Raw genomic sequence first — 121,896 nt, forward strand, 5'->3', positions numbered from 1 at the left:
GTCTTCCACACGCTTTGTCATTTTGGCAAGCACCTTGATTCAGGGTGTGGGCAGGTGCCATTATTCCTTATTCTGCTCTGCCACTGTCCTCCTCTCTACATATTACCTCATGTGAGAGGAAACCAAATCCAAATAGTATATAACCTGTGCTTTTCGTGTGCAATGCACTGTCTGCACTCTGAGATCCTTCAGCCACTAACAAATCTCACAAATCTTGCATGCAAAGTGGGACCTGAATCTACTCCTGTGTTTGTTGCCTTTCTTCATTAGTGTGCATACAGAAGCAGGAACCATATATAAAACAGCACACGCCCCTCCTACATTATGTAGCACACAGAAAGGCTCTTTCTTTGTGTGAGCTCATGTTGCCCATTAATTAACTGCCCTGTCTCATTTTCCATTTCTCCCTCCAAGAAATCAGTCACGGGGATTTTTCCACAGCAAACATGATCAATGCCCTTAATTATAAGGGAGAAAGCTGCTTGCTCTTCGTTTCTGCTTCTCTGATTTGGTTGCAGGATAATAAACACAATTTAATCTTGTTAATATTTTTCCTTGAGTTTGAACTCAATTTCTGCAGATATTGTGTCCAAAAAAGGAATTAAGTGCAGCTGTGTTGCTTTAAGTCTGATCTACATGATCATTCCTATAGAGACTGTTCAATAGCAATGCAACATGCCATGATATATGTATATATATATTATATATATATAAACTGGAGCTACATTTATAGCAGACTTCTTTGCACCTTTAACTCACAAACTGCAGCAAAGATCCACCTGTTTCTATGTTTATGTGATCAAATAAACACAGCTCTGAATGACATGCAGCAGAAGTGAACTCGGCTTTATTTACATTCATTACAGCGGTGTTTGTTTCTCCCTACCAAAGTAAATCTGAATCACGTCCATTCCACTTCGTAGTAAAACCCCATGTTTCCTAATCCAGCTCCTCTGCGAGGAGTAACGAGATGCTGGCAGTACTGATGAGCAGTCGTCCACCAAATTAACATTAAAATCCACCAAATTACAAGGATGCTTGGTAAATTTATGTCTATTTAACTGAACTGACTGGTTTTCACTTCACATGCAGTTATAAAATCTTGTGTGATTCCTCTCCTCCTCCTCCCTTTATATAACATTAGCTTGTTAAGCCTCACTCAAGCCTCCACACTCGTACTAATTGTGTACCTAGACCTCTTGTTATAACACTCTGTCATGTTGCTCGCTGACTAAGAGTGCAATCAGCGGTGCTTTCAGAAAATGTTTAGCCGAAGCCAGATGAGATTAGTGAAAAAATCCTAATGTGGTCAGTGAAAGGGTTACAGCATTTCTGAACTTCAGGTTAGGGCACCTTCAGAGTATTGAAATAGTGAGTTACATGATATTGAGATTGTTTCTCAACTCATTAGGTAACTAGCAGCATGACAATAACACGACTGAGGCGTGGGCTCCTTTACAGTAGGGTCTACCTTGCAGTATAAAGCACCTTGAGGCAACTGTTGTTGTGATTTTCTGTATAAATAAAATTGAATTGAATTGAATTGTAGATACAGTATAGTAGATGACCTGCTCTACCTCTTGACTGACAGCCACCCAATGATAGCTATCACATTAGGGACACTCTGGTTTGCCTGTAGCACAATGCACATAGTGTAAATACACACAGTATGTGACATTGCAGGTAACGGTCGCTGTGGAACAGCTGGCAACCCTATAGCCACCCCCAGTGTAGAAGTGACAAGTGCGCTGCAGCATTAACGCCACACTCGCAGATATTTTTCATTTTCAAACATGTTTTTTCTCAAACTCGGCTGACACTGAATCAAGTAACATCACTGGAGGACAAGTATCAGATAATGTGCTGCTCTCACTGGAGACAGAAAAGCTTTTTTCACATGCAGTAATATCCTCCAGCACCCGGAAACACACACAAAATAGCCTGAATTCTCTTTATTGTTTCAAGTTTTACAAATTTTTGTCTCACAAAGGGATATATTACATTATTATATGAAGTTTACTCACAAGCACATCATCTAATTCACTCTGTTATGGTGGATAAAAAGGTTATTAGAATTGGTTGGGTCAAAACGCAACTAATTATTCAGCTCATTACAGTGATGTATACCAAACTGCTTTTACAATGAGAACTGGCAGAAAGACTTCCTGGATTTTGGAGCCATCCAACACTAATGGATTCTGTACACTTGATGACTTTCTAAGGTGCTAGAAAACAATGTGGCCCTTAGTTTGTTGTAGCTGGGCTTTTTTGTTTTGACCTTCTTCTAATGACTGGCATTTTTCACTTTTAATTTTGTTACTTAAGTCCTTAAGCTATAACTTGAATGTATCTGAGCCATCCTTTTAAGGAACATGACAGCCCTTAGTTGATTACAATGCACTATTGCAGATTAAATTTGCTGGTGGACATTTTGAGGGCAGATCAGATTGTGCTTCCTGAACTGAAGCGAGGTCTCTTTTTCACTGCCAGCACTTCAAAGCCCGTGTTTGAATTCTTATCAGACCTTTAAAGGGTACTTTTAAAAAAAGGGAAAAAAGAAAAAAAGAAAAGGGCAGCGGACGGGTGCACAAGATGGATGATTTTTAGAAAGGGGCCCTTGGTCCCTTCTAGCTGTCCCCTTGAGGTTCCCATTGACCGCAGTGACTTTCCTGTCCCTGGTTGCTACAGTGCGTCACATTACACTGCACTTCTTCAGTCTGCATATTAAACAGCAATAATGTAGTTTGTTATAATGAACCTTTGGATGTTCCATTCATCTTTAAAGAAGAACCAGTCCCCTTTCCTGCTCCTGGAAGATCAACCATTCCACTGTGACAGTTCTCCAAATGTGGGGCTGATAGAGGCCAGCCTCTCTCTCTGGCGGTTGTTTAGACTTATGGGGGAGTTTTTTGAGTGAAGGTTAACTTTTAACTGGCCAAAAATGACAGCAAATTCTCTTTCACCCCTGCGGGTGTTGTCTGCACCACTTTGGATAACATCCTTGTAACGGGACAGCTCCTTGGGGTCTGATTTTAAGGATGGCAGTCTGCAGCCAGCACATTTAAAGGGGTTTTGTGGCTCTCAAACTTTCTGAAGCTGTTGTCCCTTTTAAAATTTAATCTGCTTCTTGGCTAGGGGATACACTCTCATTTGAAAGCTGTGACTAATTATTTATTAATTATTATTGTTAATTGTAGTCTAAAGGGGAGAAAAGAAACTCAAACTTAATTGCTAAATCAAAATGCATTACTTCTGATTCACCTCAAGCTCTGCATTATGGATGAAGAAAACAAAGATTGTTTTTTGTAGGCAGTGTTTAAATCAAGCACTTGTGTTGTTGCTTATATGAAATAATTCAAATAAACGCTGTGCGATGCCTGAAACTATGAATCCTCTTAGAGTGCTTCATTGCAGCTTATAGGAGCAAGAATATTATCTGAAAATACAACAGAAAGTTACCCCAAAGCCTGAGAATAAACCAACAAATGATCACAAAATAGCTGGTTGTTCTTCATACTCTAAAAGCCCAGTGTAGAGCCCACAGTGGGTCACGTCGCTGTTTGTACTCACACCTCTCTGCTGGTGTGTCTGCATTGCTGCATCATCATTAGTGAAACTGAGTTGTTCATGTTTTACTTGCACCCAATAAATATTCATCGGTCACTGTTGCCGTGGAGTTACTCCAGTTTTGGGTGCTGTCCTGGGAAGGTTTTACATCAGGCTGCTGTGTCACAGGTCTGTGACGGCTTAGGGTATTCTTTAACACTTAACCAGCGTCCCGTATATAAACTTTAGCTTCTTGCCAGACTGCAGCAGGATGTTCTCTGTGAAGTCAAAGTCATATTACAGCAGGTGATTTTATGATATTCCATAAATAAATGCTGTATTAATTTATAGCTTCATTTGTTTGTCTGTTTTAAACAGTGTTGGGAAGGTTACTTTTGAAATGTATTCCATTACAGAATACAGAATACATGCCCTAAAATGTATTCTGTAACGTATTCTGTTACGTTACTCAATGAGAGTAACGTATTCTGAATACTTTGGATTACTTAACATATTATCATGCATTTTACAACTACGTGAATGTACTATTGCTGTGTGATTTATTACTATTACTGAAGGTCCGCGGCTCCGAACTGTAGTAAAGGGACCTCTGACTAATACGGGTTCCTTGTCGGGCTTGTAGCCAAAAAATGGCTTTACTTTGTTGTCTGGGTCAACTCTGCTTGCGAGAGACATTGAGAAGTGTTGAAAGGCTGCTCCAACAGAACTTATTGTTTCGGAGGAAAACACGAACACAGCGTACAGTCGAGTCTTAATAGCTTACTTACAGCTGGGCTCGTCAGGCTCTCTTCTTGGCTGCAGTGGTTATTATTATATTTACATGCTTCCAGCTCCCGTTTTCGCTCGATGACAACTCGTACTTTTCGACTCTCCTTTTTCTTCCACCTCGCGCTCACAGACACATAACGAGTATGGCAGTCCATTCTCCCTGCAACACGGACTACACTGCCCATGATGCTACATTCTTTAGGGCTATGCCTGTAGCATTCTGCCTGTTAGCTTAGCACAACAACAACAACAACGAAAAGGCGCTCTCTCACCCAGGAAACACGCAGAGCGTCCCCCTGTAACCATGGCGACCGCAACGCTGCCGCCTGGAACTACAGAACGTAGCTGTCAAACAAAACCCAAACAGTCCTGACCTGCGACAATATGAAACAGGAAAGTACCGCAGTGTAATCCATTTATTTCAACAAAGTAACTGTATTCTGAATACCACCTTTTTAAACGGTAACTGTAACGGAATACAGTTACTCATATTTTGCATTTTAAATACGTAACAGCGGTACATGTATTCCGTTACTCCACAACACTGGTTTTAAATGTCATCTTTACAGCATGCATAGGCTGTACACATCAAACTTTACAAAACAAACTGCATTTCTATGGAAATAAGCTAAAATATGTGCAATGAAATGAGGACTTGGATACATATTAATATACTAATATAATTTAACAAAGTTGTTGCATATGTCATGTATTGGACACATAGTTTCGGCAGTTATGATTTTATCTAAATTTACTGAATTTCTGATGTTGTTTTGACTTGTCCTGAATTTTTACAGCACTTAAGAGAAGCAGGAAAACTATAGAACAACAAAATGTTCACAAAGTTTCACCTGGTGAGTCACTCAGTTAAAAACTGACATGTCATAAATAATTTGCAGTCCAATATCTTTACTCTCACTTTAGCTCTTTATTTGTTCTCAGTGTGCGTTTTGCCTGCGTTGTGGGTTTTTCGGTGCTGAGCTGATTTTAAAACTGTAGAACTGAGACCAGGTCGTCACACTAAAGCTGTGCAGACCTGACGGTCAGCTGAGACCTTGGCACTCTATTAGCTGTGATCTGTTGTTAATAGGAAAAAGTTTATAGTTGCAGCTTTAAGGCGTGAAAGAGCACATTTAAGGATCATTAAATTGCGTTTGATACTGAGATCAGTACGTTAGGCTCAGGCTGTCTGATTTCTGAGTCATCATATACTTATGATAGAATAAAAAACATGGATAGAAAGAATAAATACCCCTTCAGTGTTTACACTACAGATGAGATGTCTTGATGTCATTGCAATGTCCACCTTATGAAATCATGCCTGCACTAACTGTTGTTTCATTGTCTATCTGATCTTTCCCACAATAAACGTATTTTCGCACACGTGAATCATAATGAATTTATTGACGTCTCTGCCTCTGTTATGCTTTTTTCTCCTTTCTCATCAGACAAATCAGTCATTATTGTGGTGCAGCATGTGTACTTGATACTTGATAGCATTCCATTTATTAGATTAAGTGTAAGATTAATCTCTTCAAAGCTGCGCCGAACCTCGTTCATCCACGGCCTGAAAACAGCACCGAGAGCAGAAAGCGCTTTACCAATTTGATTCCTACTTCCATGAATCATACGGTACCATTCCAATAAGCTGCATGCTTGTTTGCAGCCTTTACTTTCACTGTTGTTCCCAGCTCAGTGTACTGGTGGATAGGTAATTAGTAGACTTTGAGCGAATGAGGTGAATGCGTGGCTTCTTGCTTGTGACACTTTTAAATGGGATCATTGTCATTTCTGCCCACCTTAATGGTCATTCAACACATTTTGGCACTATACAAAAAAGTCTCTCTATAATTTCTAGCATATTCCAGGACTCTATGGACATCATTTAGGAGCCTGTTTCATTATGGATGAGTGCATTCACAAATCCATCTAACATCTGTGTTGCACTCCTGAAATCTGGCAGGTTTATCGATACGTACTGCCGGCTGACCTTTTCCACGCTGTCCTGTCTTGCAGTGTTTTCAGTCTGCTCTCCTTTCAGACATTTATCAAAGGGTGTTACTTCACTGACATGAGTTAATGTGCTATTTTAAGCCAGATGAAGCTTGCAGTGGCTGATAACACAGTAAATTGCTCTTGTCTTAATGAGCCAGTTATGTGCTATATTGTCATGAACAATCTATTATCTGCAGAGCTGTCAGCATCCTCATTAGAGGCTTGTGCTTTGTATAGCAGAATTCAGACTGAACATAGGAAAAGGACTGTTTCACAGAGGTGATGTAGGCATTTTGTGTTATACTTATTTAGAGGCTGAATTAATACCTGACCAATAAAAGCGTCGAAACAGCTATTTGAAGATGTTGGAAAGCTAAGTTTACCCCCAACATAGCTCTTGAAAAGTGACTGATGTTTTACAATGTAACTCAGTAATGTGCACTACTGTGTGACCTTTTATTTCCATATATTTTGCTAGGAAAATGATAAATAGGTGCAGTGATTTACTGACATGTCCAAATACAAGTGGAAATAAAATAGCTGTTGTAATATCATGGTAATTTGGGGCTTTTAATTCTTTGAACTGTTGAACTTTTCACAGCGTGTAATGTTTGTACAGCATCTTTGATGACTTTAAAACAAATAATTTTATATTTTCTGATCCACACAGGGTAATAATTATTCATACAAGTGCAAATATTTAAATTCACATACACCCCCAATAATATTTAGTTAAAAATCCACTACACTATTTTGGTGGCATCAACAAGCTTCTGGCATAATTTGGCGGGATATTTGACCATTCTTCTTGGCAGAATTAGCAGAGTTCATTTAAACTGTGTTCCTGGCACTGACTCAGCCACAAACTTTCATTAGTGGTGATGTTGGGGCTTTTGAAAGGTTTCCACAACCTTAATGTTAGCCAACTATACGCATTGCAAAACTCCTTTTGATGTGTAGTCATTGTCCGGTTGGAGCACCCACTGTATAGTTTCAAGCATCTAGCTGTTAATTTGAGGTGAAGTTGAAGAATTATCCTCCCTCATTGTTCCATCTTTACTTTTTGTTCTTCTTGTTTTTTTGCATATCAGCTGATGGTACCACCACCATGCTTGACATTGGTTAACTGTCCTTAGGTTTGAAAACCTCACCTTTACTCCTCCAAGCATGTGTCTTGTCATTGTGGCCAAATAGCTCCATCTTTGTCTGATGTAACCGTAAAACCTTTCACTAGAGAGCATGTGGCCTGTCCATGTGAGCAGCTGCAGCTTTAAATCAAATTGAAGGGTTTCAATATTAGAGCAGGTGCTTCTTTCCTAGTCGCCAACCCCTCCTTGGTCCATGGTGATGTAAAGCTTGCTTCACAGTTGACAGTGATGCTGGTGTTCCAGTAGTTCCCAGCTCAAGGCAGGCTTGAGTCTTGGTGGTTCCTGGGTACTTCTTGAACAGTCTAACCAACTGCCTCTCACGTGAATAGCGTGTACTTATGTGCAAATTTTTTGAACCTATCATCTTGAAAATAGAACTTTCTGCACCACTTACTAAAAGATTGAAGTGAGTGTATGTATATATTTGAGTGTAATAAAGTTATTAAAGATGCATGTTGTATGATCCTCCCGTAAAAAGAACAGTTCAATAAAATTATTAAAACCCCCAAAATTACCATGACATTCATTCCCATGATGAGTGAATGTAAACAACTGCATGCCTCACAGTGCTTTAGTGAACTGCCCACATTTCGTCCTTCACTTTTACAACAGATCAACTTGAAACAATAGTGCAGGAATCCTTACTTCCTTACTTGTTCCTTACTTCTCTCTAGACTAAACCAGTGATGCATTCTGCCCCTGGCTTTTTTCAGAATCAAAAAATGGTCTTTACCCTTTTGTAATATTTTTTTTTATTCTCTTCACTTCAGTCAGGATATAGGGGTTATATGAGGCTAATTGCACTCTGGATGTGCACTCTCCAATTCAATGCCAATGTTCCAGCATTATAATTACACACCATGTTTAATTGTAAACCAAGGCTAAGCAGAAGCAAGATGTTGATCTGTCTGACTGCAGAAAATGAGAAATGTGGCAAGTGCTTGTGGTATATAAGCAAAAACAATTTCAAAAATTAATCAAATATTCTTCTTAGTATTTTTCTTGTTTTAAAAAAGGCATCTCTGGAAGCAGACTTTATGGTATTTAATTTTTTGGACACACTGTTTTCAAAAGCAGAATCCTCTTTTCAAAGAGAAAGCCTGAAGCAATCCTTTTACTCAGCAATTCATATGAATTGTCTTTCAGGGCCATTGACCAGCAAGCTCACTCTTTCTACAAGAAAACAGTTTGACATTTCAATAGAATCATGCAAGCAAAGCATATTAGCTCTGCAGCACGCATACTTTCACTGGCAATTACAGAACAGAGGCGAAAAGTAAATGATGGCGCACCATCGTTTTTTCCATTTGAAATGTTGTAGTTATGGTCAGGCGTTTATATTCTCTCACAATGGGCATGAATGTCATGCTAATTCAGGGCTTTTAATGATGTTCTTTTTGCAGAGTGTAATGATTGTACAGTGTTCAGACTTGAAAAACAACAATAACTGGACGCACAAGTTTGAATGTCTTTTGGATTTTCTCTAATACAGACAGGCTCAAAGAAATGTTAATAAAATAAACAGGCTTCAGCAAGTATAAGAACTGTTTATCCACAACCGCCAACATGAAAGATGTTTGCTGTACAATCATTCCACCCTGGATAAAGAACCGTTCAGTGAAATCATTAACAGCCCAGAATTACCACGACAACTTCTGATCACAGCTGTAAATGTATCATATTGTTGAAGTCTGAATGAAACAATAACACATGAATATTTGAAACAAAGGGGAACACTTGCAGGGGTTTTTTTTCCCTATTTTTAAACCAGGATTTCGATTATTAAGGGAAACAGCTTTCCGAACCCACCTGGCCCTATGTGCAAAAGTAACTGCCCCCTAAACCTAACAAATGGTTGTGCCACTCTTGGCAGCAATAATTGCAGTCGAGGTGCATCTTTGTTTTCTGTCAAACAGAGTTTCTGCCTATGTAAAATCTCTGTTTAAGTAATGATCGTATGGGTTCTTTGGTGGTTACATATTGTATAATCAGCCGCAAGTCATTCATGATTTAACAATGATTAACTTCTTCAGACAGAGCCAGAGTTCTCTCACTTAAATAACATTTTTGTTTCAATAACTTTTACTCTTTTGGGTTATTTTTTTAATCTAATAATCAGTTTTAATCAAAGTTTCACAAATACACAAAAAGATAAGAAACCAGGAAAGGGGGTAAATACTTTTTCACAGCATTGTATGTCAGAGCACTGAAGCAATTGTTTCTCACAGTACACATTTGAAATTGTCATAGAGAGTAAGAACAGGTGTAATTAATAAGGTTAAAAATGGTGCTGTTCCATTTAAATGTCCCAGTAAGCAACACGAACCGTCCCTGGTCCCTGGATCTGGCACACCTGAAAGGAAAATACCCATTTATCATATTAAGATGCAGCTGTGTTTGACAAGGAAATATGTCCGCTGTCAGAAAGCTCCATAAACAGACCTTCCTGATGGATTAAACAAGCAGCTTAGAGAAACAAACAACATAATCCGGCTCAGACACAACCAGTCATCACCAGGTTCTAATTTAAGTCTTCAGAGAAACACCTGTGCAACAGTGCACTTCTTCCTCTATATTGACATATCAAAGTATAAAAAAAACATGGACTGTACATATCTGAGAACATTCCTGAAGTTGTGTTATATTAAGACATGTGTGACACATAAAAGACACTGTGCATATAAAAGGCTGATTAAAACTAATTTGAACTGACAGAACCTCTGTATGTCTTGTAATAGCCAACACCAGAGGAGCAAGTAAATCTTTTGGGGGAAACAGATTGGATGTGCAAACAAAGTGTACTGTCTGAAGGACTATTCACTCAGTTACTTCTATTTGCAGAATACTGTATCTCCCCATAGTTCCATGTGCACATGTGCAACTGCAGAGCAAAATGACTATAGAGAAGAGTTGGCATTAAGCTGGGTTGCAAAGTGGCTGTACCGAGCAACTGTGGGCAAGCGGAGCAGCTTAGATAGTGTGTTCGTTATGATTTTTGCCTGATTCTCACCCTCTAAAAATTGTGTCTAAGCTTGGATTGCTTAGACACGTTGGCTTCATTCTGATGTGATATCCTAATAAAACATTTCCTACTGGTTTTTCTATATTGCAATTAAGTCCTCACTCATTTAATGGATACTGCTACATTGCTCATAAAGCTCATAGTAAGTTCACCAAAAGCTTGAATGCTTAAACAATTCACACAGAAATACCTCTATACATTACCAGAGCCTAAGATATAGGCAATGGATTTAATAACGGTTCGCTTGTCATGGTCTGGGTGAGCCTGAGTAACTTTCCACAGCATCGGCTTCCCTCCTCTGGGTGGAGTCCTCGTTGCCTCCTCCCTGTTCCTCACCTGATTTCAATCACACCAGCAGTATTTATGACCATTGCACACTAGTCTTTGCCAGATTATCTTCTAAACTTTGATAGTTCATGGCCTCATGGTTTTCGTAGTGCATCATAGTTGGCACCTGGAGCTTATCTTCCAAACCTCAACATAATTCCTCTCCAGGATTCTGGTCTGCTGCTGCCAATAACACTCTTTCACCCATACTGCCATTCTCTCCTGCCTGCCTCCCTGCACTCCTGCATCATACTCAGAAACTCACCTTGGCCTTTGCCTCACGCCCCCACCTCCAGCAATCTCCACCTTCAAGCACGTAAGACGTCTCATTGATTTTGATTCTCAGATTTACTCACAAATCCTTTGGACTTCTCTGACAGTGCTCTCCTTTGTTTCAGTGCCCCTGGTCTGCCATAGTTTCCTCCTGTCCATTCCCCGCACCCAGCCATCACAGTGACCTGTTATTGGTTTAGTTATTGCCTTAGCCTTAGCCATTTATGTTTCATGCTAAATCTAGCCATTGCCCAAGTTTGCTTATTATTATATACGTTGTAAATAAAGATTCTTTTGTTAAATTTCACTTCAAGCCTCCGGATTTTGAATCTGCACTTGAGTCCATTCCACTTCACGAGCCACTGTGCCATGACAGTAATTCCATTTTGACCCAGTTTCATGTCCAGCTATGCTGATTGCAAATCATTATTCAGGTGCTGATGGCTTTTTTGAAAAACTGAGAATAATGAAAAATTTCTTTAAAAAGTAGTGCCCTGGCACCAATTTCACCAATTTAGGGTTGGAGGTATCACAGATGATAAACCAGTGACAAGTCCACCTGATGACAAGTCTCGATTAAGAAAGGGTTGATTCCACTTCTGTGAACAGATCACCCTTACTCACATATATGTTTGTAATATAACAAGACACATTTTAACAGGACACTGTGTACCGCTCCAGACACATACTGTTGGTGTTGTTTTTTTTTAGATCTCAAGTGAATCCTTTATTTTGAGTGAAATTAAGTCCTATCTGACTTATATTACCCTGCTGAGAATAACAGGATATCATATCAATCATTTCACTTATGAATCTCTCCGGGCTTTTTGTTTTTGAATCAGTATTCAGGTTACAAATGTTTACTGGAGTGTTGTTCTTTGTAAAGGTGCTATTTATCCCCCTTTTGAAGGGATTTCTTGCTTTTCTACTTCTTCGGTTATGCATAAGCCCCTGGGTCCAAATGCAGCAAATACAGAACAACATATGGAAATGTACAGTGCATTGTTGTTGCAATGAGAATAATTCTGAGTGTGAGAAACACAGAGAAAGGCTACAGCTCCGGGCAGATCCAAGAGGCTGTGAATAACGAGTAAACTGAAGACAGATTACATTTTATTTCGTTTGACACAGGTTCAGCTTTTAGTTTCTTTATCTGAAACTGAGTGATAGTCCCACAGACCAGCAGTTCAGTATTTCAGCATGCAGGTTCCACAACATTTTCTGTTTCATCATTGCACACTTTTCCTGGTTCACTGATACAAACAGATAAATAATCGCTATGAAGTTCTGAAATGCAGTTGTTAACATGTACAGAGAGGTACACCTGAACACCAGACCCCCATAATGAGGTAAATGAACTGGTTCTTATATAGCGCTTTTCTACTCAAACAGTCAAAGCACTGTATACTACATGCCTCATACACACAATCACTGTTTTCTACCTAAATGCTTTTGTAGAACTACTTGAGGTTGGTATGCTGCTAAGAATACTTTGGCATGCAGAGCAGAGGAACCAGGGATCGCACCATCACCCTTCCAAATATTAGACGACCTGCTGAGTTACAGCCAACTCAAGAAGGTGTTTCGGTAGTGGTGTTGCTGTAGGTTTGGGGTGCATTTTGCTGGTATGGTTTTACCCACTTGTTCTGTTGCTGTTAATGATTACAAAGTTTGTCTGCAAAGCCTAGGTTTTGGAAGCCTGATGGAAGCGGACACTTCCAGGAACCAAAGTAATGACACTAAGTGCTCGAATGAGTACAAAGTTAGTGTGAATCCTGTGTTAGGGTCTTTACGGTTAGATGGTGCTTTCCACCTCCATCAACAAAACATCTAGTGAAAGGATATGTATGTGGAATGGTGATATGGTGGAGAGCACCACTGCCTCACAGCAACAAACTCGCTGTGTGGCGTTACAGTGTGCTCCCAGTGTCTGTGTGGATTCTCTCCTCCCATAGTTCAAAGGCATGAAAGTTGTCTTAACTGGTGATTCTAAATTGGCTGTGAGAGTGAATGGTTATCTGTTTTTCTCTGTTAACCTCGCAATAGATCAGCAGACTGGCCAGGCAATACCCTTGGAATGGCTATTTCCGAACTGTAAGAACATATTTGCCAAATAATTGGAAAAATATGGTTCCTAGAAGTACTGTAGCTCATATAATCAGTGTTGGTCAAGTTACTTGAAAAAAGTAATCAGTAACTAATTACTGATTACTCCCCCAAAAAAGTAATCCCGTTACTTTACTGATTACTTATTTTCAAAAGTAATTAATTACTTAGTTACTTAGTTACTTAGTTACTTTTTAAAAACACGATTTACAACCTGAAGAGGTGATAAAGTGATAGATCTTTCAGCCCAATTCTACTTTTTCTACATAATCCATCATACAAAATGTAATCAAATGGAAAAGTCTCTTTTTAAAACTTGTTTTATCAGTTTTAATCTTTTAACTTTATGCATCAAGCAAAACATTTAATTATATGCAACATTCTCTGACTTGAATAAATTAGTTTAACATTTAAACCTATTTTCTACACATTCCAGCACATAAAATAAAATATTTTTTGTGTTTTCACTCACTCTTTCAAACAGATGCAAGTAAAACACAGCAGAAAATAAATAAAGTCAAAGACTCAGCGGTCCTTTTGCTCTATTTTCACCTGTAAAGCAGGAGCAGGGTAGGCGGAGGGTTACCCTGGTGCAGGTGTGCTGCGGTCAGTTGAAGAATCCGCGCGAGTGTCTCTGTGAGTTTCCCATCACGTCGTAGCTACTCGGTGCTTGCTCGGAAGTTTAGGGGTTTTTTCGCTGTAAAAAGAAGTTTTCTTCCCACGCACAGCGGACACTAATGTTTTTGTCACTTTTTATGGAATCAAACTCAAAGTAAGGTCAGTACTTCCACGCTTTAAACGCTGCACGCTCATACTCTCTCCCGCACTCGATATATTATCCATTGTTGATCTGCACACAGCTGCTGTCACCAACGTCGCACTTGCTTACGTCACTGTCATGAGACATTCTCGCAAAAAAAATCACGGTTTTAGTAACGCAGTAATGCAGCGTTCCTACGGGAAAGTAACGGTAATCTAATTACCGATTTTGCAATAGTAATCCCTTACTTTACTCGTTACTTGAAAAAAGTAATCAGATTACAGTAACGCGTTACAAGTAACGCGTTACTGCCCATCTCTGCATATAATTAACACCATGACAAGTTTTATGTACAGCATAATGATCAATCTTCAGTGCTAAACAGCTCCTCTGCCCAAACAGGGGTTACGTTAACCATATTACTACTAATATTTCCAAAGAAATGAGCCTCACAGCTTGTTTCAGACACAGGATAAGCTGATGGGGTGTGCCAAGACCCAGCATGGGATATATAAGCAGCGACTGTTGTTGGGATTTGGCACTATATAAATAAAACTGAACTGAACTGAATTAAGAATTGAATTAGTTATGGATGTGTGGCTTGGTACTATAAGGCACTTTGGTAGAGCTGTTCTTCAGTCTCCTTTATAAAGGGCTGCTCTGAGCAGGAGTGTACACTTAGTTGCCTGCTATAACTTTTGGAGTTCTCTCTGGTCTGCAGTCTGGTCCCAGCAGGTACTGTGTTGATAAGTGTCTACACGGCCATTGCACAAGGCAGTGAACAGTTTAGCTGCACTGGCTTCCTTTTCACATGGTGGTTCAGTGGTTAGCACGCGTCCCTCACAGCAAGAAGGTCCTGTGGGTTCAAGTACACTAGGAAGCTGGGACCTGTGCTTGTATGGTTTATCTCCCAACATCCAAAGGCATGCAGAAGCTTAGGTTCATTGGTGATGCTGAATTGGTCATAGGAACTAATGACGTCTGTTTCTCTGTGTTAGCCCTGCAATACACTTGTCTGAGGGTACTCTGGCTATTACCCCAAATTATATCGGCAAATACAGGCAGTGGGTGCTTTCTTTCTAACACTCTTTACTTTCACTTAGTGTTGTAGCTTTGCTCTTTTCAGTAGTTGGGTGATGGACCAACAACAGTACAAGCAAGGGTGGCCCACAGACAGATGTACCACATCATTTTTAAACTGCCCCCATTAAGCACCAGATGGTCTCTCCAGACAGAGTATGGGTACCAACATGCTACCACTGCTTAACTAGAATTTCCCCATTATACCTGCTGCTACTCCTATTAGGAGCACAACCACTAGAGCAGTGGGTCTCAAACTTTTTACATCATTTCCCACATGGCAGGAGGAAATATTTTCACGAATATTTTCACAAAACAATGACAGAAAAGACTAGCTTCAGTGTTATTTGGATAATAAATAGGAGGTTTCTTCCTGTTAAAAGGGAGTTTTTCCTTCCCGCTGTCGCCAAAGTGCTTGCTCATAGGGGGTCACATGATTGTTGGGTTTTTCTCTGTATGTATTATTGTAGGGTCTACCTTACAGTATAAAGCACCTTGAGGCGACTGTCGTTGTGATTTGGCACTTTATAAATAAAATTGAATTGAATTGAATAAACTCATTCACCATGAATCCTTCATTAATTTTTGTTTTAAACAAACACCTTTCATTTCAACTATTTGTAACTTTTGTCACTAGACTGATTCATTAGTCTGTACCACCTCCTCAAAAAAGCAACAAGTTATACAGAATGTGAACATTGCCAGACATGGAACAGCGTGAAAAGAAGAGCTAAGTTGTATTAAATTGTGACTGTGTCACAGCTGTGGTAAGCAAATACATTTAAGAGATATCTACAGTAAGATAGCTATCAGTAACAGTAATGACAATAATAACAATCACTAAAAATGTAATAATCTCTGCTAAGATGATGACTCAAGAATAAAATCTAGAAAAAATAAATATTTTAAAGGGCATTTAACTTTGGCTCTTTGTGTTTATATTTTTCTTCTTTTATCACTTTTTCTACTTTTGTTGGCTTTAAATAAATTTAATTTAAAAAATTCTTAAAAATGAGACAGAAAAGAAAAAAGATACAAAGGTCAAAGAGCAAACAAAACATGCGTTGTAATAATTAAAATGTTCAACATTAAGAAAACTTCCCCTTTCTGTAACTAATTAAAAGTATTTAGGGACCTTAATGAAAGTCTACGATGGGTGGTCTTAATTAAACTTGTCTCCTGTTATTGAGCTGTTCTTATTATTACAGCCACTTGTCCGTCTGTGTACATTTACATAAGGTTATTGAGTTGGCTGATTGGCCCACACAGTCATAAATGAATTGTCGTTAGAGTACAGCTCTATGCAAGTAAGTCAAACCTTGATGATTTGATGCTTAGGCTTCATTTTCTCTCACCACACAGTAAATATTAAGCCTGTGTGACTTACCTAACCAAACACAACTAATCCATCTTCTTTTGACAGTCAGGGTTCAATTCTTTACCCTTATCATATTTTCTCCTTCAGTAATTGCCTTTTCTTTCCCTTTCTCATGCTCAGAGAGGGGAATTGATTAAATTGTGAGTCTCAGCGGCACAGCAGAGAAAAAAGAAAACCTCAGTCAAAGAAAACTACAGTGAAACCCCAGAGGCCAAATAAGTCGGTTATATGATGTATCTTCGTATGCGACTAATGGCACAACTCCTGCAGTATTCTCATTACAGCTGAATCTTCTCATAGAAGATGCTATTTTCAGAGCCACTGTTGAAACTGTGGATGAAAATCTGCATTGCCCCGGAAGACAGAAGCTCACGTCCCATCCTCATTTGACTTCAGCATGCTGAAGTTCAATCAGTAATGTTAATTTTCTTTCTTGTACCGTGATGAATTGGCTTCAAACAAATGGCTGGAGGCAGCTTATGGAATACAAGAGACTGTAATTGCTGTAATTGCAAGAGACTGTAATTGCAAGGAAAGCCTGTTAAGGCACAAACACAGATTTTATTTACCACGCGGAGCATCTCCCCCTCACGTCTTCACCAGCACTATCCATCAAACGCTCACCTCCTCCTCAGCTCGCTCCCTGATCGTCTCACGCTTACCTGCCACCTTCTCTTCTTATAGAGGTTTTATAAACCAATTTCCCTGAAAAAAAAATCAATCGTTTAGAGGTGGATTCAGAGAAGAGGAGAAAATGAAATAATTAAGGGAGAAGCAGTGAAAATAGCTGCTGAAATGAGCCTGTCTAATCACTTAACAAGGTGTCGTTTTATATTCCTGAAAGGTGGCCATGTGTCAGGGTACAGATAACCTTTTAAAAGACCAATTTATTTTCACAATTATTTAGACCCACTCTATTAACCAAATTACCAACTTTAAGTGATCCAGCCTCTATGTCCTCCTTAAACTGTTAAGGCTAAGGGCCACACAGCATGCCAATGAGTTTACCTACAAGTAGACATATTGGAAAAATGTCTTACCTTTGACATAAATTAGCCCCAACTTTAAATTAGGTAAGTAAAAGTAACTTTCTCAGTTTGATAAACCAAAAGTGCTTTTTTCTCAAAAAATGTGTTATGTGTGTGTATATGGCTTTGAATACTGCCCCACAGATAAAGATTAGTTTAATTATAAGACAATTAAGATATGGCAGGTGGTCTGACATCTGTGAGAGCAAATTATATCACTGAAGTTAATTGAATAAAATGAAAGTAAATGCCAGCAGCTGACAGCATCTCAAAACCCATTCAGTGAAGGCGTGCATTTATTGACCTTTGAGTAAACAGACAGTGGACTTGGACAAGCTGTCTTCTGAATTCTTCTCACTTTGTTGTAGCATTGGGTCCTTTACAAAATCTACAAGCTGCTGCACACATTACAATATGTTTAAACCACAGAGGGGGGAATTACGGTGTGTTGAAATGAATCGAGCATCCCCGGCTTGATGTATTCATTCATCACAGGTACTGTTCTTTAAACAGGTGTCGAAAGACAGATTACATAGTCCCCGAGGGCTCTGCAATGCATGTCTCCTGAAAGGGGATCGAGAGAAATATTTGTATCAGAGGCATTACCCATCTATTCTGCCTGGCAACCTGACTAATGATGTTAGTGGGGACCTGGAGGATTGACATGCATCTTGAAATCTTTGAGGTGAGATGGAAAAATCATTTTGTTATGTTGTCCACACATCTGTCTGTAAGCCAAGCAGCCTACATCAGACTACATCATTAGTACTTGCTTCATTAGACAATTAAAGTAATAAAAGTTCTGTTAGAAGAACAAAAAAAAAAACCAATTCCAACATAACAAGAATGAGCATAGAGCACCAATATTAGAACAACACATATATCTTGTTAAGATATTTGCTTTATGTCAAAATATAAACACCACAGGCTTTGAAGTCCAATCAGAGGCTTAACAGCCTCTTTGTACCAAATGTAATTGAAGCCAAGTGAACACAGCTCAAGCCAACAGGGACATGGACAAATCAAGGCCTAATGAACAGAGCGCAGGCCAACACAGACAAACCACAGCATGACACCAACACTGTAGCTTGAAGTTTCAGGCCAGATAGCTGAGGTTTTCTCTACTTACTGTGCACTCAGTGAAACCAACTCAGTTCCAGCAGCGTGTTTGGTAAGTCTGCCATAATTAGTTATTTCCCCATCCAAGCCCCTTCAGATCCCTAAAAAAAGTGAACACAGAAGCATGACCGAGTTATTAAAAAAGTCTCAGAATATGTTTAACTTTTCCAATCTTTTTGATGAGAAAGTCAAAGCTCTGTACAAGCATGAAAAAAGGATTCATGAGGATTAACTGAGTTACATGTTAGCAGCAAACTGGCAAGAACACCGACTTCTACAAATAATGTCATGTGCTGGTATAGGATTGTGCTGCACTGCTGTAAGTTTGGATGTGAACAAAGATGAGAAACTGAACACCAGGAGGTTTTGGATACACTTCTAACATCATCTTAGCTTTTGTGGAATTCTCTCAAACACAGCAGCTGTGAATGTCTGTAATAATCATCCACCAGCCTGTGACGGACTATAGTGGTATCATTAGGCTAATAAAAACACAGCAGTGTCTCGCCATAAAGTTTTATGGTGAGACTTGAATGGTTTTCAATAAAAACACACCTTCACGGAGCTACTCTACTAATCATCTAATCAACAGAGACGAGTGTCGTCAAATAACAAGAAGAAGACACCAAAAAGCAGAAGATGGAGGGTTTGGGATGACCCCGCCCACTCACAAAGGCAGGAATTAATCTGTTGCTGCATGCTTTGACTTATTTGTTATAAAACATCATGATCCTGAGTTTAATCACCATACTCTAATTTAATGACCCAATGATTCATGTTTTCTGAAGGGCTCATATTGCTGTCGATGACACTGTGAGTCTCAGGGCTGAAAGGTTGTTTTTAGGACGTGCGCTTTTCACTTCAGCAGCTTCAGGTCAGCGCAGTAAAGACTTGGAGCTCCAAGCATAACTGAAAGGTTAATATCAAAGACTGTATATAGACGCTGGACATAACCACTTCACCAACTGGTTGTGAAGTGCTATCTTAAAGTGGATGGTTGTTGATTGTGGTGACCAACAATTTGACTGCAGCCTGATACAGTAACAATTTATCAAGTAGGCTGACTCAAAACACACCCTGCTTTATTGCTCTTAGACTCCAGTTTGGGAGAATATCGTGAAAAATTTAGAAGGAAAACTTGGAAATCGGGGAATTAGCACTTTTGCTCTGGCTTCATTGTTCAGACAAAGATAAGATAAGATAGAACTTTATTAATCAAATTTATTAATCAAAGAAGCTGCTTCCACTGTTTATATCCTGTGTGTGGATAACAACAACAATTTTAGTATTTTTTTTATTTTATTTCTGTTGTCTCTGTTAGAAAGCTTTAAGTAAAGAGGAGTGAGGAAGGCAGGGAGAAGGAGATGGGGGAAGACAGCAAGCAAAAGGGCTCGGGTCGCAGTGGAACCAAGGCCTCTTGGGTTAGGGTCCCAGGGTAACTTGGTCAGAGCAGAGAGGACTGAATATTCTGTGGACAGCAGAGGCTGCATGTAAAAGGCTGAAAAGGTGACTTCAGCATTTTGGGGATTGTATGGATATGAATGAAACCAAACTGTAATGGCATACAGTACATATGTATCCATGCTGCACTGCTGTGCTTTTATTTATTTGTTTGTTTGTTTATGTTTTCTTTTTTTGATCATTAAGAGATGTCCGGTTTATAACTTTGAGCACAGCACATTTGCCTTCAAACATGGAGAGTTAATCCCAGGACTGATGTACAGATGTTAGTAGAACATGGGCATGCTCTTATACGGTAAGTCTGCACTACCATAACTTGATAGTACAAAGATATTGTACACTTATTGATTGTAATCGAAATAAAATACAAAACACAGTCTAAGATCTTTCCCTACTTAAAAAGTACAATCAAGCTGTCTTTTAAAAATACATTTTGGTGAAAACAAACTCCAGTTTTCAGCCAACTTTTGTCTATTTTATCATTTTTTGTTAGTTTTTTTGTTTTTCAAAAACAGATCTACAACTTGTGTGTCCAACAATGGAACGTTGCTTCAAAACATGTTATTTAACTCTGTTTATTTAACAAAGTTGCTAAAGTGTTAATCATTTAGAATGATGAACATACTGTGGCATCATTCATTTTGTTGTATGAGATTGTCATTGGTCAAATAAACAAATCATCTCTTTGAATACAGACAAGAAGCACAAATACAGGAAGCAGAAGCCAACATTTAGAGACGTTGGTAAATAAACAATGTCAGAGCCACAGTCTTATTTGTGCTGATGTTGCAGCATGTGCGTTTTCAGATTCATGGATGTCTGTCAACCTGCCTGTTTGTTTGTTTGTTTTTGTAACTCCGTGAATGTGATGTTCCATTTCTGAAATGCGTTTTTTTGTCATTCGCATTTTTTCTGGTGCAGCACGTCGAGCTCTCAGGGCCGATGCAGTTTTGTGTTTGATTATTGAATTTTCCCACTGTAGCCGTTATCGCTGACAGGTATGAGTAACAGATTTCTTATATACTGCAAACAGTTCCGGTGTTTGCTGAGAGAGCTCGGCACAGAGATCTAAGGAATTCCAGTCTGGACACAGAATGTTTTGAAAGATGCCCCAGATGTTTTTCATACAGTCTGAGTCCCTCCTTACATTTATGATGCAGTCTTAATTGGAACAGACTGTCCTCAGAGCCGAATGTAAAGACGAATCAATGGCCAAGATGAAGGGAGAAGGCAGAAAGAAGTAAAGAGTGAATGAAGAGATAGAAAGTTGTTTACATACTGTATAAAAATACATTGCCACCACTGAATAAAGAGAGAACACATTAACACAGCGTGCTCTTCTGTTTGTGTTTATGTGATATTTTAGATCAATAGTAGCAGGAATAGTAAATGTCATTAAATTTCCCATTCCCCGGTTATTTCCTGCTGTACATCAACAGAAGACTGGACGCTCTCCTCCATCTCAAAGCAGATAAGCAACTTGTAGTGTACCAGCAAATGAAGGGAGGCTGGATTTATTGAAAAGGCAAAGCTGCAAAATTAAAGTCAGAAACTACATTATAGATAGGCTTTATTTATTTATTTACTCCTTCAAATTCATAAACCAAAGGCCTCGTCTCTTTGACAGATACAGCCCCTCTGATTGCAGGGCTACACACTGCCACCCCCCACTCTCATCTTATTCCCGTGTCTCCATAGCCTCGATGTCTGCCAAGCAAGTTATGCACAGTGGATTAGGAGATGTGTCATCTCATCAGAGCCACACCTTTGTGCTCTCCTCGCTCAGCTGCTACAGTTGTGTTTGAGGCATTAGATGTCACCTGTGTTCTCTTTACACCTTTTCTTTTTAAACCAATGATAACAGACCTTTCATTTGTGTTTGATTACTGGAGTGTGCATATACTGTACAGTTAGCTCCACAGGTTTTTGGATAGACACATTTTTCTTTTTTTTCCGTATATCATCATGCTGGGTTTTAAATCAAACAGCCAGTATGTGATTAAAGTGCAGACTTGCAGCTTTATTTAAAGAGTTTGCTACATTTATTGCACAAACTGATGGCTAGTTTTGTGCATAGTGCCCTAAATTCCATGTTGCTGAATCTGAGCAGAGAGTACAACCCTGTACACCATTGTAATGTTGGTTTTCATAACCATGGGAATAATTCTGTTGTATTTTGATTGACTCCTGTAGTTTTCAAGGCCTTTTTGTGTTGTTGAGCTGGCCAGTGTATTCCTTCCTTTCATCTACAGCCACTTCTAAAGTTTGTGCTATCTGACAGGTTTGTTTTGTTTTTAGCATAATCATAGCATCAGCTTCCCTTATAGTGAGAGTTCCAAAGAAAAGCTACCAAATGCAAGCTGAACATTTGGACACAGCTCCAAATTTTTCGTCTGCTTAATTTCTCATGGAATAACATTTGTGAGACAACTGTCCAATTACTTCTGACCCTCAGGAAATCAACTTATATTTATATATATATATATTTTAAAACAAAACAGCTAATGCAATATTTCTGTTGAAATAACCCAGTTAATTAAAGCTAAGGAATTCCCAGCTTTACCTTCCTTGATTCTAATGGGGACTATTTTGTAAAAGATGAAAGTTATGTTGAATACAGCAAAACAACTATAGGTGTTTACATCGGCACTGTAACTTGCACTATTTTATCAACCGATTCACACTACAACCTGGGTTTGCTTCTTATCTGTATTTAATTTAATTTAATTTTAATACTGTATGTGTCGGTATGTGTTGGTCACCAACAACCTTCCTGATCGTCATGGACTGGATCATGAGAAGAACCACAGAGGGCAGCAACACCAATATCCAGTGGACCCTCACCAAACAGCAGGAGGACCTGGATTTTGCAGACGACATCAGCCTTCTGTCCCATAAGCAGCAACATGCACAGTCCAAGCTTACCCAGCTCGCTGAAGAGGTAGAAAAGACCGGCCTGAAGATCAATGTCAGAAAAACGGAGGTGATGCGATTGAACAACTGACAAGAACATCCACTGCAGCTACAGGGAGAAGACCTGGTGGAAACCAACCGCTTCGTCTACCTAGGAAGCATAGTCAACACCGATAGCGGCGCAGATGAAGACGTTAGGAGCCGGATCAACAAAGCAAAGCTTGCATTTAACACCATGCGGCCCATCTGGAACTCCAAAGCCTTATCTCAGCGTAGCAAGATCTGCATCTTCAACAGCAATGTGAAAGCAGTCCTCCTGTATGGGTCTGAGACGTGGCGGGTGACCAACACCACTACCAGCAAGATACAGATTTTCATCAACAAGTGTTTGCGACACATCCTCAACATCAGATGGCCTGAGAAGATCTCAAACACAGACCTGTGGAAGAGAACCAGCCAGAACCTGGTCGGTCAAGACATCAAGAAGAGAAAATGGGGCTGGATAGGCCACACACTTCAAAAACCACTCGACAACATCACAAGGCAAGCACTGGACTGGAACCCACAAGAGAAAAGGAAAGTGGGGAGACCCAAACAGATGTGGAGAAGATCTGTCGAGAGCAAAGTGAAGGCTGCTGGAATGGTGTGGACCCAGCTGAAGAGAACAGCGCAGAACAGAGTCCGTTGGCGTGGTGGTGTTGCTCCACCAGGAGTCTACAGGAAAATTGATGTATTGGTAACTATTGTCCTTGATGTAAATATGTAAAAATAAATCGTGTATGTTTCTGTTCTGTGTCCTGTGTTTTTCTTGCTTCTGTTACAACCAAATTTCCCCTTGTGGGACAATTAAAGGGTTATTCTATTCTATTCTATTCTAACTACTGAAACCATGAATACACCAGGAAAAGGTTTACTGAGGCCATAGAGGAAAGCAGGGGACAACCAGACTTCTTATTGTAATGGAATGTATTCCAATGGAATAGTCCTCTAAAAACTATTAGAAAGAATCCAGGTGTGTGACACCTGAAGTGCACCTCTTATATACAGTCTGAGTCTTTGCTTCAGTGCGTAAATATTCATTTGACAGAGTGACTTTAATCACTCAACATACAGTTTCTAGCCTCTGAAGTATTGCAGCTCATTAGCTTATAGTGTCAGTTCTGTGATGATTATTACAGTGAGAGAAATCCTCAAATTCAAGCTTTTCTTTCCCTTTGATTTGTATTTTTGCACCTGGGACACACTTTTTCCTCCAGGAATGCACAAATGGCCTCTTTTTTTTATTATTCCAACTCAAACCGTTTTTCTGTTGGTCATGTAATAGTATTCTGATATTCAGCATGAAATACACTGCTCAAAAAAATAAAATAAAAGGAGGAACAATTTGAAAAAAACACATCAGATCTCAATTTTTTTTAAAAAGTTGAATATCTATACTGAATTCCAGCAATGGAATTTTGCCAGAATTTCATTAGAGCACCACAAAATGATACAAATGGCATCCTGGGGGATCTTCTCCCATTACTGAGCATCATTGAGCTCCTGAAGAGTCGGAGGTGCAACCTGCTGGCATCAGATGGACCAAAACATAATTTCCCAGATATGTTCTGTTCGATTTAGGTCATTTGTGGTGAGGGTGAGTCAGTGGTATCAGTTCTTTCATCCTCCAGGAAGTTCCCTAATGCTCCTGGCACATAAGGCCAGGCATTGTCATTCACCCAGAAGAACCCAGGACTCACTGAACCAGCGTTGGGTCTGACAAAGGTTCCAAGGACTTCATCCTGATACCTGCAAAAACTGACATGTAGGCTAGCTTGCTTAGCCTGTAGAGGTCCGTGGATATGCCTCCCCAGGCCATCACAGACCTAAGACCAAACCAGTCATGCTGAACAACAGGTTTGCGATTGTTTGGTCAGAGACATTCACACCAGGCAGAGCTCATCCTGTGGACCTGTGGAGCTCTCAGTAACTGTCAGTTTCCTAAAATCTCCTCCATGCTCTTAAGACTGTCCTGGCAATGACACGTATCAATGTGCCATCCTGGAGGAGTTGGACTCCCTGTGCAATCTCTGTAAGCTCCAACTATCGCATCATGCTACGAGTAGTGACACTGACCCTCACCAAATGCAAAACCAGATCAATATCCCAGACTTGATGCTATTCTCTGATTGAAAAGTGTTATGAAGTATGCAGTAATTATATATTTTGGCACAACATGAAAACAGATACTTTAGAACAGACTTGTTTAATCTGGCAAAAACTAACAAACAGACTTCTTTGCTGACCTTAAACCTAACTAAAGGTGGACTTCAATGGAATACAATCAACATGTTCTGGTGTCACATTATACAGTCACTTACACTTTATGTATACTCATATTTACAGGCACCATTATAAGCAAACTACATGTCCAACTTGGCTCTTCAGAGTAATTATTTGCAAACCCACACAAATGCAAGCTGCACTGATGAAACCAGGCCTGCTCTCTCTTTTTTGGTTTACACTGCAGCTCTTTACAAAATTACCATTTATTTTTTCATGTTTGCATGACATGCGTGTGCTGGCTAAATGTGAAATGTTGTAAGGTCAGTTTGTCTGTGGTGATGCACGATAAATCTGCTGGAAGCTGGTGGGTACAGTTCGGTCTCACAGCATTTGCAGCTGTAAGCAAGCTGTGGAGCAGGAGATGGAAGGAAGGAGGTAGTTGCATATACACGAACTCTGTAGGCCTCTGCAGTATACATGAGATTCAGCTTTGGGGAGAGCAGGGCACCTAAAAGCAAACTGTTTCCACACACAGTGGTTACATGGCATCAATAAGCTCACCTTTCTTAGCCAACAGGAGTAAAGACTGCTTAGATAAGAATCAGTGTGGCGTCAGCAGAGCCATGAATGCTTTAGAATACGGATGTGAAGGGAAACCATTCAAACACTCCTTTGCTCCTGTACTCTATTAGGTAGTGGCAGACAGAACCTGAACTGCAGAGTTTTCTGCCCACATATTGAGCTGTAACATTAAATATGCTGTTCATATCTCATAAGCTGTTGGATCATGAGACCTTTTTAAAAATAAACCTGAAGCTGTGTGCTTTCTTCCAGCAATAATAAATACATTCATAACAGATCATTGTCTATAAATGGTTTATTTCTTCGGACACTTTTCTTTATTTTGTTTAACTCAAAACATATTCAGTGCTGTTATTAATTTAACTTATTAAATACTCTAGCACTTGGTTTCTTTCCCTGCCACAGGATAAATCACAGCATCGTAGTCTTGCCTCCATCTAGTGTTCAGAAGTGAAACTGCTAACTCCTCCAAACCAGTGAGAAAACACTGCTTAACTTTTTATTTGGTTTTATAATAATAGTAAAGAAGTCTTAGTAATCCAACAGCTTTTTTCTTCTTTGGAACTTTATAAATAAATTATATGTTTCTTCTTTTAAAATGTGCTGTGACAGGACAACAAGTCATTGTGTCTGTAGTGCTGGTCCCAAACCTGGATAAATGGGGAGATTTGCATCAGAAAGGGCATGTACTCTTTGCCAAATCAAACATGTGGATCATTAATAATTTCCATAGTGGATGTGCTGGGCTCAGGGTAACAGTTAAGCACCTTGAGCAGAATCAGCCCATTTACCATAACTGCAATCAAGTGTTTGGAATAACAATGACTCATTAGTCAGTATATGTTATCATCAGTGGCCATTTTGTTTATTATTAGTAGTATAAAGCTTTGAATGGAGAAACCAGCCTCTCTCACTTGTCTGCTGTGACTCTCCTTCCTTTGGGCCAATTTTCTCCCGAACCTTTTGCCCTACAGACACCGTTATACACCAAACTGACCGGGACAACAGTGCCTACAAAACAAACAGATGTTTTTCACTGTACCTTCTATGGTTTTTTAGTTATTTTCAAAAATGTCACGACAAAAATCTCTCAAATCCCTCCCTATTTATGTGTAGTGGAGAGCTCGAGTGAGGTTAGAGTGAAACAGGCTGAAAACCTTGCAGAAAAAAATTCTCTTTAACCTGCTGCTGTGACCACAATTTTCACCCTACAGCCTTCATTTTACCCTCAAAATGTAGCTACGCTTGCCTACAGATGTATACATTTTTAACTTGAAGCCATTTGCATCATGTTCTTCTATTCACTCCCTGTTTGATTTCTCAAGCTCCTGACCTCGGTTTAAACACCACACACACCAAAATCCACACATGTGAAGAGCAACTTGTCTGGATGCTCACAGTTTTTAAAGCACATCAATATCACATTCGGTTCTCATTTTATAAGGTATTTTGTGAGAGGAGTGCAATGCACTTGTCTCACTGGCATGACAGAGAAAGCGCTTCCCTCATTTGACTGTCATTTGTGGATTCGTTGGCCTGTGTCTGGCCATAGTCCCGCTCCCTCCCCCTAACGGTCTGTTCATGCTGTGAGATGTTTCAGAATGACCTTCATCAGCTTTAAGTCTATTTATATTAGGCCACTCAAAAACATCTATTTTGTTTTTGTTTCTTTGAGCTATTCAGAGGTGGACTTGTTGGTATGATTCGCTTCGTTGTCCTGCTGCATAGCGCAAGTGTGCTTGAGTTTCTGGGCTCAATGGGATATTAGGGATGTTAGACAGAAGAATTCATGGTTTCATCAATTATGTCCAAAGTTGCCCCAAACCATCAAAGTACAACCACCATGTTTGAGATTTGCTGTTCTTTTTCTGAAATGCTGATTTTTTTTTTCTTTTCTTTTCTTTTCTTTTGTAAAAGAAAGGCACCACAAAAAAACAGAGACTTGATTGTCTCAGTTTTCATTACAGGTCTGAGTTCACCTTAATAAACTGAGGAGAAAATAAATTGAGGTTACAGTCTTCCTCAGTTACTGGTTTATTTCTTTTATAGCCCACCACAACACACAGCAAAGTGCAGACCCTCCAACTGCCCCTCAGATGCCCTTAGCTGAAGTGGTGGGCCCCAGATAATCTGAGTCTCGACTACTTTTGACCTTGCTCAGAACCTCAGATTAAAGAGGTCGTGACTTTTACAAGTTTTTTACCACACACAAAACTTCTGGTAAACATCCTACATGAGAAGTCTGCAGATAAGATCATGAGTGGACACAGCGAGAGGCCATAACAGCCCTGTGTAAGGTCAGACACCAAGTCATTCATGTTGAAAATAACCTCAGGGCGAGAAAGAAGGAGGAGGAGAAAATGGGGAGGAAAGCTCTACATAGTTGCTCTGACCATGTCCAATGTTTCCAAGCTAGTGTGACTGTATCAAGTTCCTGCCAGAGGAGGAGATGGCTCCAGAGTAGAGGACTATGACCAAGACATCTGTCTCCAGTGTTATCAGAGGGAACATTGTTTGTGCTTAAGACTGCTGTCTAGCAGTCTGGAGCACTAGTGTTGATGAGCATGGTGAGGCAGACTGAGTCTGAGGGAAGGCACAGGAGAGATGTGCAGCCTCTCTGACTCAGCAGACGCTCGGGGTCGACGGTATAACAATTAGATCACACAGAGGACACAAGCTATTCCTCTACACTGATGAGAAATGGAGTTTCCATCTCCGCCGAGTGTTAGTGGTGAGTATGTTTACTCTGGACTGGTGAGGTAAATGTTCTGATGTGTTGTTTGGATATGAGATTAGTTTCAACCCCTGACGGCCTCAGAGTAGTTAAGCCCAAAGAGTTTCAGCCCTGATCAGCTGTTATCCATGAGCTGGTAATATACTGGTGTACTTCCAATTGCTTCCCATGATGCACTTCTTCTTCACTCACCTCTTTTCACTCTCTGCAATGACTCATTAGTTATTATTAATCTCTGCCTCTCTTCCACAGTGGCTTTTGTCCCGTGTCCCTCCCCTCATCCCCATCCAGTCACAGCAGATGGCCCCGCCCCTCCCTGAGCCTGGCTCTGCTGGAGGTTTCTTCCTGTTAAAAAGGAGTTTTTCATTCCCACTGTCACCAGGTGCTTGCTCACTGGGGATCATCTGATGGTTGGGCTTTTCTCTGTATTATTGTAGGTGTAGGGTCTTTACCTTACAATATTAGTTCCCTTGACATGATGGTTGCTGTGATTTGGCATTATTTGAATACAACGTAACTGAACTGTAACTGACTTTTGAGGGGGAAAAAACCTCACTGAAAATATTTTTCCAAACTTGGAAGACTGACGGAAATAATTTTTAAAACAATATATAGGGGCAAATTTCAAGTTTAAGTATTTGTTGGTTTAGAAAAAACTGTGGGAGGACTCTTGAATACCCAAAGAGAACCCACACAGACACGCGGAGAATACGCTAACTTCACACAGAGATGGTGCTAACCACCGTGCCAACATGTTGCCCAATACCTACACTGACTTTCCTAAATCTTGCCGGCGGCATACACATTCTCTTGTCCTCTGGCACCTTCACTTCCTTCACCTTGCACCGCAGATGTCATAGCGCTGCGTGTGTGTGTTGTGTTTGGGTGCGCGCACCTGTTTGTGCTCAGGGAGCAGAGGTGTACGCAGTATGTAGAGCATCAACATGTAGCTTCTCTCCGAAGGCTGACTCATCCCTATATATCACGCAAACACACCCTCAGGTCTTGGCATCATTTCTTCTGTGTTTGCTTGTTTTCCTTTCCATCAGTCTGGCAGCAGAAGGTATCACGGAGGTGGAGCGGTCTTAAAAAAAGATGCATCACTGACAGGCTCACATGGTGAAGAAGTGAGGTAAATGCACAGGTGAGTCACAGGTAAACATGAAATGCTAACTTGTTATGACGTTTTTTTAAAGTCTGTTGGATTCTGTTGTTTCCCACAAGATGTGTAGCACTAGTCCACAACCTGTGGTCACTTATACTGTTTATTCTATGTTTATCTGTTTCATCCACAAACACTTCCTCAGAGTATTCAAACAAACAGAAAACTGACGCTAAACACACAAAACAGAATAGAAGTTGAAAATAAAAACCTACAGTAGGAATAGAAAAAAATCCACACAAATGGTAAATGGCCTGTATTTGTATACAGCTCATCCACACGCAGGTGGAGGCAGCTACAGTTGTAGCCACAGCTGTCCTGGGGCAGACTGACAGAAGCGAGGCTGCCATATCACGCCATCAGCCCATCACCAGTAGGCGGTAGGTGAAGTGTCCTGCCCAAGGACACAACGACCGAGACTGTCCGAGCCAGGGCTCGAACCGGCAACCTTACAAGGCGAACTTCCAACTCTTGAGCCACGATCGCCCAGACAAAAATCACACAAAGTGTTTTTGAGGAGACATTCATTTGAAGAACAGCAACAGAAGTGCCAGAAACCAAAACATGCAAAGAATTTCACAGCGACAAAGATGCAAATGTTGTGTGTTTTTATCGCATGCGTCATATAATACTGTAGATACATGTTTGGTATTAGTCGTTCATGGTTAGCTTGTCACTTCTGCAGCTGTTTCATCAAGTTGTCTCCCCAGAAACACTTGTGTTTTGTGAGATTTTTGCCCCTCAGCTGTAAAAGACTGATAGGATATTGTCGTCACCCTGCAGTGTGGACACCCAAGTTTGTGAATGCGATAAATCGATAACGAGGCAATGTAATTAGATATTCTTACCATAGATGCATCTACTAAAAATCTTGGACTAGTACAGGTGCTAATACCATTGATATAATATCAATGGTATTAGCACCTGCTATTAGAAGGCTGCTAGTATTTTATGGGGGATTTTTTGTGAGTTTTGTTGTGTTTTTTTTGTTGTGTGCTTTTGTTACCATTGTCTGTCGACAACACAAAAGCTACTAAACTAAAATTTTATGAACACAGACAAAAACAGAACCCATAACAAGATAAAGCATTGACCTTAGCAGAAGATGTGCTGTCCCAGGCTTTGGAAAGTTGTAAATCTATTTCGATTATCGCTCTTTTGAACAGCACTTTTTTTTGCCTGTGTGGATAAGGAGTTTCTCTGATTTTGATTCTGTAACGGATCAGTGACAAGCTGTGGTACAGCTCTTGGTAGTCTCTTGAGGACCCAAACCAGTAGGTACCCTTGCAATGAGTTAAGCGAAGATCCACATTTGTGCCAGAAAGGGAGGAGGAAGAGACATGCCGTCATCGAGTGCTATCAGCCACACTCGTCTCTCACTGGTGACTCAAGGTTTTCCAGTGATTCACGTCTGCACAGAAGCTGAACGACAGGCTCAAAGTGTAGTGACTCTCCCCCTTTTTCTCACCACCTATATCCTCCTCTTCCTATTATTTCACTCTCCATTCATCTCTTTGTCCACATTCCCTTTCCTTCCTGTCTGCTAATTGTTGCTGCACCACACCATTTATTTCTCCACCAAGCCCACAGTAGTTCTCCCCAGGCCACCAATTTTCAGCAGCGTCTCGAGGCTCCTGTTGGGAGACCTCCAGGACGTTCAAAAAAAACAACCCTGAACACACCCAGCTGTACCTCCAGGCCGGTGCAGCCCAAAAGGGGATTTCACCTTGCTGATGACGGGGCACACTCTTCCTTCCTGAACCCATATAAATCTGTCGGTGGGCTTCGTCCTATGGTCTAACATTAAAGCTGTTTTCCATGACATGCTGCTCAGCAGGGGAGGGAAAGCTGTTATTGACTAATATAAGCCGGTCTAGGATGACTTGTGTTTACTATTCGCTGTTTCTGATTTCAAAGAAGATCAGCTGACCTCTCAGTGTTTGAACTGAAAGGTACAATATAAGAAGTGAATTCTTTTCAAGAGCCAATACATACAATTTTCAACCAGTATTGCCTGATTTTTATGTGCTTTTGTTGCTTCGCCATTCTTGCCTTCTACTCGTGTTTTTATTGTGCTGTAAGTAAATAACACAGTGAGTTCTCTCCTCCAAGAAGAATGGCAAGAATGGGCTTGTACGGACGTTTCTCATCTGAGTGAAGGACCTCTGTCATCTCACACTCTGAATGGCAGAGGCTACCAGCCTTAGGCTATAATCAAACACACTCCCACAGGCATGCATGCACACACTGATGCACACGCTTAATGCAAGCTTTGTGTTAGTGCAGTGTTGTAGTCCTGGGAATCATATGCATTTTCTGTTTTCTTATGAAAGGAGCCATAAAAAGAGTCATCTATCATTTTAAACATTTAATTTTCAAGCTTGGAAAAAGCAAAGGAAAAGCAGCGTCTTTACAACACAAACAGACTGTACTTTTTAAAGTCAGAGAATAAATACATAAGCATGTTGAATGTTGAAACCAGATCTTAGTCACATTTTCTTTCAGAGCGCTTTGTACTACTTGAAAGCTAGCATGCTGTATGCATAGTTACATAGCACTGTTTTTTATGCTAGTCTGTCTGTTTTTATTTCCGACACACCCATTTTTATTACCTTACATTTACTAATGCAACTCCAATAATTCATCCTTTGCAGAAGGCCGAAAAAGGGGACAATTTAGCACAGCAAAAATATAATTATGTGAATTGTCATCTGTAGATTGCAAAACATTCTTTAGAATTAACATTTTCAAATTCAACATCAAAACAAAATACCTAACATATGTAACATTCTGCAGTCTAGATTGCCATTGCTCCTTTATCTGTGTTCAGCTTGCAGGACTATAGTTTGCTCTACAATCACAGCCTTCCTGTAAGTTTCAATAACAGCAACAGTAAGAGCACAAGGTTACTCCCTCAAACCCTTAAAAAGTCCATCAGGGTTCTTCAGTTTTCAGGACTTCACAGTACTCGTGAAGCTTGTTACAGTATATCAGAGCACAGGGGGAAGCTGCTCTCCGGCTCCTGCAGGTAGCTCACCTGCCATGGAAGTCCCAGAGTAGCAGATGGCTCTGCAAAGGTGTCCATGTATCCCTGAGTGCAGGAGGCCCACATCCCCGGCTGGTATCCCAACCCCTCATCCACCTGAGGGTATCTCAGAGGGCTGGGTGGAAGATCACAGGGGGTGCCACAGTGTCTGTGTGAGGCATAAAACTGTCCCTCGGTGGGATAACAAGGGTAGTGTGGTGATGGGGGACATGATGGCACTGTGTTGTCTACGTAGGCATGAGGTCTGTGCATGTGAGGCGCTGGCTGTGGCTGCATCTGTTGAGAGATGGATGCGTGCCAGGGGACGTAGCTCTGATGCTCCGGACAAGGAACTGTTAACCTGGTCTGCTCAAGCCGTGACGCCCCCATCGCTGCCGGTCCCACTGATGACCTGTTGCACTCACGGTGGGTGCAGGGCTTACTGGGTGGATGAGAGCTCAGGAAAACTGAGAGAGCAGAGATGCGGTTGATGGCTCGCTGCAGTGTGGCAATCTTGGACAGCCGTTTGCCACTGAGGTCATGGTTCAGGGCAACACGGAGGGCATTGAACGCCTGGTTGTAGTCCATAATGCGTTTTCGCTCGCGGACATTAGCGGCCATTCTTCGAGCTTTTGAGCGAACCGGTCGGTTGCGCTTCTTGGTTTGGCCTTCCTCTGCTTCGCTTGGGCTGCTGGTTGAACTCTCGTCTTGGAATGATGGCTTGGGACTTCCTTCATCTTCGCATTGGACCAGACCGCCAAGTTCAAGCTCTTCCTCAGAGAACTCGGAGCTCGCAACGCTGCTGCAGCTCATTGTGTCAGTAGTGCGCACACCAGATGAGACAACGTAAAATCTTCCTTCTTGTAGTGCAATTTCAGTGAAAATCCTAGATGTGGTTTGCACGAGGAGCTGTGAGTGCAGGGTTCCAGCACTCCGTCGCACGCTCGCTGATGTGCCTCGGCTTCTTTTGTGGGGCTGTCGGTGTTTGCTGCTGTGCCGACAGCCCGTGTATTCTCCTGCTCTGAGTCCCCTGGTGCTGTGTGATAACTTGTGCCTCAACAAGACAGGTTTACCTGCTTTTTAAAGATCTTGAGGTCACATGGTATACTCACCTGTAAAGAATGATGCACTCTCTCTCCCTCTTCAGGTTTATGGGCACCCTCAAGGCAAATGGCACTGACACGTCCTCCTCCTTCTACTCTGACTCTCCCTCACAGGAGAGTTTCAACACTTCATTGTAAAATAAAAGCAAAATGCTGCACTTTGGAAATGCCAGTTTGCTTCATACCACAGTTATTATAGTTTTCCATTTTCTGATTGTTTTTTATTTCCTTTTGTTTTCAAGGCAGTTTAGTTTAAGTTTTACAGTTTGAAACGTTTTAACTTTGTCTTAGTTTCTACCAGTTTCAGTATTACTTACACTTTTATGGAGCATATGTCAGATTTAGGAAAATTAGTCCAATAAAACTTTGTGAGAACAGTTGACTCACAGTCTTGTAGACATGCAGCGTCTCAATAAGCACATCTATCGATGCCTCATCAGACAAACTGTCATAAAATTTTACCGAACTAACAAATAACGAACTTACTGACAATAAATGGTCGCAAAATCATTTCAGTTGGTTAAAAATGTTTTCAAGAGTCTAGTTTTTATTTTTACTTTATTTAATTAGTTCAATATCAACATCTTGGCTCATTTCATTCAGCTGTAATTCACTTTTCTTTAATCACAGGCCTTCGGTCACTCTGTCTTTCACCTTTACAAACAACAGCATGCTCAGTCTGATTGTTCCCCACAATGACTTCTTTCTCTGCCCTGTACAATATGTAATTTTACATTATTTACTAATGAAGGCATATTCATTATTCATTTAAATACATCTTCTATCAAATTAGTCCCACAGATCTTCATGACAAATTGCACATTTACCTGTTATATGCGCTTCCCCATGTGTCAAGCCTGGGAAGTAAGCAACCTTCTTATCTACCTTGGGTTAGATTCAAGCTTGCAATTAGCCGTCTCTGGAGTGGCGATTCTCCTTCTCTCTGTATCTCTCTGCTCAGGCTTAAGGGCCATGTAATTTAGAGTAGCTTCCCTGGAACTTGTCCTCATAAATCAGGCCTGGGCAGCACTGGAGGACAAGAGCAGAGCGAGCCTTAGACTTCAAAGACAGAGGGAAAAAAGGGGGCAAATATTTTACAATCAGAACCTGCAATTGGTGCCGGCTTAGGCTATCGATCTTTCAGTCTTTTGCAAGTGGAGATGGGGATCCATTTAAAGTCAGATGCAATGTTGTAATGCAGTTTAATATTAAATACGGAAATCTTACTGCAGTTTGCAAAATGATTATAATGTATGATTTATTGTTCGCGGTAATGGACAAAGACAGCGCTTTGTGTCTCGTTTCTCTTGTTTTTCTTTCCTGAGTATTTAAATAAAGAACATATATGCTTGTATGTTCAAAGGGGTGGATGTTCCCTCACTGCAAATTAATACAATACAGTTATTCACAGTTATGCTGTGATGAAACATTTCTATCATCAGTGGTGTTGTTCCATCCACCAGACATGAAGGCTCAGTGAATACTTGGCATTTCTCATTTTTACGCTGTCTGATTTTAAGCCAGTGTACTAGATACCAAATAAAAGAAAATCCTTTGAAAGAATAGTACTCCATTCCTCCAACATAGTAACAGAGACCTTGGCAATCAGTGCTGAGGAGTACTGCAGATTTCCTGTTTTCCTTTCACTTGTTTCTTTATGTCAGATTTTAGAGTGGATAGTAAGGTCATAGTTAAGCTTTGAGCCAAGTAAAGAATAGACTCTAGTAGCAAAACACTGAACTGAAGGTCACTGCGAAGCTCTGAGGTAGCAACCTTTAAAAACATTACACACACAGAAGAAGGACATCTAATTATAGTGCTGTAAAAAAGCATTTGCCCCTTCTTGATTTATTTTACTTCAGATTGCCAAATAAATTTTAATATTTGACAAAGATAACCCAAAAGGCAGTTTTAGAATGAAAATGTGATTTATTAAGGGAAAGAAAGTGACCCAAACACTTTGCTCCTAAACCCAGTACTTGGTTGTGATATCCTTGGCAGGAGGAATAGAGTCAAGCGTTTATGTGATCATTGGCAGTGACTTTTCATTAGTGAGTCTTTCAGTTTTGGCCCACTCTTCTTTGCAGAATTGTCTTAATTCAGATACACTGGAAGGTTTTTGAGCAGAAAAAACATATTTAAGGTCATGCCAGAGGATATCAATCAGATCCAGACTTTCCAGACTTGGAAATGACTTTGTCACATACAGTCAGGTAGGTTTTGATACATTTTTTCCCCACATAAATTTCCTTTACATCACAGGTGTCGAACTCCAGGCCTCGAGGGCCGGTGTCCTGCAGGTTTTAGATGTGTCCTTGATCCAACACAGCTGATTTAAATCGCTAAATTACCTCCTCAACATGTTTTGAAGTTCTCCAAAGGTCTAGTAATGACCTAATCATTTGTTTCAGGTGTGTTGACCCAGGGTGAGATCTAAAACCTGCAAGACACCAGCCCTCGAGGCCTGGAGTTTGACACCCCTGCTTTACATAGACAGGGAACTCCAACAATCAGACGACCCGCCTATGAGAAAGGACTTGGTGATGGTAAGAAGGAAAAACGTCCTTTTAACAGGAAGAAACCAGCGTAACCATGCTCGGGGAGGGGTGGTTGTCTGCCGTGGCCGGTTGAAGATGAAGTAAAAGAGAAGAGCGCAGAGGGAAATAGGACGAAAACATTTAGGGCAGAGAGCTAGATTTTAAAATTATTAGTGGTATAATAGTGACAGTGACACATAGTGAGAGGTGGGTGAAGAAGAAACACTGCCCCCAGCAGCTTACCCCTATTGCAGCATAGCTAAGGGATGGTGCAGGGTCACCTGATCCAGCACTAACTATGAGCTTTATCAAAAAGGAAGGTTTAAAATCTAATTCCAGACATGGAGAGAGTGTATGTCTCCCAAATCCAAACTGGGAGCCCGTTCCACAAGTAAGCCGGCAGTCTGAGAGCTAAGAGCTCCACTGGGACACTATGGTACTATGAGGTATTTAATATATGATGGAGCCTGATTATTCAAGACATTTTATGTGAGCAGAAGGATTCCAAATTCAATTCTGGATTTAACACAGAATCAGTGAACAGAAGCAAATGAGGGAGAAATGTGCTCTGTCTTTCTAGCCCAACCAGTACTCTCACTGGAGCAATATGGATCAACGGAGGGCTTTTTAAGGAGCCAACCTGATGAAAATGAATTACAATAGTCGAGCCTAGAAGTAATAAATGCATGAACTAATGTTTCAGCATTACTCTAAGGATGTTCCTAGTTTTAGAGCTTTTGCAGATATGCAAGACGGCAGTCCTGCATATTTGTTGAATGTGCACACTGAAGAAAATATCCTGGTCCTGATTCCTCACAGAGGCCACGGTAATATAATCTAAAATAACTATCTGATCAGACACCATGTTTTTAAAATTTTTAGGGCAAAACACAATAACCTCAGTTTTGTCTTTATTCAGAAGTAGCAACTTAGAGGTCATCTAATATAAAAATATTAATTAAAATATCATTTAAAACAGTATTTTCTATTCACCTGGGTTATGTTTGGTTCCTATGTTTTTTAACTGAATATAACTGAATACATAAACCTACATGAAAAAAGTTTTTTCATACCTTGATTACATTTTTTCTGCACTATTTGCTAAAAACAAGTGAAACACAGACATTTTTAAAAGTCTCAAAAAAACTGTTGAGTCTTTACACCAAACCCATTTTAAGTTAAGTATGTGGAAAATAAGAATGCATTTTCTTTGAGGACTTTAAAGCCAACTTACACAAATACATCCACTACCATCTGTTAAAGGGCTAAATCACTGGTTACTTTGGAATATACATACATGATTGCCAGTTAACAATATAATGTTAAATCTCACGTATCACCACAAATCATTTTAATAACAGGGAAGAAGCATAAAGTATGTGCCACCTATCAATGTGAACAGTAATATGGATACAGACGTACTAGGAGCTGTGCAGTACATTACTGTATTACAGACTGTGTTACTTTATAATGTGCCCACACTGTGACTGTGTCTGTGAAAGTTCTCAGTCATCCAGGTCATCGTAGTCTAAGGAGCTTGGAAAGAAACACGTCTGGACAGCAACTTAAAGAAGTTCAGGTGCTTTTCTTTGTATAGTTTGCATACATAGACGTTTTTATGTATAGTTTGCAATTCATATGTCCATGCTTCATTAAAAAAAATCCTTCTCACTTACATGTTTTAAAAGCATAGATCTTAAGATTTTTCACTCCTAAGATTTTTGCACAGCAAACTTGTAACTTTGCAAACTTTTTTCTGCCTTGGTTTGCAATTGACCATTCCTGTGAAGTTATAAAGCAACCACTTAAACCACTGTACTTACCACACCTTTCAAATAACCCTGCATACCTCCATAGCTTAAATGGTTTGAAAAGTGCAGCCCATTGCTGCTCAGCTCCATGAAGCGCACAGGCTTTATCGCAGGCATTGATTTATGGCTTCACAAACATGTCAGATTTACTGCTGTGGTGTAAAGAGCATGAAGACTACAGCCTCGGACTCTCCCCGTCCATTCATTTTTGACAGGTGACAAGACACCAGTAATTATCAGCCACCGAGAATAAATCACAAGATTTTATCACGCCGCTCGCCGTGCCCTTGACAGAATAACAATTTTCAAGCAGGAGGAACCAGTCCAACGCTGCTGAACCTAAGATTTGTAAATCTCTTGCTCAAACCCCCATAATGACTGGTTGTTAGCCGTTTGTTATTAGAGGTCTGTGTGCCAAACATTATAGATGTATATTTCCTAAGGGATAGTTAGGGGTAATAAGTGAGTAAAGTCCAGGCTCGCTAACCTTGGCTTTGCAGTGGTATGTTAATGTATGTTTTTGGTGTCTGCCACAGAATTTTCTCACCTCAATAAAAAGCCTCCTCTCAGATAATAACTTTGTGGTTATCTCGGCCCCTCTGCTATTTCTCACACCACAACTTCTTTCTTTTCTTCATTTGTCTAAAAATCAGTGTGATCAGTGCCAATACTGCCAATCTGTGGTCATTCGTGGCAGTAATTTCATTTGCCACACACTAATCCCCTTTATTGCAAAAACGCTGCAATCCTTTGGAAATATTAGCAATTGGAAACATTAATTTTAAGTAACTGTACCAGAAATACAAGCCTATCAACTTATCCTTTGCAGTAACATCTTATTACACTTTAAACACAAAATAACCAAGTAACATAAGTCATAATCCAAGCATATTGTGGGTTTTATTGGTTTTAACAATACATTTTAGATGGGAGGAACATAGCAAAGTAACACGCACGTGAAGGATAAGAAGTCAGGTTTTCCAGAAGAACAGCACATTGTAGCAAAGAGACCAATATTATTCACTTCGCTTCTCAATAGTTTTAACGTTGTGCAGCTGCACAACATGAAAACCAGCAGCTCACTTTTTTGATTTCTCTGTATATATTTTATATGTAAAATCTTCATTTCAAAGCAACTTGCAACTGGAGCTAAAAAGAAAGTGAGAAATTGTTTTTTTTTAAACTACATTAATTGGTTAACAAATTTTAATATGTAAATATTTATGTGCCGATCAGTATATCTTTGTCATTTTTGCCCCTTGCAAAAGGAGATGATCAGCCTGCTTAGAGTCACAAAGTGAGACCTGACGTCTGTAGTCCGAGCTTCAGCCTGACCTGTGGTATAATCTGTCGGCACACGCTGAAGAAACATACCTGCGTGAAACACACATCCTTTGCTGATGTGATGTGATATTTTTCAAATATGTTAAAAACAGTAAACCAAATGACACAACAATTGTGAATCACTCTGTCTGAAATTACTGGCAGTTACGTGTAATGGGGTGCGGTAATCCCTTTCAGCATACACGTCTGCTATAAAATCTTAGTCGTCGGGTTGAAACGGGTTCGGGTTCTGCGTATTTCAGCACGCACAGCTCACCATTGAAAGTGTTATTCACTGGATATCTGTCACAGTGTTGGCTATTAATCATAGAGGCATGTTGAAGTTTACTCTGCAACATTAGAGACGTTTCCAGTGGTTTATCTCTCTCTCAAAACTTGAAAGTGTTTTGATTTATGAGGCGCAAAAATAACACTCGTAAAGTAGAAGGTTGCTTATCGAGAAGAGTGCGTAGTAACCGGGGTTAATAAATATGTTGTCATCACTTTTCAGTGCAGTTATTCATAACAGCTGAAAAATGAGTGAAAGATCTGAGCAGTTACTTACTTAGTTATCATCGTCCAGATATATACGTGATCAAGTGTTTGGCCTGCCTCTGAGATACGAGCAGCAGCCGACTGAGTTGTTTTTGTTAGAGTCGGGTCAGAAAGGCAGGCTGGTTGCCATGCCAGCACGTGTAATGTTTGGGCCACTAAAAAACATGCACTCTCTAATTTAGCCATAAGCAGAACATTTCTATAACCTTCCCTCAGTGATTTATGTCATGTAACAAAACCTTGCAGATCTGTCAGTACTGATGTCATGACATGTCTAACAGTTTCCTTCGCACAGGAATGTAGGAACACTTCCTCCCCTTTTCCTTGAATCATGATATGAATCACCGGCCTCGGTGTAAAACACTGATTAAAAAACACAATGCAATGAAATCATTGGATTTTTTGTTCTGCTAACTTATTTTCATTTGAAAGTCTGCTGCATGTTGAGTTGCTGCTTCTTTGAAACGCACTCTTAAGTGTTTTTGAGCCGAGGAGACTAATTTGCTGTTTTTGCTTGCTTTAAGATTTCAGCTGCTCAACAGTACGATACGTTCTTTGTCACATATTTCATATGTGCAAACTGTTGTCATGTCTGGACCAAGAATCTTTCACTCTTCTGCCATGATGGTGAAATATCTGCAGTGTTTTGTTTGGCAGGCATTGTCTTGCTGAAAGCCTTACTTCAAAGCCTGCATACGTTGCTCAGCAATAATGGGACCTTGGCGGATGTAGAAGTTATTCGTGTAGTACACACAAGTGTGCATTTCCATCATGAATGAATGACTGAACTGTGCGCTAATGCTTACTCTCCTCTTTAGCCTATTAAACACATCGTCTATGATTTCCAGAGTCATTTTCAAATTTGGATATGTCAAAACAAGTGATACTAACCACTTCACCACAGTCCATTATAGTTTTCAGCAGTGTTCCCGAGCTCATGCAGTGATTTCTACTATTGAATTTTGTCTGTTATTAGTGCAGGCCCCTGGTCTACAGGTCTGGAAATCACAGCAAATCCATCCATTTCTTTATACTGTTTTCAATGAAATAAAGATTTGACCTGATTGATTTTACCCTTCAGTTTGCTCAGTTTATGTTTTATGCAGCATGCCAACTGCATTTGAAATGGAGCTGTAATACAAATTACATAAATTGCTACAAAAAATGTTACTTTCCAGGGCAGAAGACACTAAACTCTACACTTAACCGTGATTCATGTTCCTTAGTATTAGTAGTTTTTTTTTGCACACAACAAAGATTCCAGGTTTTTAAAAAAAAAAGAAAAGAAAGAAAAAGCAGCGGTGTATGTTCATAGAGCATTCCTTCTAACAAGAAGTCAGTCATTATGCTGGGTTATCATTATAGGGTCCACTTGGAGTGTTGGAACATGTGGTCAAAGTTAAGAGTCTGAAGGATAGTTCCCACACAACCCACAGCAGTTAAAGTGGGGCTCTCTGACCACAGAGCATTGCTATAGCTAGCGAGTTGAACTTTACAAGACTTGGATAAGAGTTCGCAGAGAGCATAGTTGAATTCACCAGACTGATAGTATGAATCATAATCAACCCAGTGATGAGGGGGCGCAAGCCAGTGTACTTCTACTGCCTGTCCCAAGCCCAGATGAAATGGGAGGGTTGCATCAGATGGGTGAAAAAACTAAAAGCTAAATCAAACATGTGAATCACAAACGATAAGTTTTCCATCCTGGATTGGGTTAACAATGACTGTCTCTAATGCTGTTGACTATACAGGGTGCCGGAAGAAAACCCGTAGAAGACTGTTGCTTAGAGTTCAGGTAAGAGTTGAGACAGATTGCGGATGGTAAGGAAGAGTTACCAGATGAGATAGAACTGTGGTGGTGACAGAAACAGCTAAAGTGTTTGGTGTATCCTTTGGACAGGGAAAAGAAGACAGAAAAGAAAAGACTTGATGGTGGCATTGGAAGTACAAAAGTATGAAAGTATGCGAAGGAAGAAGTCAACAAAGAACTGAAGAGTTAGGGAAATGAAGAAAGTAGGCAGGAGTGTTAGGATGCAAGGTGTATACCAAAGAGATGAGAGGGCAGAAGAAAAGGTTTATAATGAGTTGTACCAGAATCAGAAAGACTTTTTTTATCACCAAGGGTCAATTAAGATACAACAGAGCAGCATGACGTTGAAGATAAGGACAGTGCATAAACAGGCAATAAGAGTGAGATAATAAACACACAGAATATACAGTATATATACAGTTTTAAAATTACACAGTTTTGCAGTGTTGGAAGATGACATTTTTAAATTTATTCCACTACAGATTACAGAATATATGGCTCAAAATGTAATTTGTAACGTATTCTGAATACGTTGGATTACTTGATATATTGTCATGCTTTTTATAACTATGTAATGTACTATTGCTGTGTGATTTATTACTATTACCAAGCTAATATTGTTAGCTGGTGTTAGCTGAGGTGCTGTTAGACTTGATGGATAGCATTAACAACCTGCTAGCTGCAAACAGTCATGTGTAGTTCTGAAAGCAGTACCAACTAGATTTTAAAATCTTAATATAAATGAGTAACAGTAGGGTGGACATTAGGTAAGGCTGCACTTTTCGCAGTGATCATCGTATAGAAAACTATTTCTCTGTTAGTAATATGTTTTCTTTCTGTCTACTTTAAGGAACTGCACATGATTATTTGCAGCTAGCAGGTGTAATGCAACCTTCAGTAATTTTAATAAATCACACAGCAATAGCAATAGTCTTTTGACGCTGAGTAGCTTGGTCGCACGGTCAGATTTGTCCCATCCCTTTCTTCTTTAAATGTGAAGTGGTGAAGAAATGTGTGCATTGAAAGGATGTGCAGCAGGTTAAAGTGATTAAAGACAGAAATGGAAACAAGGAAATGTAATAACGAGCGAAGTAAATGGAATGAGAAGATGTGAGAGTACTCACATGTGAGAGTTAAGAAGAGAGGTGACAATCAGTGAGCATTACAGATGTGATGTTTGCTTTGATTATAGAGGTCAGACAGAGGTGCACCGTGTCTTTGTGACTCTAGAGAGAGTATATGGGTACCAAGAGAGGAACTGTGGTGCTGCGTGAGGAAGTCAGGAGTGGCAGAGCAGTATGTGAGGGTGGTGCAGGACATATATGAGGACAGTGAGGCAGCGGTGAGGTAGGAGTGACAGATGGATTCAAAGTGGGGGTTAGATTACATCAGGGATCTTCTTGGTGATGGTGATGGACAGGTTGACAGATGAGGTCAAGTAGGAGTTTGTCAGGAGTTTCCGCGGGCTATGATGTTTGCAGATGACACTGTGGTCTACAGTGAGAGTAGAGAGTCTGGAGGTATGCTCTGAAGAGATAAGGAATAAAAGCTGGTCGACACAAGACATGATACACTTGAGGTATACAAGAGAGAAGAAGAAGAGAGGGTAGGTAGGTTGGAGTGGGTGGAGAGAAGTGTCCAGGTGATTTGTGAAAGAGGGTCAACAGCAAGACTGAAAGTTCAGCTTTACAAGATGATAGTGACACCTGCTGTGATGTACGGTTAGGAAACCAGTGGCACTGACAAAAAGACAGGAGGCCAAGCTGGGATTGGCAGAGATGAAGATGATTAGATTGTCACTGGGAGTGAGCAGGATGGACAGGATTAGAAAGGAGTACATCAGAGGGACAGCTCAGGTGGAGCAAAGTTAGAGATGGTTCGGACATGTACAGCGGAGGGACGGTGGATGTAGTGAGCAAAAGATGCTGAATATGGCGTAGCTGGGCAGGAGGAAAAGAGAAAGATGTCAGAGGAGGTTCATGGATGTAGTTTAAGAAGGCACGCAGTAGGGTTGGTGTGACAGAAGAGGATGCTAGAGATAGAGCGGCAGATGATCTGTTATGGCAAAGTGAAAATAATTTACATACAAATCTAAAAACAAATGCACAACAGCTGTCTTGTTGGCAGAGATTGTGCTTGTTTAAGAGCAAAGGAAAGTTAGCTAGACCTCGGAGTTTTGTCATTATGTGGTCACTGCTAATTGCTGCCTTGCAGCCCTGCCCTTCACTTCGGCCCAGCAGAGGTCATAACCTTGTCTCACCTCTGGCTGTTAATCACTCAGTGGAAAAAGCTGCTACATGCACTACAAGTCTCTCTTTTTTTTTAATCTTGAAACCTAATTTGTACCAGTAGTTCAAAAGTGTTTTTAATGTAAGCAAATGAAACATTTTGAAGCTTATAAAAATAATAAGATGCTCATTTGAACATTCAAATAGGACTTGCTGTAATTGTCACAAAAATCCACAGTGATGCTAAAATGAAGAAGTGAGAAGAAGTGAGAATTGTTTTCTAAAGGGTAACCACGAAGGGATCATTAGTGAAAATGAAGAATAAATACACTTTGACCATATTGTTAGAAAGAATGGGAAATTCTGTGTCACACACATATTTTCTTTGTTTGCAAAACATAAAGTCTCTCCAGTTGTTTCATGAGTTAAATATTAAGTACCATGAATGTGTATATTAGATGTGGAGAGCACTTGTACTTGTCTACATACACCACATCCTTACAGGAACAAGAGGTTTGAATGGGGAGGAGTATGAACTTATCTTTACATTGATACATTTTTCTGTTTTCTGGTATAAAGTAAATGTCAAAACACAGAACCTTGACTTGTAACAGACTACAGACCAGACAATGTCCCATACATGTTTGATAAATTTACTTTAATATATAAATATCTACATGCGGTCAGGAGCCAAGATCCTTGTCATTGCAGACGCTCCTCTCTTTTATGTTGTTTTGAACACTTCATTTACCCATTAACTTTTAAACAAAGTTTGCCCTCTAGTGGCAAAAAGACTGCACTGAGCATGAAGTCTTAGAATTATAGTTTCGTATCAACAACTGTTTAACAAACTAAAATCACTGCTTTGACCTACTTTACTTTACTTGGACTTACTCACTAAAAACAGCAACATGTACTAATCTAAATTCTGAAAAGAGAAATTCTCCCACATGTACTTTAAATAAAATAGTTGCTAATTTTATGTCAACTAATCCTGTAATCATCTTGTTTCTTTATGTGGTTTGTGTGCAAAGCTAAATTAACTTAAGCTTTTTAGGTAAATCTAGTGAAGTCAAAATGACAATATTTTACTCTAAGATCGAGCAGAGTACAGAAGCAGAAAGTGGCATGAAAAGAAAGACACAAGTAGTCAAACACATAAGGAAAGTACTTGAATAAACATACTCAGTTACATTCTACCACTTGGGTTTTAAACTGCCTTAAAATTTCTTCCCATTTTTAGATTAAACTCTATCACCTCTGTTTCTATATAGATATACAAACACATTACCTTCCTTAAATGTAAATCAGTGTACAAAGTCTGTATCTCCTTTCTTGAAAAGTTGTGTTGCTGCATTTTCTTTCTCCTACACATGAATTAAATGAAGAAAAAACATGTTCACTTAATGTTATTTTTTCTTTCTGTCCAGCAGCCGTTAAGATAAGTTAAGTTAAAGATAAGAATCTTTATAACGCAAGTAACAACATATTTGTACCTGTAATGTAATTAGACAAATTAGTATAGTAACATATTGCAAATGTTTTTCAAACTCTATAACTGAAAACTGTAATCTTACAGTAAGATGCTAGCGGGCAGAGCATACATGGAACGCCATAACCAAGTGGCATAGTATGCAGGAACACCCTTGATGACTATGGCCTAAGGTAAAAATGGGACACACCCCCTAGGATAAGAATGACCAACCTAAGATTCATTGTAACTTCCAGATACAAACGGACAAACTGGCAAAGGTTAAGCTGAGGAAGAAGGCCCCAGTGATGGGGAGCGATGTCAAGTGACAGCAAAATCAGGAAGAAGGAAGACAAGAAGCTTTACAAATACCAAGGGCTAAGAGAGTAGTTAGAGAAGATGTGGAGAGTGAAGGAAGTCCCTGAGGTAATCGAAGCACTCTGGGTCTCCCAAACTGGGCAGGTGGTTCCAACAGATCCCAGCAACGACACCCAAGATCTCTGTCCAGAAGAGTGCCGTCCTAGAAACAGCAAAGATACTGGGCCTCTTGGGCCTCTTGCTTAAAAGACAAACAAAAGACTATTTATTTATATTTTTATATTAGATATTTTCAGGTTCAGACATACAAACACAGTCACATTAACAGCTGTATTTTGATATATTTCAATATATGTCCCAGTTCAGTTTCACTCGATTTCAATAAATGAGACACAAATCCCCTTTGGAGTTGCGTCAGGAAGGACATCCGATGTAAATCTCTGCCAAATCAAACATGTAGAGCTACACTGTGGTCAGCAGCTGAAAGTAGTTTATTACTGATGAGGGGAAAGTGGCTCAGATCTGAAGGATGAGTGAAGAGTCAAGTGAGTTTTATGGTGTAGCAGAGGCAGTGCATTCACTGGCCCATCAGCCTGCAAAAAGCTCTTCTGTCAGCTGGATGCACAAAGTATGCTGTACAGCTGGTCTGCGGGCCACTCTTACCTTTGCTGTTGTTGGTGAGAGCCAACCATAGAGAAGAGCAAAAATGATCACATACAGAGAGCTGAAGTGAAACATTAAAAACAATGAAAAGTGTCTGCTGCAGCATAAATGGAACATCTGTGCTTTTCATGTTGAACTTTTTTGTTTTGCAGTATTCCCATTCCCAGTGATTGTGAACATGTCACCATTCATCAGATACGTTCCACAGATGCATAGTCGGGTTGTTGGAAAACTGCAAGGGAGCCCTCTCCCCCTCTGTCCAACCGGAATTGTTTACACAGGTGGGACACGTTTGCAGGACCATAAAGCCAGCTTCACGGGACAAAGTAACAGGTTAAGTGCTGAGCTTTGAGCCATCATAGTTACACACTCTCACAAATAAAATAATGTGTTTTTTCAGGTAAAATTTAGCATTAAATCTTAGTTAGAAAATGTGCAGTAGTCATTTAATTGGCTCCCACTTCAATTCAAAATTGCCTTTAAAATCCTTTTATTAGATCATACAGCTCTCAGTGATTTGGTCTCCCAGTACATCTCTGACTTGCTCAGTGTCTAAGACCCAGTCAGACCTCTCAGGTCATCAAGTGCAGATCTTTTAATTGTCCCAAGAATTAGATGAAATGAGAGTCCAGGTCTTTGGAACAAGCCGCCTGCTGACCTGAGGTCAGCTAAAACTGTGTCTACACTCAAAAATAAATGTAACTTTTTATCTCACAGGCCTACACCCAGTAGCTGAGTGTTGTGTGTGTCTGTATAAACCTGTATTTTACTTCTTAGTAAAGTTTTATTTTGCAGTTTTCATGGTAAATTTACATTGTTGTTTTTTTTTAATATATTCTGTGTTAAGTAACCATATGTAATAAGGTCAGGTACCAGAATACCTGCATTGTCAACGCCTGTCATGCACAAACTGACAATGAGCATCTTCATTAAGTCCCAACCCAATAGCAGCTTATTAATGCCAAAATAGGGGTTTCCTCTGGTGCAGCATGTTGGCCCATGGACAGTTATTTTTGCAGCTGACCTCATTAAATATGTATTTGTAGGAGTTTCCTTTTCAGACCCTTAAACAATACAAGATGCATGGAGACAACTGAGATATATTTTAAAGTGAGCTAAGTGAGCTTGCAGTGTTTAACTTTATTAGTCAAATTATAGAAATCAGTCCACAATGAACACAAGACCAATCATACAGCTCACACATTACTTTCATGTAGTGTGTTATTCTTCTTCACTCGGAGGTATACAACACTGCTGCACAACACTGGAGCAAGTCTAAATGAATCAGTTAACAGGACTCAAAAATCAGAATTGATATCTCAATCTAATAACTAGGACTGCATAGTATACAGAAAGGAAAAATAGTTAATGTGTAACTTACATGCCTGGGCGGGTCAGGAAATGACGGTATACGTTGTTTTCATGTTCTTCTCTACACAGCGTACAGGCCAGCTGTTACACCGATTTCAGGTTTAGACAACAGAATGGTTTATAATAAAGCAGCTGCTCCTCTGGTCCAAAATGTGGATGAATCCTGTCTGCACTTAAACCGTCAGATAAAGCTATAACATTACCATTAATCTAACTGATTAATTAATTAAAAAGCAGCAGAATTGTAAAACAATCGCCTCAGAATAAGTGAGGGAGAGACGACATCAAAGTTGGGGGTGGGGTGTCGTGAAAGAATGAGAGAAGACACACCCTGTGTGAAAGTAAACTGATGAAGATGGTCAGACAGGTGAGGACTAAACATTTTTTTAAGCTGTAATTTTATAATTTATGTAAAGTTTCAAAAAAATTCACAAAAACTTTTTTTTAATTTTATTTAAAGTAAGCCTGCACACTTGCATGTGACTCAGCTCCAACTTGGCACCATTAAAAAAATAATATTAATATAAAATTGTTTTTGTCGCATTATCTGATGAATATTATGGTCTGCTATGTGATACAGACCTTGAATCAGTTTTTGTGAGTAAAGTTTTAGCGTTTTAGTAGTCCGTTACTTAGCACTAATTAGCTGTACGTTAGGAATGCAGCTTTCTAACTAAGCTAGCTGATAAACTAGCATGTTTTCTTCCATAAAAAGTAACTTACCAAAAACAAATAAATAATTAAAAAACAAAAGCATGATGTTTGCCAAAACACTACATGTGGAAGCTTCAAGGCTTTTCTATAATGCTGGTTTAATTGTCATGGTGCAGAGTGTGTGTTGAAGTGAGGACCCAAATGCAGATACACTGAAAGATGGAGTTTGAAGCAAAAGTCCAGCCATTTATTCGTTGATAAAGTCCAAAATAAAAGGTAACTAAAATACACCGAGGGCTAATTAGGGGTGTGGAAAGGCCAGGTAACAAGAAACTGGTGAAAGTAATCAGTGATAACAAGACCAGGAAGGTAAAATAATCACAAAACACACAATGACTACAGAAATAAAGTTTGGAACTCTATAACTACTTGTCGCATGAAGGAAGTTAAATATATTCAGTTAAAGAGCTCTCTCTGCCTTGTAAACTTTTTTTGTTTTGTTGTATGTTGTTTTTTGTTTTTTGGTTCTTGATACCTGATCAAAATTTTTGACTGTTAGTGTTTCTTTTGGTGGACCTCAAATAGTGTTGTGCTTTTTGAAGTGGTGAGACTTTTTGTCTCTCATACAACTTCAACTACTAACCAGAATCGTTTTTTTATTCTCAGTTAGTCATTGAGGTCTGCAGACGACAGTTTCGAATGTCCAGACTCTTTTCACTAAGGATGAATTCTTATGTTTACTTATGTGCTTTGTTGTTCTTGTGTTTACTTTTTGGATCACACATCAGTACATCCAGACCTGATATATTAATATATAATATTAATCCCCTCCACGAATCACTACCTTATGTGGTGTCCCTGGGATCCCAGGGGCTATGTTGTCCAGGGTCTTTTGCCCCCCAGTAGGGTCTCCCATGGCAAATTGGTCCTGGGTGAGGGACCAGACAAAGAGCGATTCAGACGACCCTATGAGTGAAAGACCAAGGGAACAGTTCACTTTGCCTGGGATAGGGTTACCGGGGCCCCGCACTGGCGCCAGGCTGGGGCAGGGTGCCCAAGCATCTGGTGGTCCATGGGGCCCGGCAGGGCACAGCCCGAAAGAGGGATATGGGCCCACCACCTGGAGGAGGTGCCGTAGGGGTTGGGTGCAATGTGTGCCAGGCGGCAGCCAGGAGCGGAGGCCCTGGCGGAATGATCCCCCGGCTACCAAGACTAGCAATTCTGACATGAAACATCACCTCTCTGATATAGTCAGGCTCACCTCAAACATGGCCTGGGCTCTGGAACCATTCTCCTGGAGAGGGGCTGGTCTCAGTCTGGAGTTCCCCTTGGTGAGAGGATCCCCTCGGCTTGCTGCCTGTACGTTGGACGTTTCTCCTGGTGAACGAGAGGGTTTGTTCCCTGCGCCTTCGGGTCGGGGAACGGGTCCTGACTGTCGTCTGCGCTTAGTGGTGGTTCAGAGTACCCAGCCTTTTTGGAGTCCCTGGGTGGGGTGCTTGAGGGTGCTCCACCTGGGGACTCTATTGTCCTACTCTGAGACTTCAATGCTCTTGTGGGCAACGACAGTGAGACCTGGAGTGGCGTGATTGGGAGGAACGGCCTGCCTGATCTGAACCTGAGCTGTGTTTTGTTGTTGGACTTCTGTGCAAACCACAGTTTGTCCATAACGAACACCATGTTAGAACATAAGAGTGTCCATAAGTGCATGTGGCACCAGGACACCCTAGGCCGCAAGTCGATGATAGATTTTGTAATAGTTTCACCAGACCTGCAGCCATATGTTCTGGAGACTCGTGTAAAGAGAGGGGCTGAGCTGTCAACTGACCACCACCTGGTGGTGAGTTGGATCAGGTGGTGGAGGAGGATACTGGACAGACCTGGCGCACCTAAACGTATAGTGAGGGTGCTCTGGGAACGCGTGGCAGAGGCCCCAGTCCGCAAGATCTTCAACAGCATTCAGAGGGAGAGTGGGGACATTGAGTCCGAATGGACCATGTTCTACACCTCCATTGCCGAAGCCACTGCACTGAGCTGCGGCCACAAGGTGGTTGGTGCCTGTCGTGGTGGTAACCCACAAACCAAATGGTGCCCACCAGGCTGAAGAAGGAGGCCGATCAAGCTTAGTTAGCCTGTAGGAGTTCGGAGGCTGCTGATAGCTACCGTTAGGCCAGGATGTTGTAGGGCTGTCTTGGTTGACATGCCTCTGTAGTGTTGCGTGGAGATCAGGGGCGGTACCTCTGGATTGGCAAACCGGGATGGTAGTTCCTATCTTTAAGAAAGTGGAGCAGAGGGTGTGTTCCAACTATAGGGGGATCACACTCCTCATCCTCCCTGGGAAAGTCTATGCCTGACGAGTTCCTGCCCCAAGTGGAGGAGTTCAAGTACCTCAGGGTCTTGTTCACGAGTGACGGGAGAAGGGAGATCGACAGAAGAATTGGTGCTGCTGCTGCTGCAGTGATGCGGTCGCTGTACCGGCCTGTCGTGGTAAAGAGAGAGCTGAGTATAAAAGTGAATCTCTCGATTTATCGGTCGATCTACGTCCCTACCCTCACATGGGGTCATGAGTCCGGAAGGTGGTTGCTGCCTGTCGTGGTGGTTACCCGCAAACCAAATGGTGGACACCAGAGGTGAAGGGAGCCACCAGGCTGAAGAAGGAGTCCTATCAGGCTTAGTTAGCCTGTAGGAGTTCGGAGGCCGCTGATAGGTACTGTCAGGCCAAGAGGGGCTCAGAGCAGAGCTGCTGTTCCTCCACATCGAAAGGAACCAGTTGAGGTGATTCAGGCATCTCATAAGGATGCCCCCTGGGTGCCTTCCGGGTGAGATGTTCCGGATACCTCCCACTGAGAGACGGCCCCAGGGCAGACCCAGGACACGCTGCTAAGGCTACTGCCCTCGCGACCTGGCCCCAGATAAGTGCAAGTATAAGTGCATGGATGGATAATATTTTTGTTTTTAATTTTGTTGCATTTTTAACTGCTGCAGCAAATGAATTTCCTAAATCTAGAAAAAATACAGTATATCTTATCTTATACAGAGATTACCATGGTTGACACTTTTCTCGTGCCAAAGTATAATGAAGATTGGTAGAACCGTTGGTTGCCCGAGGGACATAATCTTGAAGCCTTTTCCAAAAATCACTGGTAGGAAGCTAGTTTGATACTCCCTATAGAAGAAGTGATCATGTCCAGCTGCAGGTTTCGTCACTATCCGACCAAAATTACCTGAATCAGCAGCAAAAGAAGATCCAAACTACACTTCACGATTGAAAAACATCATCATTAATTCCCTCTTACTTTTGTTGTTTTGTTTCCACCATGATAAAATCACACTTCCGGCACAGCTCTCTCTCCCTCAGTGTACTTCAAGACCAGTTGACCATCTCAAATCTCTGTTTTCTGCATTATTCACTTGCTTATTACGCACCAGTCTACCGTTGTGTACAGTGCTGTCGGCCGTTATTTTTGTTTGTTTGTTTTGTCAAAAATGACCTCAGACAAGAAAGATGTCTATGAAGGTTCTCAGTCATCCAAGTCATTGTAGTCTAAGGAGCTTGGAAAGAAAAGCATCTGGACTTGGTGAAGAGTCCCAGATTTAAACCCTATGGGGGTGTCCCCAAGAGGGTCATGGACCCCTATTGATCCTCTACCTAATCACACGAGTCAAGGTGTGAAAATGGGTGTGGGCCACAATCAGCCAAGGTTTCGGGTGAACCCATTGTGAAACCTAGCCCCACCCTATTATGTGATTTACTGAGGTCAAATGGCCAAGGATTATGAGTAGACGTTAAGTCGTCTGGGAAGGCTCTCAAAACTGGATTATAGATGGCAGACAGTTGGTGTCGTAAGCAGTGTTTGTTAGGGTCCCTGGGTCGTTGACCCAGTGTTTTGTGTTTTTGGTTCTTTGATTTTGTTATTTCATTATATTCTAGCTTTGCTTTACAGGTTTTAGGATTATTCTTAGTTAAGGTTCTCTGGGTGGGGTTTGGTTAGAGTTTTAGTGTTTTGGTTTTCTGTCTGTTCCATAGTTGCTGTCTCCCCTGTCTGCTGTATTCCCACGTCAAGTCAGTGTCAGTGTCTGCCCTGGTCCCACGTCTCTGTTCCCTTTGTTATAGTGCCTGCCTGTGAGTCTGTGTTATGTTTCCTGTTTTACTTTGAAAGTCCATGTCTGATGTTAATGTGTCTGGTTTTGCTTCCCCTTGTCTCGTTAGGCCTGATTTGCCCCAGCTGTGTTTCCCTCCTGTTACCCATTCCCTGATTGCTCCCTCTATGTATTTAAGCCCTGTGTTTTTTGTGTCTGTGTCGTGATCTACTCTCATTTATGCTGTGTTTTCTGTCTGTCTGTCTGTCTGTCTGTCTGTCTGTCTGTCTGTCTGTCTGTCTGTCTGGTCATGTAAGTTTATTTGGATTTTTGTTACGTTTTGCCACTTTTTGCCATCCAGCAATAAAAAGCTGAGTTTGAGTTACTTTCCGCCTCCGAGTGTCTGCACTTTGGGTCCTTCTACTTCCACTCCTACCTGCACACAGCCTTAACCTGACAGTGTTGGGGAGTAACGGAATACATGTACCAGCGTTACGTATTTAAAATACGAAATATGAGTAACTGTATTCCGTTACAGTTACCGTTTAAAAGGGTGGTATTCACAATACAGTTATTTTGTTGAAATAAATGGATTACACGGCAGTATTTTCCTGTTTCATATGTTAGGCTATGACAACTCTATTTTTGGTCATTCCACGCCGGTGGAAACCCAAACAAAACACGCATTAAGAGGCTCTAATGCCTGTGTCTCAATCTCGCGGCCCATGTCACCCCTACTTGCAGCCTGCATAATGACGTGAAGAAAAAATTTTTTTTAATTATTCACAAAAATGATTTAATATGAAGGCAATCGGCAGAGTGTTACAGGCATAGCCCTAAAGAATGTAGCCTCATGGGCAGTGTAGTCCGTGCTGCAGGGAGAATGGACTGCCATACCCGCTGTGTGTGTGTGAGCGCGAGGAAGGGAGAAAAAGGAGAGTGGAAAGTAGTTGTCACCACCTCTAATTTTTCATGTGTGTGAGCGAACACACAAACTCCCTGAGCGGTCCCTTGGACCACTGTGAGCAACATTAGACGTGTGCACTGTGGTCACGCCAGCATCGAATCCATCCAAGTTTCATGGTTTATTAAAATAATCAAATTACAGCATTTACATTTATGTTAGACTACTTTTAATTAACTGCTTTAGCCCACTTACAATGAAAATGTAAAAAAATCTTGTTCATGACCTGTGTAGCATGTTAACACTATTGTAAGTAAAAATAACTTGAACTCCAATTTTGAAAACACAACTTTCTTTTTTTTTTTTTAATAAAGCTCTGACTTGTATTATGAGTATGAGTCTGTGGTCTGGGAGAGAGTATGTAACTCTCTGTCTGCAAAATACAGTATATGATGACCAATGTTGGGCAATTAATTATATAGTTACTTCTTCAAAAAAGTAACTGAGTTTTGCAAACAAAGTTTTGCAAGCAGCTGTTTGCCAGAAAATGCTGAGGATTTTCTATGAGTCTGTGGTGGCCAGTGCGATCCTCTATGCTGTTGCATGCTGGGGGAGCAGGCTGAGGGTCGCAGATGCCAACAGACTTAATAAACTGATCCGTAAGGCCAGCAATGTTGTGGGGATGGAGCTGGACTCCCTCAAGGTGGTGTCGGAGAGGCGGATGCTGTCCAAGATAAAGACAATGTTGGATAACACCTCCCACCCACTCCATGACATGTTGGTCAGTCACAGGAGCTCGTTCAGTGAGAGACTGAGATTACCGAAAAGCACCACTGAACGACACAGGAAATCATTCCTGCCTGTGGCCATCTCCCTGTACAACGCATCCACTTAACACACTGTTTGCTGCTACAACTACACATGTTTCTTTTCCAAATATTTATTTATAAGTGACTTATGTATGTATGTATGTATATATATGTATATATTGTACTATTCTTAGTTAGCGTATTGTCTGTCTTGTCTTAATGTTGGTTTAAAATGGAGCACTGTAACAAAAAATAATTTCCCCCAGGGATCAATAAAGTATTCTGATTCTGATTCTGATTCTGATTCTGATTTACCTAAAAATGCAGCCAAGGCGTTTTTTTTAAATAAACATTTCAAACTATTTACAGAACAATCAGCTGTTCTGCATCACATTTGATGCCACACAAATTATTTGTGCCACTCCAAAATAATTTCTGTCCACTATGAGATGAAGGAGAACAACAGCCTGATACCTGCAGGCCTGACAACAGGAGATGTATCACTGCTGTAACATTGCTGTATCACTGCTGTAACATTCAGAAGTCGCCTCATTGTTCTGACACACACAACAAAACTATTGACTACACTACACACTAACTACACAAGATTTGCGCTAAACTTCGCAAATCTCTCAAAGTCAAAGTCAAAGTCAAAGTCAACTTTATTGTCAATTCTGCCACATGTACAGGACATACAGAGAATAGAAACTACGTTACTCTCAATCCCTAGATAATCTCAAAACACCGCCGTCACTCTTAAAACTTCCCCCTTTCCTAAACAACTTGCCATATTATTTTTTGATTGGTGGACATGGTACTTTTTTTCGACCAATAGGAAAGGGTGGGGTTTTTTGGTTTTGTTTTTGCTCACTAGTGATGGGATTTCCAGCTCTTTTTAGAGAACCGGCTCTTTCGGCTCCCAACCGGCTCTTCAGGTTGTTTTGTTGCTTTAATTTATTTATTATTAACAACAATCTAAAATTATGCACAAAAGGAATTACTAATGTAAAAAAAAAGTGGTTTTATTTATATATGTTTATATATAAATATATACAGTGGCCCTTAGAGGCAAAGCACGTACAAACTCCAAAACACATTTCTAGCGTTAACTGAACTTCCAAAACAGAGCTACCTCGATCACTTAAATTACACAATTGAAAGCATAAGTGTATTGTTTGTGTATTTATACACATCGTTGGTACTTCCTGGCTTGTGTAGCCACTAGGTAACAAAAGCTCAGCACTGCGCCCTAGCATCCTGGAGCACTTCTGTTGTGTTTTGTACGTGCTATGGAGTTTTTACGTGTTTTGTGCTTTGTTTCTTGCGGCCACCGTAAATATACTTTGTTTACATAAAACCTCTTTCTGGAACAAATGGTAAGCATTTTAAATTGTTATGCAATATAATAAATATATTATCAAGAGCAGTTTGTCAAAATTTGTCAAGGCTAATTGGCAGGTGGACTCAAGCACAGGACTCTCAGAGATCACAGTTCAGTGCGTTTATTTACAATAAGAAAATATATTTGCAATAATCAGAGTGGAAAAGGGGGAATGGTTGCAGGGGGTTCCAGGGAGGAAGGGAATCCACACATCCAGTATTTACAGATTACACTTTCTCAGTTCACCGTTAGGTAGGGATGGGAATTGCTAAGATTTTCACGATTCCGATTCCATTTTTGATTCTGTTTAACAATTCGATTCTTTATCGATTCTCCTATCATATTCATATTTTTTAAAAAGGAGAACACACAGGTCGATTAGCTTAGAACTTTGTTTTATATCTTCTCTTTGAACAAGATAAGAATTTAGGAGTAACATGGCCTTACAAACCCAACAGTGAGATCTTAAGAGATCCACAACCTACGGCTCTTTGATAGGGTGTCACGGTGTAAAATATTAATAAAATAAATATTCTTCTGTAGCAATAACAAAGTATAACATAAATTATTCTGTAGCAATTACACAAAAGTGTCCAATTAAACACATTCACTTACCGAAAATCGGGGGCATCTACTGTGGAAAATGGATGCAAGCCTTTAACCACAAACTTAGTCACTGCTTGGTGACATTCGTCTATCCTGGCCTGAAAGGAGACGCTACCGGTAGACTGCAGCGAGAACTGCCAGCATCTGAGCCAGACTCTGTCTGTCTCTCTCATCATGGTCATCTAAATGCACAGTAATGGCAGGTTTTGCAATAAGGCAGATCGCGCTAACATAATATGCAATGTTAGTTGATTATTTACCTGCCGTATTAACGGGAGAGGACGTGCAAACGTTACCGCTGCTGCTGGGTTGAGATTCACGAGTCCGGAGCGGAATTAAAAACACGACATTCATTTAAGGTTATCTTGTTGTTTCCTCCCTTTAATGAAATATCTACTTTGCAAGTATTGCAAGTTGCACTGTTGTCATCCATTCTCGTAAATTATAACCAAACTTTTGAGCGTTTGTGCCGCTTAGGCACCATGTTTCCTGCCAGGTAAATGACGCTATGCAACGTGGTGACGTCATTCGAGGCTACTGGAATCGATAGGGGAATTGTGTGCAAAAATGGCAAACAATTCAATTTAATTGAAAGAGTAGGGACCCGGTCCCTAATCATGAGGACCAGGTGGTTGGTTAGCGCAGATGTGTTCGGCCAGAGGCAAGAACCCATGATGAGTCCCGCTCTCGAACACAGAGACAAACAAACAAGCCAAGAAGGACTGAAGGACCATGACAAACTTAGGTTACTCATATTGGTTTGCTTGTGATCGTTTGCAATAACATTAGTTCTTACTTCTTGGCTAATGCTAACTGAATGCTCAGTCAATGTAACTGGTCAGTTGCACCAACAATGTTACAATGGTGTCGGAACACCAACACAGGGATATCAGATCGTGCTCCTTCCTTAAACTGTTTTTTTAAAGATACAAAACTGCCTATTGTTCCTGTTAGAGGATGGGATTTTTAAACAATTTTGTGATATTCAGAGTATTGTAATAACATACTGTATATTGTGATTTATCAGCTTTTTTAATGGCAAATTTATTTTGCAGCAAAATGAGATTGTCAAGCATATCAACACTGCTACTAAAACCTGCCATATATGTTGCCAGGAGTCAGTCTGCTATCAGTCTGATATCTGTCTGTAATTAAATGGGGTCAAGTTGGCAATTACATGCAATGTGTTTCAGATAATACAGCAATTAGCTGTGATAAATCACCAAATGTTGCTTAAATGTTGCTGTCTGCATAGACAGAAGTTCACATTTAATTATTACCAGCTAGCAGTCAGTTAGGTTAAGTTCTGCGACTAGTGCTCATTGACAAAACCTCATTCAGACTGTTGATTGTTGCCAATCTGTCTGGATTTATAAATTAGACTGTAGTTATTTGCAAACCTTCAACAATTCGATTGCAGTCATATTGCCATGCAAAATACTGCGATACTATGCTGTATCAATTTTTTTCATGCAGACTTTTTCATAATCATTATGTCAGCGTTGTCTCTTTGATATTTGATATCAAAGACATGCGACCTAATCCAAAATGGGTTAGTTTTAAATTCTTGAATTCAAATTCACTACATCACCAGCTGTTAGTACACTTAGAACAATAGTCTAAATTATTCATGTTTTATAATGCTGCAAATCTTAACAACAGTAAGGTTTGTAAATGCAAGTTTCACAAGTAAAGTACTTTTTGTGTGGTCTGCTGAAATATGATGAAGTTGGCTTCATTGGTTCGTTGGTTCTTGTCCTCATGTACTGTGTTGTAGTATTCATTAGTTATGAAATATTCCCGGTCAGTTGGTTCAAGAAAATGAAGACAATCCATTGAACTAAACACAAAAACAAAATGCCAGCAGAACCACAGAACTTGGTAGATCGGGGCAGTGCTCCAGTTCAGCCTCCACTCATGAAACTTTAAATGCCACTGAATGCCATGGTGATTCGGTCGGACAAAAATGTTATCTTTAAATAACATTAAAAAGAAATCTAATGCTGCAGCAAAGATGAACTGTAATTGTGATAGCATGTAGCTATCTATAATTCAGAGCTGGGGCTGTGATATTAACTTAAGAGTGAACCCTTTGCATTTAAATGACATATTTGCAGGGGAAGTTTTGCATGTAGGTGCTCTTGCAGATAGTAAATGAACAGTGATGGGAATCAGTCAGCTGCACCGTGGACCATGTGTGCATGCGTCTTCCTTTCCTCTCATTCAGCTGTTTTAAAACGACACCTCCCCCCTCCTTCCCAAACCCTGCTCCCACTCCGAGTGCAGTCATTTCTAGTGCAGAGAAATGTCCCTGGTGACACAGAGGGATGACGCAGGCTCTCTCTTCTTTCTGTTTCACCTCTCCCCCCCACTAACATCATCTTTTTCCTCTTTTGACTCGCTCTCCCATGCTTTTTTTTTTTTGCTCTGGCGCTCCCTCTTTCTCCATTTCCTCTCACTGTCTCCCTTTCCTCCTCCCTCTCCTCCTCCCTCTCTCTCATTCTGGCTCTCTCTCTCTCTCTCTCTCTCTCTGCTCCGGCACTGCAGTGCTGATTGTGATTGCACAGACACTCACACACACACACACACTCATTCACGCACACACACACACAGAAGCGTAGCTGAGAGGCAAGGACTGCAGCAGCATGCACCAACCACGGCTGAGCTGTTCAGGGACTTGAGGAAGGAGAAGTGAGGAGAGAAAATAGTGGACTATCTCACACCAGCCTGCATGTGCATCTTGCAGCGGTAGGAACGATGCATTTCAAGAGCAGACACCTTATGTTATCCGGCCTCCTCTGCACTGCCTCTGCATCCCATTCACCCTGCTCCTCCCACTCCAACTCTTCCTCCTCCTTGTGTCTACAGCATCATTAGACAGGACTACAGATTGACCGGGACTGGCGAGTGGTGGATGGTCAGGTTTTGCCCCGGCTGAAGGATTCTGCTATGCTACACACACATCACTGATGGTTGGATTGTAACTGACATTTGGAGCTAGACGATAACACACGACCTGCGAGGAATCTTGGATGTGCGTGTCATTCTTTACCAGTGTTGTAATTGGCGCATTTCTTCTTTTTAGCCGGTTGTTTTTGCCATCTCTGAGACTGGCTAGCAGGCACTGCAGCATCAGGACCGCAACACCATGAATTGGTAGGGCATGAGGACCCAGGGGCAACCCGAAGGAAGGGCTTGAGTGTTTCCATTGCTACCATTGCTGCTGAGGTGCTTATCTTGATTTTTTTTTCCCAGAAAAGTGTGCCTGGTGGGGGCTGGGGTGGGTGGTGACAGCACAGGTACCTAGGCCCCTGCAGAGCAGAGCGGGTGGCTCTTGCGTAGAGGAGGTAGGCAGGACGTCCTGTGGAAAAGGGGGGAAGAAGGGCTGGCTCGAGCATTGGGCTCCTGATAGTGGCTATTTTTGTCTCCTCTAGTTCAGTGATTGGGACAGCGGGTGGAAGAGAAGATGCTTATGGCCCGAGACACAGCGCGGGATGAAGCTCAAAAGCTACACAGGAAGTGGCTGAAGCACCAGGCCTTTATGGCAGAACTGGCCCGCAATAAAGAATGGCTGGCCAAGATAGAACAGGTGAGTGGAGGTGATCGAGGGCTGTTTGTGGAAAAGTGGGGGAGGGATGGGGAGGTCAAAGAGGCAGAGCACGTGAGCCAAAGAGAGCACGTGACAAAGAAACGGTGTTGATGGTGGGTGTGGTGGCAGTAAAATCGAATAGGTGAAAGTGGGTGACATGTCATCACTCAGCTTGGGGACATCCTGAATTACAGTGTCAAGGTTACATTGCTACAGTAGCTGTGCTGTTTTCAGATTCACAGGTGGTGTGATCCCTGTGGTTCTTTTGCCTCTTGATGCAGACATTTGACCAGCCTGCTCAGTTATGGAGGTTACAGTGATTCATACAGAGGACATTTAAACATGTGCAGCAGTTATGGACACACATGCAGAAAGTGCAGACACTGTAACTTGCTTGTATGTACTAATTTTATGTGACACAAGTGATATAGGGTCAGTTCACATCATTTTTTTTGTTCTGCTTTCCCATAATGCTTTGCTTTCCTGAAATCCTGACAGAGCAACATCCCATCCATACACAATGTTTTTCAGCTTAGATGTGCTCTAGGCCTGCATTGAAATCTGCTGGTTTAAATCACCGGTACATTATGTGACATTTTAAATGTTAGTAGTAAATACGAAAAAAGTTTGAATAAATTGCAGTTTTGCACATATTTTGGATACAGTTTTTGTCTTGAGTACAGTATAACACTGTTTGATACTTAAATTATTTTATTGACTCTGACTCCATATGCACTGTGCATGTGTAGTGATGTCATTTAATGCATTCAGATTGATGACCATCCACAAACACTGTGAACTGGTTGAATCAGGCAGTAGTTTGTCCCTCAAGCATCATATGAACATTAGCAAAATGTCATCCAGAAACTACTGCAGTCTTCTAAGGGCTCCATTTTAAGTACTTTAATCACAATTTTTTCCATATTCTGAAAAAAAGGAAGGTTAATGAGCGGATTTCTCATTTCCTATCATACAAAAACCATCATTACTTTGTCTCTTATTGTGTAACGGGTGTTCTGGCAGCAATGTTTTTGACTATTTGATGTCCACAGCAGATGAGTTGCTTCTATCAGATTATGTGAATATATTCATCTGCAGTAGAAATAAATAAGAGAAATTCAGACATTTACCTTTCAGTATGTTTAAGTCATTCATTTTTATTGAATGCATAAAGAAATTAATTGCTTTTAAATTATTAGAGCTTTTTTGTAGGATATATTGAATTATTAGATATTCATAGGGTGACAGTGTAACCAATTGTAAGCACAACCCTTGCAGACAAATCTTACAATGGTATAATGAGGAAATCCTCATTAGCCATCTTGGTTGTCCATGTGTGAAATGCATTTTAAGGTTCATTGTGCTATAGTCTAGACCCTCAGACTGAGACAGACACCTTAGCGTAGTTCAATAACGATGCAAACTAACAAAAACATAGTAGGACTTACATTTCTAGTAATCAGGCTTTTTGGAGATGTTGTTGATGCTGTGGACCAGGGATAGTTGGAGAATCCAAGCAGCCACACTCACTTGTGTTCTCATTAGGGTTATGTACTGTGGTGTAGAAGTGCAGGACACTATTTTTTCTGATCTTACCAGTTGAGCAGTGAACTACTGTAAAAATGTATTTCTACAAAAAGACTCAATTAATGTCACAACACAACTCAAACGACCTAATGTTGTCAAATAGATACAACTTAGGAGTCGTTGTGGTATCTCTTTATTAGAAAGAAATTTGGTTAACAGATTACAAGACAGACGTTGGCAGCTACAGCTTAACTGAGATCTCCCCATAGAAACCCTGTGTTGGACCTTTTGCTCTGTCAAATCTGTTTTGACCTTCATATTTACCTTTTTGGTTTGTATATTGTTCTGCCAAAACTGTACATTCAATCTTGACTTAGTGGGTTTAACTCAGTGTCTCTAGCTAGTAGTGAATGGTTCCAGCTTCTGAACTGCAAACACCTTTCTGCCACACATCTCAATCTTTGAATTCAGGTGTTTTCAGTCCCATTTCCACAGCTGGAAGCACTTTGGCGACAGTGGGAAGGAAAAACTCTCTTTTAACAGGAAGAAACCTCCGGCTGAACCAGGCTCGGGGAGGGGCGGGGCCATCTGCCGCGAGCGGTTGCGGTGAGAGAAGGAAATTAGGAACCACATTTAATAACTCAGCCACAGAGCAGCAGACCATGAAGTTGCCAACTCTTTGCTGACTCAGAGCCCCAAATTGGTGCTGGCGTTAACATCAACACAAAAACTGTGTGCCGAGAGTTTCTATGGCAGAGCAGCACCTGTAGGTGTAATCCATAGGTACACACACAACAATTATTTGTATTTGTTGTATTTGTGCAGAAAACTTTGTAAACCTGTTAAAATTTAATGTCTCCTTTAATAACAATATTTGTCATATTTGGTGATATCTAGTACACATAGTTTTGATAACTAAGATAAGTCTTTTAATCAATCTTTATGTATTCAAATGTGTTATTTATTAGTGTAATGTCATTTGGCAGCTACACTGATAAATGATACAATTATAACACAATATATGTGTTCTGGTACTGCAGTAACTAGAATACAAATATTGTTTTAAAAACAGCACTGAGGCAGTTAAAGGATTAGGCTGGACATGTCTCAGGACCTGCCACTGCAATGTTTTTGTTCATTTTATTTATGCTTTCATGAGCTGCTTTACACAAGCTGGAGGTAGAACATAAAGTGAGACAGTTAAAACATACAGTAAAATCTTGAACCATTTGTGATCAGCTTACATTGCAGTTAAATTATATATTTCGTCCACCACTGGGATAGAAAACTGTTACATTAGAATGAAGGAATACACTTGATGTTCTGCCAACTGAGTTTATATAAGGATGGATATAATTATTAAGGCACAAGCACTGGTATACAATGTCCCTTTTTGAAGTCTTAATTTTAGCATTTTGGCTGTTGCCATCTTGTTTCTGTTGGAGCCAACAAGGGGCCATATTTGGACGAGAGGCATTCACGAACATTTGGTCTTCTTACTTGTATCTTTAATAAGACTGGTTTTTTGTACCGTTGAGCTTATTTTTGCTGTTAAGTTGAGTGTTTTTAACATAAGACTCAAAGGGGGTTGACTCATCTTTGGAGTTGGCTTCAAGTGGTTATTTGAAGAACTGCAGTTTATTAGCCTTGTAGATTGTTGCTTGGTTGTGCCTGTAATGTGAATCCACTTTTACCTCTAAAATGAAAACAGAATGAAATAGGATACTGCTTTTCTTCCAAATCAGTGCATTTGTTTTTAACCTTTCGTGCCAAACAGCAGAAAAACTGAAAGGACTGACACAGAGCGCAGAAGATGGCTACTCCATAAAAACTGTCTAACATGTGCTAACTGCCTTGATTTCCTGTGTTCCCGACAGTGACAGTTTAATCTACCTCTTAATCTACCCCAATGCTATCTCTGTCATTACCTGAGAGACACAGAAAAAAGATGTTGCTGTGCTGGGACCGGAGAACTCTGCGTCCTTTTGGAAGGGTTCCTGTATCAGGCCTTACCTCTGTTCTCTCACATTACTTAATCAGCAGAGCCACAAAGATCCATGTCGGCTCATATATGTGGAGGAACTGTGGGTGTTTCTCTCTTACAGTGGGTGGAATACTAGCTGACCTTGTGCTTTGTCTTGCTGTGGGCTCAGGGGTCAGTGGATTGTAAACAAACACTGTGGAAGTAACAAGCTGGAGAACATAGATCACTGAACGGACACAAATTAGGTAACTAAAAATGGATACCTAACAAATTGGTTATCTGTGTTTTGCTCAAGGTTGGTACCCAGTATATTTTTGCAGTGAGTTGAGATGAACATAGATTTGTTTATATGTCATATTCACAGACAGTGGACATTGATAATATACAAGTATTTCCAGCAGCTCCCCTTTTTTAACAATTGAGATCTAACAGGGGAAAAAACACTTGGACAAAACTGCTTCAGACATCTTAACATACGTGATGGATCAATTTCATGTGCCTGCTTTACATTCAAGCTCCTTGGATTGTTTAATCCAACATGGCGTGCTCAGACACAATGCTGTTTTTATTAGTACGGCAAGTCAGAAGAACCAATAGTGTCCTTATCCTGCCTGTGGCTACTATTTTCAGGTATTGTGCACCTGTTGGGAACTGGATTCAGTGACAGATTACAGATTTTTAATGATACATGATGAAAGACTGTTTCCCACTGTGTGGACAGTAAGGTTTCTGACTGTAACAGGGGTATAAGCTACTATTCATCATTCATTGGTACACTGAAAAAAATCCATGTTGGATTTATTTAATTCAATAGTGGACATTGGTTGCACACAACTGTTTTGCTTTGGCAGAAACTTAAACAACTGAGTTAAATCAACACAACTTATTCATATTCAATAAACCTGTGCATTTTGTGTTGATAAAACGCGACTGAAACATGTTTAGATGAAGTAAGGTGAGCTCTTGGAATATTTTAATCCTTCGTAATTTTGACATTTTATCTCAACACTATTCAATAACTTTTAACCCAGTACTACTTGGTCACTCAAATACTACATGTTGTCTTCATATTACATAATGTTCAACAAAGTTTAGAGTCTGGTTAACATGAATGGATCTATTGAACAACTATCATCCTTCTATCTTTATCTAGGTTGCAGGAGGGGCTGGGGCATAACCCAGAAGTGATAGGGTAAGAGGCAGAGTACACCCTGGACAGCTTACCAGTCTATCACATAGAGACAAACAACCATTTGCACTTATATTCACAGGTAATTTAGAATCCAATTAACCTAACCCTAATTCTAACGACTGCATGACTTTTAACTGTGGGAGGAAACCAGAACACCCAGAGAGAAACCAATGCAAACTAGCCAGATTGTGGATTTGAACCCAGGCCCTTCTTCCTGTGAGGCAACAGCGCTAACCACCATGCCACCTGCTGCTTTAAAAAAAAAAAGCAGGAAAGCTATGATTTCAAGGCTTGATGCAGAATTTTCTGTGCCTTTTTGTCCTTGACAGGTTAAACCACAATAAATAGCAATAGCATACACGTGGTGTGTGTGTAGTTGTCTGCCTTAAGTTGTTGAATTTCATACAGATCCTACATGATTTAATTACATTCAAGACAGAAACATGAAATTTTTGTGTTCAATTTACAAGGTAGACTTTTTTAATGTAACAGCCACCCAAGAGGCTCCTTCCTCAAACCACGATCCAAAGCGCGTGAGACTGAAATCCTGTGCGGTGTCGTGAGATTTAACATTGCTATATTATTGACTTACTTCACTTGAACATGATATGGACAATTTAATCTACCCTCTCTGCATATCATGTAGTTTCTACACTATATAGTTACACTTAACTTGAACGCATGAGGCAATTGTGTTAAATACACTCAAGATGCTTACATAAATCCAAGAGATGGCCAATCCCTTTTTTTCAGTGTAGGATCAGTTTAATGCTCATTTTGAGTCAAAGTTGTTGATAATAAGAACATTTAAGTACTTTGCTTGACATTGTCAATACTCAACAACAAAAATCATAATTTAAAGAGCAGGTTCAACAGGAGTTTTGTGGAGATCATGGGAAATACTGTTTTTTGTTTGGACCATCCATTAATTAATTCCGGGGTTATATAAATAAATTTGGAATAATTTCATGAAGAGTTGGCTTTTTAACCTTAGCATAGATATTGTTATCTTATTTTGTTACTTACTTAACATATAAAGTAGTGGTGCTGATATATCATTGTGGCAGTGGCATGTGACTTTACAGAATGGCAAGCAGAGACAACTTGCACCAGCTCCCAAACAGACAAAAACATCTTCCACAACAATTTAAGTTGGATCAGATTCAAGCATACCATTTGTGCTGCCTGCCTTTCTGCAGTCCTTCCTCGCTGAAGAATTGTAAAGTGTTATTACTTATCTAGACAAATAAATATCTAGTATTTTATTAAAAATTGTACCCTATTGGCTGACAGCGACAATGGGTGGAAGAATTGCCTTCGATGCTTGTTGCCTCCTGGGAGCACGAGGCAGGTCTGGGCCCGCGCTGGAGAGTCGGCGCAGTGGCAGGATGGCTGCTGTGTTGCCTGGGATTACTCCTTATCCCCTACCCAACCCTGTTGCTGGTCACGTGCTCTATGTTGTGTGTGTTAGGTCGGGGGCGGGTTCATTCCACTGCAGGGTAACCTGCCACTGCATGTGGCGAATAAAATTTGAACTTGAACTTGAATTTTTCAAACAATCTATTTAGGAAAAGAAGCAATAAAAGATCATGACAACACCTCAGCAGTGTCGGGGAGTAACGGAATACATGTACTGGCATTACGTATTTAAAAGACAAAATATGAGTAACTGTATTCCATTACAGTTACTTTGTTGAAATAATAGATTACATTCTTTTCCTGTTTCACATGTTAGGCTGTGCCCTCTCTATTATTGGTAATTACACACTGGTGGAAACCCAAACAAAACACTAATAATAATAAGAGGCTCGAATGTCTGTGTTTCAATCTCGTGGCCCATGTCACCTCGACTTGCGTCCTGCATAATGACGTGAATAAATAATGTTTAAAATTATTATTCAAAAAACAATTTAATATGAAGGCAATATGAGCAGAGTGTTACAGGCATAGCCCTATACCCGTTATGTGCAAAAAAAAAAAAGGAGAGTTGAAAAATACGAGTTGGGAGCTGGAAGCATGTAAATATAATAATAACCACTGCAGCCAAAAAGAGAGCCTGACGAGCCCAGCTGTAAGTAAGTCGTTAAGACTCGACTGTTGGCTGTGTTCGTGTTTTCCTCCGAAACAATAAGTTCCGTTGCAGCAGCCTTTCAACACCTCTCTCTGTCTCTTGCTAGCAAAGTTGACACAGACAACAAAGTAAAGCTCGTTTTCGGTTACGACACAAAACCCGACGTATTAGCCAGAGGTCCCTTTACTACGGTTCGGAGCCGCGGACCTGTTTTATATTTGCACGGAGTAGTTTTCTATATGAGATCACTGCAAAAAGTGCAGCCTTACCTAATGTCCACCCTACTGTTACTCATTTATATTAAGATTTAAACATCTAGTTGGTGTTGGTATGGAGAGTAACCTTCAGTAATAGTAATAAATCACACAGCAATAGGACATTCATGTAGTTGTAAAAAGCATGATGATATATTAAGTAATCCAAAGTATTCAGAATACGTTACTCTCATTGAGTAACGTAACCGAATATGTTACAAAATACATTTTGGGGCATGTAATCTGTAATCTCTGGTGGAATACATTTTAAAAGTAGCCTTCCCAACACTGCACCTCCGTACACATAAAACTGTGTTATTGGAAAACTGTGCATAAAATATCAAAAGTAAAATAATTATTCTGCAGAAAAATGCTCCCCATCAGTGTTAAATGGAATACTGCTGCACATTTTAACTATTAATTAATTTGATATTTTTTAACTATGTTATATTCGTAATCATCATCAGCATATCAACTGGTGGTGGTCAGAGGGCCCGGTGGCGCCAGTGTCCGGCAGCCTTGCCTCTGTAGGTGCGCCCCAGGGCAGCTGTGGCTACAATGTAGCTTGCCATTGCCAGTGTGTGAATGTGTGTGTGAATGGGTGGATGACTGAATGTAGTGTGAAGCGCTTTGGGGTCCTTAGGGACTGAGTAAAGCGCTATACAAATGCAGGCCATTTACCATTCACCATATCCTGTAAATCGTTTTTGTGGTTGGACCATATATCTCTAAAAAAGTTGTTAATTAGCTCAGAAGCAGATGATTTAAAAATAAAAGTGCATTAAGATATATTAATAACAAAAGAAAATCTGCTAATTAACAAGCTCGAGCAGTTTGTGACATGGTTTACTGTCAATATCTACAGGTGGATTAAAAATGAAGGTGGAGTGTTGGCAAAACAGCTGGTTAACCGCTTTACATTCAGTCAAGTGATTTCTCATAGATGTTAATCTGAAAGTGCTGCTGTGCCTGCACTGATTACCTTGCCCGTTTTTAGACCAGATGCCTTCCCCTCTTCATTATCGTCAGAAGTGTCTTAGCTAATGTACTGAATGGGTTAAATGCAGAGGAACTATTTCCCCATGGGGACTAACACGCACACTTTTTAAAGGAATTGCTAATCTCAGTCTTTACGCGTGTTGGTCAAAGTGGTTAGCAAGAAGAAACTCATCTGTTACTATGCTAAGTAACAGAAGCTTGTTTACTTGCTAATGCTAGTTCTGTTTCAGCAAAAAAGTGCTGGTCATAGCTGATTTCAGAGCAGTGGAAACAGAGCCAGTGGCAGCTTCCAACTCATGATGATCTCCCATCAGTTTACCATGAAAGACTAGAGGTTTATCCAAAGTGCATCCGCAAACCACCAGAAAAGAGCTCATCTTACCCAGCTCATGTCACTGTTAAGGAGACTGACATGCCGGTGAAACAGAGACAGCCGCAGTTTCCTATGAGCACAACACAAGCCAAGTGCCGAGCTTTCCAACTGCAGCCATGAGATGGCAGTAATGTAAAGAATGGATCTAAACAGGACAGAAGTTTTATGAAAGCACTGCCTGAGGAGAAAGGAGAGACTGCAATACTTTCTTTTTAAATAATCTCTAATTTTAGATTTGACAAGTAAATACTGCTTGCCTTGATTGCCCTGAAGGACGGCTGCAGACCAAGAAACATTTTATCCAAATCAAGAGTTAAACAATATTTCATACGGATTTATTTAATAGCACAGTGTTCAATAACCAAATGTCAAGACTGTTTACTGACAGCTGGGCAGTCAAGTAGGTCTCATGCTGTACTACAATTTCGCCTCTGTCAGTGCGCCCCAGGGTGGCTGTGGCTACAATGTAGCTTGCCATCACCAGTGTGTGAATGTGTGCGTGAATGGGTGGATGACTGGATATGTAAAACGCTTTGGGGTCCTTAGGGACTAGTAAAAGCGCTATATAAATACAGGCCATTTACCATTTACTACAATTTAAATTTTTAACTGGGTGCCTATTGTGCTTTTCAGTAGAAACTGTGTGGCCAAAATGTTTCTGTCACTGCTAAAAACACCTGTTACCACTGAGTAACATGGTATCTTTGACAGTTTTGGTTATCTAGCTCTGTGAGATAGTTATATGAGGCCCTCCCACAGTGACAGCCTAGCACAGAAGCAACAAGTCTAGAAATTAAGTTAAGGTGCAATTTAAAAAAGAAAAAGACAAAACAAAACAACAAACACATGTCCTCTATTGGTCACAAGTTATTTTTGTCATCCTCCATCTGTTTTTACTGTTCTTGAATGTAGCAACAGAGTCCCTTCCAGCTTGTAATGTTTTTTTGGCAAGCTAGGATCACCCAACATCCTGTTTGGCCTTATACTTTTGTAAATATGCAAATATTAGATTTTCATTTTTCACAGATGTTTGTGTGTTGATGTCGTGAACTGTCACATTCTGTCTTCTGTTTGCTCAATGATATTTGAAAAAATGATATGCTTCCCAGCACTGTTACATGCTAGTATTTACTTTAGTATAGTCTTCATTAGCCTTAACACAACTTCAGATTTACTGCTATCTTAGCATTATGTCACTTTTTAATGAATTCATTCATTTTTTTAATCACATTTCAGTTTGACAGGTTCAACATAGCCATGCTTCTTGTTTCTGTAGCTGACTCAACAAAAACCTCAAAACCCAGTCAGAGATGACTGGGATCACATTGGTGGTTATCAATATTCCTTGTTAAGCTAGGCTTCAGACTCTGCTAACTTAATCTATTTATTTTACTACTCATTGTGCACTCAGTTCTGCTGTTTTAGGGCTCTACAAACTATAAACGTGCTACAGATAATTATCAAAAACTACTAAGTCCATTGAGAATAACACTGTTACATGGCATAATGGAGAAGATTTGGAATAGCATACATTTTTGGTTACTGACTGAATATTCTTACTAATAAACAGCCTCCTAAAATCCATCCATTTACATATTGTTTTTTTGGTCTACATGGGGGCTTCCTTAGGGATTATTAAAGTATTAATATTATTCTTAAAGTATTCTGATTCTGACTGAGCCTAAATGAGCCTTGACAGGTCACCAGTGTATATTTCAGACAGACACACACTCACAATCTGCTAAATCTAAAGACCCAGTGTAAACCAATTAAGAATCATCAGTTACCTTCAAAAGCTTGTCTGAACTGCATGAGGAGCCAGACTCCCTGTGCAGGCAAAAGGGAGAACTTACAAACTCCATGCAGAAGACACACCGAGTCAAACAGGCGGTTTAAACCAGGAAGCTGGTTTAAAACTTTCTTTTATCAGTTGCATTTCAACCAAAGTAAAACACTCTTGGCTTACAGAGTTTGCACCGCATGGTATTATTCAGTGGTATTACCAACATACACCTCGATGAATGTATTAAATATACTCTCTCAGGAAAGAATATTTATTTTTCTTAGAACATATTTCCAGGATAAAAGTAGGTGCAAATGTGGTACTTATAGATTATTTTAAATTGAAACTCTGAATGGAACATCAGGGATTTTCCAGATGAGGTTGTGTTTTAAGCATAAGCTAATGAAAGCTCATCAAACTCACTGTATTGATTGGTTATTTTATGTGATAAAAAGCCTACCAATAGGCACTAATTCATTTTCTGGCTTCTGTTCTGTTTGCTCGCTATTTGTAAAATAGATTTGAGAGGCATGTATAATCTTGTGTCAACCCTACAGGCTCTTTACACTTTTATATCTGTACTACACTGGTTCATTTGATCCAAGTCAAAGGCTTGCACATGCAGGGAGCCGGTTTGGCCCTGTGGGTGAGCTGGGGACCATCTGCCACACAAATGGAGTGCAGCGGCCTGGGTTCGGGTTTAACGCGTGGCCCTTTTCTGCATGTCTTCCCCTTGTTTATCTCCCTGTTTTCCACCTGGTCAACATGGCCAAGCTTTCTTTGCTTTACCTGATTCACAAAACGTAAAAGTGGCTCAAAGCCATGCTTTTAAACCAGGCTGGCTGCCTCAGGATTTGCGCACTGTCACATATACAGTAAGTGGGCATTTGACATGTCATTTCACTCATCCTTTGCACAGAATGGACAGATTGAATGTTGTCTGCTGCACTGAGTGAAATCGTTAGAGAAATCGATGAGAAAGTTGAATAAAGAACGTAAAAAATAAAATGGCAAAAGGCGATAAGAGTTTTGTGCCTGCAATTACATCAGTTAGTGATGTTGCAAAAGAACCATTAATCTTCTGAATTATTGAGTTAATATATTTATTTTATGACTTGTGACTGCTGTTCACCAGTCCTTTACAGATCTGAAACTTGAAACATATTTAGACATTTAGGACATTCAGTCCATTCCTCTGTGGCATTTTCCTGTCTGTTGCCAGATTAAGGTGAAACTAATATTATTTATGTTCTTTGTCACAAGTAACCTACTAATAGACTAGTTAGCTACACTACAGGAAGCAGATTAGAGTTGTACATTAAGAAAACATACAGTTTGCATGTTGTAAAATTGCCGCATGGCTTTCCTCCTCCTCAGGTATCAAGCATATGAACCGACAGAAAACAGCAAAAATCCTGAACATAACCAGCTCCAGACGAGGTTGTGTGTTCAGCACAAGTTACTATGGTGATCTTGCTAGATTAAAAGAAATCACATATATGGCAAAGACAATTCTGGCTTTAGGGTCAACCTGAGCCAGTAACGTGTTCTTTTAGTACATCCATCAAACTGCTTTGTGTTAGCAACTCTAACTCTTTTACGGATACAGAGCTCACTTATTCTTATTATACACCTTTTTAGTTTGTATGGGTACACATGTTCTATACATGCACAGCAGATTGCTTTCCAAAGGAAGACATGATCTTCTTTGCCCAATATTTGGACAAATTATTGCACATTTTTCTGTGTATTTGTGCTAACACAAATATTCAGATTAACTCAATCATTCTTCATATTGTATTCTCTAGCCAGATTTCTCCATATGGAAACTCCACTAGCCCCTTTAACTAAGTAATCATCCAAGTCTTGACCTTTTTTCTAATTGTTTACCTATTTTAGAGGTCAAGGGCGTCAAATTCAATTTTACAAATGGCAACAGTGGAAAGTGAAAATCACATTAAAGCCCATCTCAGCCTTGCCTCTCAAAGTTTATCTCAAAAGCCACTGAGCCATCAGTGTGATGTATTCATTTCTAACCTTGTCCATCCTGGTCACTCGCAGTGAAAATCTTAACATCTTCCACTCTGCCACCTCCAGTCTTTTAGTCAGTGCCACCATCTCCAAACCATACATTAGAGGAAGTCACACTGCCATCTTGTACCACATTAAAGGCTCAGCATATATAATTTCTTAATACATGTCCCATATGCTTATATAAGACTGAATAAAACTACTTAAGGGGCATTTACCCTGCCCCTCCCTGAGCCTGGTTCTGTCGGAGGTTCCTTCCTGTTAAAATGGAGTTTTTCCTTCCCACTGTTGCCAAAGTGCTTGCTCATAGGGGGTCATATGATTGTTGCTTTTCTCTCTGTATGTGTTATTGTAGGGTCTGCCTTACAATATAAAGTGATTTGAGGCAACTGTTGTTGTGATTTGGTGCTATAGAAATAAAACTGAATTGAATTGAATAGTGATGATTTGCCACACTATTAACAGTTAATAATGTAATCTCAAATTAAGCGCTGGAATTCACTGAATTTAAGCGCTTGTAGGGTCTACCTTGAGGTGACTGTTGAACAGAATAACAAATCTTTGTTTTTGTTCTCGCATATGTTTCTTCTAGTCTTACATAATCTGTTTTACTGGTCTGAACATGACATGTGGACTCTACAGTGGGTAAACTGGCCAAAATTCATGCACTTTTTAACCACAATTGTACAATAAGTAATTTTTTAAAGATTCATTAGCGGCAGGTGTTCAGCAGATAATAGTCCAAGTTGCAGAGCAGAAGAGTGTATTCACACCTACAGTGCATCGATCTGTGTGGTGTGAATACACTGTTGTTTTTGCAAGTGGAATGAAACAAGCTCTTTAATCCCACCCACTTTTGAATTATGCTGCATCAGCTTTAAATGGAAGCCTGCAGAATTTGGCAACACAATGCTGCCATAATGGCGTGATTTATTTGTGGTAGCCATTAAAATATGGTACTATGTCAGCTACGATGGCCTCCAAAAATTCCCTTCACAGATACCCTTTGGATCTGACTGTGCCTGGGCTGTATGCACCATAAACCTTTGATTCTTTCTCTTCTCGATTCCCTTCTTCCTTTAGTCTGCCTTTTCTCATCTCCTTTGTCCACCCCCTCTCTGATTTCTTCTCCTTCTGCCTCACTCTGTGTGTCAGTAAAGCCAAGAGAAAAGAGAGTGAGAAAGACCTGCTTTCTGCTGGCTCTGCATTATGAGAGGGAGAGCGAGGGATGTGAGCGAGTGAGCGCTAGCAGCAGTTTAGCAGACTGTGCCAAAAGAAGGAATGCAGCACTGCATTATGAAAGCCATAGGATATAGGTTCAACTCTGTGAAAGATAAATGAGAGAAGCAGGATTTAGAAGATGCACCCCACCATACACATGGCTGATGTGATAATAGGACGGAAGTAAATAAGCAATGCATCATCCAGAGCAAGCCAGAACAGGACGTTTCCTTAAAAAGTGCAGCATTTTCTGGTGCTTCAAATCACGAAGGAGTACCTTGTCATAGAAGGAAAACGCCTCCTACTCCCCTAAGTCTCACTGTAGTTGGAGACTGGTAATTATCTATTCTAGGGAAGAACTGACACAAAGGGAAGCACCACAAGCTTTGATCTCATCAAATCTCCTCATCCACATCATGTCATGAACAGAGCTCAAATATTTAGGGGAGAGAAGAGGAGTATGAGCGAAGGGCGGAACGGGGGTTTATCAGACTTGCCATATACCATTTTTAGGTCAGCCCAAGGCCAAACTTTGCTCCGTACACCTGCCTCTCTGCAAGCGGGGGGCTGCAGCCTTGGCGTGGAGCTCTGTCGTGCTGAGCTATTTTGGGGACAAAACCAAATTTAGCCACTCACTTTCTATCTGTTGTTCTCCCAGCTCCTTCCTGAAATACAAGAATGCATACAGACTTGGGAAAAGGATCTATAGGTTTGTGGCTTAGTGTGTTTATTCAATTCTAAATATTCATTTGGTGAAATGAATCAATAAAAGGTTCATGAAAAAAATGCTTTCAAAAGGAAAGTTGATTTACGATACATGTCAAGTCTGATGAATTTGGTGATTTGGTGACGTATAAATAAAATTGAACTGAATTGAATTGACAGTTGTTTGCAGCATCGTGCAACTTATAGATTTCTAGTAGCAAGCAAGGCGATCTGTAGGAGCCTTCCATTGAAGCAAAACCTGACATTAAAGGAGTGCAAGAGCGAGAAGCAACAAAATCACTTGGCCAGGAAGTGACAGTGCCACACATAATGTAATTTTAATAAAACTTCACGACTATGCACCATTCTCTAAAAACCTACCCTAACACTTGCACTTTCTTTCTGCAGGAAGGTCAGGAGCTGATCCAGGAGAAACCTGAGCTCCGTTCAGTGGTGCAGCAGAAGCTGGAGGAGATTAGGGAGTGCTGGTCTGACCTGGAGACCACGACCAAGGCCAAGGCCCGCCAGCTCTTTGAAAATAACAAACCCGAGCCAGCAGTGAAGAGCTACTCAGACCTCGACAATCAGCTCTCCCACCTGGAGCAGCAGCCCCCCCAGCTGGAACAGGCACACCACCTGCCAACCTTCAATGAACAGCTCCAGAAATTTCAGGCAAGTCCCAAGGCCCTCCTCTTGGTCTGAACTTGTCTCTTAAACCAGCGCAACATAAAATTCAACCAAATGTGTTTAACATATCAAGAAAGCTGTAATTAATTATTATTGGTTAACACCACCTTGGATGTAGGTGCATATTTCCACTGAAGTGTGGAGCCTTCTTGTATAGTTTGGCTTAAATTGCAACATTTTTCTGTATAGTTGAAAATTTTCAATAAATAGCCCACAGCGGCCCTTGTAGTGGCCTGCTCTCAAACATGGGGTTCAGAGGCATTCAAAAATGCACCTGTTATATAACCCTGAAATGTTCTGTTAGGGAAACAGCTGACGTGCTGTGTTTGTCCATCCTTCATATGGTTGTAACATGACCTTTCTTTTCTATCCGGTGAAGGCTATGGAGTCTCAGATAGGGGACTTTTACAAGGATGTGGGAGAGCTTGGAAGCTTGCAGGGGCTCTGCCTACCCCAGCGAGGGCTGATGGCAGGTGACAAGGAGGTCGGCGAGCAGTCAGGCGAAGTGGAGACCCGTATAGTCCGCCTCATCGAGCCCCTGAAGGAGCGACGCCGCATCCTGCTGGCTTCCAAAGAGATGCATCAAGTCGCCCAGGACCTGGAAGATGAGATAGTGAGTCCCTCCTCTTCTTGTTTCATATATTTTGTCTTAAATTTAAACACTGCTTATAAAATGTGCCAGTATGGTTGTTACAATATCATCACACATAATTGCTTTTTCATATTCAAAATTTGCAAAGTAAATATATCATGTCTTTGCCATCGCTTCCGTGTTTGGTCTACGTTTGATCGTAAACATGCCTTCTGAAATATTTAATAACCCCACTGTGGTTGTTTGGCAGCTGTGGATTCAGGAGAGGCTTCCTTTAGCTACTTGTAAGGATTATGGAAACAACCTCCAGAGCGTACAGCAGTATATCAAAAAGAACCAGGTAAGTCAGGGATGACTTTTGGCCATGGTCAGCTGAAATGTAATCCACATTCTGATAAGACTGAGAACTTTCTCATCGGTTCTGTAGGCAATCCAGAGGGAGCTGACAGGGCGGCGGGCTCGTATTGAGGAGGTTCTTGATCGGGCAGCAATCATTGCTTCACTGAGAACTCCTGAGGTGGAATTTGTACGTGAGGGGGCGGGACATGTACGCCAGCTGTGGGAGGTGCTGCAGCTGGAGACGGAGAGGAGGTCTGTGTTGCTGGAAGCTGCGCTACAGGCTCAGCAGTACTACAGCGAAGCAGCTAAAGTGGAATCCTGGCTGTCAGGACAGAAGCTCAACCTGGCCAGCGAAGAAAAAGGCACAGTATGTACCCCTGTAATATTCACACTGCTCTTTACAGCCATAGGTTATCATCAAAGTGATCATGGTGTTTTATTTTTCAGGATGAGGCGAGCACGCTACAACTTCTGAAGACCCACCTGGCTCTGGAGCAAACCGTGGAGACATATGCAGAGACCGTAGGCATGTTATCTCAGCAATGCCAACATCTACTAGAACTAGGACACCCAGACAGGTGTGCCATAATCCCTGCAGATTATCCTAAATTTGTTTTGCACATTCTAAGTACTAAAGTTTAACGGAAAATTGTTTTGAAATTGTAATTGTATTCTTTTGTTTTGTCTTAACTTTCAACAGTGAGCAGATCACCAAGCAGCAGTCCCACATAGACCGCCTCTATGTGTCTCTGAAGGACATGGTGGAACACAGAAAGATGAAGCTGGAACAGCAGTACTGGCTGTACCAGCTCAACAAGGAAGTAGAGGAGTTAGAGAAGTGGATCACTGAGCGTGAAGCAGTAGCCAGTTCCACTGAGCTAGGCCAGGACCTCGAGGATGTCACGGTCAGTATATCTACAAGGTTTTAGCATCTAGTCAAACAACAGGAACACATGAGGTGTTCTAGTCTCAGTCAATTCTGAGCCCAAACTGTGAACCGTGGCAAGGAAATTTCACGACTGCACAGGTGGCATCCTAATACAGTGCCACACCATTCTTTCTCAAATGTTTGTAGAAGCATGCTGCATGCCTGGTTGCTTAATCTCATACACCTGTGGCCATGACAGTTATTGGAACACCAGAATTCAATGATTTGGATGGGTGGGTGAATACTTATATAGTATATACCATAAAGGAGACAGACGTATATTGTGTTTCAACTTTGATCTCTCTTGGCTGACTGCAACATGTTTGTTCCACCAACAGCCATGGCCATAGCTAGGATCATGTGCTTGAATTGGGAGGGGTAAGAAAGCAAACTCAGTGGACTTCAATCTGCAATATACTGACATCTTGTGGTGAAAACTTTACACCGTGTAACTTTTTTTTTTGAGATTGGAAAATTAATGAGCACAACAGCACCACCCACCTGTTTTTCATGTGTTCTTTCTGTCTGGGACAGCTGATCAGAGAAAAGTTGTTTTAAATGGGGTGAACTGCAGGGGGGCACCATGGCCTGCAAGGATTCACTGGAAGTGGTGCAATTTGGTCCAGTTTTAATCAGCTGCTCAGTCACTCAACAGATTTATTTAACAAACATCTTTTGCATTGATAGGATACATCTGACTTTCCTTTTACGTTCATTGGAGACATTTTTGACGAGGAACTTATTTGTCAGGACAGGAGAAAGCATTCTGTATTTGCAGGGTGGAAATCATCCACTGTGTTAAATTACATTACATTTATGAGAATAAAGAATGATTCATGTTTGTGTGAGTCTCTGTAGCGTTGCGTTGTTTATTTGCGTTTCAGGTCCTTCAGGAGAGGTTCACCAAGTTTGCATCAGAAACCAACAGCATTGGCCAGCAGCGCATGGAGCAAGTGAACAAAATGGTGAACGAGATGATAGACTGTGGCCACTCAGACGCGGCCACTATTGCTGAGTGGAAAGACGGACTGAACGAGTCGTGGGCTGACCTGCTGGAGCTGATGGAGACCCGCAGACAAATGCTGGCAGCATCGCACCAGCTGCACAAGTTTTTCACCGACTGCAAGGAGGTATGGTCACATCCGATATCAGACAGTGACTCAGGTGTGCCCTGTTCTTCCTCAACATTACAGGTAGACTGTCTGGGCGTGAGTTGCAGCTTCTATTTTTAAAGCACTCATGATGACAGCGTTGTCCTGTGTTGTAGGTCTTGGCTCAGATCGCAGGGAAGATGAAGCAGCTGCCAGAAGTGAGGGCGTGCCAAGCCAACATTACCAATCCAGCCACCCTGCAGAGACTCATGCACTCTTTTGAGCATGCCCTTCAACTTCTAGTTGCACAGGCAAGTGATATACTCACCAAACTTGTGTTTGTCACAAAATAGATTATACGTCATAGACAAAGCAAACTTTGACTAAAAACTAAGGCTAATCTTTTATTAATGAAACAGAGTGACGCATGTCTTTATGCAGGTGAGGCAGCTGCAGGAGAATGCTGCCCAGCTGAGGACCATCTATGCTGGTGAGAAGGCTGAGGCTATTATGGTCAAGGAACAAGAAGTGATGGATGCATGGAAGGAGCTGCTGAGCTCTTGTGAGGCCAGTCGTGTCCAAGTGACTTCAGTAACTGATAAGGTCCAGTTCTTCTCAGTGGTGCGTGAAAACCTAATGTGGATGGAAGGAATCATGGGCCAGATAGGATGGGATGAGCCAAGGTAAGGTAGCATATGCTTGTTAAGGTATGGCTCTCCTTTATTACAGTTTGGAAAAGATGAATTAGAGCTTTAGAGAGTGCATTTTTACCTGCAGGTTTCTGTGGTCTTATATGGTCAATGAAGACAAAATGTTAATATTGTCTTCTGTGCCGCTTTGACCTAATTTCATATGACACCTGCTACACCGTTTGTTTTTGTTTTTTGTTGGGGGCTTCTCAGGTTGACACTCTAATCACTGCCTTTATTTGTCATGTTCCCAACCAGTACCACCGTCCAACTTGCAGTATTTTCATATTTGGCCTGAAATCTTTCAGCAGATGTCCACATATCAGCATATGCATGAACATACAGCACTATGGGAGCCACAAAGATGGCGAAACATATGCACATGTAGTGTGTTTTGATGCAGCTAACATTTTTATGCCTCTACAAAAATTGAGCCTTCCTCAACTTTTGATCCCCACCATCCTTTTTTCTCATCACTTGCAGTGCCATCTTTTGGCACAAGCCCTTGAAAATTTTCTTTTTTTCATGTCTGGCTATAAGATTGTGTTCTTCTTATTCTTATTCCTTTTCTTCTTCTTCTTCTTCTTCTTCATGCAGTCTGCTAGTTTTTTTAATATTAACTTTGACACCCAAATGTTTTCACTCAATCCATAGAGAATGTCTGGGGCAGGGTAAGAATGTTTTCACACTCGTCCAGGTAATAAATGAAGGCTGGTGTGATAAAGCCTGACAGTATTGTGTCCCTCCGTCCGGATCAGAGGTTTTTCTGAATTTGTTTGTATTATATATATTGTTATAATATGCTGACATAATATTGGTCAATCACTGATTTGTGTGTGAATCATTCATATACATGGCTGGTACATGAGGCCCTTTGGCAATCTTTTGCTCTTTGACAGATTTGCAAACTATTGCTGCCAATACAATCACATCGCTAATACTGCTAAATAAGGAGACTAATATGGCTGTTAAACAACTGTTTAAGAAGTAGAACTGTCAGGATTCCTTTTTTAAAATATTTTGTGAGGGGGTTAATGTAACCAGAAAAAAATGATCTGTGTTCCTCAGAGATCTGACAGCTCTGGAGGGAATGATGAGACAACACCAGGAGCTGAAAGCCAAAATAGATGGACGCAGCAAGACCATACAGCAGTGTGCAGATCTCGGCAAGATCCTGATTGCTGCTGGCAACCCTGCTTCAGAGGAGGTCTGACAAAAAATATTCACACTGTTAATATAAGAATACATAAAAATCATACAATTACTTTATGTAGTAATGAAACCAACCTGCCTGTCGCCGCAGATAAAAGAGAAGTTGGACAGTCTTCTGACTAAGCAGAAGGATCTTGTTGAAAAATGGGACAAACACCAGGAACGGCTGCAGCGCAGTGAGTAAATAGAATACTTAATAGATGAATACTTAACAAAACACTCTGTTAAATGTTAAATGGGCCTAAACTATAAATGTTTTTCCCTTTCATGCCACTATGTGCATTTAATATATCATGAATCATGTATGAATCTTACTGTTCTTTTCTGGTTGAGCTGACATTGCAGATTCACTCTCAACACAATTTAACCAAAAAGACTGAAATCCAAGCTGTAACATAAATGATAAAATTCCCTCATAATACATACACAAACATGTAAATAACAGATTCTACTGAGTATGCATTAAGCATGTAGTGAGTTGGTAATAGTGTGGCTGGTCTTCTGTCACTTCCAGAGCAAGAAAAATTCCAGTTTGCTCAGGAGACAGTAAAAGCAGAAGCCTGGCTAAAGGCCAAGGAGCCGCTGATCACTACCAGGCATCAAGAGGGAGGAGTAGCCCAAGCCCAAACTGATGAGGTTGAGCAGCTCATCCTTCGCCACGAGGCCTTCCGCAAGGCTGCTGTAACCTGGAAAGAACGCTTCAGCTCCCTGCGCCAGCTTTCTGCTGTAAGCTTGACTGTAGATAAATAATGAATCAGTTTGCCGGAGTCACAGTTTTTTTTTTTAAAGTGACTACGTGTTGTGTTTGCTTAGCAGGCATGGGCGCATACCATGAGTTTGCATCATCACAGGCTTTAATCTGGCTCGTGACATTAAGTGCATGTGGTGTACCCTAATCCCACTGCACCCAATCTGCCTTCCGCGCTACATTGCTTAGTGTTTTGTCTGGCATATGTTTGAAATGAACAAATCACTAGCTTTACCTGCATCTTTTGGAACCATCGCATAAAATGTGGCGTTAATCAAGTTTATATGGTGCTATTAGTTATGTAGCTAACTCTCTCTCTAGGCTGAGAAGAAAAAAGAGGAGGAGAAAAGGACCCCACTCTCCAGCCGAAGGATGTTCCCATTATCTTGCCTGACTCCCAGTGTTCCCTCAACCAGTGCTACCTCTTCTTTCCTAAGGCAGACGGTACAGGCCCAAATTGAACCGAAGCCCTTGCAGCCCAGTTTGGATCTGGGTGCCACCTCTGCAAGCCAGAGACTGTCTTCAGCACTGGCCGGCTATAGTCCAGTTATAAATGGATCAGGCTACCACGGACTGGATCAGGGCAGCGGGAAGTTGATGGGTACTTCTTACCTTGGGATGAACCACCCGGCAGCCGGAGGTGGGAGTGACTCTGGTTTCTCAGCACTGACCTCTCAGAGTGGTGGAGTAGACACCTCCACCTATCTCGGTTTGAACCATCAAACTGCTTGTAGCGCAGAAAGCTCTGGGTACTTTGGACTAACTACTGGGAGCATGGGTGGGATGCAGAATCATCTGGGGAGTGGCAGGTTAGGAAGTTCAGGTAACCTAGCTCAGCAGCCAGGCAGTGGAGGTATGGGAAGCCCAGGCTTTCTGTCTCAGCAGAATATGGGCAGTTCTGGATATCTGGCGCAACCGCAAAACATCGGGACTTCCGGATATTTGGGACAGCAGCCAAATTTAGGGAGTTCAGGATATTTGGCACAACCGTCCAACATGGGGAGCTCTGGGTATTTGGCACAACAGCCCAATATGGGAAGTTCTGGGTTTTTGGCACAGCAGTCTAATATGGGGAGTTCTGGATACCTGGCACAGAATTATCAGAGCGCTGGCGGATTGGGTAGCTCAGGCTATCTGGCACAAAATCATTACAGCAGTGGAAGCCTGGGCAGCTCTGGATATCTGGCACAGAGTGGTGGCATCATGGACCCTAAAATGGCATATGCATGGCAGCACCTGAAAGCTGACTTCATGCAGCCTAGAATCAACCACATCCACAAGGCTGTAAACCCTCTTCTCGAAGCCAGCAGAGTGCAGCGTGAACAGTTTGGCGACATCCCGATGGCAGACATGATGGGGCCAGAGTCAGGGCTGGAGCTCCTCCACGGCCGCCTCCAGAGAGATCCCCGTGGCAGCCGCTCTGACCCTCAGATGGACCATCTGAGGAGAGAAAGGGAGTACAAGCTGGGCAGACAGACCTCCAGCGAACAGGAAATTCAAGCGAGGCTGAATGAGCTGCCGCTGATTGTGCGGCAAGAGCGTTACCGGAGGCGCCTGGAGAGGCAGTCGTCTAGTGAACAGGAGGGGAACGGCAAGCAGAGGCTGCAGAGGCAGGACTCGAGTGACCTGGAGGGCTCTGCTAAGGAGGGCTCTGACAAGCGCTCAGGGTATGTGAATGAGTGGTTTCTTTACAGTTTGCCCAGTCAGCACAGTCCAGCATGATCGTTATCATTTGGAGGTTACGTAACGATTGTGTTTGCTGTGTGGGTGACTCATGTTTGCTGTCCATCCAGGGAGAAGAGAAATACCATGGCAGAGATTGTAGAGCAGGTCCAGGAGAGAGAGGCAGCACATGTGAGTTTACATACTGCACACCACAGTATTGTGGTGTCACTTTAGTTTAAATTATGTATAGATGCAATATTCTCTCTTTTGTTATCGGGTTTTTCAGGCACGAGGAGAGCCTTATCGACCTCCTAGCAGCCTCTCAGCACCCGTGACCCGTTTTGATGGACGTCCTCGTGCCCGAGACCGTCCCAAACCAAGGAGAAGGCCCCGTCCAAAAGAGCCTGAGGAGACTCGACGATCCCGCTCAGCCCCGGCAACTGGAGCCCCAACAACACCCCAGCCGCCTTCACACACTGCCCACAACGAAGGTTCCCTCTACCGAAAAAAGGCCACCAGCTCTGACCTTGAAGCTCAGCAGCGAAGCCCAAACAGGTAAAGAAGTCATGAACAAAAGACAAACACCACCCCAGCAATAACAACTGCCTCATTAAAGGTCTGATCAAAAATTTGCAAACTATGGAAAACTGTGCAAACCAGGTCAAATAGCTTATGGTTTCAGCCAGCAGGGTATTACTTTTGTGTTTGCGAAAAGAAAGCAGGTTGTCTAGAAGCAACCTTCACGCTCACTGTCGTTACTATCTTTGACCAGAGTGAGCTGACTGTCTTCATTGAAGACTAATTTATTAAACTGACCTCAGTCGGATCCAGCTATCATGTTATCAATGCTATCAATGTTAGCATGTGTCATGAACTTTGAAGAAACCATCGACGATTAGCTTTCAGTCCTGGTCAGTCACACTATATATGTGTTATGACACAGAGCGACAGTATAGTTAGATCTATATGTTTTTGGACAGTTAAATATTTTTGCCTCCAAAACCAGCAGAAAGGATTTTCCAAAGATTCATTTGCATGTTTGATTCAAGTGGTTTATCTCGGTTAACGGCATATTTGATTTGGGAAAACAGAGAGCTTGACAGGTTGATTGCAAATTTTCATTGATTTTTATTAGTTATTCTAAAATTTAAATGTGTATTGTTTGAAACAAAAATAACTGATGTGACCCAACTTATCTGCAGAAATGCATTACAAATCTGTTTGATGTCTCATTGTGATTTTCCAGCAAGTCCTGGGTGAACGTATATTGTGTGCTGAAAGATGGAAAGCTGACCTTCTATAAGGATGCCAGGAACCACAACACAACATACAACGGAGAGCCTCCTGTTGACCTTAGTAACTGCTCGTTTGATCCGTCGATGGGATACAAGAAGAAGAAAAATGTCTTCATCCTTCAGTAAGAATTATTCATATTATTATGGCAAATTTTATTGCCAGTAACTGTGATTTCAAATTGTGGTTTTACTGAGTTTATATTGAAAAGTGTAATATGTCTTTAAAGGTTATTGCCTATTAAAAGATTTTAAATTATTGATTAACCACATGGCTATAAAATACATGCAAATGCATAAAAACTGACAAGTCCCTATTGATTTTCTGTGCAACAGAGTGAACGATGGAAACAACTTCGTGTTTCATGCAAAAGATGAGGTAAGATACATTTGTAACTTGGTAAGGTCAATTAACTTACTGGTGTTAGTATGTTAGAACTTAAAGACATGGAGCATTCTGATCAGTCAGTACATTATCAAACTCATGAAAAGACAAAGATCATCAATAAATGTATTTGCTGCTCATTGTTCTGCAAAAACAATTTTGATTAAAGTAATAATCTACAGCATTACACCGGCTGGCTCCTTCCTTCATTATCTTGAACATTACCTTAAACGTGGGCACTGATCTGCACAGGTCGCCCTGCTACCAGACTCAAAATATGCCGAACAAATCAACTATTTACTCCAGTTTCAATAACATTTGTTTAAAAATACACTGTCAAGCTGTTTTAGGAAATCGCTTTTCAGGTAAATACTATATAAAGTATTGGCCAGAAATTTACATACCCTCACCTTGGGCATGAATGGCATGGTCATTTTGGGCTTTTAATTGTTTCTCTGGCTTTTTCTTGTTTCAGGGTGGAACGATTATACAGCATATGTCTTTAATGACATTAAAAGGCAAAAACTAGGAGCACAAGTTTGAATTCTTTTGGATTTTTATTTTCAAAATTGTCAAAATAATACATATAAGCTCACTTTAAACCTTTTAATAAGTGGTGCTAAAGGCTCTTCAATGTCTTAACTTGATAGGTCAAGGCCCTGTTAACTTCTTGTTAGTGATCATGACTGGTTGGTAGTTTCTCTTTACCAGCATAAAAAGGCATCACTCATTGGATTGACCGATACTTGCAACAAAGGGAACGTCCAAGGAACATGATGAATATCTAAAAATGAGGATTAAAGATTTACACAAGCATTTCTAAACAACAGCACATTCCAAGATCATCAGTTTAAACAATTGTACATAAATACAAGTAATTCAGATGTGTCACCACTGGACTAATAGGGTTCTGACCAAAAAAGAAGCCCCTGCTCCAAAATCAGCATCTTTAAACTCAACACCCCTGACCTCAACCATCATGAAAATGTATGGACTGGGCTCAAAAGCAGGGCCAGAAAACCAACCAGTTTGAATGAATTCTACCAAATCTGACAAGAGTTGTCAAATGCCCAACCACAGTTCTGCTGGAAGCTTGTTGCTTGTTGATAGCGATCAAAACCCATCTGGTGTCCCTGCAGCTTGCTAAGAGATATTTCACCAAATAGTAGCAGGGGTGTATTTGAGCCTGTATTTAGCATTCTGGATCTTCTCATCAAAGATATTTGTCATCTGTGAACCTAGTTGTTGTTTTTAAAGTCAGTGAAGATGTTTGCTGTATAATCATTCCATTACCGTAACATTCATACCCATGATGAGTCTATGTAAACGTCTGGCCACATGTGTATGTGATATGTTACTATTGACAAGAGGGTACTGAAGATCTAGAACAACAGAAATGTTGGTTTTGGTTTGTTAATGGAACTTCACAGATAACAGAATGACGTTTCTTTAACTTGTATCCAACACATTTTCACACATTTTGATTATAATATTACCAGTTTGTCTCTTTTTAATGCCACTGGATTACTAAAATCACACAAGGACAGCATAGAGGAGCATGTTGAGCAAGAGAATGATGTTACACAAATGCACCAGTGAGCGACACAGGAAATCATTCCTGCCTGTGGTTATCTCCTTGTACAACTCCTCCATCTAATACACAGTACACAGTGCAATAGTTACACCCTTTTGCACACGCTCTGTAGTGAAAATAACAAATAACAAAGTTTTACAGGTTAGAGTAAAATGTCAGTCATATATATCTAACCTCTGTAATATTCTGGAAATTTATAATTGAGCTATTTGTATATATATGAGCTATTCCTTATATTTTGTAAGCTTTGTAATATATTGTGTTATTTAATTAGTTCAGTCTGTTACTGTTACTGTCTTGAAGCCACTGCAGCCACATAATTTCCTTAGGGAGTGTAGTATTCAGTGTAGTATTTATGTCAGCATTATGTTAAAAGTACACCGTTACTGCTTCCATATGAATTAAAGGGTAGGTTGCAGGCAGGTCCTGCTAATCAAATGTGTTAATAGATTAATAGATCTTGAGCAAGTGTGAACAGCTCTATAAATACTGACATTTTGACTGTTTGGACCATTCAAGTGCATGTTAACACAAAAAGGGAAAGACATCAGCAATGATCTTAGTGAAATAATTACTGGTGCCCATCATTCTTGGAATGATTATGAAGCCATTTCCAAATGTTTTGAAGTTGTTTTGCAGTGATGTGAACACTTTGAGTTGCGTCGTATCCAGAAATATTCTAGGGTCAAATATGAGCTCATGTGTCCAACCACTAAAGCCTGACTCAAATAGGGTCATGCAACAGGACAATGATCCCAGCAGCAGCAGGAAACAATCCTCCACAACACATTAACCATCTCTCAGTCCCTTAGATCAAGTGCAATTTTAAGTAAATGAAATGAAAATACTTCATTTTACATTCTTGCAGTATTTGGCATGTACAGAACCTAAATACTTCTTCTACTCTTGGTTCTGTCTTTATAGTTTGAACTCTTTCCACTTAGTAATTGATGGGTTCGGTTTGTGTGAATGAGGTGCGGCACAAAGCCACAAACCACTGATGTAATAAGAAGAGGTGCAACCTTCAGTCAAAGGCAAATTTGATTACATTGTTTCCCACCTGAAGACACTTTATTCAAATAAAGAAAATGTAGCGTTTCAGCTGGATGGTTTGCATATATCTGCTGCAGGCTCAGATTTGGATGCGTAACAATGCGATGTGTAAATCCCAAACCACACAATGAATCAAATGCAAAGAGAAAAAAGCATTATATGATGAGCAGACTCCTTATATAAGCTCTCTGTCTGATCCTGGTCTCTGTAGGAGGACCTAAAGGCATGGACTTCCACTATCACCACCTGTATAGCTGAGCACGAGGCCATGGGCACGTGGGATAAGCCAGGCACCTCATCTATGGATCCTGACCGCTCTGAGAGGAAGGAGAAGTCGGAGGGAGATGCAGACGCCAGGTCAGAGAGGTCCGAGCTTGTAGAGGGGGAGGAGAGGTCTGAGAAGGAGAGATCAGAGAAAGGCGACGGCTCTGAGAAGTTAGACACATCTGAAATTGCTGACAAGCTGGAGGGTGGGGCGGGGGGCTCCAGCACGTCTGGAAAGAGCAAATGAGAAGCCCTTTTTTGTTTTACTGCTACTCACTGACAAACAGCATAGGAGGCAGGGATGGATGGAGAGCATGTGCAGTTAGGTTTGCAGGTCCTCGGTCACACAGCTGGAACACACCGAGGCCACGGTCCTTTGATTGACTATTGTAACTGTGACAGACTAATCTCTCAGCCTCTCCCCCTTCACCCAGGAAATACATCAGTGCTTGCGGTGGGCCACCTGCTGGTAGATAGGAGGCCGGCCGGGTGGACAAACAGGCAGACAGACTCCAACAAATGGTCCCAAGAATTAGTCACTGTCACTTCCTATTGTTGATCGTTTAATCTCTCGGATTCACAGCATCTTTGTTTATGTATCTTTGACTGATAATGTAATGCTCTGTCTATCTAGACAAACCTGAGAAGTGGCGAATGAAATGTTTCTCAATAGTAAAAAAAGAAAAATGTTTTTGAAGCAATATACTTTTTTATGTTTCCTCTTTGTCGGTGAGAGAAATGGGGGAAAGGAAATAAGAAGTAATGTAGAAGCAGCTGTAAATTCTCTCATTTTTTTGTCACCTCCACGTAAGCTTACTCCAGGCAGTTGTGCACCTTAAACACTTGACACATCTGTATACTAATCATAGTGACATTTAATCCCGACACATGGCTAGCTTTGACTCATCTTAATATAACGGAATGCTTGTGTTACCAACTGACTTCACTGGTGTCATTTCCACAGTTCTTTTCTTTTCACTTCTTCTGATTCTCATTATGATTTATCCGTAACGATCCGTGTCCAGAGAAGAGCATCCCTTCAAATTCTGATCCATCACCCCAAGGCATGTTCAAAGTGGCAACGCTCAAAGTAACACTAAGCCTGAGACGATCCCTTTGTGTACATGACAAAAAATCAGAACATTGCATGAAATAGTCTTAGTGCACCTGTTAAACTTGCCTTTATTTCTGTGTTCTTGGCATAAATCAGGCAGCACTGAAATTGCAATAATCTAATGTGAGCGGGTGGGTGGGTTGTATTTGCTGTCATAGACGACTTCTCAAAATCCCGAGGGTTGTTTGAAAAAGCAGAGTTGTGTTCTCTCTGCAGTAAGCATGAGAGGAAGAAGCCAAATGGCCCTGCTGCTGTTTGTACTGTATCACTGCTATTTCTTTTCCACAGAATGTACTGATTTCAGGTACCCCCCTCCCCATAATGTCAAAACCTGAGCAGGTGTGTGAGAGACGAGACCTCTCTGTGCCCTTTGTCCTTCGTTTGACCTTCAAAGCAATTGGAATCTATTTGTCAAAGACGAGTTACATGTAAGTCATGAAGTGTATAGACCTATCTTTGTATGTATACCAATAAAACCTGTGCTCTAATAAAACCATACTCTGAATCGGTAAAAATTAAAACATTTGTATTAATCCACAAATAAAATCAGTCATCACTCAAATATATTAATGTTTATTACATTTAAATACAAATTATGCAAATTAGGAGTCACTATTAATTATCACAGTGTATATACAAGTACACCAGTATCTAGATGTATTAAATACGTTGTACTGGGGAAGAGCAGCAGGTGTACTGTAGGTATGCTTGTTGTATTTTTATATGCATATATTTATTATATCAGACTGAAGAGTTGCCCCATGTAATATTAGCTGATTGAGTAGCCAGTGTTACTGTGGGAGGTGTGCTCAGTTTATGGATTACACACACAACAGGATCAACTAGCCTGGGCAGTTCACTACCTGCTGCTCAGGGAATAAAAGTATTTTGTCATCACAGTGATTATTTTGTTTTATAAAATAGTGCTCGTTTGTCGTATATGTGAGTTATTTTTCCACACATAGGTCCAAATAGTCTTTACAGTGCTTATTTTGGAGCTAATGAGAAACTGCGAATCTCCTGAAATTTGTGCTGTGAGAATGACTCGCAACACAAAGTTTTTCCATACTGTCGAATTGCACTTCTTCAGTTGTGTAAAATGACTTCTTAACAGTCTTCCTTTCTGAAAACACCAAAAGTCCACTTTCACATTACAAGATTGCGAACAGAGAAGTTTTGCTACAATGTGAATGTTCTTTTGTTTTTTATTTGTCACACACTGTTTGCTTTTACATAAGTGCCATGTCATGAAATCTGCTGGAACAGCGGGAAACAGTTGGTCCTTTAATCATGAATAATGTTTTGTTTGACCTGACACTCGTCTGCCGTTGCAATACATATTCTCAGTCATCTAATTAGATGCTTTGGTATTTTCATGTGGCTGTGATTGTTCTGATTCGTGGCAGATACTTAGCCTGCCTTACCATGTGCATTTGAAATGTTTGCTTCCCATTACTTTTATGAAACACATAGGGGGAGGGGGGTGGGGGGGTATTTTCCACTATGTTACAGCAGTCAACGAACTAAATAGGCAGCATAAACGTGACTGAAGAGAAAAAAAATGTGCAAAAATCTGTTTCCTTCATTGATTGATGGTCTTACATGTGTGTATGTCTTTGTTACCTTACATTAAAACTTGCTGCTATGACATTAAATAAACCTCCAAACTTGCTGATGCAAAACTTGACGTGGAATTGATGTGGACACACGCATACCTGCACACACCCACTGACACCACACACTGATTTCAACTACAAGATAAACGAGTGGTTTATTACCGTCTTTCTTCTCAGAGTTGAGCTGAAAAGCCAGAGCATTATCGTCACAAGGTAGCAGCAGCAGTAACAACTTCATATTCTCCATGCTGAAGCCTTCTAAGGTTGTGTAACAAATGTGGTGGTTGTAATTTGCATATAACAGTAACATACAATAAAGTATTTATGGATTATGTAAACATGGCCGAAACCTTCATTAAACATAGGGTTAGTCTTTGAGTGTACTGCGCTCCTCATGGGAATGAGCTGCAGGAGCCTTCATACTGACACTTTGCTGCAAGAAGGAATCGTTGCTGAAGGGCTCCAGACTGTATCCATACTGAGAAGTCATCCAAATGCTTTACATCTCCTTCTGTACACACAGTAACCAGAGTACCAACAACAACAAAAGATGTATACTGTATTCTTGGCTTTTTCTTAGAGCAACCAACTAAAGTTCTCCTATCCAAGCAGCATACGGTGCATCAAAAAAATTGGACGGATGTGAATAATTAATGTGAGTAAAAATAAAGGTTTGTGCAATTTTTTGGGGCACTCAAGTGCAGCCCTGTGCACGGTGAGAAAGAGCAGCAGTGATGCAGGATCTGTTCTAAAGACATCCATGTACACAGTGCGGCACAAAATCTGCACAATTCGATGTATATTTGAAGAATGTAAAGCTACATCTGCCAGTATGTATCTGTGAAAATATGAAATGTGGTTTTGTCTCATAAAATCTGTTCATCCCTTCATTTTGCTATTGTCTTTTTTCCCCCTCTGTAGGTGTGAACACATTTTTTATAGATCTTCACGGCGCATTAATATGTTCCCGATAATCTTTTCTGGAATTCTGACACAGATTTGATGATTGCTTTCAAAAATAAATCCTGGACCTCTTCTTGTTCTAAGATACTTGATACATATTGACTCTGTTTGATAAATTGCACTAAAACAATGCATCTTTTCTCTTATATATTATTACAATGCAATTGTATTTTAAACCAAAACAAGACTACAGTAACGATTCAGCAGACACTGTTTCAGGTAGTCTAGTTTCACCAGAGAACATGCCCTCTGTGACATTATAGTCTAGGAATGAGGAGTGGTTAAATTAAATGGATCTTGACCTTTGCTCCACTCCTTCCTCTTCGGTCTGTACCTGGGTGATATACAGCCTGTGACAGGCAGCCTTCAGGCCTTGGAATCTCTCTCTCTCTCTCTCTCTCTCTCTCTCTCTCTCTCTCTCTCTCTCTCTATATATATATATATATATATATATATATATATATATATATATATATATATATATATATATATATATATATATATATATATATATATATATCTGATGTACCAGCAGGGCTTTGGCCAATCATGGGCCAGTATAGAGTTTATATAATCTGAATGTTGGACCTGAGGCCCCAAAAACTGAGACATGTTATATGTTTGATTATTTTTTGTTTACTTTTGAAATAAAAATGCATATTCGGTTATTTTTAAAACTCAATAAAGGCTATTTCGAGATTTTTAAGCTTGTTTATCTGACTTTTTAAAATAATATTAGGCATAAGCTACTTTTTCTATGTGTTGCCACAGCTCTGTAAACAATCCAGATGAAGTGTCTTTTACAATTATATATAATATTTTCTCAAAAGTGTTCTTCTAAAAAGGTGAACTCTACAATCCGGCGCTGACGGCTTCACGTCATCTAGTCCTTACCTATCACGGCTGGAGAGGGGGCGTGGCCTCGCTTTGCTAAGACGAACGCAGTTTAGCCAGCTAGCGAGTTAGCTTCCTGGAAATGGCCAGCTGGGGGAAAGTTACCGCTCTCCTGAGGGGTGTCTTGAGGAGCCCTCGATCTCTGAAAACCTTCGCACAGTACCGTACTGTCGGTCGCGGCATTGTGGCCTCTGTAATTGGCACCGGGGTTGTCTGTTATTACCGGTATCATGTAAACAACAGGACTCTGCCCTTCGCCGTTTATGCTAAGGAAGAAAAAGTAAGTAGACACTTCAGAAAGTTTCTGTCGTCAAAATTCACCGCAAACGAACAGTACCGCTCATATACCTGTCTGTGTTCCTTTAAAGTACGATGTTTCGTAATTACAAGTACAAGCGACACAATAATGTTAGTTGGATATCTACAAAAAGACCGTCCAAATTCATAGTGTCAATTAGTGCCCCCTAGCGGTGCTCACTGAAACTGTTTGTACTTATACACAGTGAATCTGTTCGTCTGACTTATTAGATATAATTTAATAAAATTAATTTTTAACTAACCACTCATTTGTCCATTTAATCATTAAACATATAAAGGGAGGTGCTGTCGAACATGTGTTCTGTAGCTTACATTGGTGTTTGTGCTCCTTGTGCTGTTGCAGGAAGATGCAGCTCCCCAGATGTCTGCAAGGAAAATCCGCTTCATCCAGTTTGCCTCAGTCGTCCATGAAGAGGAGCCCTACATGACCCCCAGAGACTTCCTATTCTCTGTGATGCTGGAGAAAGTTAATCGTAAGCAGCTCATACAGCGTACAACATGTCAAACAGCTCAAAGCCTTCCATAATCTACATCCCTGTTCTTTCTTAACTAAATATATATAGGATGTAATTTGCCAGGTCAAATGGTAGATTTAACTTTGCTAAATACTTTTTCATCCCCACTATGTGTCATGTATGTCAAAGAACAGTGCCCTTATTTTGTGAATCTTTCTAATGCGAATATAGTGAAACTTAAACTGCTCATGTTTACTGTGTTTAACTAATAAAAAAAATGCTGTGTGTGTGGGGATGGGTGAGTGTGGCCTATGGTGTACAGTGCTTTCATGTGTCAGTAAGACTGGACTAGACCATCTGTATGTATCCAAACCCAGACAGACCTCCCAAACATTTCAGATCAGTGGCCGTGCAGCAGTACGAGAAGACTGAGTGCAGTTCTGACTGGGAAGAGGAACCTCCATGTTCCCACAAAGCAAAACAGAGTAGTTTGTTGTGTGCATGGAACAACTTCACGTGCGCGGCTTGCCTCGTGCCTGTTATTGAATAATTTTGTGCTGTTCTGTTATCAACACATCTTCTCTGGTTTTTGCAGGAAAGCTGCAAAAGAAAATTTTAACCAAACAGGTACATTAACTTCCTAGCAGTGTGTAACCTGCACATGCAGACTTTTCTTTAGGCTAATGGTTCGTTTTATCCCGGCAGGATGTGAACGGTATGCTGGTGGCTGCCTCTAAAGCTCGTGCTGGTAATGATCTCTTCAGAAACTTGGGAGACAAAGGTAAGTTCTCAAAGGGGACTGCAATGCCATACCTTTTAATTGTCAGGTGGATCATCTGTTTAAATCCTCCCCCCAATTTCTCTATTCACTATAACACCAGAATGATCACCAGCTCCTTTTATCATTTTTTAAAGGTGTTGTTGAGCAGTAGTTCTCCAGGTTTTTCAGAAGTCTTTCAAAAGGTTTTCTTTGGACATTGGCTGCTTTTGTCAGTCATTTTCAGTCCAGGGCTCGTAGCTGATAATTTTTAGAGAAACGTTTTTACCCTCAGCTGTAAAAGAGTGATGGGGCATTGTCATGAGTGTGTGAATGCAATAACTCAAGAACAAGGCGTAGGATTTCAAAATTGATGCATCTATTAAAAACCTCAGGCGTTTTGGAGGATTTGTCACGTTTTGGGGCTGCATGTCAGCCGTGGTGTTCATTTCACTGACTGTTTTTCCTGATGACAACAGGACGATAACTAGATAAAAATGAATGCACAGTGATAAAATGTGTTGTCTATGATTAAAAACGAGATGTAAATGTTCTGGAGAGACGAGATCCAATCAGAAGTAATCCCGGGCATTAAGGTTACAATGTCTACAAACTCTGGTTTCATCTTATGTTCTGCATTTGCTTGCATGTTTGCACGTTTCAGTAAATGGCCTATTTCCCATTTTCCTTGCAAAATATAAAGAAAATGAGAGGTCCGCTTTAACCTGTCAGCAGACCATCAACAATCCACCTTTTCATGTTTAATGATAATCCTCTTTGTCAGTGTGTCCCCCTGTTTGTTATCTGAAATGCAGCACAGTGTATTTTATCTCTCACAGGTTTGATATCCTACACAGAGTATCTGTTCCTGCTGTCCATCCTGACCAGTAAGTCTCTCCAATAGTCCAAGCTCCTGCAGGAGATATTGTGCTGACTGGTTCACTCCATTCTGGACTGTTTATTTCTGATACTCTTTGTCTACGTGACATAACTACATAACTGCCCTACATTGTTATTGCAGAGCCGCGCACTGGATTTGATATAGCCTTCAAAATGCTCGACATTGATGGCAACGAGCATGTGGACAAAAAGGAGTTTTTGAAAGTAAGAGCTGTGATGTGTTAGGATGTGTTGACAATAAAAGCAGAAGTAGATTATAACAGATCATAATGAAGCAGTAAATTCATGGGCGGACTTATTATACAGGAATATTTGTTCTAAATATCTGTGTGCACTTAATTTCAAACTGTCGCCACTTTTAACGCTTCCTCATGTGCTACAACTCCTGCAGTTGTAAGTATGAACCAAGGCACCACGTGAAGGTGAGGGAGAGCTGTAGCTGCTCGAGTCTTGTATTTTATCTGTCGCTGCTTGAGTTTAGTGGATTTATTTAAAGTCACCTGACTTTTTTTTTTTTTGACTTTTCAACCAGACAGAGAAGATTTGTGTAGCACTCAGGCTTAGAACGATGGGCTTTTGTTTTAGACTGCATGTTGGCACGTCCTTCACCTTGTTATAGTTTCATGTTATGACTTGGTGAACAAGCCAAAGGCATTTAGTGAAAAGTAGAAGTGCATGGATTCTCATCTGCTCTGGTTTCTATCATGTGATTACATGAAAGCCACATCTCTAACTTGATAAGTGAACTGTACCACAGCTTTATATTTGTTTGGACTTGTCTTGTGACTGTTGTAAAGAGAAACCCCTTTTCAAACATGCTGTTTTTTATTTGTTTGTTTTTTGTATTGTCTGTTTGATAATGTAGGATGTTGCTCACACTTGGACAGCCAAACATTTTCAGTACAACTAGTTATTTTGATTAACTGGTTAACTTAAATTTAATTTATTTCTTCTTTTTGTTGCTGAAGCTCAAGAAAATCATGGGAAAAACTAAACTGCGAGCCCCGATAGATACTACAGAGGTGAGTGTTCATTGGTTGATGGGCTAGTTGAAAACATACAGGCTGATAACACTGGCCGAGGACCAGAAAGAATCATCTGTTTTCAAAAGTTTGCAGAAAATTTTAAAATACATGGTTGATTTTACACTTTTACATGCAAAACTTATAATTTTCACAAGTGCTCAATGTGTTTCCCTCTGGATGCACGGCATATGTCCATTCAATATTCAAACACGTCAAATGTGTACAGCTATGTGATACTCACAAATCCTGTCTTTCCAACAGTATGTGCTTCCATTCTCACCAAAACACTATGAAATCAGATGACTCTTCTTGACACACTTTGTATATTACTCTAGTTCTACCTCAAACATTAGCATGTTTTGTTTTGGGGGTTTTCATCAGTATTATGGTGTCATTTCTGCCACTTCACTTTGAATGTTAACACACATGATGTTGTTGAACACTGTCTGCATGTTACCCAGAAAACCACAGAAGAAGGAGAAGGTGTGAACACAACACTACAGGCCTACTTCTTTGGAAGGAAAGGGGACAACAAGTTGCAGTATAAGGACTTCTGCCGGTAGGGATACCCCCTAATAATCACAGTCATGTACTACAGAGCACATGACATTTTCTTTTTCATAAGTAGCAGCTCTGTATACAAATTTTACAATGTAACATTTCTGTCTTTTTGAAATCTCAGACATTGTCAATATTTGAATCTCACCTGTAAGGGATGTAGACGCTCCCTAAATCCTTTGCATGTAGAAATACTGTTTGAACATGTCGTTAGGCAAAGGCAAGGAAAAGAACAGTAAAGCTCATATTAGGCTTGAACTGCTTTCTTAAAAAAAAAAGGAGAGAGAAAGAAACTTAAGTTCTCCACGTGTTTCAGGAGCACACATTCTTTCTGCCCAATTTAACTCATCCAGCCAAAGGAGTGTTGAGCTCATACCATAGCGAGATAGTCGTCATCTTTCCATCTATTCGCAGTTCATAAGAATTTTTGCTTCTCCGATAGCTTTTGATCAGATTTTAGTGACACGTGCTAACAGTGATTACCTCATGGGTCTTCATTCAAACTGGGGTCAAGATCATATTTGTCATTTTCATAGTACAACTCTAATGCATACTACATAATGCTCGGGTCTTATTTTCTACAGTTGACAGGCTAACAAACCCTCCTGTGTCAGTGGCAGCTGAACTTCATTCAACCATGGCCTGCAATGACTTTGCCAAATTCTTCACTGAAAAAATCCAAAAAATTAGACAAGCAATTGGTACATCAACAGCAGATCCAGGATATGTACTGTGTCCACCAAAAAACTGTTTAAACACCATGAAACAGTTTCAACCTATTAACAGCAAAGACCTGGAGGACATCTTAGGTCAACTGAACTCCTCCTCCTGCTGTTTAGATGTCCTGCCAACAAGTTTTTTCAAAAAGGTCTCAAAGACTTTAGAGTCAGACCTGTTACAGATCGTCAACTTTTCTTTATTATCAGGTGTGTTTCCAGAATCACTAAAAACTGCTGTAATCAAACCTATACTGAAAAAGGACAATCTTGACAAGACACAAATGAACAACTACAGGCCGATCTCAAATCTCCCGTTTTTAAGTAAGATCATTGAAAAAGCAGTTTCTCAACAGCTCAGTTACTTCTTAAAACAGAATAATTGCTACGATGCCTTCCAGTCAGGTTTTAGACAGAACCACAGCACTGAAACCGCTCTGACCAAAGTGTTTAATGACATATGTCTGAATACAGACAGTGGAAAAATGTCAGTCCTAGTTTTACTGGATCTCAGTGCAGCATTTGATACAGTTGACCACAACATATTACTCAAACGACTGGAGAACTGGACAGGTCTTTCAGGAACTCTACTAAACTGGTTCAAAACATACGTAGAAAACAGGAAATACTTTGTATCAATAGGTAACTTCACATCTGAGCAGACAAGTATCACATGTGGAGTTCCCCAAGGTTCCATCTTGGGACCCCTTCTGTTTAACATCTACATGCTCCCACTGGCACAGATTATAAACAACAACAAAATAAACTATCATAGCTATGCAGATGACACACAAATATATATCACAATGTCACCAGGAGACCGAGGCCCTGTACAGGCTCTTGGTAAATGCATTGAGGAAATCAATGACTGGTTGTGCCACAATTTTCTCCAACTAAACAAAAACAAAACTGAGGTAATAGTCTTTGGCGCCAAAGAAAAACGATTACAGGTCACCAGAGAACTTCAATCTATACATCTAAAAACCACAAACCAGGCGAGAAATTTGGGTGTAGTGATGGATGCAGACCTAAACTTAGAAAAACACATTAAGACAATAACAAAGTCAGCTTACTATCACCTCAAGAATATATCAAGGATAAAAGATCTGATGTCTCAACAGGACCTGGAAAAACTAGTCCATGCATTCATCTTTAGTAGGCTTGATTACTGTAACAGCATCTTTACAGGTCTACCTAAAAAATCAGTCAGACAACTACAGCTCATTCAGAACTCTGCTGCTCGAGTCCTCACTAAGACCAAAAAAGTGGACCACATCAGTCCAGCTCTGAGGTCCTTACACTGGCTGCCTGTCCGTCAGAGGATAGACTTTAAAGTTCTGATGCTGGCCTATAAAGCTCTGAATGGTTTAGGACCAAAATACATCAATGACCTCCTGACCCAGTATGAACCATCCAGATCCCTCAGGTCATCTGGATCCGGTCTTTTATCAGTTCCCAGAGTCAGAACCAGACATGGAGAAGCTGCATTCAGCTTTTATGCTCCTTATATCTGGAACAAACTCCCAGAAAGCCTCAGATCAGCTGAAACACTCAGTTTATTTAAATCCAGGTTGAAGACTCACCTGTTCTCAGCTGCATTTGAATAAAGCACCAAATCCACACTTTAAGCTTAAATTTCAAAACTTACATTTAACTACTGATTTTATCTACTGTTCTGATTTTATCTGTTTTGATTTTATATACTGTTGTTTGTTTGTTTGTTAATTAGTTAGTTAGTTTATTTGCTTGTTTTATTCAATTTTAAATCATGCTTTTTATTTGTTCTTGTTTCTAATGTCTCTGTAAAGCACTTTGAATCACCTTGTTGTTGAATTGTGCTATACAAATAAACTTGCCTTGCCTTACTTAAACTGACCAAATTCTAACTTCTGAACAATATTCAATGGTTAACAGAAGATTCCTTATCCAGCTACCCATCTTCTTCCACTTATTAAGATTCTTCATGGTGATAAATCTTATGTGTTAACCTCCTAGGACCTGGTGTCCACATATGTGGACATCACATTTTGAGTTGTCTAAACCAGCGGTCCCCAACCTTTTTTGCACCACAAACCGGTTTAATGTCAGACAATATTTTCACGGACCGGCCTTTAAGGTGTCACGGATAAATACAACAAAATAAAATAATATGACTGAGACAAAAACTGTGGTATTTTGTAAATATAATAATAAACGTGAATTCACTGTGTAATTGTGTAACTTCATGAGCAGCGTCCTCCTGAAATGTGCCAATAACATCGAGAGTAACATCCTCATCTCTGCCCCTTAATGCTCTCTGGTCGCTATGGTGACGCGTAAATATTTCTTTCAAAATAAGACACACAGCTCCAACACGGGAAAAGACCCAGGGAAACAGAGTTAACGATAAAAAACACTGAAAACCATAAATTTCACGCCCGAGCCTCAAGTCTCACGGCCCGGTACCAAGTCTGTCTGGACCTTTCTGGCATGTTGTCATGTTACTTCTGACTAACTCAGATACTTTTATATGGTTGTGAAATACAGCCAACCAAATGACCAAAAGAATCTATACTTCACACATTACAATCACCTGTGAATTTTGATTAATTATGAGCCAGATGTGCTACTAAGCCACTGATGTTCTGATATAAATCTGTGTATTTTGTGGGGTTTTCCCTGTTGACCTTTTCAGTTTCTCTTTACTTGACCGGTCCACTGTGACTCCACTGTAGTCTGTGCTTTGAGTGGTCCATAACTAGAAAGGTGCTGTGACAGGCCAGCCAATCCCTAATGGAATAAGGATGTAGCAATTATGATTACCTAACTTTATGTAGCTGTACTTGAGGCTGAGGATACCAGAAGACCTCACTGTGCTGAATTTGTCTTTACTTTATCACTCCACTGTTACTTTTTGTGGAATTTCACCTTTTTATATAGTTGTTTTCTTTTTCTTTTCTTTTTTCCTTTCATTTGAATATAAAAATGTTGGACTTCACTGTGTGGTCTTCACCTGTGTCGCTGGCAAACCTCAGCAGGAGAACACTGGTGGGTCAGCCTTCTTTGTAATTAGTCTTTGTTGTTCAGGTTCATGGAGGACCTACAGGCTGAAGTCCAGGAGATGGAGTTTCTGCAGTTTTCCAAAGGTATGGACACCATGCGGAGGGAAGACTTTGCAGAATGGCTGCTACACTACACCAACGAAGAAGACAATGAAGTCTACTGGGAAAACATGAGGAAGAAGATAGCTGCGGGTCAGGTACAAGCACGCTTCCTCCACTCGGTGCCGTCAGAATAGGATTTGTTGTGGCCTGAAAGTCAGCTGTCATGTTTTCTTTTGTAGAGTATCACATTCGATGAGTTCAAAGCCTTCTGCCTGTTCACCAACAACCTGGAAGATTTTGCCTTCTCAATGAAAATGGTCACAGAAGCCAACCGTCCTGTGGGCATGGGTACGGTTTCTCTGTCGGTTAGATCAGTCTGTAGTTTTCTTCCAATCTTCCAGACATAGATTTATTTATTTTTTTTCTTCTCCCTACAGCCCAGTTCAAGCGAGCTGTGACGATTGCCACAGGCCACGAACTCTCCGAGAACGTGCTGGACACAGTGTTTAAGCTTTTCGACGTAGATGGAGACAACTGCCTGAGCCACAAGGAGTTCATTGGTGTGATGAATGACCGAGTACTGCGGGGTCTAAAGGTACTCTCCCCATCTTCTTAGACTGTTTTGTGTCCATAAAACACTGACTTTTCTACTTTGTCACCATGTTTAAGTGAAGTGAATGCCTCTCTCACCTCCATGTGTTAAATATAAAACTGTAAAAGCCTGATGTGTGGGTACAGATATAAGACACTTATCAAAGATCGTCAGTGCTCCTCTAACTGTAGTGTAGATCACACTGAAGTACACAAACACTAAGGCACATCGTTAACTCATGTCATCCATGTGCAACATTGTCTATCACTAAGAACTACTTACTTACACAAGTTTATTTAAAAAGGGCACATGAACATATTAGACTGGACTGTTAGCTTTTGGTTGCCAAGGTCCATCCATCTCAGGGTCTGTTCCAGTTGTTCATTTTGTTTAAGGAGTGAAGTGACGCTGACGTATCTGTGCAGCCATAAGAAGAAGTGTTTGAATTCTCTGAATACTAACCAAGGCGCTTCAGTGCTTACTTGCCGTCCCAGAATTTATAGCGACAAATCATCCGACCATTCCTGGAAACGATCAACTAAAACAATAGTGGCATACATCTGCAAATGTTCATTAGAAGCATAACCTGCTAAAATGTTTTGAATTTTCAGCAGCAGTCTGTTAACTCCACTGTCGAACTCTGAACGTCGCGCTGCTGTAAGAAAATCTGATTCTCGTCCAGTTGCTGCCTCGCATGAAAAACGTAGATTTACAAGCTTTCTGAATCCAGATGATGAGCTATGTTACTGATCTAATTCCGTTCAGGCTTCTGTAAAATTCAGTTAGTAAGCTTCATTTTCTATTGCTGTTTTAAGGATCATCATTAATCATTTTTTTTACTTTTATTGAGCCGGCCATAAATCTACTGAATAAAGCATCGTGTGAAATGGTGCTTAAGTCGATTAACTGCAGGATCTGCTTTCAAAATATTCTGGCTTCACTGTTGTACAGACAGCCGAGGAGACGGTGGAGCATTCCAGCTCTTCTGGCCAGCCTAGGTCAACTTTTATTTTTAGCAGACATGAGTGTGTCTCATTTAACTAAGAGTTGTATTTATTTTCCTTACATAAACTGATTCTTATTGCACTCTATACAACATGTCACATTTACACAAGCACTGTCTTCTATGCTTTTAAGTGCTTACTAACTATCATTCACACACCGATGGATGCCCAAGGATATTCGGCACACAGACTGGGGGAGCCAGGGATCGAACCTCCAACCTCCCGATCAGTAGAGGACCTGCTCTATCTCCTGAGCTACATCCACCCCTTAATTAGCTAACCAAAGCGAGTTAAAGTAGTGGGCACACTGCTCAACATGTCATATATTTACATCCTAATTGGTGTCCCTGGGATTACATGTACTGTAGAAACAACTGCCATCATTTGACTTTAATCATGGCAAAAATACAAATTGTTTATTAGCAATAGATATTTTACATATCACTCCTAGGCTGCATGCTAATGCTCGTCTCCCAGAACCGTTGGTGTGATGCACAGTGTCTTGCCCTCAGGTGCAGCCTCAAAATGGCATCTCTGGCTACTGGAAGTGTGTGAAGCGGGAGACCCTGAAGGCAGCCCAGGAGGCCCTGGTAGACGGCGGGTGTCCCATCTGAAGCACTGATATGCACCGTGATCATGCTCACCACTTCTGTCTTTTCTTCAGTTGTATGAATGAAATTAATAACTGCATGTAAATGAATATAGGTTTATACCACTGTCTTTGTAAAAGTATGTTTACAGCTAAACACATTTTGGTTTGATATTAGTTAAAGCTCTTTGGGTTTGCTTGTGGTGTTTACAATATTACATATAATTGTTTGGTCAAGCATTTTATCCTGTATGGCTGATCACTATTAAACATTCACATGCACTTAAGGAGCAGGACTGCAGTCAACATTTCCTGTAAAAGTGACTTATTCATGAAAGTGAGAATCCTGGTTGCACTGAACAGTGTAACAGATTAGAGGATCCTGCCATGAATACACACATTTCTCATTTTCTGTGCACACTAGTCAGAGTGATTTATTCTCATGGACACAAATGCAAATTTTTACCAGTGCTAAGAAGCTGGCTTGGTTTTTACATGTACTTCTTTTTTTACTCCTGAGCATTAATGTGATTACCAGAGATCAGTCATGTGAGTAAATAGTGGGTAAACAGCAGTCTGGCATAAATCACTTCCAAGATGACAGACATGTGTAATCTGTCTAATGTCACATTCTCAACATGCTAAATAGCAGCAACTATTTGTTGTGACTGCTCATGCTGTTGTTTACCGGTGACTCACCAAAGCATTTTACAGCTGAGTGCGCACATCTCGAAATGAATGTCGGGCCTCCCACTTTCAACAGTAACAGAGCAGCTGCTATTTACTTAAATTCTGGAGTAACCAGCGGGGTGTACTGTGAAGTTAATGGTTTAGCTATGTTGAAACTCCGTTTTGTGTCACATAAATGGCTTTTTTACCTGGCTAAATCAGCAAGGTGTTATGTTTGGAGTTTCCATATGAAATGGGTTAGAAGCCAATATTACAGTATGTATTATTAAGCACAATATAGAACGTCTGCTGGAAAATGTTTTATATACGCAAATTGTATTTTGCTCGTTTGTGTTGTTGTGTTTGCACATCTCTGTTGCTTGTGGGGCTCGCACACAAGAATTTCACTCGCATGTGCTGTGCCAGTGTGTCTGCACATGTGATGTGACAATAAAAGTGATTTGATTTGATTTGTTGTACCTAACTAAAACCACTCAATGAAGCATAAACTATGCATTCCATTGTCATGGGAATGCGCATGTATTAATTTGGAGATTCAGAAAACATGTTTTGTTTATGGTATATATATATATATATACATACATACAATTCACTACTTTGATATTAAAATGTATACACTTTAAAGCTCCAGAACTCCAGCTGTCACCTTAGAAACGAACAGCACCAAAGAGCACACTTGGCAATTACAATTATTAGCTTAAATGGAAATTTTTTACCGCATCTATGCACTGAATTACCAGCAGTGTTTTAGTTTTTATATTCTTTATAGATTTTAAACAACCACTGTATTATTGGCTGATAATGTCTCTGTCACTCAGCGATCATTTTGTGGGGAAGAACAATCACATGGTACATAAAACACCCCCTTTTCTATGTGTGTGCCCACAGACCCTGAAGCAGAAAGCACAGCCCAACAGATAATACCACCATTGTGGTACCCAAAAGCCTGGACGTGTTGAATTTCATTCGTAGTACACCCCTCAGGCTGTTCATACTACTGCAGCCAGGTCACCTAAGTGCATGTAAATACACATTGTTCAGTTTGTTTACAACCCTGCTAATAGTGGTTTGTGGAAAAGATTCTAATCATGCCAGTGAGCTGGTGTGGGATTTCCCTATTTTTCCTGTCAAAAATATTTATCTAATAAAGTTTTATATAAATGCACAACTGAGGCTTCCAACGGTCATTAGTAGAAAAGCGGCAAAGTGACTAAGTTTTAACTACATTGTCATTTATTGTAGAATTGACCTGTTAAGATCACATGAGTATGTGGGTTAACCATTGAAGATTGTGATGCTAATAATTTTACCATACATAGAATTTAAAAAGTAAATAGACAAAACAAGCTTACTTGCATGATAGAAGAACTAATTAGTGACTGATGCCAGGGTTATCAGTGAATACAGCATACACAGCTACAATACAATAAAATTACATTGAGCATGAAGCCATCTTTGGTCTTCTCATCACTATAAACAAATACATAGAAATTTGTATTGTATCAAAAATAGAAATTACATAGCCATATTGAAAGAAAATTCACATTTTTGACACACAATATAAAGAGAATAACAAGTGACGTATTGTAAGGTTTACATTTTTCTCCCCTTGGCTTTAAGGACCCAATGGTTTTAACATTTTTTGAACATTCGTTTTTAAAGAATTGCATCATTCTGTCAAACCATGTAAAAAGTATCCTGCATCTGTGTCAGACAGGATGCAAAAACCAACAACAAAAAAAAGATCAGATTGTCATTGTTAGGGGGGGGGGAAAAAAGTGTGTGCTTTTAATCCTGGGCTTTTTGAAATGAGGCCTCTACCACACTAGGAAAAAAAATAAATAGATTTTTTTGGGGGTTTTTTTTGTTTTTTTAAAAGGATGGAGAGAGATTGGGTCGAGACTTGATTCGATCACGATGCAGCCCCGATGCTCAGACGTTTCCCTCCTCTCGTGAGTGAGTCTTGTCTCGAGTTACCGGTCTTTGTGTAGTGGTCCTCCTGGGCTTCAGAGTTATTTGGCTCTTGGAGGCACACATGATGAACTACAGCCAAAGTGGACCTCTGCTTGAGATTATAGGTAAGTGCTTTCACTGTGTTTTAATCCACTGTGGAAAAAGAAGAAAGCCATGTAAGAATATCAAACAGCAGAGTGACACAGGGATTCTTTGTCCCACAGCTCAGACCTGATATTGAGATGCATCTAATACATACAGGTAACTCCACATTCAAAAATATTCTCCTCACACAGTAACATCAAGAAGATATCTGATATCATTCTAAAAGAGAACAAAGAGGCTAAAAACATTACAAGGCTCATGTAGATGAATTTTTAAGAAACAAAGTTGTGCCACAGATGGTGTGCCCCCACAGAGCCCTGCTCACAGCATCATGAGATTACATGAAATCTCCAATGAGACATCAGGTTGTCTAATGCCTAACATACACTAACACTGAAATCTGGTGCCTTCTAACATCTAAAGACAACTTATCAGAAGTCAAAAGTTTTAGTCATGTATTATTCCATCACTTTTGATTCTGTCTGAGCTCTGGCCAAGTCATATGAGCACCTCAGACCTGATGATGGGAGTGTGCCACAACTTCAGCAAAACTATCAAGTCGTCATAAGGAGATTTCATCCATTTCTAACACTGAAATCACTAGTGTAGCAGTTTACACATTTGCTTAGTTCAATTCCAGCCAGAGACTAATACATTTTCGGGTTGCATGTGGCGTAGTGACCCCTCGTGACAAGGAAGAGTTGAAAGTAACTCAACAGTGTCACTGAAATCATCAGAGAAATTGGCTGGGCAAAGCTAGCACCTACAAATTATTTTTTTTCCCAAATTGGTCAAAAAAACAAAACAAAAACCTTGTCTGACATCTACCACCAAAGATATTCTAATTTCTAGAATAGTGTTGAAGAAATATTAACACACAAGTTGTTTAACAAATGTTTATATATAACATTTGTTAAACAATTTGGGCTGCAGTTACCCTATAAAAGCACATGTGAAACCATATGCCTGCACTTGTCTGCCATTTTTATTTATTTTTAACTGCTTTTGATAGTTGCTTTAACACTCGCTGATAAAGTTCTGCTATAAAACAAAGAGGCCTGCTCCTCTCAGGTTTTTCTCACCATTCACTGCCAAAAGGATGGAGGGTCAAGGGTCGTTCTCCTTCTTTACTGTCACATCTCCTTCTCCAGCTAGGATGGTTGAGATCTCACCCTGCATGAAGGCCCAAGGCACAGTGGATCCGGCCAGGGGGCAGCGTTCTCCGCTGGGGCAGTAAACCTCTCCTCCTTGACCTTGGCTGCGGATGAACCCTCGGGTGCAGGGGAAGCAGAACTTGTGGTGCGGGACTGAGGGACACTGGACAAAGTGAGTGTCCTCCAGGCGCTCTCTGCAGAGGGTGCAGCAAAGCAGGGTGCCTGGGGTGCTACTTGTAGACTCCCCAGTGTTTGTGTTGTTACTTTGTCCTCCAGTGCTCAGACCCTGCCCTACAGCTGCCTGAGAGACTGAGGTGGAGGGAGTCGAGGGGCTGCTGCTGCTGGGGCGCCCAGCTGAGGAGGAGTGGGCTGTGGACATACTGGGGCTCTCTCTGGCCATGTGACTGGAACTCAGGCCATCTGCCACTCCCATAAGTGCTGAGATGGGTGAAGGCTGGTTGTGTAGACGAGGTGGGCCCTCTTGAGGTACAGCCATGCCAGGAAGAGGTTCCATGCCTGAGTACGTGCCCCGGGGCCAGGGCTCCCTCACAGGGTGTTCGGCCCTTCCCTCACTCTCTCCGTTCTCAGAGCCTGGAGAAGCCTTTCGGCGCCTGGTGGTGCCCTTGGCTGGTCCGGGGCGTCCAGGAGCTGCCAAAGACAGCACTGGGTCTGGCTGTGGCAGAACCTCTGGGATTGGAGGCTCTTTAAACATACGCACACCATCATTCAACAGCTCAGACAGCCCACGCCAGTCTCCGGTGCCTTGCCGTTTCTCATATTCCACGTAGCGCAGCCCAGAGTTTACTGCCTTACCAGCATCTTTGGCGGAGTCACGGAACATCTGCCTGACCAGATCTGGAACTCCTGAGTAGATCATTCCAGAGCCAGAGGGATACTCCGCGAACACCCTCAGCTCAAACTCTGGAGTAGCGCTAGCATCAAAGGCCAGAACACGCCCCATCAGATTATGGTCTTTCCTGAAGCGCACATTGAAGGGGACACAGCTGCTGAGAGCTACCAGCACATCCCGAACTGCTTTGGGACGGTTAGGCCAGCCTTCCACTCTACTACGAGCCACCTCATTCAGTTCAGCCATTACTTCACTGTTCCTCCACACTGCCGGATCTATGCCCACTAGAGTAGAAGTGCTAGGTCCCATACCCAGGGACACAGCCTGTCTTCTGCCACTGTCGCTTATTATGGGGCCAGCTGAGACGGCAATAGGAGCGGCCCCAGCTCTCGTGCTTGTTAATGGGGTTAAAATCCCATGAGAAGCTGTTGCTACTAGCCCCTGAGCTATCAAGGCATGGGGTATGGTGTTATGAAGACTAGAAACTACCCCAGGCATAGCCCGACGAGTGTTCGGGCTCTGTCGGCTGCCCTCTGACAAAGCTACATCTTCAGCTCTATGCAGACCATTGGGGAGGCGAGAAGAAGCCCCATACTCACCCCTCCCCCGGTCTACACGCTCTCCGTGATGCCGCCCCGCTTCAAGGGGCCCAGCAGAGCTGGGTTTGCCCTGCTGTGGACCAGGGGACCTGCCGTCTAAAACTCCGTGAGTGCTCTTCAGCTGCCTGGCAGTTTCAATGAGGAGTTCTATCCGGTCTGCGCCGTCGTAGTTGACACAACCCCGGCATACAGCTTCGCTGAACTCCCACAGCATAGCCCAAGGCATCTTGGGCAGGTCGCAGAGGTAGCACCATTGCCGTCTCGAGGAAGACTGCGAGGCGGAGGACATGTTGTTTACAGGCCCTCGACCAAACTTTCTTCGGAGGCCTACACGTTACGGACTACGTTTTGCAGCGATTCTTCAGTCCTCCGACACCATTCGCCACATACTGCGGATTTTACAACAGAAAATAACAAAAAACTAAGTTCAAAATCCGACTACTGGCGGTAACATTCAAAACTTAACGACGTCTTCTTTCTCGTTTGTTCGTGTCAGCCTGTGTGGAAGGAAGTAAAATGTTATAAGACACCGGAAACACCTACGCGGCCAGGGCTCAGAGCACTATGGGAGACGTAGTTTCTCTTTAAAGCCATTGTTTCTTATTTTCTAGATTTTTAATATTAAATTTCTTTTGAGCAACAAAGTAATCAGACCACATAGAAACGGAACAGTTGTAAACAATTAGTAAAGGGAAAAATTCAGAGGGACTACTTTACTGGCGACAAGATACATAAGTAGCGGAGATACTGACGCTAGTCGGATGCGTTTTTCTGTGAAACCTCAGTTTAACTGGAGCTGGTTTGTTTTGGGATGGGAGACAGAAAACACGGCTTGTGTTGCGGTTACTTTGATTAACAGAGGACAGGCAGTCTTGGTGCTGTAATGCTGGAGACATATGAGAAATATTATATATATATATACTCCACTTCCTGCACAGACGTGACAGTTTCAAACTCAGCTTCACTGGGATGATGAGAGGTCACATAGTGAAAATCTCCAGTGGGAACGATGTACTTTGCATTAAGATTCGTCTCTTTCACAGTGGTAACAGGGAAACTGATTCTTCTACAACATATATATATATATATTTTTTTTTAATAGAAGAATAACTCTGGAGAATAATCTTATAAGGACAATAGAAATAGGTTTGCATTGAACAAATCGCAGGGTATATTTTTCTATACCTATTTCTTGAGATGTATAAAAAGTTACAATAATTAATGTTCATATTATCTATGCTCAAAGTTCAAAAATTATGTCAGTAAATAATCCTTGTGAGCTGAAAGCTGATTGTTTTTTCTGTTGTCAGTGAGAGTGGATATTCATATGGTCTCAGGTACACAGCTCTGAGTAGCAACTTTGCCCACCTGCAGGGCAGTTAGGACAGGCAGTAAGAAAGATGCACTAGGTTCCTTCAACCTAGCTGTCTGAGGGAACATTACAGGAAGTCATTCCTTCCCACCGCTATCAGACTCTTTAATCATCCACTTGGGTCAGGTCCACACACACAGAACAGGATTAATCCAATTTATACCCATATCTCTTCATTTTATACAAGTGCTTGTATATTTGATGTTATGACAACTATCCCCTCCCTACAATCCCCAGCCAGCTGAAGCAGATCTCTTCCTGCCAGGTGTTTCTTCCTGTTAAAAGGGATTTCTTCCTTCCCAATATCATCAAGTGCTTTGCTACAAGAAATAGTCTGATTGTTGTAGTTTTCTCTATAATATTGTAGGGTATTTGACTTAGAGTCATCTCAAGGTGCTTTACACTGTAAGTTTGAACTGGAGCAATATGAATAAAACTGATTTGAGAGAATGCATTTTATTTTCAAGAATGGATTTGAAGAAATAATACAACACAATCTCTGATTATGTGACACTGGTTAAATTATTAGCAACATTATGGTTACTGTTGGCTTTATTTAATAACCAAAAGACAGAAGGTGGCGGGCGATCAAACGTAGTGTTGTGAACATACAAAATAAACAACAAGTTGAAGAACATGGTAAAAGTAAAATAAATTATTTTAAAAAATTATAATTTAAGTAACATTTTCTAAAGCACGTTAATCCTAATTATTGTCAACACAGCTTTAATGGTACGTGAAACAGAGCTGCAGTATACTCTATCCAAAGACAGAAAACATTACAAATGGTTTCAAGGAAGATTTAGTTGGCATGGTGTGTAGTCGAGAAACACAGCTTCAGTGTATAAGGGTAAGGCCCACCTAGAATATAGAAGCCAGAAGAAAACTTTCATCATAAAATGTAGAAAATGTCATTAAGGGTTCAAATGTACAACATACCAAGAACCACGTTGGCTTGTTGATCTACATGTTAAATACTTACTAGGGTTTTTCATCTGATAATGGTTCATCATAGCTAGTGCTTCCATGGCATCATTGATGGATTCCCACTCAAGCAGGCCAGATGAACTGCGCTCACCTGTCAAATCACATGACATTACCATGCTGAATAACACTTCTGTATTAAAAAGCCGTTAGTACACAACAGCACAACCAAATAATGAGATAATAACTTTAGTGACAACAAGTGTGGGGCGATCGTGGCTCAAGAGTTGGCCGTTCGTCTTGTAATCGGAAGGTTGCTGGTTCGAGCCCCGGTTCCGACAGTCTCGGTCGTTGTGTCCTTGGGCAAGACACTTCACCCGTTGCCTACTGGTGGTGGTCAGAGGGCCCGGTGGCGCCAGTGGCGCCTTAGTCAGTGCGCCCCAGGGCGGCTGTGGCTACACTGTAGCTTGCTATCACCAGTGTGTGAATGTGTGTGTGAATGGGTGGATGATTGTGTATAGTGTAAAGCGCTTTGGGGTACTTAGGACCAAGTAAAGCGCTATACAAATACAGACCATTTACAACATATTACTCACTCTTTCCAGTGAAAAGTTTCACACTTGTGGGCCTCTTGATTCCAAGTTCATCACAGACCTGAGCACAGAAACGCGTTTCAGTGAAAATGTGAGATGGATGCAGTGTTGCCAACTCCTCAGCAAGGAAAATCGCTATTGGCTGTCCTAAGAGTCACTATAAGTCGCTAAATGACATCTTTGCATAATTGGTCCTACCGATGTAATTATAACAGACGCTGTAGGAGAGAGAAATAACATTGTGGAAGAGACAGAGTGAGTTAAAAAAAAAAAACCCTAAAAAAATAATTCCAACCCTCCTCCTTTATCCGGATTTTGGACCTGCAAAAGTGACCCGAAATAGGCACTCTGGTGGAGTTACTGTTTTGGTGTGTGTGTCTTTTTAACTAGTTTTAAACCTTTTGATCCACAAAAAGTAACAGTAAAAGAACATTTTTATAGGGGAATATCTCCTGCTCTGACATCAGCTCGGGGCGACTGCTGCGTGAGGACTACCTGCCGCTTGTGAGCATTTTCACATGGGCGAGTTGCCCACGGCAGCACCCGCTGCTTGTTGAGAGTAAGAGTGATACGTGCTTTCATGTGAAAAAGTCGTCATAAGTCTCCAATAACACCAGAAAAAGTCACTAGATTTGTCGCTAGTCGCTTTTTAGAAAAAAGTCGCTAAGGGGTCTGAAAACTCGCTAAGTTGGCAACACTGGATGGATGCTTTTGGCCATCACAGATAGCAACCTTTGTTGCTTTTTTTTTTTTTTTACCTGATTAAAGATCTCAGCAGAGATGTCGGGTTGTGCATTAAAGAAGTGTAAGACGTTGCTCGGATGCTGGATTCGGTTTTTAGCCGCCTGCTCTGGTGAGGTGAAGCGGTTGTTGCGTGATCCATGGAAATCTTTAAAGCTGCTTGTGTTGTCCTCTAACTGGTAGCACTGTCCCGGCACTATAGCCTGTTGCTTGGACACACTGAAAGAAATAAGGCCAGAGGTCTTGCATCTGTTGTTTATTTTTAAGGGAGAAATTTATCTCTAAAAGTCTGTGCTGATGTTTCTAAATTGTTTCTGTTCTTACCAAACATTGAGTTTCTGTCCAAAAAGGAAGTTATTGTTCAGATGAGTAATGGCCCTGTCCACAGAGTAACAGTCTCCCATCTCCACCATTGCTGCTCCAGGTTTACTCTTCATGAACTTGACCTGAAAGAAAAATAGACTAAAACAATATTACCCAGCAGTACACACAGTATTTAAACATGAACTTTTTATGATGACTTTTGTGCCGACACCTCCTTGCAATGGGACAAACAAAAAAGACCTTCAGATTGTCTGAAGGATGGACTTGTCTTTCTCCCACTTCCAGCATCAACAGTAAGCTACACCATCACATAGTAGCTCAGAAATGGAGCCCACTAACATCAACAACCAACAGGCTTTTTTTTTTTGTTATTGTTAGCAATGTTAGCAATCAAGCACAAAAAGACTAGCCAGCTGGCTGGCTTTGGATAACAAGCGATCTGTCCCTCTTAGCAGGTAAGGTGTTACCTACCATCAGAGAAATGAAAGCTTTATCCAAAAAAGATCATCTGAGGAAACTGGAATTTGGCCCTCAGTGGAAAAAACAAAACAAAACACTGGCGGCATTCAGTGCTACCCCTCGGCCTCCTAGCAGATACAGCTAGAAGGATATATCAGTTTATATATCAGTTTCAAAATTCTGCATCGCCTTGTTCTCAAGTGATCATATTCAAAAAATGTTTCAACATTAGTACACGACCAAAATGGCTGACAAGTTAGTATCGCGTGCTAAGCTTTCACGTGTCTGCAAATCTTCTTTGCGCCCCTTTCAGTTGTTGGAAAGATGGCAAAATATTATAAATGTCCTTCACTTATGGGGTCTAACAGCAAAACAATGACTTGATGCTTCAGTCAGCTTTCACTTACCCTCTCTACATTGCCATACAGGCAAAAGATGTTGAAGACCTTGTCAGCATTGATCTTAGAGGGCTCCAGGCCATATACCATAAGAACTGGAGAGTCAGCGTGAGGACCGTACTCGGGCGGTGGCGGTCCATATCCAGGACCGTAGCGCTGGTTACCCCGACCACGCCCACCCATGCCTGGCCCCATGCGATGGGGAGGAGGGGGGCCATAGCTGTCATCGTTGTAGCCATGATAACCTCCCTGTGGTCCACCTTAAGATGGGGAAAAAACCCCAAAACAAACAAGCAAAACAAAAAAAACAAACATAATTGTAACAGATTTTGAGCAGTGTCCGTTTTTCTACATGTCACACTAATTTGATTATGCGATGTTTACCATAATCAGGTGGGTGATCGCCCAGAAGAGCAGGCTGCCTCTGCCGTTTGTTAGGATTGGCATTGGGATCTATAATAGATTAAAAAAAAAAAAAGTTGCCCATCAAACAGCTTCTTTACCACGTGTCTCAAAGGTACCTTGCATGGGCTACAACATGCTAAGGGACATGTTTGTGAATGGCATGCAACTGAAGGGCCTGAAATCTTTAAAAAGTGTTCAAACAGTCAGCAGGTTTTACAGGTGACATAATGGAGATTTTCTTTTTCCACAGTGACTTTGAAAGATAGCGTTCAAATTTTAAAGTCTTACATCTGCCATTCTACTACAAGCGCACACACCTTGTGAATTGTTCCAATTGCCTTCACCATCAGCATCTGTGCAGGTACACATGACACACGTCAAATCCAATAAAACATCATGAAAAAAAGTAGCAATCTGGCAACACTGTATAAACACATTTCATCACATGCTCAGTTGTTTCGAATAGAGACATTAAAACAGAAAATCAAAGAGTAAAATACGCAATGTGCTAAGAGCAGCACCTGCTGTTTTATTGAAAACTATTTGAATATCAGTATACATTTATTACAAGCCAGGACACAGATATAACATGAGTGAAAAAACATCAAGCACTGAAACTAATAACATGGTGAAAAATTAAACCAGCGACGTCGGCTGATTTAACTTCAACAAAAAGTACGAACAGATTTATTTTTGTTCAAAGAAGGCTTTCCTTCAGCTCAGTTCACCAAAACTCAGTAAATTAAACTCTTAAACCAGTATCTGTTTAGCAGGCACCTTCTCTGTAAGGTTAGGGTAGAACTTCTTTACTCCCTATGCAATCACTTATCTAAACCATCAAGTTCTCAGTAATAATTTTGTCACTATGTGCACATCATCCGTGGTAAACAATCATTTCCGCCACCTGTTTGTTTATTTACAGGCTGCAAACGAAGGTCTTCATGTGGAACCTCTATGTAAAATGCTTTCAATGGTGCATTTAAACCTAAACATCAGAACATCTGGCACGGCACTCAAGCACACCCATAATCCTAGTGTCATGGACAGTTTCACAATCACAGTGTTGGCCATGTTGGACAGCTACATTGGCCTGACAGAAATATTAAAACTAGCAATGCGAGTTGAGAAATCTGGAAGGAGTCACCAGATGTCAAGTCTTATTTTCCAAAAATATAAGCATCAATATCTCTCTCTCTCTATTTGATTTAAAAAAAGAAAGAAAAGAAAAACTTGGTTCCATTACATCCTTACAAACCATCTCCCATGTTGTTGTGTCATTATGCATGATAACCAAATTTCACATATATAAAAAAAAGAAGTTAAAGATCTGCCTTGTGACTCACATTTGAAATTTTTATCTCATACTACAGTCTAAAATGCTTTGAAATTGACTGGACTTTGTGAAGTTTTGTGAAAACCTTTAATCTCTCATCCAAAAAACAACTCTACACACACAGGTCAAGATCAAATATTCTTTACAACTGCTCGGTTCATGTGTTGTACTGCAGCAACCTATAATTGTACTCTTTAAAATGAATTACGTGACTATTACATAAAAGACATCTCCATCTCCCAATTTAAATCAACAGTACGCGATTTCTCCCCACAATACTTTTGAACTGTTAACCATGAAGTTAGATTATTCATTTATTTCAGTACTTACAGCACCATACATGGAGCATGGGACACAGTGAGAAGAAAGGGGGCAGTCTTCAGCAAGGATGCTACTCGCCAATCTCTGACTCCAGCCTCAACTCATTCTCCCTCTTCTTGTCTTTTCTTTCTTCTTTCCTTCCTTCCTTCCTTGCATCTCCACCACCAGAGAGAAAAGTACTTCCATGCGTCCATGTTGGGTTTTGACTTGCTGCCGCTCTGTTTTTGGAAATTGTGCTATTAGAGGCTCATTTCCAGCTTACCGTGCTCTGACCATAAAGCAGGACATATGCACCGATTGAGTGGGCTGTCAGTCCACAGACACACTGAGCCAAACCTGCATCACACGGGAGGCGTTAAAGGCATCACTATGGTCCAGTGCAAAAAAAAAAAAAAAAAAAAAAAAGGAAAAATGAAAACAATGCAGAAACAACACAAGAATAGCACAAAGAGGAGAAGGGAAATGGGAAGGAAGGTACAGGGGGAAAAAAACAAACAAAAAAAACAAAAAAAAACAGAACACCAGTGTCCATAAATGCAGAAAGCTTTGGGAAAGATCTGTAATCTGTTTGCCTCTGTGCTTGTATGCTTGATAGGTGTCTGATGCTTGTGTCTTCATGGACCCCCCATGGATATTTCTTCTTGTGTAAAAATGGCACTCACTTGATGTCGTTTATTTGGTTTAATAGCTGTCAGCCACTTGCAAAGCTTGACAATAAGTCACTAGAAATATGATGTGCTGTCATAGCAGTTCAGCTGTATGTTGCCTTGGATATTCGGATCGCTGTGTTGTCATGTGGTGTTCGGCACAGGAAGGTAGAGATGAGGAGTATTAGCATGGCCTCTTTTTTGTATATCGCCCCCATATGTGGTGTCATCTGTTCCCTGGTCAGGCTGAGTGTGTCTGAAAACTCCTTTGTTGCTTCCTGTGGTTGTGTTAGGGTAAGCACATCCCAACAGTTGGGAGGTGTGGTCGCTATGGCCACACAGCTGACCCCCACCCTCATCATCAATGTGTTGTGTCAAAGTGGGGACTCCTCGGAGCTCTGCAGATGGCATGTACTGTAGTGGTAAAGTGATGGTAGTAGATGCTTATCAATCTACAACATCAGTCTGTAGTGGATATGCGGGGTGTCTGTTCGCATGGCCTTCGAGTATTTCTGTCCCTCAATCTGAAAATGGTGGCTACTGCCCACCATCAAAAATGAAATGGATTCCCATGTCAGGTGGTGGTGATGAGCTTGGAATAAGGAAGTACCGAGTTGAGGTTGTGTTCCGGTATTTGATGCCCCACTGTGTCCGACGTACAGTATGCCATAAAGCAGATTTACATTAGTTGTGGTTGCTGTTATGCTGTAGAAGCCGTTGTGTCTGCTTAGAGGTTGAGGTAAGCCTGTATGATTCTGCACCGTGAGGACACAAGGAGTACCTCTAGGTCGTAAGGCAGTGCAAGCTATGCAATATCAAAAACTTTCTTATGAGGACATGATGTCAAAAACCTGTATGAAACTTGCAATGTACATGTTGTGGTTCCGGCTGTGTGTCAGACAAGTAACTACACCTTTTACAGTGTCTAGTGAAAAATATGAATTCTCCATCAGACAACTGCACCAAAGTAAAGCATGTGCCTGTGATCAGGTTTTAAAAAAACAAACAAAAAACAACAACAAATGAACAAACAGCAGCAGTAGGGTCTTTGTGATCAAGGTGAATTGTCTTTTTCCAGCTACCGTGACATCTGAACAGCCAAGAGTATTAAACTGGTCACAGACTTGGCAGTGCAGCAACACTCATGTTTAAGCATAAAAATCTTATATAATTACCCAAAAAGGTAGCCATTTTCATTCTACACCAATTTTGCTAGAGCTGGTCCTAACATATCGTCAATACTCAAGGTACGCAAAACACATTAGGAACACTGAACTTTGGAGCTTTACTATTTATTTAATTTATTTCATGAAATGCTAATTACTTGGGTTCCACCAAGATTATAACACATGAAATCTGCATTTAACCCATCTTTAAGCTCACATCACTTTCCATATTGTTAACTTTCACTTTGTTTTTTTTGTTAAAAGGGATCATATACTTGACACGTGTGAAAACCATTCATCGAAAATTAATTAAAAAATTAAGTCTCACACTATGACACTAGGACTGTTCGATATCACGATATGAAAACGTCTATCGTTTCATTTTACGCTATCGTTTGTTTCGTGGTGTCACAAAATAAACTGTTTATGGCAATATCTTTTCATCGTTTTGATGGTCACAGTAGAACTTCTTAAAGTTCTCTCTTTCTCTACACTACGGACGGACATGCGACTGTTTTTATGCGTTGTCGTTAGCAACAACAACGGTAAAACCATTGCATGGCTCTGCCGTCTGCTTGCTTATTTTCTACATAAACCTTTCACAATAAAGCTCAAGATCCTGTTGAGATTTTTCAAAATACAGTGAATCACGTGAAAGATGCAGAGTGTTTACGGATGAGAAGCTAAAAAGAGCCGTCAGGTGCTAAAAAAACAAACCTTAGAACAGGCTTTTCCCTGCAGCACGCCGTGTAATAAATACTCACAAAGAAAAATTGCGTCTGTTTCAACTTATGTAACACTCGACTCCAGGTACACGACGCCGAGCTGAAAACACTTCACGCAAGTCGAGTTGAGCGAGATTCACAGAATTGACAGAAAATGTAATATTTTTGTGATAAATACTGTTGTCGCCACGATAAATGTTTTATATCAGGATATGAGATTTTGGTCATATCGCACAGCCCTATATGACACATACTGTCTCTGCTGTCAATGCTAACACCCAACAACCTTCCAGCCTGCAAAGTCTGGCCAACATTTGAAACCCATCATCACATGCCTTCTACAGGTCCAACAAGGACACTCAGTTGGAAAGCAGGAAGCCTGATTTAATTCTGACAAAATCTCCACTATGTTTTTAAGGTTAACTGGTGTAACAGCCTCTGCTGTGTTCACTGGATTACAGTTGGCAGAGATGTGAGATTGTGCAGCTGTGACATGCTCTACAGGGAATGTGAACCTATGTGAAGAATGGTGTGCCTGCTTATGCTGCTGTGATTAGTGCGATGGGCTTTTCACATGCACGAACCTATAATTTATGTCAGCTGCCCTGGAGGTTGCTCCTCATGCCCTTACATTGTGCCTGCTGTGTGGCGAGAAAATGCACGAAGACTGTGAAGGCATCGCAGGAATACTGCCTCTGACAGGGCTGAGCTGCATGGTCAAAGAAACCATTCGTCTGTGATCAAAGGCAATACCCCTGGAGGCAGAGAACCCTAACCATCCCATACAATGCCATGAGAGGAAAAGAGAAAGAAAAAAAAAGAGGGAGGGACAGGCAGGGGCTACACGTTACCTTGGCCACTCAGGTTGGGATTTGTGTAGTCCCATGTGTCCTGGTCATTCTTGAAGACATTGAGTCGCGCTGGCTATAGAAAGGATGGCAAGATGAAAATGATTTTCTTCTCACAAGCACCTGATATTAATAGTCGAGCTACAAAGGGTGGTTAGACACTTACCTTGGCATATTCAATCTTTAGGGTGCAACAGCCAGAGTAGATGTCTGCCCCGTTAAGAGAGGCTTTAGCCCTCTGGGCACTTTGGACCGAATCAAATGTGGAAGCAGTGAGTTAAGGGGAGGTCTGACTGCATAAAGGTTTAAATGCTCATGTAGAAACATACTGATGTTTCTGAGTGGGAGTAGTAAAAAAGAACATGATCTAAAAGGATATTCGACCATGGCCTGAACACCGTTTTTTCTGAAGATGACAATCCTCTGTACAGGGCCACAGTTGTTACAAATAGTGTAGAGTACATCCTGTAGGGTTACACACACAGATTGATACATCACTATCGTGAGAATACTTTATGTGACAACATACATTTCACCTTTAAAACACAAACACACAGTGCTTTGAAAGCTCTTACCCAAAGTCAAAAACTAGATTTTTTAAACGACATCAAAGGGGAAAAGATACTGATGATTGTAGAGACCAGCAAAGATAAACAGTGAAGCAGGACCAGATGTATGAGACAAAACTCATACAGGTATTTTTAGGGTGGATAAGAACATACGACATATATCTCAGTATTTAATGAGGAATAGGAATAGATCACAGCACAACAAGTACTTTCATTAGAGCAGCTGGAATCATATAAAATAATAGAATTGGAAATACATTTCAGGAACGTTAATATAACTATTTCACATATCTCTTTCTGATGTTTGTTTTCACTAAGCTGGGGATAGTTAACATTCTTTAAGATGGAATCATGTGAAGTTCTGATTGGGTCTGTAGGATACAGGCAAGGAAACTAACCAGCACAGCTACCATATACAGCTGTAGACTGGTCAGCAGCGACTATGAGGCAACATCTAGAGCAGAAACATTACATTAATGCAAGGTTAACTGCATTTACTCTAGGTGCCACTGATTACAGACTCGGAAGTTAATAAATAAAGAAATATTTTTATAATTTTACAGCCCTGATTTCCATTACTTCAGGTCATGAATTTGGACTTTTCCACTGTGTGCTTCTTGTAACATTTTCAATGATTTCGACTCCAGCTGATCCAGGAGAGAAGGACAACAGTTACCTAAGCAAAAACCTGTAGTGATCCCATATGTGTCAGGAGTATCAGAACAGCTGAAATGCATTTTTTCTAAACACCGCATCTCCGTGGCTTTCAAACCCCAAAACACGCTGCGCCAAAAAAATTAGTCCACCCCAAGGATCAGGTCCCCGAACACAAATATAGTAACATAGTGTACGCTGTTAAATACCAAGACGATTGCCATGATTTATACATCAGGGAAACCAAACAATCTCCTTTGAAGCGGATGGCACAACACAGAAGAGCCACCTCGTCAGGCCAGGACTCTGCAGTCTACTTACACCTACAGGCCAGTGGACACTCTTTCAATGATGAGGATGTAACATCCTGGACAGGGAGGAACGCTGGTTTGAGTCAAAGAGGCCATTTACATGAAATGGGAAAGACGATCTCTGAATCGAGGAGGGGGCCTAACGGTACATCTTTCGCCATCTTACAATGCTGTGATTGCAGCGATTCCCCAACTCTCTGTGAATGGGACTCATGGCCATTGATCAGTGGTTGTTATTCAATGAGCTTGATCAGTGGTTGCTGATCAATGGTCATGAGAATTTGTATATTAATAATCAAGGAACTGACCTCCCAGCCCATTGTTTCTTCATTGGTGATAGTTTCAGTCATTATGCAAATGTAGTGTTTATAAGATTGGGGAAACCTGCAGTCAGCTGAGACTGAAGAAGTCACTTGGATGAGTGACCAAACGTTTCTCCCACTGAAAACGCTGCGTCCAGATGAACAGAATCAACTTTTGGGGATTTTCAATGGATTATCTGACTAGCATTATCAGATACCTGATATCTAACAATGAATTCACTGAATGATCTGTGGGAATATACAATAATAAATTATAAGAAGATGTTTTTACATTACCGTGGTAATGGGATAGATGGGGTTTATAATTGTGAGCAGCAGAACATTGTTGACGCTCCGAGTGTCATCCGAGTCTCCTGGTCTGGAAATCTTCTGACTAGTTGAGTAGTTGATGAAGGCAGGGTGACCTGCAATGTAAACCTGGTTCTCTGCTGCATAAGTAACAGCATTGCAGGAGCCGTTCATGTCCTCATACTCCACCAGGGCCTGCCGCTTCTTGGGCATCATAACCACAAAACTAGACATTAAGCAAGAGAAAGATTTATAGTTCCCACACTGAACCATGTTTAATGAATAAAGGCACAATCAGCCTATTAATTTTAAAACTACACAACTTGAATTTAGTTACAAGCAAACTTACTTTGCCTATAACTTATCAAACCTAAACTAGTGTTATAAATTGAGTTAGGGAATATGAAATTAACAAGAACCAACATTTAAATCAGCTCAATACCTTTTTTTTGTTAGTTGTTAATATTCTGTGGAACATACGGGAGTGTATGGTTGACATCAGACATGTGCACCAATCTCAGTCCACTGAATGCGACAAACACGATAGAGAAGCTTCATTTTAAGTGTGTTCAGCTTTTACCTGATGGTGCCAAACTCTTGCAGGGCTTCCACCAGGTCAGCCTCCATGACACCGTCCACCAAACCCCTGATATGCACCACCGGGGAGGGGAGCGGTTTGTGAGGGTCATCGTAGCTCTCCTATTTTTTTTCATTTAAAAAAAAAAAGAAAAAGGAAACGCAAGATAATGTTTGCTGAGACATAAACAACACAAAAACAGCCAATCTGTGTCAATCAGCCCTTTAACAATAACTGCACTGGGGATTTGTGTTAGAAACTGACATTAAACTGCAACAGAGTTTTTTTGCAACACTGAAACTAAAACGTGTCTTCTATCTGTACACACAGTGAAATTGCGTGTCATTAAACAGCTATTTCATATTACACAATAAACATGCAATTACTGTTGTTTAAACGAAATCTGACCATACCATTGGCTTGTTTGGTTTGGCTCGCTAGTTAGCTACTTAATTTTAGCTAGCGGTGAGACAAGCACTACTTTTGCTATAAAGTATATTTGTTTCTTAGATAAACAAAACTGGCCCATTTAAGCATACTAAAACACCAACTACCGGAGTCAGAAGGAAACACTTACCGTTGTCATTCCTCCGTCTTCAGTTTTCTGTCTTTTCGTTGCTCTGCCACCTTCTCCGTAGTATCGGCCCGCAGAAGCAGCCATGTTGTCCTGTCCCCTCTGCCGGCCTATTGCTGCATTCCAGATACGTGGGAAAAAACGGGATGGTATTTCCATAACCATCAGCAACGGCTCTATTTTCAATAAACCACTCTAGACTTCCACGGTGTAAGACCGGAGACTTCCTTTTCCCATAAAAAAAAGTCATATTTTATTCTGCATGTGAGACGATGATTCGAATGACTAAACATTTTTCTCTCTGTGAATGTCCGTTCGACATTAAAAAAAAATGTCGTTTCGACTAATGTGCTATGAAGCTTCTTTTTCCCATGATGACCTTTGAATGCAACAAGAAAGTGGCTCGCGCTTAGCATGTTCCTATTGGTCACTTTTGCCTGTCAATTATTAATGTCATGACAGGAGGTGGAGTTGATCCCTTTGTTCATGTTTTAGAACCAATGATTGTATGAAAAACGCTTTAATTTAGTTTTAATCTACAATCAAAAAACAGTGAAAAACAGAACATTTAGAAACTTGAGCCTAAAAAGTTGTAATTTCACATCACTTCTTGCTTCCAGCACATATTTAATATGATGAAATAATGGTGATTGAACAAGAGCAAGACCAGAAAGAGAAGAAGAAATTTATCTGTCTGATTGTCTCCATCAAATAGATATTCTATTATACAAGGGGGCACTGGTCAACCCCCCAAATTTGCTGCCTACCCACCAGTGGCCCCTCCTGGCAAATCAAATCACTTTTATTGTCACGTCACATTAATGGTACACTGGTACAGCACATGAGAGTGAGATTCTTGTGTACAAGCTTCAAGCGAATATAAGGGCAGGAATGTGAGAATTATAAGAATAAATACATGTACAACTTTAAGGATGTATGCACATTACTAATATATATGACAAATATTTATATGTGTGTGTGTGTGTGTGTGTGTGTGTGTGTGTGTGTGTGTGTGTGTGTGTGTGTGTGTGTGTGTGTATCTGCACCAATTACTGTAGAAAACAGTCATTGGTCTGCGCATATATACATATATGTAAAATAGGCATAGTGTTGAAGTTCCGGTAAGTGAGAGTGAGGTGCCTATGAAGTGTCACTGTTCAGCAGTCTGGTGGCCTGATGGAAGAAGCTGTCCCTCAGTCTCCTAGTTTGGGCCCAGATATTGCAGTACCTCCATCAGGCAGATGGAGGTAGTTTGAACAGTTTATGACTGGGGTGGGTGGAGTCTTTGATCATCCTTGCACAGCTTCCTGAAGATGTCCTGGAGGGAGGACAGCTCACCTCCAATTATCCTTTCAGCACACCGCAGCACTTGCTGGAGAGCTTTGCGGTTGTAAGCGGTGCTGTTGCCACACCACGCGGTGATGCATCCAGTGAGGATGCTGTCAATGGCACCGCGGTAGAAGGTCCTGAGGATGCGGGGGCTCATGGCGAATCTCTTCAGTCTCCTGAGAAAGAGTCACTTCACTGTTTTGATGTTTGAACTGACCATGTGAGATCCTCCACCAGATGTACATACACCTAGGAAACGGAAGCTGCTCACTCTCTCCACAGCAGCACCGTTGATGGTGATGGAGGTACGTGCTTCTCTACACCTCCGGAAGTCCACTATCAACTCCTTTGTCTTTATGACGTTGAGAGTGAGATGGTTCTCTTGGCACCAGTGCGTCAGGGTGCTGACCTCCTCTCTGTGAGCCGTCTCATCACCTTTGGTGATAAGACCCACCACTGTTGTGTCGTCTGCAAACTT

General features: G+C 40.8%; 5 protein-coding genes across 6 annotated transcripts; 2 read left to right on the top strand and 3 right to left on the bottom strand.

Annotated features, from left to right (window-relative positions):
• Positions 1-32,091: 32,091 nt before the first annotated feature.
• Positions 32,092-33,748, bottom strand: bhlha9 (basic helix-loop-helix family, member a9). Its single transcript, XM_086307395.1, has one exon. The coding sequence runs from the start codon at positions 33,524-33,526 to the stop codon at positions 32,669-32,671; it is 858 nt and encodes a 285-aa protein (XP_086163521.1). The 5' UTR covers positions 33,527-33,748; the 3' UTR covers positions 32,092-32,668.
• Positions 33,749-58,787: 25,039 nt separating this feature from the next.
• On the top strand, positions 58,788-89,189 carry sptbn4a (spectrin, beta, non-erythrocytic 4a). Of its 2 annotated transcripts, none has more exons than XM_086307847.1 (20): positions 58,788-59,681; positions 59,769-59,923; positions 74,472-74,735; positions 75,130-75,363; positions 75,593-75,682; positions 75,770-76,048; positions 76,129-76,259; positions 76,382-76,586; positions 77,494-77,739; positions 77,877-78,011; positions 78,142-78,383; positions 79,458-79,596; positions 79,693-79,777; positions 80,116-80,327; positions 80,671-82,016; positions 82,143-82,203; positions 82,301-82,569; positions 83,261-83,431; positions 83,643-83,685; positions 86,550-89,189. In XM_086307847.1, the coding sequence occupies exons 2-20, from the start codon at positions 59,801-59,803 to the stop codon at positions 86,847-86,849; spliced, it is 4,575 nt and encodes a 1,524-aa protein (XP_086163973.1). In that variant the 5' UTR covers positions 58,788-59,681; positions 59,769-59,800; the 3' UTR covers positions 86,850-89,189. The 2 variants fall into 2 exon arrangements, with proteins under 2 accessions (XP_086163973.1, XP_086163974.1); XM_086307848.1 differs by having other exon boundaries at positions 58,788-59,562.
• Positions 89,190-91,202: 2,013 nt separating this feature from the next.
• micu2 (mitochondrial calcium uptake 2) lies at positions 91,203-103,044 on the top strand. The gene is made up of 12 exons (XM_086307850.1): positions 91,203-91,469; positions 91,851-91,980; positions 92,558-92,589; positions 92,668-92,743; positions 93,559-93,606; positions 93,741-93,823; positions 94,588-94,641; positions 95,106-95,203; positions 98,985-99,156; positions 99,241-99,349; positions 99,439-99,596; positions 101,110-103,044. The coding sequence occupies exons 1-12, from the start codon at positions 91,272-91,274 to the stop codon at positions 101,209-101,211; spliced, it is 1,260 nt and encodes a 419-aa protein (XP_086163976.1). The 5' UTR covers positions 91,203-91,271; the 3' UTR covers positions 101,212-103,044.
• A 47-nt stretch (positions 103,045-103,091) lies between these two features.
• On the bottom strand, positions 103,092-107,069 carry LOC147320041 (interferon regulatory factor 2-binding protein 1-like). Its single transcript, XM_086307849.1, has 2 exons — positions 105,017-107,069; positions 103,092-103,982 (listed from the first exon to the last, which is right to left on the bottom strand). Exon 1 carries the CDS (start codon positions 106,824-106,826, stop codon positions 105,042-105,044), a length of 1,785 nt encoding a protein of 594 aa, XP_086163975.1. The 5' UTR covers positions 106,827-107,069; the 3' UTR covers positions 103,092-103,982; positions 105,017-105,041.
• Positions 107,070-108,355: 1,286 nt separating this feature from the next.
• hnrnpl (heterogeneous nuclear ribonucleoprotein L) lies at positions 108,356-120,358 on the bottom strand. The gene is made up of 14 exons (XM_086307851.1): positions 120,093-120,358; positions 119,519-119,637; positions 118,927-119,164; positions 117,171-117,258; positions 116,960-117,054; positions 116,797-116,869; positions 112,071-112,106; positions 111,733-111,801; positions 111,358-111,608; positions 110,492-110,613; positions 110,185-110,386; positions 109,430-109,487; positions 108,892-108,987; positions 108,356-108,770 (listed from the first exon to the last, which is right to left on the bottom strand). The coding sequence occupies exons 1-14, from the start codon at positions 120,252-120,254 to the stop codon at positions 108,712-108,714; spliced, it is 1,668 nt and encodes a 555-aa protein (XP_086163977.1). The 5' UTR covers positions 120,255-120,358; the 3' UTR covers positions 108,356-108,711.
• Positions 120,359-121,896: the final 1,538 nt, after the last annotated feature.

This window comes from Aulonocara sp. 'chitande type north' Nkhata Bay, linkage group LG10 (assembly GCF_057382095.1).
Source record: "Aulonocara sp. 'chitande type north' Nkhata Bay isolate Kocher_YH1m ecotype deep benthic linkage group LG10, A_spYH_male_GT1.1, whole genome shotgun sequence".
Classification (NCBI taxonomy): Eukaryota; Metazoa; Chordata; class Actinopteri; order Cichliformes; family Cichlidae; genus Aulonocara; species Aulonocara sp. 'chitande type north' Nkhata Bay.

Excerpts from the sequence above, each read along its gene's own strand:
- micu2 (XM_086307850.1), top strand. The coding sequence starts at position 91,272 with ATGGCCAGCTGGGGGAAAGTTACCGCTCTCCTGAGGGGTGTCTTGAGG. Across the intron at positions 92,744-93,558 it reads CAGAAACTTGGGAGACAAAG|GTTTGATATCCTACACAGAG; the intron begins GTAAGTTCTCAA and ends TATCTCTCACAG. Across the intron at positions 99,350-99,438 it reads CAACCGTCCTGTGGGCATGG|CCCAGTTCAAGCGAGCTGTG; the intron begins GTACGGTTTCTC and ends TTCTCCCTACAG.
- hnrnpl (XM_086307851.1), bottom strand. The coding sequence starts at position 120,254 with ATGGTTATGGAAATACCATCCCGTTTTTTCCCACGTATCTGGAATGCA. Across the intron at positions 116,870-116,959 it reads TAAAGATTGAATATGCCAAG|CCAGCGCGACTCAATGTCTT; the intron begins GTAAGTGTCTAA and ends TCCTTTCTATAG. Across the intron at positions 111,802-112,070 it reads CAATTGGAACAATTCACAAG|ATCCCAATGCCAATCCTAAC; the intron begins GTGTGTGCGCTT and ends AATCTATTATAG.
- LOC147320041 (XM_086307849.1), bottom strand. The coding sequence starts at position 106,826 with ATGTCCTCCGCCTCGCAGTCTTCCTCGAGACGGCAATGGTGCTACCTC.
- bhlha9 (XM_086307395.1), bottom strand. The coding sequence starts at position 33,526 with ATGAGCTGCAGCAGCGTTGCGAGCTCCGAGTTCTCTGAGGAAGAGCTT.
- sptbn4a (XM_086307847.1), top strand. The coding sequence starts at position 59,801 with ATGCTTATGGCCCGAGACACAGCGCGGGATGAAGCTCAAAAGCTACAC. Across the intron at positions 59,924-74,471 it reads GGCTGGCCAAGATAGAACAG|GAAGGTCAGGAGCTGATCCA; the intron begins GTGAGTGGAGGT and ends TTCTTTCTGCAG. Across the intron at positions 80,328-80,670 it reads CCCTGCGCCAGCTTTCTGCT|GCTGAGAAGAAAAAAGAGGA; the intron begins GTAAGCTTGACT and ends CTCTCTCTCTAG.